We start from the raw sequence: 144,179 nt of genomic DNA on the forward strand, positions 1-144,179 counted from the left end.
AAATTTGGAGCATCATATACTGAACTGAGTTTTCTACAAGAGTTTTGAAAGATTTCCCATTTGGTCTTTAGTTTGTTTGTTTGTTTGTTTGTTTGTTTGTTTGTTTTAAAGACTGGAAAATGGGATTTGAATTTGTGATATATTCTGAAATATAAAATGTATTGGACCAAAATAAAATGATACACATTTTTAAAAAAAAATCAATTACAAAGAGAACAACTGAAGAAATATGTATGACATAAATATTATCTCTTACACATTTATCCATGCCTTAAAATACTGACAGCCAGTTTTTAAAAAATGAGCACTATAACAAGCTTCAATTTTTTTGGCGAGTTAATTGCCTACTAGCATTTTGGAAGTCTCAATCATATGTGAGTAAGAGGAACAGAATTCGTTTCAACTGTGTGCATATACAAGAGTTTGAAGAAACTTGAAGGACCATGCCATAAACCCAAATTCCAATAATAAATCCAGTCCTAGAGCACTATTTTTGTTTTAATATCCTGTCCTGCAACATAGAGAATGTATTAAATTGATTAACATGTGGTTTCTGTAATAAAATAAAAATAACGAACATTCAATTTCTGTAGGGCAAAGGGAATTTTCCTTACCTAGAACTTTACCTGGTCAGGTTTTTTTACTGCAATGTTATGTGTAAGCAACACCCATTTTAATCTGTTTCATCAAACATACTGTTTAATACTATTATATTGGCTAAAGCTTCACCCACAAAATATGTATGCAAGCAAAAGTACCAAGTAACTGTAGAAATCATTGCATGCCTACTTGCACATACAACTGCTTATTTCATACATGCAAAAATCCATACCTGAATCTGAGCACATAAGCAAATACATATTTTGTAGTGCCAATTTAAACCGAAAATTTAGACCACTGGTAACTGCAGTGGTTTTGTTAAATGAAGATCAATATCATAACAATCACAGCTGGAAAACTATATTAATGCATAATTATAATTCATTTGTCAGTGTATGGATTCCAAGATCTCCAGGGAGTGTTGCACATTCGCATAGCTTCTCTGTGTGCTAGGTATTTTATATTTGGATCTTCTGTATTTAAGGTCTCAGAATAAACACATTTAAAAGCATAAGTGCTGCATTCTAGCCAGATAACTCCATATTGGCTAAAGATCTGAGAAGACTCAAGCATGTTATTTATAGGAGGTCAGTAAATATGCAATATTCAATTTACCTGCAGGTAGCTTTTAAATGTCTTCTTCTGGCAGGTTCCAAACTTACTATGCACATTAGAATCAGGAGAGAGGACTGAAACTGTGATATATAAAATAACGGTCCTGATGCGGCTTTCATTGGTCAGAAACTAGCGTAAATCCACATGTGGCTGGAGTGGAGCCACTCCTGATTTACACCACCGTTTCAGGTTCATTAAGTCTGTCTTTCCACTTACTTTGGAAAACATGTGTTCTTTAAGCCTTCAAGCTGCTTTTCACATATTTTAAAGAAGGCTGAGGGTTTTTTTAGAATATTTTTAAATGGATATGGCCAAGTCACAAAATATTGCCAATGTTCATTGGTAATAGATTTTCAGTTCATGGAGCACAGCAACTACATAGTGTGTTATCCAATGCATTTCAAACAAATTTCCAAGGATACATGTGCTATCTGTTCTCTCCTTACTGGTATACAGTCAAGAGATTGTTTATTTAAATATCATGTGAACTGAAGTAAGAGATACGGAGGATGGTATTTTTTTTTTGCAATGCTGCAGCAGCCATATGTCTGTAACAGCTGAACATTAAATACAAAATTTACATAAATTCTGTCAGATCAGATAAAGAAAGCTGTTCTTTTTCTCTTTAATTATGAGAAGAAAACAACCTAGATAGTGAAACACTAGCATTGTGCAGCTGTGACATTCCTTCCCCGTTACAATCCTATTGAATTATCATAACAGAAAAAATACATGCATATATAAAATGTGTAAAAAATGGTGTGTTGTGGGATTACATCAAATAAGGAGAATAATGTAATAACATCTTATGTAGTTTCTATAAGAAAGAAAGAAAGAAAGAAAGAAAGAAAGAAAGAAAAAGAAAAAGAAAGAAGCAACCTTTCAGTTTGGGTGATTGTGCTGAAGCTTTAATTTAAAGTACTTCTACATTTTTGTAAGGTGCATAGGATGAGTAAAATGGGACCAAACTATTTGAATATATTCACTGCCTATATCTCACAAAGGGCCCAATTCTGCCTTCCATCATACCATATTCCATGAGAAATCACATTGATTGACATGGGATCATTCACAAAGTAATGTACAGACTTGTAGGTGCTACCATAATACAAATAATAACAATACTCAGTATGTGTAAGAGTATCAGACTTTGGTCTAATGTGAGCTACATGTTTTTACCAAGTTTTCACTGATGGAGAACTAATCGACTAGGTGAGGTCTGTGGCTAGGTGAAGGGAAAGCTCTGCACCTGAGTTTACTGATGTTTGTGGGCTTAGCTTTAAGTGGAACCAATTGAACAACTGATTGACTATGTGGGTATCACATGTTTGCTCTCATTAATCTTGTTAATAATGAATGGATGGTGACTCTTTTTTATTTTCCATAATGAGAGAATACTAAAGTGGAGCCAAAAGGAATTGGAGAAACAATTAAAGTAACATAAGTAACAAAGAGCACCTATGTGCTTATGACCTTAAGTAAACACACGCATGAAATTTTAAACTTTCATAAAGTGTCAGGGACATAGTGGACAAAAAATGTACCCTTCAAATTTTGAAGGACGGAGTTACTCATAAGCTGAATAGAATTCCTTTACATTAATTTAAGAAGGTAGCTAGTAGTCTCTCTCTCTCTCTCTCTCTCTCTCTCTCTCTCTCTCTCTCTCTCTGTGTGATGTCCAGTAAATCAATATTAAGGACTAAATCACCACATTGGTATGCCCAAAAGTGTGTATGTGTTTACAGCTTTGGCCATTAGAGAGCAAAGATTAAGATCTTGATAATACAACATCAAGAAAAGGGAAGAAAAAGTCATTGAAACTCCACAGATGCCAGGACAGATTTTTGGCATAAGATTGGCTTATCAAAGCAGAGGCTGGTAAAAGTATAAAGTAAAATACTATACAATTATTTATATTACTGTAAAAATGAAACAGTAATCAGTTACAATTTCACATAAACAAAAGGACTTCTGAAGTCTTCTGAAGCGTGACTAGTACCAAAAGTTGCTACTGCTGTTCTCAGCTACAAGCATTTGTCACTTTGTGCTTTGGAGCATTTTCATCACCACAAAAAAAGTAAGTAAGTCCTTTATAATTATCTTTCCTGAAATGCCAGGGGGTTGAGTTTTATAGGATTGTAATATGCAGAAACAATCATATTTGTCTTGAAGCTCCTTTGTGTTGGTGCCTGGGTTTCTCAGCTGTAGTTTCCTTTGTGTTTGTGTGTTCTGTTTTGTTTAAGGTTGTTTTTTCTCCAGTGTATTTTCATATCTTTTGTTATAATTATTAAATACTGATTACGAATATAGTGTAAATTTTACCCATGGTCTGCAGGTGTAGAGAGTCCCTTAGCAAATGGAGTGGGCATGAACGAGTGTGATGAGGTGTGGGGTGCAGGGACTGGATGCTGCATAGGGGATGTGTAGGTACTCACTATGTACCTAATTAGTTGTGCTCCACAGCAGCTCTTTGCACTGATGAGCAGGGCTTGGTTGGGAGCAGAGCTTAGCAGGCAACCCATGGATCACTCCTTTTTCCTCCCATGTGGAGGTCAATGGAGACAATTCCAGCCATGATTCCACTGTCTCCTGCACTCCCCTCCACATCTTCCTAGCTCCTGGTCCAGTTGTTCAGGCTGGGCACAGCACCCTGGAACTGCCATGTACTCCGTGTTATGTAGCTTTCACTGATATATGTATGCAATGTGTTAAGAAGTGACAAGATTGTAGCAACATCTGTAAGTTGCAATATAGGTCTGTGAACTTGATGAGTGAATCACTTTTTATTACTTAAGGCTTCATTAAACATAACCAGAGTGATGGCTAGCTCTCTAAAAAGAGTTAGCTGTAATCTAACCAATATGCACAATCCGTTAAAAGATATACATTCCGAAATCTAAAGGCTAAAGAGAGCTATAGCTTTGATCCATGAAAACACATTTTTGGTTACTGTAACTATTTCAAAACCCTTCTCATCAAGTGCCTTAGGTTTTCCATATAAAATGTAGAGACAGTAGATCAAATTCATTTATCAGTGAATGGACCAAATTTGGCTGTAATTTGACCAGTGGAGTAAGTTATTTTGCATGTCTAGGATAACTGAACAGAACTAGAGTCTGGATCTAAATGAGTGAGTCTCTACTGCTTGAGCTAATGACCACTATCTAATTGGAAGACAATAGCAGACTCAAATCTCCATGTGGTTTAATCACTTCAAGGGGACAAAGCCCCACTGATAGCAAGGGCTACACTTGTTCTGATCTGGAGTTCAGTGAGCATGCAGAACAACTGTAGGATACAAAGAAAATGGAAGGTGATGTGTCAGGAAAAACAGCTAACAGACAAATGAGAGATGAAGCCAGATTTGCAACTCAGTTACACTAGAGCAAGTCTGAAGTAGTTCCAGTGACTTTGGTGAGTTACTCCAAATTTACACTAATGTAACCAGAACAAGAGTTCAGCTGAGGGAAAGAACATTGCACTGCAGATTATTCAGTCCAAAGACAATAATGGGGATTCCACTGGCCATTGTCCCAGTGGAAGTAATCATTAGAAGTTCCACAAGCTTGGAGTGCATTTAGGACTTGCTAAACAGTCTTGGGGAGGATGGCCTGCTTGTCCAAAGCAGCAAGTCCACTTGCCTTTGAATCCTGAAGTAGTTAAGGTCTGCTAACCATCTCTGAAAGAGAGGCTTGGCATTGAGGAACAGTACAATCCTACTGGACATAAATGAAACTCTGGTTTCTGGGACTTTTGCTTACCCACAATTTGATTATTTGGGCTTGCACTATATGAGATAAAGGATATATTCTTAATATTGTTCTGCATGAAGATCTGCTCTTACTCATCCTGGTTCTTATGAAATCACTGAAAGGTGTTACTATGTTCAACAGTTAAGATCCTTGTTGGAATATTTACTGTTAAACACAAGAAACTGCTCACAAAGAGGATTGAGTCACTAGCACAATCTGCCATCCTCACATTAGATTATTTTTCACTGCAGCAATAGAGCTGATGTATGTCAGGGTACCCGTATGAGCCACGTAGAATTTAGGATTCATTGCTACAAAAAGAAAGTCAAAGAACGGAGTCTGATGCTTGAGTTGTGACTTATATTTGCCACTCTTTATCTCTTGCTAATTAGTAATCAATCATTTCCTAGAACATTGCCTTGAAATGACTTAATTAGTTCCTGTTCCTCCCTCCCCCCCCCGCACTTTTTGTATTTCTCTCTATTCTGAATTTTCAATTTTGTGGGTTGTTTCTTGACCATGGCAGCAGCTACCATTGTAGTCCACTTAAGCTCAGGAAGCTGACTAGGTAAGCAAGACTGCTGCTAACAAGATGCTCTGTGTGCTCCCTCGCTGCTCAGGTAAGGAACATACAGAGGGGCAAGATCCCAAACCAGTGATGTAGAACCGGCTGCGCCCATGCAGTATACTGGCAACAGGGATGTTGTATATAAATCTCAAGCTGGAAGGGGTGTAAGAAGATAGCTGGAGAGAGTTGGACAAGTGTGTGGATGAGAGGGGAAAGAACCACAGACTTTGGAGGTAGGAGAGGATACACCAAAATACATGAACTGGCCTTATAGCATCCATACTGCCGCTCTACCAGCCAGTTCTTACAAATGTGGACTGCGCTAGTAGTAGCACTGATTTGTGCTCTCACTCCAGAACAAAGACAGCCTTAAGATTATCAGTTGTTTTTTTGTAGTTATTGGATTTCTGTCGTTTGAAAAAGAGACAACAAAAATATATATTTTTAAAATGCTTTATTGATTAAACAACTTTCCAGCACTATTATGTGAACATCACCAATATTATTAATCTTCTTAATTATAGGCCTTCTTTCCTCGCTTGGCCAGAGGTGGCTGGAACTTCTCATATATTCTTAATGGGCTAATCAAAGGGAAGTGTTTGCAGTCTGCAAGTTTACACCTCCAAAGAAATGTGTTCCTAAGCAGTCTGCCAATCTTCGTTCCCAGAGTTCTTTCATGTGCAATTTGTGCTGCTTTGTTTTATTTATTCATTTTTACTCCAGACTAAAAGCCGTTAATCTTTTCAATTGTACTGTAAACCTGTCATTTCAAACAGGTTTTATTTGGTAGAAAATCTTTATATACCACAGAAAAGAATGTATTTTGTGGCACATACTGGAGCCTGTGGATTGATAATTTGTCAGAGAGTGAGCCAGACTAGAGGGTCCTTAAAAGCTCTTTATGTCTCTACACCCATGAATTGGGACAAGCTCCTTTGTACCATTAGAGGGCCTGACATGTGGAAGAAATCATGAGAAATGTGAACAGGATTTTATACTATATAAACTTGAACAAATTCTTGACAATGACAGGACTATCAAAGGACTATGGCCTCCAACTGCGTAGTGTAGCCCAGTCAGCCCCACAGCAGACTGATCCTGAGGCAATCTGGATGCCAATACAAGCAGTATGAGAGCCAGTCACTTTCCACAGCACAGCCAGCCAAGGCTTCAGATGCTGCTGCTAGAAAAATTTATATCGCAACTCAGCACCTGGGGCTTGCAGCTGTAATGTTTAGTTTGTGAGTTGAAGTTAATACTGTGGTACGATTACAGAAGTCAGAGGATGGGAAGTGGGGTGGGGAAAGAAAGAATCTTCATTTGGAGTAGCCGCAGGAGGTAAAGCAAAGCAGTAAGTCAAAAACATACCTAGGAGCCAGCTACTCCTGTGCATGTACTGATCCTCTTATTGCAGCCATCACTCTTCCTCTCTGAATTCTCTGTCCTCAAATTCCATTCCTTTGTGTATCTCATAGGTTCAAGATTTAACCTCTTCAATGCTGCTCAACCACCTCTGAGTGCAACAGTTTCCTTAGAGGATTCATTCAGGGAAAGGAAAGCCAAAAGGTACTTAGTCACAATTAAAAGGTGAACATTTCCCAGATGTAGCTAATTTGGCAGTGGTTAAAAGGGTTACCATGGCTGGTTCCCCTCCAAAACACATATCGGAAGTGGAAGTCTGGAACTGAAATGCATTGGCATAGCAAGGTGAATCATTAGTAGTTCAAGTATTTTTATATTTCTGACTGAATTATGTTTTTAAAAAATAAACCAGGTTAAAAACCTCAGTAGCTGAAAGATCTTCGAGGTTGTCTGCAAAATATTAGAAATGGTCACTATTTGTTAGTTTAATTCCCAAAAGGATAACTCCATATCCAGCACAGGAAAATGCAAACAGTAGTTGTGGTATTAGGAGACAGTAAACTATATTTCTAAGTTATCTCCCATACAGACACGTGAATGCTCAGTAATCCAGTAGGAGTTGACATTTTTTCAACCTTGGGAAATGGAAGCATTGTGTGATGAAAACATGATTACCTAATATGCAGTACCAATTACAGGAGCAGTATTTCCTAGAAAGATGATAACCAAGATGGTAACATGAACTGGTTCAGAGATCATTCAGTCAAAATTATCTGCTTAGTTGCCTGCCAGATAGTAGGCAAAGTTTTTTCTTTAGTTACAGCCTCACAATCACATCACCTTCAATGGAATTACAGGGGGCAACAGAGGGCAGAATTTGGTCCACTGTTTTCAAGAACTCTTTCTGCCAGTGTGATTAGTCCTGCCAACTTGTATCTGCACAGTTTTCAACCTGGTATAATGGAAACTCACTTAATGAAATATCAAGAAGATTTTTACATTTTCAAAAATGTTAATTTGAAAATCATCACTGCCTATTTCCTAAATTTTCTTTGACACACTGCCATTACCCTATTGTGACAAGGCCTTAAAATTATATATGCATGCATTATATAATAAAAAGGACCCAATGAAACATCGTGTTTGTGTCTTAACTCATTAATTGCCTAACAATAACCATAGGGTGAAGCCCTGACTAGATCTGGATAGAAAATGGAAATTTCTTTCCCATGAAAATTTTACATAAAAAGTTCTTCCAAATTGGGCACAAAAGTCAAAACCATTAAACATTTCACAGGATTTCCAGAAAAAAAATCCATTTGGGGAGGATTTTTTAACTTGCCATTTATGGACTGGCATTATGATATTTTCTAGATAAAATAAAGTAAAATATCATAATGCTACTATATACATCCATGGTATGCCCACATCTTGAATACTGTATGCAGTTCTGGTCATCCCATAAAGATATATTAGAATTGGAAAAAGTACAGATTATGATGACAAAAATGATTAAGGGGTATGGAATAGCTTCAATATGAAGAGAGATGAAAAAAGATTTGGACTGTTCAGCTTGGAAAAGAAACAATTAAGAAGGGATATGATAGAGATCTATAAACTCATGAATGGCATAAGACAAGAACGTCAGTTAACCCAGTGAAATTAACAGACAGAAGGTTTAAAATAAACAAAAGGAAGTACTTCTTCACACAATGCACAGTCAACCTTGGAACTCATTGCCAGCTGATAATGTGAAGGCCAAAAGTATAAATGAAGCATCTGGCACTGGCCACTATCAGAAGATCAGATACTGGAGTAGATGGACCTTGATCTGACCCAGTATGGCCATTCTTATGTCTTTATGTGCTCTCCTTAAAGGCTTTTCAGGCAGAAAGGGAAATTGACTAGAACCTTGCAGGCAAGCCACTGGGGAGCCTGCTCTTCAATTTGTCTGACAGAAAATCATTTTTTTTTCTGTAAAATTAAAAATTTTCCCATGGAAAATTCTGATTTTTTGAAAAGGACATTTTTAGTTAGTTAATCATTCTGATGGAAGATTCCCAGCCAACTGTAGTCCTGATCTCACTAATGTCAATAGCAAGACACCCATTGACTGTCACTGATTTCACCCATAGTGCAGACTATGTGCAGTAACCTAAATTGTACTATTTACAGGGCTCAGACTCGGTTTCAGAAATAACATATTGTGTAACATACTTTGCACTTCTGCAATGCCTTCCATCCAAGAATTCCCATGTACTTGGCAAACAATAAATCAAACCTAATAGCACCTCTGCACATAGACCAAAACTATCTCCGTTTTTTGCCGCCCCAAGCCTAGATCTGGTCCTGAATACTAGCCCCATTTTACAGATGAGGTACAGAAAGATAAAGCAATATAAGAAGTCTGGAAGAGTGAACCACTGAACCCAGAACTTCTGATTCCCAGACTTTTATGTTACCCACTATATAATGCTTCCTCTTTCTGTTGGCCTCAATTAGCTTATATATTTGTGACACACTGTTCCTCAAAGTTGAACCCTGAAGCCCCATATTCATCACTGAAATATAATTATGGTATGTTTTGTACAAAGTATGCCTTGTGAGGTATCATTCTAAAAGTCTTGATTTGTTTAACATTCATATGTGGTTGGATTGTATTTGCTATCATTATTTGTGAAGTTATGAAGCATTGCCATATGTCTTACTGAAATATGTTGTAAGGTTGGGAGATGCCCACAGCCAACCTCTCAATTGCAACAAAAGACCAGCCAGATGTGCTGATGGCCCATCAAAGGGCATCCATTCTCCCAATGGCCATCTCATTCTCAGAGAGAGCACGTATGCAATGGAGACTGCTTGACCAATAGGGGCTGCCTAACCTCCACATCACAGCAAGGGACTATCTAGCAAACTGGAAGAAGCTATAAAAGAGAGACAGTGACATCATCACTTGGCCTCTCCCCTCACCCCCAACTCACAACCTGGAAGAACGTCTGAAGGCCAAAGACTTTGAACTGGGGAAGGGTGGTCCCAGGCTGGAAAAAGGAGTCCAGTCGGTGTATTGAGGATCTGTAACCTGCTTGTACCATCTGTCATGGTGAGACAGTGCTTGATTCAAATCCTGTTTAGTTTATAGAATTTATACTGCAAATTTATTTTTGTTTCTTTAAGTAACCAACTCTGATCTCTTTTCCTGCCACTTATAATTACTTAAAATCTATCTTTCTGTAGTTAATAAACCTGTTTTATATTTTACCTAAAACTCTGTGTTTTCGTTGAAGTGCTTGGGAAATCTCATCTCAGGTTACAAAAGCTAGTGTGTGTCCTCTCCACATTGAGAGAGTGGGAAATTGGATAATACACTTACTCTGGACAGGCTTCTGACCAGTGCAAGGTGGTACAGTTCCGGGGTGCAAGACTGGGGAGCTGGGAGGAATCAGCTGGAGTCACTCTGTTGTTGGATCATGAGTGGCTGGGAAAGCATTCATGTAACACAGTTGGGTCCCTGCCTCTGGATGTCTTTGTAAGTGCGGTACCTGCCAGAGGTTTGTAACTTGACCTCAACATCATCATGTGAGGGCCAGCCCATGTTGCTGAGACAGAGGGCTCAGCAGTCCCACAGTCCAGGTTGCACTCCCGGGACCCCATCAAAATATAATAAGCTCACTGTGCAGACATGTGGTGTAGCTAAGTTACAGGTTACGCTGGGATGCATCTGCGAGCAGGAAGACAGAGCCCTAAACGTTATCCAGTAAAATCTATACAACATAATAAATTAATATAATAAACCATTGTGGTCTTCTATGCAATTCTACATCTACTTCATATAATGCTTGGATTCACTTACTGCTAATAAGTTGTTCTATGCTAATTAATGTCTACTTAGGGAATAGCTATTTGTATTTATGCAGAATTATTTTTCAAAATGCATTTGAAATACAAATAAGATTTCTTTCTCTGGAAAATAAATTGGTTGTTTGCTATGGACAGATGGAATTGACTGCTAAAGCTCTGCAGTTGTGAATGTTCAGAGCAAATGTTGACTCAAAATGTTTAATTTCTTTTAATTTAATTCTGTTCACACAATTCAGCAGTTTTCTAATTTGATTTATATTGTGATAATGTAACATGCCGTGAAAATCTGGTCCGGAGCAGTTTCCAAAGTCAGACCAAAGAGGGATGTTACTAACCTGTAAGATGATGTTTTATAAACCGAGAGAGGAAAAAATTATTTGAAGAAAGAAAAAAAAGCCAAAAAAGAAGTGGGTAAAAAAAATGATTCCCCCCCCTTCAAAACAGTAACCTTTCCCAAAATGAAGTGGATGGGTAGCCACCATGATTACCTTCCCCATTACAAGTTTAGGACCCAATTATGCTACCCATGTTAGGGAGCATGCACTCATAGGAGCAGTTTCACTAACTCCTATTTATGCAAGTAGGATCTCACTAATCCATAAAAGGTTGCACAATTGGGCTCTTAGGTAATTTGGCCTATTCATTTGAAACCATTATAAAGAATTCTCTCCATGGAACAGAAAGGGAATCACTGCACTATTAGCCCTATAAAGTAGCACTCTCATTAATTTCAGTGAGATTACTTGTGGATTAAGGGGCAGAGTACAGGTGCTACAAATGGGCCCTTTTTACTAGATTGTACCATTTAGGGGCAGCCACACATAGTTGACTCCATATTGCCTAACTCACCAGAACTGGTTTGCCTTAGAAACAGAATCTGGAGTGCTTTGATGTACAGGGAGTGCACAATCCCATTGCTACACCCCTTTAAGGATACTGCATATAACCCTCACTATAGCTGGGTAGCTTCATTGGTCAGTACCGGCATGTCAGTGCCTACTCTCAATCCTTCAAACCCATCACATGCTTGCTGGTGAGAGTAATTAGGGATTGCAGTTATGCACGATGGCCATGCTAGAAGATGGCTCCATACCATCCTCAATGGCAGCAGAATACTTAGACAAGACTCTAGTCCGCAGGAACAAGATGAAGGTGAAATTGTGACAACTATAAAAAATAATAAGGCCAACCCACGTATATATGTGTATATTTACTTATGTGTTGTTGTTTTTTTCAAAATCCTTTTGGAGATAAAACATTTTGCCCACACCCATAGAGCAGGCTGGATAAATGAGATAAATGCAAAATAGGAACTGGAAAAAAATACTATATTTCACTTATTTTTTTTATAAGTGGCCATCTCTCTTTTAGTCTTAAGGTTTCTGCAGCATACCCCAGTCTACATTTATTGTGACTGAGGCAAAGATTGGTTTTTTTAACTGCTACAGTAATTTCAGAAGCCACAGAACTGTATTCTATACTTGTATTATTCAAATCCCCAAAACACAGGTGTGGGCTTTTTGAAAAGGTGGATCCTATTCTGCTCTACTATGTGGCATAAAACAATTGTAGGGCCTGTGTGCTGTTCATGGCTCTGCAAGGTTGCTTACTTATATGCTTACCTCATTCACTTCATAGCATAAACTCAAGCACAGTAGGCTTATTGGACAGGGACTTTATTTCACTGCAGTATCACAAACCACCATTACAACCTTGTCAGTACAATTTTTCATTCTGCTGGTTTACAACAAAGCAGTAAAGGCTTAAACAGAATAAAAAATAATAATAAAAAGGAAGTCCCAAAAGAGAATTATTTACCATAGTGACTATTATTGGTCCTCCTCCTACAAGCTTTGCAGATTCTATACCATCAAAAGAGCATTGTTGAACAGGCATGATAATTCTGATAATTCGTTTGCTGTTGCATACAATATCTAATGACAATGAGGCACTTTCCAGCGGGACTCCAGTATTTTATGGACAATATCATGTCAGTATTAGAGAAGCTGGTTCTTACTGCAATAGAGTTGCTGTCCATGACTGTGCAAGTCCATTGCATGCCCAGAGATGAAGTCACAAACTGTCTCACGTTCTCACTGATTATAAAAATCAGCATCATGATAGTAGTATCATAGCACACTAAGACTATGGCTCATGTGTCCTAATTTCACCTAAATGAAATTCTGGTAAATTATACTGTTTTGTGGAAGCTGAAATGTTTTGTTTCAGTTTAGACAAAAAGTTTGTTTCTTATTGGGGAAGGAAGAAAGACTCTAGCTGGATAGCTAGGTTAGTGCTAGGAGACTGGTGTTGCAGACCAAAGTCCCTGTTCTGAAGTGGTATGGGATGAGAATCTTTGTGCAGAATCAAGCAGAGCAGGAAGTTGACTCTGAGTTACCCACAATTCTATTTCCATTTATCCATTTTAAAGGGGTTTATTTTCAATTCAGCGGATGACATCAGCCAGCCAGTAGTGATCATAAACACCTGGGCTGGAGTTGTTTAAGCTTCATCATGGGTGGGGTGGGGTGGGGTAAGGGAAGGTAGTCTCTTAGGACTGAAGTGCTCCAAAGTATCTCTCTTCTAAATTTGGAATCCTGAAAGATATATGAAGGAGGCCTTTTAATCAAGGGAGCTCAGTAACTCCCATCAGGATGGCTGGATTGTACCCTCTGGTACAATCACCACTATGTATGATGCCCTTCCTTCCCCCTCTCTAACACAAATTTGGCAATCAAGAATCAAGATGTTACACTAATAAAATAATACCAACAGGATCTTATAAGAGGGATGAGGCAAAATGCCAGGTTTATTGTAAATACAGAGAAAGAACAAGAAATCTGGTTATGCAATTTAATGTTATTTCACTACCATTTTTTATTCATTCACACAATCATTCATACAAGTTCTGCAGTTGTTATAGTTATCAGCCTAGAGGTTGCTCATGGCAGAGTACTGACCAGGTAGCCTGCACATGAGGGTGGAGCCGAGTCTTTGTCAGATGTGCATCCAATGCTCCTGGAGGGTGGTTGCAGAACCAGACTCAAAGTTTTCAGTCTTTAGAGCCTGTTCTTATAGGATTTTCTCCTTATACAAGTCTATGTGAATTGCTTCATCCTGCTGATGTTTGTTTGACAATCCCCTCAATCAGTAGCTGGCACATCCCTGATGTCTGAATGTCTGAGTGTTATCTTGTTCTTCAGAGTCTTCAGCCCTCCATCCGGCGGGGGCACTTGGGTGGATTCCGGCCTGCCCTCCGGGGGCCATCCGGTTATCTCTAGTCAGCGCATTCTTCGGCCAATCGAGACTGAAGTTGTAATTCTTAGGCTGGCACTTCCCTGATTCATTCTTTATTTAAATTAATTTATTCTTTATTTAAATCAAGCATCCATTCACATACATCCTCTATTTTAACATACATTTATTACTTATTACTTTACTATTTCTTCACTTTTAGCAACTCTCAGAATGTTGCAAATCTACTTAAGCTTTAACATACATAGCAAACACGTTAAAAGCTACTAAACTGTGTTCTGTTTGGAAGAACAATTACAGTTATTTTTGAGAACAGACTTTCTGTCTTCGGATGTGTTAACACAATTAGCATTTTGGCCTTGCATGTTTCTCACAGAGAGGGAGAGACACAGAAATGGAAAAAGCAAGAGGCCTAAGCTGTGGGGAATTCAACTGAATTCAATCTTACCCCTTGTCCCTCTTGGCCTCAGACTTGGTATGCACATACACTTTATGGTTCTATTATAGAAATTCCCTAATATGGTCCAACAAAGACTCTTCAAGCCTCACTCAATACTATCCTTGTGGGCAGTAGAGCAGCCCATTCTCCCTAATGTTCACTGGTGTTTATTAAACCTGAAGCCTACAAGCCCATAGATCTCTCCCCTTCCATCACTACCCATATTCTCCCCCACTAGAACTGTAGGGGTTATTCCAACCTAGAGGTGAATTAACACCACAAGCTGTCCAGTTCCAGGAGAGAGATAACAAAACTGTACCTGCCTCACAGGTGTTGTGAGGATAAGTTCATTAGTGTTTGTGAGGTGCTCAGACATACTACCATCAATGATGCTCATACAGCTACCTCAATAGACAGGATGGAAAGGTCATAACTAGAATAGTAAGCTCATTTATACCTCCCATCTCTGGAAGTAGGCTGTTTTTCCTTTTTGGTGTTGTATTCCAAAATGACCTATTCTGATTAGAGCAGTCACCACATGCTGCTTCCTATGACATACATAGTATGCAGAAGACTGCATATATTTTTGGCTGGATCTTGGACTTGGAAAAAACCCTCTGTAAGTCACTGAATTTTCTTGATGTCTTAGATGTTTACTGTAAAAGTAACAGGTAGGCATCCCTCCACTTTCTACAAGAAGTGACTGTTTACTTGCAAAGTAAGACTATTTATCGAAGAAACAGGCTCATTAATGATAAATAAATTGTTTTCATAGCAACCTCATAGTGAAATATATTGGTGTCTTTTTAAATACCCTGTAAAGACAGAAGTGCTTGTACTGTAGAACAGAAAAGTAAAATACGGTAGGGATATAACTAAGAATAAATGTATTAACTAAACAAGAACCAAAAGGAGGGCCCAATACTGGAAACATTTGACCATATGGGTAACTTTACCCACACAAATAGTCCTACTAAAGTCAGTGAGACTACTCGGGTGTATAGACATGTTCCCATGCATACATTTTTACAGGATCAGGGTCTAAGAGATATTTCCTTAAATATTTACTCTCTCCATATCAAATCCATTTAGCGCATTAGACATAGTGTTTTTTCCCCCTGTTTTTATTTACATGTCCATGTATAAAAGGCATAATAGTGCACTACTTAGTATACTTACAGATCCATTATGGCAATCAAAATTCAGATGTGTATGCATATTTCTTAGGGCTATATGTAACATTGTAAATTATAAGTGTCATTAGAAAGACAAGGAGGAATTAAAATTTACCATCTGTATATTTTTATTACCAGATCACTAGAAAATTGGAACTTTTTTTTACTGTTAAAAAAAACGGTAGAGCTTATGCCTCATTTCACTTGAAAACCGCAGTAGTAATTTAAAATCTTTTAGTGCTTAGAAACCTTTGTGACGCAATGGTAATTGGCCATTTTTACATATTAGCTATGGCAAAAAAATTACATTTTGGCATGTCAGGGTGTTATTTGCTATAGAAGACCTGGACACATAAATGAATCTGAGATCCCTTCTACCCTGGTTATTCAAGTATGAACACTTAAGAGAAACACTATTAGTAGTTTCTCAATGCAGAGGATGCAGTTGGCTCATATGAGGCCAATCCTGTATCTTTTTTGCTAGTAGCCCTATTGAAGTATGTGTGTCTGATTCTGATCTCTGGCTCTGATGTAAATCAAGAGTTGTTACTCTAGTGCAGTGTTTCACAAACTTGGGACACCACTTGTGTAGGAAAAGCCCCTGGCAGGCTGGGACGGTTTGTTTACCTGCCACGTCCTCAGGTCCGGCCAATTACGGCTCCCACTGGCTGCAGTTCACTGCTCCAGGCCAATGGGAGCTGCTGGAAGTGGCACGGATCGAGAGACTTACTGGCCGCCACTTCCAGCAGCTCCCATTGGCCTGGAGCAGCAAACTGCAGCCAGTGGGAGCTGTGATTGGTTGGACCTGCAGACGCAGCAGGTAAACAAACTGGCCTGACCCACCAGGGGCTTTCCCTACACAAGCGGCGTCCCAAGTTTGGGAAACACTGATCTAGTAAAAGCTGCAAAGTGTCCTGTGGCACCTTATAGACTAACAGACGTATTGGAGCATGAGCTTTCGTGGGTGAATACCCACTTCGTCGGATGCTCATGCTTCAATACGTCTGTTAGTCTATATAAGATGCCACAGGACTATTTGCTGCTTTTACAGATCCAGACTAACACGGCTACCCCTCTGATACTGATCTAGTGAGATCTATGGGAGACAGAATTTGTACAGAACCTGGACCAAGAACCATGCTTTTTCGACAGATGATGTACTCCTCTCTTTGGCTCCCTACCAGACAAGATTCTTTCAACTCCTCTCCAAAAGTAATGCCTTGCTTAATGACTTGCTGGTGCTGCCCCTGTACCTAGTTTACACCTACATTTTAAACCAATAGGTTACCAAAGAAGGGAAACAAGTGACACACACAGATTAAAAAAGAAAGACAAAAAAGGGAAGAGAGAAACAGATAAAAATTGAAAGTGAAAAATATTTCTGTTTTTGTAGTAGGAGATACAACCTGTCTGTTTCTTCTCCTACTCTTCTTTGCTTTCTTTCTCTCTCTCTCTTCACTGTGCTTCCATTCATTTCTTCAGTTTTTCCTCTTCACCTGGGATGATATTAAAATGTTCTTCCTATTCTAGTGGTTTTAAAACTGATGCTCTGTAGTCTGTATGGGTTTCCAGTTACAGAAGGCTTATAATTTCTAAGCAAAGAACTGAAATTAAAAAGATTATAAGGTAGATGGAATAGCACACACTAAAAATAGGCTTCCTGGTGAATATAGAAGAAGATTCATTTTATACTAAATTATGGTTATTATATGTGTCTACATTTGATTGACCAGTGATTGTTAGAGCATTGCTGTGATTGTAGTCCTGCTGCAAATGTCCCACAGTGCCCTCAGCTGAATCACCAAGAGGAAATAAAGCACATTTTTCTCTCAATTTAAGAAAAGTTACAGTTTACAAATTCAAGCCAGTTTTTCTGTGTTAGTTGAAAGGTAGCTTTCATAAAGGAGTTGGTACAGGCATTGAACCGATCTGGAGTATCAGTAAAAAGGAGAGATGGGCCTTCTCTATTTACTGTTACCATGTACAGTGTAATTAGCTGAAAAGTGGGGTAGTCCCATAGGACAAAGTCTATGATTCAGATATTTAAGCACCTGCTTCATTTTAAACACACAAGTATCTCTTCAGTCTGCAAAGATTTGCCTCTATTTTTATTGTCTGACAAACATGCTGAATGTATATATATTAGGGCTGTCAAGCAATTAAAAAATTAATCATGATGAATCACGTTATTAAACAATTGAGATTAATCACGCGATTAAACAATAAGAAAATATCATTTATTTAAATATTTTTGGATATTTTCTACATTTTCAAATATACTGATTTCAATTATAACAGAATACAAAGTGTACAGTGCTCACTTTATATTCATTTTTATTACAAATATTTGCACTGTAAAACCCAGAAGAAATAGTATTTTTCAATTCACCTAATACAAGTACTATAGTGCAATCTCTTTAGCATGAAAGATGAACTTACAAATGTAGAATTATATATAAAAAATAACTGCATGAAAAAATAAAATGATATAAAACTTTAGAGCAAAATGTCTTATGGCCTGTGAGTGGATTACCCTGATGGGCCATGTGCCGAAGGATACTGACCCAGCTTTAGAGCCTACAAGTCCACTCAGTCCTACTTCTTGTTCAACCAATTGCACAAATAAACAAATTTGTTTAAATTTGCAGGAGATAATGTTACCCACTTCTTGTTTACAATGTTACCTGAAAGTGAGAACAGGTGTTTGCATGGCACTTTTGTAGCCAGTGTCACAAGATGCGGTATGTGCCAGATGCGGTAAAGATTCATATGTACCTTCATGTTTCTACCACAATTCCAAAAGACGTCTGTCCACACTGATGATGGATTCTGCTCAATAACCATTCAAAGCAGTATGGATCGATGGATGTTCATTTTCATCATCTGAGTCAGATGCCACCAGCAGAAGGTTGATTTTCTTTTGTGGTGGTTTGGGTTCTGTAGTTTCCGTATCAGAGTGTTGCTCTTTTAAGACTTCTGAAAGTATGCTCTACACTTCATCCCTCTCAGATTTTGGAAGGCACTTCAGATTCTGAAACCTTGGGTCAAGTGCTGTAGCTATCTTTAGAAATCTCACATTGGTACCTTCTTTGTGTTTTGTCAACTCTGCTGTGAAAGTGTTCTTAAAATGAACAATATGTGCTGGGTCATCATCCGAGATTGCTATAACATGAATTATATGGCAGAATGCAGGTAAAACAGAGCAGGAGACACACAATTCTCACCCCGAGGAGTTCAGTCACAAATTTTATTAATGTGTTATTTTTTTAATGAGCATCATCAGCATGGAAGCATGTCCTCTGGAATGGTGGCCAAAGTATGAAGGGGCAGCATATGCGGCATGTAAATATCTTGAAATGCCACCTAGAAAAGTGCCATGTGAAAGCCTGTTCTCACTTTCAGGTGACATTGTAAATAAGAAGTAGGCAGTATTATCTCCCATAAATGTAAACAAACTTGTTTGTCTTAGTGATTGGCTGAACAAAAAGTAGGACTGACTGGACTTGTAGGCTCTAAAGCCGGGGTCAGCATCCTTTGGTACATGGCCCATCAGGGTAATACACTGGCAAACCATAAGACATTTTGCTGACGTTGACCCTCTGCAGGCAGCTCCCAGTGGCCACTGTTCACCCTTCCCAGCCAATGGGAGCTACGGGATTACCCTGATGGTCTGCGTGTCAAAGGTTGCCAACTCCTGCTCTAAAGTTTTACATAGTTTGTTTTTGAGTGCAGTTATGTAAGAAAAAGAAATGACATTTGTAAGTTGCACTTTCATGACAGAGATGGCACTATAGTATGTGGAAGCCAGTAAATAATTAACAAGGTTTTGAAGAGATCTTAATGAATGTTAGTTAGCATGAGTTAGGTTAACTGTGACCCTGGTGACGTGAGGAAGCAAGATAATGTAAGACAGAGTGAATTGTGTGAAAGTTATTACGACCTTGCAATGTGCAGTCTTGCAGTCTTGTTTTTCTAGTGAGATAGCAGAAAAGCTTATGTATAAACAAAATGTATTTGTTGCTTTTTACTGTCTGTATTATTGCTAGAAATTGTCTGTAAAAGGTATAAAGGCTTGCTGTGATTGTTTACCAGTTGAGAGACCTGTCCAGGACCCTGTGTCCTATGGCACTCTCTCCCTCCATTGTAATTACTGGAGAAATAATAAAGTATTTGATTTTGCTGCATCCAAACAAAAAGTGAGAACTGAGTTTTTCTTCGACAATTTCAGGATGGCAACGCCCACGGACCCACAGACAACTACTACGGATCATTCCCATGGCGCCACATGAGAGGTATGAGACCTTTTGAAATCTCTATTGGGGTATCGGAGGAGGATTTTCCCTGAGGACGTCTGTCTCTCTGTTGGGCTCACGCCATCTGAACTTATTGACTGTGCAGCAGGATCAGATGCAAAGTGGTATTGGGGAGAGGCCCCAATAAGGTTAGTTTATTGCAGTACTGGGAACTGCTGAGTTGAAATGCATAAGGTAATGCATAAGGTAATGCATAGGTAAATGCATTAGAATGCACTTTTACCGCTCAAGAGGTATTGGTCCGACCAGGTAAAGATGCATCATGGTTTAAAAAAAAAAAAAGATAAAAAGGTTGAAAAGGGTTAAACAAAGAAAGAAAAAGAAAAAGGAAGAAAAAGAGGCCTTGGTGTGTGTGTGTACACCAGTGTGAGTGGCTGTTGCTAGCCCAGTAACTAGTGGATCTTTAGGAGAGCCGACCCACGGTGGGCTGACTCAGCCTGGCATAGTCCGGCGAGGAAGCTGCCTGTGTCTAGGAGTGTGTAAACCCATCTTCCCTCCCCTTTCCTTGTGAGTCTCTCCTGTGTGAGTGGAAAATGGGTAAGGGATTGTCTAAATATTCCACCTCACCCCCTAAGGGTGCCCCAGCATATTACATGTACGTACATTATGGTCCTAAAACCTGCAGGTATTTAAATGATTGGAATCTGTGAAAATTCATTTAAACAATGCCCATTAGAAGGTACCTTCAATCTAGATAAGATCATATATCTCAGTGGAGCTTTAATCACAAAGAAAACCTCTGTTACAGTGTGAGCAATTTGTCTGTTAATTTGAAATTCTGAGATAAGGGAGAAGTTGTTTTGTCTTCAAGGTCATGAATTAGTGCGGACTATGCTAAGTGCTAAGTAAAACTGCTTCAGCCACAGCTGGTTGTGGAAAATAAAAAAGGCAAAAAGTAGTTTAAGTTACAAAACTGAGATTGCATTTGCAAAGCTTAACGGTTCAGTGAGATCCAACAGTTTTTGCAACCCTGAAGCCGGACAGGCAGCTGACCTGAACTGGAATCTCTGAAAGAGAGATTCCAGGGTGTAAAAGAACAGCCATCCCAAGAGTGGAAGCATGTTGGAAATGCTGGACAAGCTGTATACAGGATAATCTCCCGTCCACCTATTTCCCTTCTCTGAACATTATACACAGACATGCCAGTCTGGATATGTGTAAGTATTAAAGTGGCTTAAGGCTTGGGGCATTCATATTTTTCCCGAGTGATGTGGGAGCATTCCCAACACTCTCCATTGTTGTTTTATTATTTTTAATGAAGCTTTAAAATTTGATTATATGCTCTGTCAGTTTGATCACCTGACATGAGGGATAAATTAGTAACAGGAATTTGTCACAGTTTGGTGAGCAATTAAGAATGGGGGGCACTACAGAATTTACACCATCTATCTGTTTTACCCTTGTTAGTTTATGTTTGCTTTGTTTGGTACTGTTGGTGTTTTGTGTTAAGAATAGCATGATTATAGGTGAGCTCTAATAGAATAAGGAAACACTATTTGGTTTTGGTGCACTATTTAGCTTTGGCTCTGTTTTGTTTAACCGGTTACTGATGTTTTTCTGCTCTGTTCATTTGGGCGTTAGGTGTGTGAGCGGAACTGAACTTCAGAGTGGAAGCCATGTGTGCGATGAAGCTCTGAGGTTGTCCTGAAATTTTACAGTCCCGGACAATGTAATAGAAGTAGAAAAATCTGGCTTAGACTGTAATTTTCTTTGCTCTCTGTGTAATTTTCTTTTCTGTTTAAGTGTCAGCAGACAAATGGGTGGGTCTCTGGGTAGACCCCCAAAGGGGTTTGGATTATGTGTTAAGTGAATGGCCATGTATTTTTGCCCAGGTGGCAAGCCTTACTAGGAAGGACTCAGGTAGTCTTGTGAGTAGAAATGTTTTGGGGACAAGACCAGAAGGGTGGGGGCTAGTTGAGTAGCCCACCCTCCTAGCTAAGAACTGGTTGTGGAACAAGCTCGTGTCCATGGACGGGACGATTCAGTGAGGAAAAAAGGATCGTGCCCAGGCAGGCGGGCAACAGACAGAGAGATTTGGAAACTTTTGAGGGTGTAGTGGAAAGAAGGAGTAAGTGAATATAAGCATGAGGATTTCAAATACTCAGAAGGATATTTGGAATGGTGATTTGCATTGGTAAAGTGGCTGTTGGAAGGAGAAAGCAATTGATTTTTAAGGGAAAATGAAAAATTGACTCTGTGTTTGCTGGGGGGGAACAGCACTTGAACTTTGTGAAAAAGCTGAAGAGAACAGTTTTTCGTGTCTTTGACATGTCTGTGAATGAATTCAGGCAAAGAAATTATTAGATTGCACTCATTTGGCTATGAACAATTTTGTTAAATCAGTTGAAGAATGTATACAGTGCTATGTAATGACATTGTATTAGGCCCTACAGGCACTATAAGTGGTGATGTTTTCTTTCAGTGTTTAAAAGCAGGAGTTAAAAGAAATAAAAAGCAAGCCGGAGAGCATCTGTGTTCATGCAAATTAACTAACTGATAAGGTAGAGACCGCTGAACCAGGGCTGTCTAAGAAGCACATACGAGAAAATATGGGGTAATTCCTCTGTTTTGCCTAGAATCAACAAGAGTATTTGTATATTTTAAGTATTTAACTGCCCGTGGACCTCTGTTTTTGTCTTTCAGATAATCAAAGAACATTAATGCCAGCTACACAGCATTCAACATATTATGATTTACTGGCAGTCACAATTATGTTGTGTGTTCTATGTTCTGTTTTGTGGTGTTTTGCCAAAAAAAATTGTTGTGTTTAATATTTTCATGAGATGGTCTGATTTGACATCAAGCGAAAATGTTGCATTGCAATGCAGATACTTGTTTTGTTCAACTTAGAGTACAAAGTGTTTAGTTATATCAGAAAAATGTGATATACTAAAGTCTAATACATTTTCTTAAGTAAGAGAAAGAAACTACATTGGCCAAATCTTTTAATTGAGAATTGTTGTTAAAATTTGCATACTGACAGTCTTTGGAAGCAAGGACATGAAAAGTTAACCCACTCCCCATATTGTATGAGGGATCCTTCTGGCTACCTCAGACTTTTAGCCAGAGGGCTGGGGATGGTGGATAGCTAATTGGACTAGAAGTTATATTAAGTGAACTTCTCCAAGTGGGTGTGCTTGTCCTGGCTTGTTCTTCCAAAGTTCTGTAATAAGGTTATTTTAGTGAAAGGGTATATGTGGCATACATTGAATGATAATACTTCTGTACTGTATAACAGTACTGTTTATGTGTTCATGGTATGACAAAAGGTGTATAATTGAAGAGTAAAAGTTTCCTTTGTAGGTTAAAAGAAAAAAAAAAAAAGCCAAGTAGAGAATGGCTAACATGCGCTGGCCCCAGTCAAGGACACTGCCTACCAAGGGAAGGGGAAATGTTTGCTGCAGTTACACGAGATTACCCACTCTCCTCCTTGGGGACCTTTGTAAATATTCAGATTGATTTTATTTCGATGTCTACATGTTGTGGTTATGGATATGTATTTGTTTTAGTTGATGTATTTACCAATTGGGTTAAAGCTTTTCCCTGCAGGAAAGCAGGTGTCAGGACTGTTGTGACATTTTGCTTAAAAATTTTGTGCCACGTTTTGCCATCCCTGTGGGTATCAACAGTGATCGTGGAATTCATTTTTACTGGACCGATTGTGAAGGAGTTATGTGCAACTCACTGCCCTCACCACCCACAGTTGGGACAGTGGAACGCCAGAACGGGATTTTACAGAATAAACTGGCCCAGATTTGTGCTGAAACGAACTTAAGGTGGCCAGATGCCCTTCTTTTGGCACTGAGGTGTATGAGAGCCATTCCCAATCGAACGACTGGACTCAGCCCTCATGAAATTTGACAGGACACCCAATGCTGACTACCAACTGCACCCCCGCTAACCCCAGCTCAGATGGACATTCATTTGCTGGATAACATAATGCTTAAATATTGTCAGGCACTAATGAAATGTGTTAAGTCTTTTATACACAGGTGATGGAAGCACTACCAAAGGATCCTGTGCAACCTTGCCACTCGTTGGAACCAGGAGCCTGGGTCTACATAAAGATCCATCAGCGAAAGACTGCCTTGGCTCCATGCTGGAAAGGCCCTTTCCCAGTCCTGCTGACTACCGACACCGCTGTGAAGTGCCACAAACTGACTGCTTGGACCCAGGATTCTCACTGCAAAAAGACCCCTCCACATCAGAAGAATTTTCCTATTGATGATTAGCCTATTCTTTCTTCTAGTTCTACTGTGCTTCTGGACAGCAGGGAAAAAGCTCCCTTGACCACTGACAGACCAACTGTGCCTTTAGACTTTTCTAGAAAAGAGCACAGCTATTACAGGGTGATATGTGCTGGAAACCTCTCCCCTGTAGGATGCTAAACCTCGATTGTTTTGGGAAAGAAGAAGACACACTCACTCCACTGACATTGCCAAAGTCCAGGAATTCCTGACTGAAAAGGACACTGAGAACTGATCCTGGTGAAGAAACAAAGAATTACATACTGGCAGGAAGAAATTTGTGGGACCCATGCTTGGGACTGTGGTATTAATTGGACTTTGGGGTTTATTCTACAGGCTGCGCCCTGTGTTCTGGATAAATCCTTCAGTATGTATTGCCCTCCCTAATTGGATTTTACCTGACATTGCCCTTATCCAGTTTTCTACATACCCAGATTGCTCACAAGGGGCTACCATTAGATTAGCACAACAAAAAGGCCTGGGTTATTTCCTCTGGACAAAAAGGGAATTGACCAGATCCCTGTGGGCTGGGTTATTTCATCTGGCCAATAGTGTAGTAGCCATTTGGACTATTCTTCCAGGCCAAGAACATGATAAGAAATTGGGGCAACTAGAAAAGGCCACTAGTCTTATTTTTGAAGCTCAGCTATCTTCAGTACAGGCTGGAGTTGCTGAGTTACATGTAATTTCCACCCTTAGTTCTATGACCCAGAAGTTACTGACAGAGATGGTATTGAATATCACTGAGGCTGGGAAGGCATTGCAGTGGGATCTGGACTAGACTTGGCCCACTGCCCTTACAGACGTCAGGAGTACCATCTGATCTGTGGTCATGAAGACATACTTGGACACTTTCTGGATGGAAGTGTGGACATTCACAGTGCTCCTTCCAAGCATATGGACCAATCCTGCTGGGTCCATGGGAGGATGCCTGTGGGACTGTAATTGTTTACCGAGACATCTGGGAAATTAGACCACCTGGTATCTCCAACTGATTTCTAGACAGTACCCCTGGAATGACACCTGACATTTTGGATAAGAATAGAGAGTCAATGGACATTTTGGCCATTAGAACCACCACAGCTCAGTGTATCTATAAACTGAAGCTAGGGGAAGTTGTCACTGTTTATGACAATATTTGTTGAGAGGGTGGAGGTCGGACACCCACTTTTTCAAGCTAATGATAGCTGTGTGTGCGTTAATGACACCACTTTACAAGATATACATATTGATCTTACCACTGCTGCAGGCAATCCTATCATTTCCTGGCCTGCAGATAGAATGTTACATGTAGCTCTTAGATTTCAGGTATATTTTAATTGGACTAGAATAGTACCTGATTGGTTTCAAAATTTGCTTTCATTGTTACCAAAGGTTCAAAGAATCTCTGAATTGCAAGGGCAAATTCCCATGTTTTAGAATGTATATCAAGCTGGAAGGAATGCCTTTCATACAGCTTATAGAGTGTTTACTTTATGTACTAGGTATGATGTTTTGTGCTTTGTGTTCACGATTGTACAACAGCCCCATTATATTATTCCTATAGGATTGTTATTATTTGTAGTGTTGTTAGTTAATTTAGGATTATATTGTTGTTGTTGTTGTTGTTGTAATTAACGTAAGAATAGCAATACCTTTCATGTTCATGCTAATCATGCATTGTCATTACGTCCCATGACGGTTGACATGTTTGCTGTAGTATCTGAAGTCCATGGTTTCATGCGAATTGAGATTTGAAATTGTTTGTTGTACTAGAAGTACAAAAGGGGGGAGTGTGGAAGCCAGTAAATAATTAACAAGGTTTTGAAGAGATCTTAATGAATGTTAGTTAGCATGAGTTAGGTTAACTGTGACCCTGGTGACGTGAGGAAGCAAGATAATGTAAGACAGAGTGAATTGTGTGAAAGTTATTACGACCTTGCAATGTGCAGTCTTGCAGTCTTGTTTTTCTAGTGAGATAGCAGAAAAGCTTATGTATAAACAAAATGTATTTGTTGCTTTTTACTGTCTGTATTATTGCTAGAAATTGTCTGTAAAAGGTATAAAGACTTGCTGTGATTGTTTACCAGTTGAGAGACCTGTCCAGGACCCTGTGTCCTATGGCACTCTCTCCCTCCATTGTAATTACTGGAGAAATAATAAAGTATTTGATTTTGCTGCATCCAAACAAAAAGTGAGAACTGAGTTTTTCTTCGACAAGTACTTGCAGGAGGTGACTTGAAAAATACTATTTCATTTGTTTAGTGCAAATATTTGTAATAAAAATGATAATATAAAGTGAGCACTGCACACTTTGTATTCTGTGTTGTAATTAAAATCAATGTATTTGAAAATGTAAAAAAAATCCACAAATATTTAATACATTTCAATTGGTAGTCTATTGTTTAATGGTCTAATTAAAACTGTGATTAATCACAATTAATTTTTTTGAGTTAAACGGATGAGTTAACTGCAATTAATCAACATCCCTAGTATATATGTATTGTAATATACTGCATAATAATTGGTAAAGAATGCTAACAACATTTTTGAGGTGTTATGAGTCTATTAACACAGTTTACTGCTGATTGCAACAATTCTGAACAATGGCTTTAATGCTTATCAGATGAAATGGGATGAAAAGATATGTATTTAAAATATGTGTTTTAAAGACAATTTCTGCTTACATAACTTCATAGCTTGAAGAATTATGAAGAAGTATATGGTATTTACAATGATTTTCAGAGACTCCACAACAGAAATGCCCAGCTACGCTGAATGCAATTTCCAGTGCATATTTGTTGTGTAAATAATATTTAACCTAATTAAGAAAATCGAAGTTGGTTGAAAAAAATTCTTTAAATCCATATTTAGAATAAATTATGTAGCAAGGCCCTAATGATGAAAATTTATCTGCATCCATATTGTTCTGTATCATACTCAAAACACTTGGTTTCAGAACTAAATGTGAACAAAAAACGAAGGAGTTTGACTTATATATATTTTTTTTAGATTCCTAGACTGAACTAATTGGCTGTCTACACTGTTCATGCATACAACTATTTCCTAGCAAATGCTTGATTTCATTATTAATTATTCTTATTTATTTATTTAAGAAGCAGTAATCATTCTGGCACTGGTTGGCAAAGACACAATGCTGCCAAGTGCTGAGTGTCCTCAAGACCATTTTCATTAAGGGTAATTGAAGGCACCTCACAGGAATGGCCCCTTAAGACAGGCAATACCCTTGCCAGTTTGAACATACGAGACATCAACTTTTTTCCTTCAAAGCTGCTTATAAAGTAATTTTATTGCTTTGTCCCCATCACAGAAAGATGTTTTTCATTACCTACAAGGATTTTGGTATGATGCATACAGTAATGCTGACAGAAATCTAACTTTTGTACAGATATATGAATAGCTAAGTTTAGTGATGACATAAGCTTAACTTCTGAAGTGCCACTTGAAAAATTAAAAGATATTATCACATCTATGTCTATTTGTCTAGGTGTTTATGTGGTAACCCTAGCTGTGGTATTATGGCAACATGACAAAATAATGCCATATAGTGTCACAGTGGTTATATTGCATGATATGTTTCAATTTTTAATATAAACAATGAGCTAACTTGGAAATTAATTCTTGCAACCATCTAAAGATAACTTTAGATACTTAAGACCTAATCCTAAACCCATTGATTTGAATAAGAAGATTCTTATTGATTAAAAATGGGCTTTGGATCAGTAATATTATATATCATATTATAAATAATTGAAGATTCAAGAAGAAAACTAAACTCTAACAAAGTGTGGAGTTCCAATTCTTTTAATGTGATTAATTAAATTTCATATGCTGCATAGCATAAGGAGTCAAAATGAAAAAAATGACAAAACTAAGATATTATGGAAATTTCAATGCTTTATATTAAAGCTATGTGATTGGACTACTCAGTCACACATAATTTGGGATTGAAATAGCAATGGAAATTAAACACACTTAACTTCCTATTGCTGTAGCATTAAGAACACAGTAAGGCAATATATCATAAAGCAGCATACCTAGATTGAGTCAGTATTATTGAAGGTTATGAATGATGTCTACAGGATTGGGTTTTTATTCCTTCTGTATTTATAACTTTAAAGTTGCAATAAAATTGATCTTGATGTCATACAAACAGGGCCGGCTCCAGACCCCAGCGCGCCAAGCGTGCGCTTGGGGCGGCATTTTGCCGGCAGGGCAGCAGGCGGCTCCGGCGGACCTCCCGCAGGCATGACTGCGGAGGGTCCGCTGGTCCCGTAGCCCCGGTGGACATCCCGCAGAAATGCCTGCGGGAGGTCCACCAGAGCCGCGGGACCAGCGGACCCTCCGCAGGCACGTCTGCAAGAGGTCCCCCGGAGCCGCGGGACCGGTGACCGCCAGAGAGCACCCCGCGGTGCGCTGCTCTGCTTGGGGAGGTGGAATTCCTAGAGCCGCCCCTGCATACAAAATTCCCTTTTTGCAGAAACTACTGAGATTTCTGTATCTCTACAATGGACATGTTCTTTTCTATTTTCAACCTGTAAGTGGCTTCAAACCAGATAGGTTTGCAAATCATGAAGTGTTGCCATTAATGGCATCACTTAGGAATGATCATGTTCTGTAAAAATAGATCTAATTAAATTCATCTTAAATTGCCTGAACACTATGACTAAGAAATATAATGGCACCTGCTGTCTCTTTTTCTAATACCTTGAATAGCCATGCAGTGAATCCCTGCAACTTCATACTTATGGGAAAGCAACTTTCAAAAAGGATTATTTATGTACTATCTCTGTATCTCTTGCTCTACCTAATATTAAATGTCACTATAGGCAACTCTGAACTTAGTGAGTTCATATCAAGCAATGATTAAAATAGATGTACATCCGCCTGTTTCATGATTTGCATTACCTTTTGGGTGGCAATATTTCACCATGTCAGGCACTATTTCTTAAAGTCCAGCTCTTTGGATATACTTCTATTCAATAATTGCAGCTTTCACTGAAAGCTATTTCCATAGATACCTCCTCCAAGGACAAATCAGCATGGGAGGAATAAGGAGAAGGTATTTTAGTACTCACATGGCTTCATGTATTAGCATAAGTCATATAATAAAACTTAAATGTAGTCTAAATTTCCACATGATTAGTCAATGGATACAGAAAGGTATTTTCAGTCTTACTGAAACTGAATTTGCATGTCCATCATATACATATGCAAATTTGTTATTCTAAATATTTATATATATGTATTATATATATATATATATATATATATATATATATATATAATTCCATGACCACAGTAATAGATTGTTCTGTGTACATGGTGTTGTGGAAAATTGACCACACGGTTGATTTTAGATCAGACAGCCGAGGCACCTTTATTTCATACAAGCATATATGCAGGGAGAGTCAGCATGGCCCCACGCTGCTCTACCCTTTACAGATTTCATCAAGCTTATAAAGGCTAAAACCACAAACTATAATTCGATACATTGCCTTATTTGGAATTAATATTTTGCAAACAAGCAAGCCACCTCACTATTTTCCATTTTAGGTTTTTCCTGTTATTGTTCTTTGGCAGTCAAGTTGATGGTCTGACTGTCCTAATGACCCCTACTTTGCGGTTACATTGTGCAAAGGCTCTTGCCACATTCTAATTGTCACAAGCTGAGCTGGCACATATGGGCCCTCTTTTGTCCCTCTCCCTAGTTACCCTTTCCCTGGTTTCTTGCTTCCCCAGTGCCCCTTGTACAGATAAACAAGTTTAGCAGAAGTTTAAACCTTTTGCTCTTATATAGCAATTGTTCTAGCTACAGGCCTTGGGCCTGCAAGGCATAGCAATTGTTCTAGCTACAGGCCTTGGGCCTGCGAGGCAAGGGGGATTAAGGTACGCTTAAATTCTGAGCCTATAAGCGAGGGGGGTTTTGGCGGGGGGTATTTCCCTATCAATGGATTCCAATATTACATAAGGTACTAATGGTGAGTGAGCCATATTCATGTATGCTGGGACTGTATCAAAGTTGATAAAGACCACTCAGAACCCCAAGAACTGAGTCATTTCTTACTTGCCAAAGCCAAAGTTCAGGGCTCATCAGTCAGTGACATCAAATAAACAGCTAACATGTGGCAGAGAATGCACTTACTGAACTGTTTGAGGTATTAGTGATATCATGTGATATCACCGCACGTTGCAGGAGAAATAAAGGCTCGTGATCTCAGGTTTTCCAAAGTAAATAGGGAAGACAAAAACTTCCACATACATTGTTTTAAAATGTAAATATAAATTATAATTTTAAGACTAGAAATATATTATTTGTGTTACAAAATCTAAAGCTTTGAACCTGCAAACTCTTCACCATAGAGCAGACCACTGCTGCATCGATACAGAGCAGTTTGCAGTATCAGGACCTAAACGCTTTTGTATTCAATTATGTAGCTGATTAACATTCAGCAATGGTTTATTTTCTGTAACTGTTTAGTGCAATTTTAAACAAGCCCTAAGGAGCGTTGTCTTGAGAACTTTATTGTCATAGCAACTTTTGCACTTTTAAGCATACTAAATGAAACAATCAGGATTAAGACCCACACATACATTATATATTATTTACTAAACAGTTTAGATTTACCATGCAAGTTAGCATTAGATACATCACAGTACCCAAGGGACACTTTAAAGGATCATTATTATTGCTGTTTATTGGTGTATGTTTTTTGCAGCATAATTTACTGCACAGAAGAGTAATTGCATTCAAAAGAACAATACGTTTCATTCCCTTGTGAGGGTATTTTATGGAAAAATATGTTGTTTAAAACTAACAGGCAGTGATACATTTTTCCTCCAGGTTCACACAGCTATTTTAGTTTTATCTCATTTTATGTTTTTTTATGCTTGAAAAAGTCTGCTGTATTAACTTTGCTACTGTAATAGGTACAAGTTGTAAACTCTGGTAGATTTATTACTTCCTAATGCATTATATTTATTTATCTGGGTTTTGTTATGGTGAACAACTAATATACACAAAAATCTCATTACCTTCAAAAGATGCAAGCAAATAAAGTAGGAATCTTATCCCATAACAGAATAAATATGGGTGCAATTTAATATGCGTCTAAGTAGTTTCAGAAATGATTGTTCCATTTCAGAAGGAAACAACTTCTGAATGCTATTCTTATGTGGGGCTCCCCCAATGTCTCCTCTCGAAGCCGTTCCATTTTGGATAAATAATTAAATAGTTGTTGGAGCAGGGACTGGACCTGGGTCTCCTACCTCCCAAGTGAGTGTTCTAATCACTAGTCAATAGAGCATTTCTTGCATCCTCTCTCTGGCCCAGCAACTATTTAAATATTTATACAAAGTGGAACAGTTCAACAGGAGAGATTAATAGAGACCCACATCTTAGAGTTAGGCACTCTCCTTAGAGATTGGAGAGCCACTTTGACAGAGAGGGGAATTGAACCAAGGTTTCCCAGATTTGGGTAAGTGCTATAACCACTGGGCTTGAAGTTATAAGGAGGTAGCACCACTTCCTCCTGTGCTTCCTGCAAGAACAGCGTAGGTACCTAGTCCACCTGACTTCCTAAGGCCCGAAGGATAGGGGAGGAACAGGAGGCTATGATGTGGCAGGAGTCCCAGGAATGAATGGAACTGGGAGGAAGAAACACCCTACCCCTTCTCCACAGCTTAGACTGTCACTCTTTTAATAATTAACGTACCTGATTCTCATTTACATTTGCTCACGTACATGGCCAGAGCAGTTTAAAGGGATCTTAGTGTAAGTGAGAATAAGGCCCACTTCGGTTTATGCACATTGTTGACAGAGTGCTCAGGCATTTACCTCTACAAAAACAGAAGGCACTTGAAGTATCAAATGAAAATGTCAAAAATATCAGACAATAGGTAGAAACATCTCTCAGAATAAAGGGATCCACCAATAGTCTTCTGTACATTCACACTAAACTGCCAGAAATCAGATGGTGATGTTACCGACAAGAACAAAGTATCAAGTATTTTGAGTTTTGGCTGGTGTTACAATATAATTAAACTAAGATGTCAAATCCATATGGAATAAGAATTAGAGTATGGGATTGTGGAGGGCATTCTCATATGGTGGTCCTCTATTACCATTAGGCAGCAGTACCTGAAACATTTTCCCGTTGTCAGTGGCAGGAGGTATCACCTCCTAGATAAAGATTCAGCATGTTATAAAGAAAGCCAGATCTCTAATTGTTTGGCAGCTAACATTAAGCTATTCCACAGCTTGTATCTAGCCTGCAGGCTGTCTATTTGACAGCTCAGTTATTAAAAAATAAAGCAAATCATGAAAAATATCTAAAAAATCCCCTGGAGCATCTCATGAAACAGCAGAAAAGAGAAACTGGCCTGTCACCAAGATTATGATTCTTTACATGTGGCAACTGTAATAATCACTGCTAAACATGTTTGATATTCAAACTGTGGGAATCTCATTTTGGGATTAACAAATTTACATTCCTACATTTAGAACATATGAGAATTTAATTAATCTTAGAATTAAAACTCTTTAGAATATTTTGAGGGTTTTTGTTCCAGGGACTGATTTCTTCACTTCTCTTTTAGAAATAACCTGCCTTAAAATGTACAAACTGTGATGGGTTAGACTCCCCTTCTAAGATGACACCTGATGTACTGGGATTTCACTGAGCCAGCCTGCTCCACTAACCTGGGAACCCTCTCCCTGTTTTGTTGAGTTAGGCTCTCCAGCCTCTGGCAGCACACACACATACACTGAGGGAGGGGCGCACCAGCTGTAGAATCACACAGTGTCTGCAAACAGTTCTCTGTGAGAAGACTCAGATAGGAAATTGCCCAGTATTCAAGTGCAACCCCCTTCTGGAAAGTACACCCAAAAATAATATTGTCTTGTGCTGTAGAGAAACCTATACAATGTAAGTTCGTAAATTCATCCCCTCCCTCAGTGTGGAGGAAGATATACACAACTTCCCCCTCCCCCATTAGAAATTGCAGAAACTGGGTTTAATAATAAACAAAAACAAGTTTATTAACTATAAAAGGCAGATTTTAAGTGATGATAAGGGATAGCAAACAGAACAAAGCAGATTACCAAACAAATAAAACAAAACATGCACACTAAGCTTAAGATCTTAAAGAGACAGGTTTCAAGAAGTAATTTCTCCGTAACTTTTATTTTTGGCAAGTTGCAGAGATTCTGTAGCTTAGAGCTCCAGGTATTTCTCTTTACAGACTAGACTCTGTCTCAGGCTGGACTCAGCCCTTGCCTTTCCCACAGCTCAGTTCCTTTATCTCTTCAGGTACTTTCAGCAGTCTTTCTTCTTCGGCAGGAAGACAATGAAGGGAGAATGCTGATGGTCTTGCCTCCCAGCCTTAAATAGAATTTACTTAAGGCAGGAAGTCTTTGTTTCCAGTGGAAAAGTACCAGCAGTGTCCAAGGTGGTATTTTGCATGAGGGGATATTATCATCTGACCTTGCAGTGTTGAAGCAACACTGTGTTGCAGTGTTGAAGAAACCAGGTTTATTTGCAATGTCCACAGGAAGTAACTCGAGGAAGATGGGCAATCCACATCTTTAAAGACTCAGGCCTGGTCTACACTAGGAGTTTATGTTGAATTTAGCAGCGTTAATTCGACTTAACCGTGCACCCGTCCACACCAGGAAGCTAATTAGTTCGACCTAGAGGGCTCTTTAGTTCGAATTCTGTACTCCTCCCTGACAAGGGGAGTAGCGCTAAATTCAACATGGCTATGTCGAATTAGGCTATGTGTGGACGGAAATCGACCTTAGTAGCTCCGGGAGCTATCCCACAGTGCACCACTCTGTTGACGCTCTGGACAGCAGTCCGAGCTTGGATGTTCTGACCAGCCACACAGGAAATGCCCAGGGAAAATTTGACATGCTCCGGCGCCTTGTGGATGTTCTGCAGGACTGCAGGCAGGAGGACAGAGCCCCCCTGCACTGTATCTGCAACCGCCCTCCCCCACCACAAAGTCCCAACCCACCCTCACCCAAAGTAACAACAAGGAGGGGCGACAGGGGCAGTGAAAACTGTCACTGCACCCCTGCAGAGTGCACAAATACAAGAAGGCTCTCATTCCCTAAATGTTGAGAAGTCCTTCCCTTCCTGGCTCACCGAAGCCCCAATCCCAGTTTCATCCCCTAATTGTGTAGCTGATTATTAAAAGTAGTTTGCTGTTAATTACTATTTCCGTCAAGTTTTTCTACAGAAGACTGTCTGTGAAGGGGGGAGCAAGGGGGTTGTTAATTGCATAGGACAGTCACCTTTACCAGGGTACAGACACAGGGGCAGGATCAACAGCAGGTCACACACACAGTGCAGTCAGTAGGCACCCTGGTCGGTCTGGGAGGTGTTTTCCATGTTCTGTGTGGGTGGGGGGTACATGACTTTGTGGCATGGGAGGGCGGTTACAGAACTTATGCAGCAGTCCTTGTCCCGGACCACAGAGCCACGCAGCAGGGGAATCTGTAACCGTCCTCCCCCGCCACAAGGTCACGTAGCCCCCGCACACAGAGTCCCGAAAAGGAGGGATGGCAGGCTCCGTTGAAACAACCAGTCTGGCACTGCAGACCGCTCTAGGAGCAGGAGCCTATCATTCCTCGAGTGTAGAAGTGGTGTTAACATCACTGCACACCCTACCCACCACAGTCTGCGTCCCTGTTTCAACCCTTTAACGCGAATTCATTAATAAAGAAAACGTTGTTAATTAACAATGTTCCATTAACTTTATTTTTAAACGTGTGTTGGAAGGGAAACGTGGTGAACGGGGTATGTAACCGCAGAAGAAAGTCAACAGTAACTGAAGCAGGGTCAGGTTCAGCTTCTCTGTAAAGAAACTGAACAGTCACAGGTTACCCTGCTCCCTGAGGAACCTAGCTTTCAAAGCCTCCCGGATGCACAGCGCTTCCCGCTGGGCTCTTCTAATCGCACGGGTGTCTGGCTAAGCGTAATCAGCAGCCAGGTGATTTGCCTCAACCTCCCATCCCACCATAAAGGTCTCCCCCTTGCTCTCACAGAGATTGTGGAGCACACAGCAAGCTGCAATAACAATGGGGATATTGGTTTCGCTGAGATCCGAGCGAGTCAGTAAGCTCCTCCATCTCCCCTTGAGACGTCCGAAAGCACGTTGAATGATGACAGTTACCCAAGACCACCCTCGACACATTTTTCCCCCCAGCATGCATTGTGGGGAAATCCCAGAATTCAAATGGGCAGCGGGGACTGCGGGAACTGTGGGATAGCTTCCCACAGTGCACCACTTCCAATGTCAACGCTTGCCCCGTTAGTGTGGACTCACAAAGTCGAATTAGTGTCCTTAGTGTGGACACACAAATTCGACTTTGTAAGGTCGATTCCACAAATTTGAATTAAGTTAAATCGAACTAATCTGGTAGTGTAGACATATCCTCATTGTCTTTTCCTAGCGGACCATCAAGGCTGATTGCTTACTGTCTGGTGGGCGTTTCCCAAGTATACACACAGTTGTAATTGTTATATAGTAATATTCCTAACTCCAGATACAGAAATTACACATGCATACAAATTGGATAATCACATTCAGTAAATTATAACCTTTCTGATGATACCTTACAAGACCCATCTTGCATAAACTATATCTCAGTTATGCCATATCCATATCATAAGCATATTTCCATGAAGAATATAGGGGGTAATGTGATACAAGCCTTTAACTATAGACTTACCTATTTTTATTTTCAGTAATCATCAGCTTCTGCAATTATTTAACCATAATCAAAGGGATTTGAATTCATAAACTAATCAGGGTGAATTACAGAAGAACAGCCTGTCTTGCTGGCAGCCAGTAAAACAGAGGAGCAGCAAGAAAAATCAGGATCAACAACAAGAGAAGAAAGGCAATGAAGATGGAAGTTAGCAAGATTTAATTTAAAATAATAATTAAATTTGATCCAAACTGAAGACGAACAAAACCTCAAATGAAATTTTTACACTAATCAATTTCACTCCTGGAGAAAACGGAGAACAAGACACCAAAGGAGAATGGAAATAAAATAGGAGGAAAAGTTAAGCCGGTGTTGGCAGCATGCAACAAGGCCTCCGGGCCCATAGCAGGATCAGCTGGTTGGTGGTACTTGACACTGACTCAAGGTCTAACAGGGAAAGAACTACAAATCAGTTCACTATATCAAAAATGGAATAGCAACAGAACAGATACAAGACAGCAACAATATACAGAGTTTAACTACCAAGAGTCAGGTCGAACTGAAAATGAACATTCCTGAAATTTTCAACAACTTAAAAATAAAAAAAAAAAAAAGTGAATGAAACGTTTAATTTTGCCAAAGCTGAACCCATTTTGTTGCAATTTGAACCTTTTGTAAACTTATTTTAATGTGTAAAAGTACAATTTAAAGGGAATGTTGAAACACTAAGTCACTCCAAACCTAAAAAGAGGAATGTTTCCTTTAAAAAAACACACCAAAACAAAATGTTTTTATTTTTTAGAAATTTTGTTTTTTCCCTGTAATGAACAATTTGTCAAAAATGGACATGGATAAACAAAATATTTTTGATGTCACCAAGTCTGCATTTTTCACCAAAGACAGTTTTGCCCAAAAAGGTGTGCTTAGCTCTGGCAAGAAGGGTTTGGGTGAGGGTGGCCTTGACCTCACCAGCAACCCTGTCCTAACCAATGATCTCACCAGGCATGAAAAGGTGTGCATGCCTTTCTCGTCCCTCCCCTTTGGTAATCTTGTTATGGAAATGTGAGTAGCTGAGAGGAAAAACTAGGTCCACCAGCATCTCTATAGATAACTAAAGGAAGTCCACTTTTCAGTTCAGAATAGTTCATGGTAGCTAGAGTGACAGGACTTAGGACCCACAACATCCATCCCTTCTCAGAGCACCAGATCCAGCACAGACTGAGCAGGTGATGATGTCACTTAAATCACAGTTATTCATTGACCTATAGAACTTCCTTATAGCTCGTAAGATAAGTGTCATTTTTTTAGTATGTGGAATGGCTTTACAAAGCATTTTAAAAACATCTTTTTCAGCTACAGTGAAAACTCTAAACCTCTGTTAGAGGGAGTGATTCCTCTTATGTTACTGCAGTTTGAGGTTGGAGCAAAGCAGTGAGGAATCAGGCCCAGAACTGTTAAACTTGTTTCCATTGATTTCTATGGGTTCCCCCACATCATCCAAGTTTCAATAGGCTCAGATGGAGGACTAATAGCAGCACTTGCAAGCAGTTAGGCTATGAGCTCATATACACAAGAATGTTGCACCCATTTCACTTAAATTAGTTTTTGCATCGGCTGAAGATTTGGCCCATAATCTTTGGTTTTAGGCAGTTGCATAATCCTTACTGGAGTTTAGTGATGCCAAATCCTCAATGGGAGTTGGGTGTGAGTAAAACCAAGCTTGCATTCTGACCAACAAAGATAATTTGATTATTGCTCACTTATCGTGGGTCAAATTCATCTGTGGACTTCAATGACTGTTTGCTAGGTCTGATACAGAATATATTTGCTCTCTGAGTTTGACATCATATGTTTAGTAATTCCAGCTTGGAGCAAATTATTAAGTATCTAATATAAACTTTGTTGCTACACAATTAGCTCAACTGAAGTAAAAATCTCATAAAATGGGGAATGATGCCATCTTTGAAACAAGAAATTTACATTAGTGACAACAACATTTCTCATAAATATTATTCTGCTAATGGCTGCAGCTGCTGTTTCACATCATGATGAATATTCTCCTCCTCTTGCAAGTATTTATAGTCACAGAAATGAAAGGACAGGGAATCTTGAATCGCAACATAATATACTGGTCAAATATAAATTATAATGCCTGGTATCCACTGTTTACTAAATACCATTACTATAGATTATCTGCTCTACCTTTGGCATCTATTTGTGGTGAACTGTGAGGCCGCACATCATGTAGCCCAAAATAATCTGTTTTGAAGTAAAGAACCAGAACACAAAGCAACACATCATAAATATCAAAACACGGTTCTCTAGTCTGCTGGTTTCTATAAATTTTTCATAAGAGAATATACAGTCCAAAAAGAGCAAATGTTTGTGATTTGAGCATCCGCCAAAAGAAAGTGTTTTAAATTATTTAGACTCAGTTCAAATCTGTGAATAATTCAACACCTGCTTCTCAGTATTAACCATCCCATCCTCCACCACCTTCCCACATATTCTTAAAAGATTAATGGACTTGGATTGTGTTCTTTCACTAAAAATTGAGATAACTTAGTTACAAACACTGTGGACCCTGGCAGCACCTTCAGATTCCTTCTACTAGAGATTATCTTTCTACTGTAATAGTGCTAAAGTCAGTTATTTAGTAATAAGTCTAAACAAGTAATTTTATTAATGCAATGGTATACGTCCAGAACTTCCCAGTACTGTCATAATCTGTAAGCAGCCAAAAGCCCACTCAAGGCATATAAAGTGCTGCTAAAGCTTATTTGATGGATCAATACTTTATATTTTCCTTTTACGCAACTGTGTAAACTTGTAATAATTCCTTAGATGCTATATGTTTACTCATAACGTTTAGTTTTTATAGAGGCAATTATTTCATTTTTAGGCATTTTAGGCTTAGTGAAAGTGAGAAGAGGCATTCACATGGAACTTTTGTAGCCAGTATTGCAAGGTATTTACGTGCCAGATATGCTAAACAATATGCCCCTTAATACTTTGGCCACCATTCCAGAGGACATGCTTCCATGCTGATGATGCTCGTTAAAAAAATAATGCATTAATTAAATTTGTGACTGAACTCCTTGGGGAAGAATTTTATGTCTCCTATTCTGTTTTACCCTCATATATATTTATAACTGGAGATATACCTATCTCCTAGAGCTGGAAGGGACCTTGAAAGATCATTGAGTCCAGCCCCCTGCCTTCACTAGCAGGACCAAGTACTGATTTTTGCCCCAGATCCCAAAGTGGCCCCCTCAAGAATTGAACTTGCAACCCTGGGTTTAGCAGGCTAATACTCAAACCATTGAGCTATCCCTTCCCCACATTGTCCATGATTAGGCATGGATCAAGGAGCTTGAAGACATGGGTTATACTATTGCTCTGACGCTGACTAACTGTTTGATGGCCAGGCCATTTAATTTCTTTGTTCCTATGTTTATAGTTCAGGAATACTGAGACACTAAAACTGGGCAAAAAAAAAATAACTGAAACTTTTTTTCCTCTGAAAAAACACAGTTTCAACAACACAGAAACATTTCACATGTTCATGTCCATTTCACCAAATTACCCAAAATCAAAATATTTTGTTTCCATATTTTTTTAAACAAAATGTTTCTGTTTTGGAGTTCTGGCTTTTTATTTTGAAATTAATTTCATTTTACTAAAAAAAATTCAAAAACATTTAAAAATGCCTGAAATCTAAATTAAACTTTTCATTTTAAGTTAAACAAAATGTTTAATTCAACCTGCAAGAAAAAAATATGATTTTTCAATTAGCCAAAGATATTTGAAAGTTTTCATTTTCAGTTCAACCCAAAACATTTTTTTTTAAAACTGGCAATTAACTAACTCCCCACAATTATTCACCCAGCTCTGCCAGACACACACAGTTTCCACTGGCTATTCTGTTGTCTGCAGTTTCTCAAACAACCTAGACGTGGGAAGCAGAGAGTCAGTTTTCCAAATTAGGGATTATGTTGAAGAACAATATCTGTCATTCTCCCCAATTCATAAATGGTTAAATAGTGTAATGTGACTGCCTTATAAGAGTTTTGTGACGTTTATCTAACCAATGTTGATAAAATGATGTATATGAGGAAGTATTAAGTATTGTCAAGGCCAACCAGTGTCTATGGTGGACACAGAATTTAGCAGATTCAAAATTAAATTTTTAAGCCACTCTGCAATAGCTTTAACATAAGCTAAAAAGACAAAATGGAAAGGTTACAAATTGCCAGATTTATACATTTGTAAATTAAAGTCTACTGAACTAATATCTTCAAACTTGTTTTGTGTATCTCAGGGCTGGTCTACACTACGGGGGAAAATCGATCTAAGATACGCAACTTCAGCTACGTGAATAACGTAGCTGAAGTCGAAGTATCTTATATCGAATTACCTACCGTCCTCACGGCGCGGGATCGATGTCTGCGGCTCCCCATGTCGACTCCGCTACCGCCGTTTGGGTTGGTGGAGTTCCGGAGTCAACAGGAGCGTGTTCGGGGATTGATTGAGAAATCGATTGCTACCCGCCGATACGGCGGGTAGTGAAGACATACCCTCATTGACACTTAAAAATCAAGCCAGACTTGAAGCCTCTGTGCACTGTACCGTTAATATTTATAAGGCTACATACAATATTCTAGTTTGCATTTTATTGTATGTTGCATTAATTTACAAATAATCTATAATTCTAGAGGGAGACCACACTTTAAAGGTAAGCACAAAGAGGCAGAGTTAAACTCAACAAAGCATTTAAACTAGCTTATGGTCTATGCTGGATTAGTAAATAGTAAAGAACTGGTTATATCTTGAACTCTAATGTAATTTACCTTGCCTCCTAATACCCAGAGCCAAGAAGAGTTTTGATTAAATTATAAAACATTTTAATTTGATAAAACAGAACACTTTATATAATGTAGAATTCCACTCTGGAACTCCCTGGCCCAGGTTAGCATTGCAGCAAATCCCTTATGACTATCTAAAAAGACCATTCGATGACCAGTAATTCTATCCCTATGTGCTGTTGATAGGATTTAGATTACAGAGACTGTAATCTAAAATTATTTAGAAAATAAAACGATAATTAGCTGTGTTCAGGAATAATTTTTCACCTTCATTATATCACTCAATAAGATGCAAATATTCCCCCATAAAGTAACTTTCTCTACACCATTTGGTACTGGTCACTGTTTTAGGCAGATACCAGCTTATGGTAAACCGACTAGTCTGTTCCATTGTGGCAAATGATGAGCAGAATACTAACGTGTCAAAATGTTATCTACTTGAATCTATTAAATACCTCTCATGCTGTGCATGAATTAAGAGACTTCCACTAAAGCTGTCAGCATGAGCAGGTCATAAATGAGGCAAAAAGATGAAAGAAAGTAATTTCCAGCTCCAATGCACAAATTATCTATATTCCTTCACAGGGGGAAGGGGAAAAAAAGCTTTTTGAAATGACTCACTAATGCAAATTCACAAATCATCTCTACTGGGTACAGGTGCAGCATCTGCAATAACATCATTCAACTAAAATATTCTGTGGCCATCTTCTGTGATGGGTGAAATGGTCTGAATAAAATAAAAATAAAGTCTGAGTTTCAGGTGGACATTTTAAATTGCATAAAACTGCGTTTCAGATTCATGCACCTCCAATTAGCACTGGAAGTAGCATAGCCAAATAGTTTGTGAAAAGTTGTTCTCTTGGTATTGCTGTCCTGACCAACACCAGAAACTGACCAAAAGATATTCCTCCATCCCCTATGAGCTTTTCAGTTCACTTTTTCAGATTCAAAATTCTAGGTAGTTCTATAAAGATTTAGATTTGCATCCTAACTGATAGACTCTTTAAGCCTGAATCAAAAATTTCAGTGGCTCAGACATTTCTAGCAGGCATTCATTTCAAGCAAAACACCCACTGAATCGAAGTCAACTGAAACTTTTATTTTTAAATTATCATGCCCTTAAAAAACACTTATCACTATACTCTGCATGACAAAATTAGAACAGGAGTTTTCCCATCTAAGTTACATTTTAATTTAACCCAAGATTTCAATAAATAAATAATTAATAAAACACTAATAATAATAATAATAATAATAATAATAATAATATATTACATGTAGGTAGTGATAAACATAATTCTCTATCCCCACACACCTCAGGCAGAATCTTGTGATTTTTTAAACATTAACCATAGCAACCTATGTGATGAAAATATTTATCGTTGTCCTCATTTTACAGAGGGAGACACTGATGCACAGAGAATGTATTAGATGAAGGTCACAGAGTGATTCAGTAGCCAAACCAAGAACAGAACCTTCATCTCCCGATTCCTATGTTCATACTCTGAATAGCAGGACACGTTCTCTCTATTTGTCCAATTAACACTTCCAAAGAAGATTACAAGACAGTGGGCAAAATTCATCTCCTGTATAATTTAATATAATATTAGGCAATAGTTACATCAGGAATTCATTTGGTTCACAGTGTACTCTTGAAGAGTGTTTAAGACGCACCCCCACCATGCCCAAATTATGCAAAGCACTTGAAAACATGATTAACTTTAAGCACATTATGTAAGCACATTGACTTCAACAGGATTTAAGCACATGCTAAAGTGTTTTGATGAACTGAGGCCTAAATAATTAATTATGGTTGTTTGAAAAATCACAGCACTCTAGATTCCTGGTATATTAGTAAAAAACATTTATATTATATATGTTTTGTATATAAATTAGTAAAAACATTTATATTATATATGTTTTATTAATTAAAGTTATTACAATTAGTGATAAAACATATTCCTGAGAGTAAGAAAGGAGTGAAATATAATCTTAGTTTCCATTTTGGAGGAAACATATGCTGCTTGGAAAGTCAACTGACGCTACTTCAGTTGAAACATGTTGTGTGTGTTGCTGGTTGGAAGTGAAGTTCTTCCATTCTAGCCACCAGAGAGATGCAGAAAAAATAAAGAGTAAATAAATGAGTAGGGCGAGTGCAAAGTGGCTTCTTGAATGAAGGTGTTATGCAATAAATTATAAATCCTTTAAGTATTCCATCTAGTAGAAACCCTGAACATGAAATATTTTATTGTTGCAAAGACAGCACGTTCAGAAACAATTTAAAATATGACACAACTGGAAGCAATCACTGTATACAGGAAAGGAATGTGAATAGTGTTACAATTTAAATGTATCCTCTCTCTATTAACAATTTAAATTTCTTTAGTTAATTTCATTTCATTATTTGTCTTGTGGTATTGGGATTGGACCTCAAAATGCTAAATACACGTAGGACTTGATCCTGCACCATTAAAATTAATGGAGGTGATGCTGTTGACTTCTGTGGGAGCAAGTTCAAGACCATAATTAAGATATGGTCCCTGATTCTCTCCTCTGTTGAGGCTTGTTCCCTTCCACCACACAAAACAGCTTTACTTGCTCTAAAGATTCTAATGGCCCCCGGTCCCTCCCCTGCTGTCTCCCCTTCCCTGAAGCCATGCCACCATGCGGGCAGCTCTCTGGGTGGCGCGCTCCTGCAGGGCAGTGGTAGCGTGTCTGGCTCCAGCTGGGCAGCATGGCAGCCAGACATGCTGCTCTGAAGGGGTTGGATAAGGGGCAGGGGGTCCCAGGAGATGGGGAGCAGGGGGCAATTGGATGGGGCAGAGGTTATGTGGGGGGCACTCAGGGAATGGGGAACAGGGTGGGGGGAGGGTTGGATAAGTGTGGGAGTCCCTGGGGGCTTGTCAGGGGGTGGGGGTGTGGATAGGGATCGGGGCAGTCAGGGGACTGGGAGTGGGGAGGGGGGTTGGATGGGGGTAGGGTCCTGGGGGGCAGTTGGGGTGGGGGTGTCCTCGGAGGAGGGTGGTCAGGGGACAAGGAGCAGAGGGGTTGGATGAGTTGGGGATTCTGAGGGGGGCAGTCAGGGGGTGGGAAGTGGGAAGGGTCGGATAGCGGGTGGGGGCCGAGCTGTTTGGGGAGGCATAGCTTTCCCTACCCTACCCGTCATACTGTTTTGCAACCCCAATGTGGCCCTTGGGCCAAAATGTTTGCCCACCCTGAAGGCTTAGTATATACACTGACATTAGAGACATGCATTTTGTTACACTGACATCCACTGAAACAGCCAGGAGATCCAAGGAGCAGGACCAAGACTGCTTAAGTTGAAAAGAATAGACAATATCCAAGTTCATGCTCCTGCCCTGGAGTTCCTTCATTGTCTGGCTATGCCGAAAGGACAGGAGACATTTGACATGGGTTTCATCAGGCCGCAACTTTATTATTAGATGTCTGGGATTACCCGGCAGATAACAGTGTACAGTGCAGGCAACCCCATGTTTATTCCATAATTACCTGGGAGGCTTTTACCAGCTCCCCCTTTTTCCATCCAGGTCCCTCCAGCAAATCCATTGCCGGGATCTTACCATCCACCCACTCCTTGTAGGAGGGTTAAAGTGCATTATAAGAATGGGGGGTTGGCTCCCTGCCATACCAATCATAGGAGTCCCCAACTGTCCCCCATTCATTCCTTTAATTAACACCTCTTTTTAAGCACTTTTCCAAGCCATTTATCCGGTCTCTGTATACCAGTGCTGGGCAACGTAAGGCCTGGTGGTGGGCAACAAGACAGTTTGTTTACATTATTTACATTGACCGTCCACAGGCACGGCCTTCCATAGCTCCCAGTGACCGCGGTTTGCTGTTTTCGGCCAATGGGAGCTGTGGGAAACAGCGTGGGCCGCAGGGATGTGCTGGCCGCAATTATATCTGGGTGCTGCTGATGGGCCTACACAGCATATAGCATTGGTATTAGTGAATCCCATAATATGCCCCTCCTTGCATGCCAGCTGAGTATCGCTTCATCACCAAAACCCAGCTGCGAACCCTGGGGCAACCTGGATGCGTGCCTATGGGCCCAAAAGACAATACCGTGCCCAAAGATCCACACCACCATCTTCATGGCTGGTCATCCAACACATGTAATGAGATTATAACAAATTAATGCTGATTTACCACCTGAGGTCTTACATATGTTCGGTATGATTCAGAATGCCAATGCCCGATTTCCTGGATTGCTTCTTCTCCCTTACCTAGCTGTGCAGCTGCTGTTTCTGCCCCAATTCTGACTGAGTGGGAACCAAATTCATGGGCTGGCAGACCCAATTTCATCAGCCCCCATCTCAACATGGTAACAGATCAATATGCTATGAGGGGAATCTCATCGCCATGCATAAAAAGTGGCCTTTTCCCCTTCAACCATATAACCCTGTTGGCCTTAAAAGCCCGAACTGGGAGATCCAGGCTCACCACCCTGCCGGATGATCACAGATTCACCCTGGCCGACTTAATCTGTCTTTGACTGTCGCAAGTGTAATATTGCTGAATGCCCATTGTATATCCCACAATTGCAAAGCCCTTCCTGTTGAGTCCCTGCTGGACCCAGGACCTACTGGACTAGCTCACTGATCCTGAAATCACCAAAAAATGCTGTCAAGACTGCATCCCTGAAGAAGGCCACCTCCTGTCCACTATGACATACATCACCAAGGATCTGCACAAGATCCCTGAGTATGTAATCCATGATGGGAATCTCCCTGGGGCCACCGGTACTGCTGACCGGCCTTCCTGATCCTGAAATTGCATGAAATCATTAAAAGTCTCATAGCTCTGCCATGTGTGTGGAACAACTGATCTCTGCACCACGCTGGCAACCATTCTGCACCAAGGTTCCATAGTACTAGCGGCATCTGCCAGAGTTCCCGGCTGGCTCCTGGTGCCAACTCCAGAAATCCATTGACCTGAAAATGAGACAAGGTGTGTGTTATGCCATTGTCCACCCCAGAGAGGTTATGAAGCAATGCAGTTCTCTGGAGCCTTTCCAGGGGCTAAGCCTCGGGGCAAAACACACAAGTTGTGCACAGGCAATTGCTTGGATGGTCCTTCCATTGCACCCCAAATTCATTCTTGTAGAATTATTGTCTTAACAACATGGCCAAACCCCTTCCCTGACTTTCATTATTATTATTTTACATAAAGGGGATAAAAAAAAACCATTAAAAACCCAGCCCACAAATTTGACCCATTGGCTTTGCTGGGGTAGTCCATTCCACTGCTTGAAATTGGCCCCTTGCACCGGCCTGAATTCTTTCACCCGCACCCTGTTCAAACAGGAAGGATCCAGGCACCACACTGCTCCTTTTCAAAGCCTGCATTCCCAGGGGATGAGTCAGCAACCACTCTGCCCCTTTTGCAGCAGTTTTCATCTCTCCCCACCCAGCCATAAAGCACCATTCCTGTCACTCAGCCAGACCAGCCAAATACCCCCCTGCTTAAAGGTACAGGGCGGTCATTTGTTACTGTATCCATCTATTACAGTATGAATGGCTGAAATAGCTAGGTTTGCTCACTTCAGCACTGTCCACACATACTGTGCCACTATATCAGTCATAGATAGTCTGTAATTTGCAGCAACTGCGAAATACACAAATTATAACAGATGCTTAGCGTGTATGATTGTTCACAGTTATTTCTCTGTCCTCCCAAATAAGATGTTTGATATGTCATCAGTGGTTTGTTTATTTTTTTAATAGTTACTCTATCTTAAATTATTGAATCTACAGAACATATCCCCTACAACCTTAATAGATTGTTCTCTACCAAATAAAACACACACACATGTAGCAAACTTCATTTTTATAGGCTCCAATATTGCCTTAAGGATACTACCAGGGTTTTATCCCTAAAATTAAACTTTGTGCTAGGGATATGCTTAAGAAGGATTGTAACGATTCTAACCCCAGTGACATCTCAGCCCTTGTTTTTGCTTATTCTCTTTGTTTCAACTACTTCTCTTGTCAGGTAACACCCTTTTCTCCTCCTTCTTTTGCTCACCCTGCTCTCCCCTACGTGAGCTGTGTCTGGAATTTCTGTCATCTAATACTTTCTCCTTTAGCAATTGCCAAGCCTCTTCCTTTAAATCTATACTTTTTGCCTTGCTTTTTACTGCTGACCTCCACTCTGCTGTTTTCCACTCCTCCACTCCACTCAATATTCTCAATGAAAATATGCAGAGTTTATACACTTAGTATTATATACCATAAGATATTTTATCTTTCTCATCATCTCCCAAGTTTGTCTAATCTTGCACCAAACTGTGGCTGGCCTGTGCCCATGTGGAGAAGCAAGAAAGAGGGGGTGGGAGGAAACAGAGACCAAAAAAGAATCGCTCACTTCTGAGCACCATGCAGGGGACGCAGCTACAGATTGTAAACACACTTGAATGGAAAGATTATGGGCCTGATCCTTCATTGAGTTACACCAATCTGCCTCCATTTAGGGGACACTAATGTAAAACTACAATAATATTGGAAAATCCGTGCTTACCTGGCTAGAGCTAATGTAGCAATGAGAGCATGGAGGTCTGGAAGGAGGCAAAGCCATGCTCAAAGAAACTGGACAGTCATGAAGGAAAGTGAATGCTGCACTCTGGAGTTCACACTGTGCCATGTAGAATATACCATACCCAACATGGTGCCGTGCTATCAGGCACAATTAAATCCTTGGAAACTCAGTTCTTCTGGGATTGAATGGGATTGTCTTTTCTTCTAAGGCAGCATGAAGGGACCTTAAACCTGTCCTGCTCCTAGTCCAGTGGCAGATTGGTGGTGGTGGGGAGTCAGGGTTTGGCTGGAAAGATTGCACTTCAGAGGGATCCATAGAAAGACCTTACGTTAGAGCAGCCTCAACACTGTTCTTTCAGACAGTCAGCTGCTGTTGGATCCAGAATACAGGGAGCACAAAAGCTGTGTAAAGGCTAATTTACCCCCTACCTCTCCATCCCTGGTCCAAATACAGAAGTAGGATAACTGAGAATTGGACCCAACATGACAAGTGAGAGTATGGTGTGGAGTAAGAACCACTGCACCATTTAATACATTATATGTAGTTTGGCTAAATGGCTAAGAGTGGATATTTGAGGCTATAATCAGCAAGGAGGGAATGGATTATCCCAAGGGATCAAAAGGTAAATGCATGATGAATATTACAAAAAATTGCCTAACAGTGATGTCTTTGTTAGACAGTGGTGGATACTGCATGGATTGTGTAATTTGAAATTAAAATAGACAAGGTAAATGAGAATACAATATAGGGGGGAAAAACCAGCAGTGGTTTGGCAATAGCTGTGGTTTACAGAGGCATATTTTAAGTTCACTTTAGTGTGGTTCAATCATTTTCCTGGTTTGTAACATAGCAATTATATTAGAGATAATAAATAATAATGATATTACAAATAAAGAATAAAGTCCTGACAACAGTTGCTTTAAAAGTCTTGACATTTAGAAAGTGAGTAAATATTATGACTATAACTGACACTAAAGTAATTTTTCATAAAAGTTCAGTATTCATTTCAGTTCAGACTGAGTTTGTATTTCTTGAGTCAACATTTTAATGTTTATTCAACATATTTTTTAAATGTATATAGATCTTGCGGTGTCATGAATTTTCTATAGCTACATAGCTAATACAAGTGATTGTTGTTACCCACCATGCAGTTTTACATGTCGAGGTCATCAGAACCAGTACTGCATTTTAACATGCAAAGAAACATTTGTCAAGTGGCTAAGATAAAACACAAAAGAAAAAAAAACACTTTGAAAACTTAAGATGTTCTTGCCAAACTTGTGACAGCATGGAGCAGCTTTTCTAGATTAAAGTTGACCTGGAAAGGATTTTTTAAAATTGGGTTTATGCCCTTTTTTTGCTACTTTCTGATACATAAAATTCTGAAAGATTTTTCAAAACCATCATGGAAGTAAAAGCTTATTTTTGATGAAGGACCTCAGAGAAGGGGGTAGGGAAATGTTCATGGAGCATGTATTTTATGAGTTCTTACACCTTATTCAAAGAGACAGGGGTACCAAAACTTTATTAAAGACATCCTCTCTCTCAAACATTAGTAAATGGATTTAAAATATGTGTTAACACCACCACTACCCTCCAAACAAATTCTGGATAAAAACCTATTCCCCTCAATTCCTCATCTTCATTTTCATGACCTTTATGAGATTTAAGTTTTACTAGTTCGCCAATCACTATCAAGAGTCTTCCAGTTTAGATAAGTCTAATTTAGAAAACAAGCATGAAAGATCAAACCTTTCAGATTTTTGTAAACATGTTTAGCAAGGGACACTTAAGTAGACAGTTAGCATTAATGGCATCCCAAGTAATAGCTTTGAATGGGCTCTTCTTTGATTTTTCTCAACTTTCAGCATGAGAGAGTGTATGGTTGCTTTTCCTAAAGGAAAAATATACCGTCACTATTTTTAGCCATGCTAGCTGGATTAAATCTAGGGTGGATATGCCTGCATGAGCTGACAATGACACCTCTGATTGCAGTGTACACATATGGCTAATTTTATCTCATGCAGTGCCTCAGAGTACTATGGAGATATAGTGTTCTAAAATCACAAGAGGTATGCAAGTCTGACATTGCTCAAGTACATTTGCTAGGTGATCAGAAAAAAATGATCCCTCTGGCTATAATTTAGGCTTTGTGGCTGGATGACTGGCTTTGTGGCTGTGCACAAGTCTGATGTACAGGGGGGAAAAGAATGTAAGGATTGATTGTTGTTTTTTTAAAGGCATTTATTAAGGAACAGCTTGCTCAGGACATACGGCTCCCAGTTTCATAACCTAATTCCATTTCTTCACATTATGAAGGCCCTAGTCTGTAGGAGAATGGCATAACTGCACAAGTTCTAGCCTAAGAATGACTGAGTTTAAGGAAACTTAATATTTGATGGAGTAGTTCAGAGAATTAAATACGTTGCCATGCAGATTTCCCTTATCTAGACTTTAGGGAGTGAGTGTAAAGTCTTGTCTTTAAAATTATCGCAGCATCTTATTCTAGTAAACAGAAAAAGCCAATCACATTAGATACTAAGGGACAAATTCTACTCTTGGATACATTGGTGTAAATCTAAAGGCTCTCTGTTAACTTAATCAGAATTCTGGAATTACACTAGTTCAGCTAAGGATTTGACCCTCACTGTTCTTTCACCTTTAATGAAATCTCAGTCCCATTAAAATCAGTGACAAATCCCCCATGGGCTTTAATAGAGCCAGGATTTCACCTTAGTATCCTATCTGAATCCTCCTTTAATTGCAGAGACTGGAATGTAGGCTGGAGCATCACCAAATAAATATTTCTTTAACATTTAAATGCCCAAAACAGCATGTGAAAATATGTGATCATGTAATTAGGGATGGTATCATAATGCATATGAACAAAGGTGTGTGTGTTGGGGGGATTTCATTGCACAGGGAACCTTAACTTTGGTATCTCCTGACTTTTGAGTACTTGATTTTGAAACCTTAAAGTACATTTATAATAGTATTTTGTAGTAGGTTTGCAGTTAGGTACGGTCAATGAGTTTTGGGCAGCATACACGGAGTCAGCACATTACAGTAGAGAGAAATTAGTTCTCTTCTCAATGGTTCTGTTAGGACAGACCCTGGAACCCTGCATTCAGTTTTAGGCACTATATTATCTGAAAGATCTAGGCAAATTGGATGGATTTCTGACAGGAGCAAAACTAAAACACATAAATATCATGGCTCTGGAGGAAGTGATTTAAGAAAGATTAAAATGTCTGAATATGTAATAGTTTGGCTAATTGATGAGTAAGGAGAGATATAAGGAGAGGAGGAAGGATATCTGAAAATTATTTTGAATATTTTATGCAAATTTCATGAATGTTCTATGACTACATTTTTGAATTATTTGCTAACTGCTAGCTGTCTAGATAATGGAAAATTTATTCACATTTATCTTAAAAATATCACAAAACATATCAAATGTGTTACTCAATTAACAATTTAACCAGATATAAATGCACGGACACCAAGGTGGTAGAGGAATTGTTTAGGGTGGTGAAACGGGTATTAACGAGAATGAAATTAAGATAGGAAACAATTAGGATGAATGAGAGGAAATGGTTCCAGACAGTGAGATCTATCAGGATGTGAAACAATCATCTAAGGCATGTTGCAGAACTATCCTCTCTTCAGATAGTTAAAATTAGATTGGACAAAACACTGGAAAATGTACTGGAGGGAACATTAGCAGGGAGATGAGCTGTATGATAACCTGACAGACCTTTTTCCATCTATGATTCACATTATCCCGAAAATATACCCTGCACATATCAGCTAGAAGCAGAATATTGCCAGGTTCTGAAAGTGAGTGTGTATATACTACACAGAGTTTTTAAAGAATCCACTGTTTTCCATTTTAATAAGCTTTGTAGAAAGAGGCTTCTTACTTTACAGTCTACGTATCCAGCCAAAAGTGTAACACTTTTTCAAGTTGAGTCCAGTAGTAAATTCTTCTTTCCCTGTCACCCTGTTTATTTTTATTTCAAATTCTCCATTGAACTTTGTTCTTCTTGTCCAAGTTTATGACTCGGGAAAGTTTATGATCCAAGATAACCATACACAATTTTTCCAATAGAGTATAATATTAACCTCTCCAAACATTTGGCAACAGGACAGAGAACAGTTCACCTAAATAATCTTTTCTGACGTGCAGTGGATCCTATTCCATTTTTTTATACAGCGTATGACCAGCTTACATATACTGGCATGTTAATAAAAGCTGTAATCGTGGAAGGAATGTTATCTAGTAAATGGAGCCAGGAAGTCAGGAACTTGGGTAGAGATGGTTGATATTTTTTTGATGAGAGAGTGAGAATTTGTCAAAACAAAAACTGTTTGCGGAAGTGTACCACCAGGCTATAGCGTCAGTCAGTCAGTCAGTCTCTCTCTTTCTCTCTCTCTCTCTCTCTCTGGACCAATTAATATTTAATGATTTATGCAAAGTAGAATAGCTCCAATAGAGAGACTCTAGAACTGGATAACTTGAAGAATTCCATGCTTGTAAAACTAAATTGCCTCTTTATTAAGAGAACTTTTACAATGATGCTGCAACTGCAGTTAACATTCTCCTCATGTGAACAGAGACTGATGTCCTGGCCCATCCTCCAAACTCTTCCCGGCCACAACATGCTTTGAACAAAAATGATTAAGGGGCTGGAGCATATGACTTATGAGGAGAGGCTGAGGGAACTGGAAATATTTAGTCTGCAGAAGAGAAGAATGAGGGGGGATTTGATAACTGCTTTCAACTACCTGGAAGGGGGTTCCAAAAAGGATGGAGCTAAGCTGTTCTCAGGGGTACCAGATGATAGAACAAGGAGTAATGGTCTCAAGTTGCAGTGGGGGAGGTTTAGGCTGGATATTAGGAGAAACTTTTTCACTAGGAGGGTGGTGAAGCACTGGAATGGGTTATCTAGATCAGTGGTGGAATCTCCTTCCTTAGAGGTTTTTAAGGCCTGGCTTGACAAAGCCCTGGCTGGGCAGGGCCGCCCAGAGGATTCAGGGGGCCTGGGGCAAAGCAATTTTGGGAGCCCCTTCCATAAAAAAAATTGCAATACTATAGAATACTATATTCTCATGGGGGCCCCTGTGGCGGGGGCCCCCTCCCAACCTCTGGGTGGCCCTGTGGCTGGGATGGTTTAGTTGTGGATTGGTCCTGATTTGAGCAAGGGGTTGGACTAGATGACCTTCTGAGGTCCCTTCCAACCCTGATATTCTATGAGACTATGAATGCAGGGGACTGGACTAGAAGACCTCTCGAGATCCCTTCCAATCCTACACTTCTATGGTTCTTTGTGCTTTTTCCTCCAAGTTTCATGCTAAATCCCCTTTCAGAGAGGTCCAACAAAAAAGGTAGGGGAAAAAATCTCACTCTCAGCCTTGCGAAGACACAGAGTGCTGCAACTGCTCCCCTTAAACAGCTCCCAAATGAAATAATGCAGCTAAGGGACAGCTTCTTTCCATCTTGCTCAAGTGTCTATAAAGAGTGAACAAACAGTCTCCTTTGTCCACCTTAGTTCAGACAAGCCTGTCATTCCCAATTGCCTGGGTCTATTTGTGAAGCCTGTCAAGCTGCCAGCAGTGACTCAAGAGCATGAGTACGAACCTCAGAGCAGACTGTTAGGAACCAGGGCACAAACCCCCAAATCTGAGTTCTGAGTTCTGTCTTTAGATTTCACCAATCAATTATCAAGTGTAAAGTCCTCAGGCACTATCGCAGCCTAACCATGGAGTCACAAACTGTCCCCTTGGGTATTCCAATCCTCTTGCCTGCCAGGTACGCATACCTTTGTGAAAGGTGATCCCTTACACCAAGAAGCACAGCAATATTCAGGTTACTCCCAGTACCACAGGACCAGTCACTTACCCCCACGTCAGTTGAACCTGAGCTCTCACATCAAGCACAACGCTTGTAGCTAATCCTGTAATAAACTGTCTAAAGATTTATTACATAGGAAAAGGAACCGGTAATTGTTTACAAGGTTAAAGACACACACAAATGAGTCACAATCTTAAGTTTCAAAAAGTAATAGAAGTGTCTATAAGAAGCAAGCTCTACAAGACCTTTAGGGCTAATCCAGGCTAAGTACTAGAGGTCACTTGCTTATGAGTAGCAAACATCCCCCCAGAGTCCAAGAAGCACAGAGATACAATTCCTTCTTGCTAGGGGTTTTTATCCCACTCCTCCCTTGTGCTCTCCAAGAGCAGCTGTGGAAGAAAGCCACTTTCATGACTCCTCTTCAAGTGGGAGGGTAGAACAAACATCCTTTATTCTCTCTCTCATCCCACAATAGTCCATCTGGTGTTGATGTCCTTTCCTGTTGGGCAGGATATAACATCTTCTGTTGGAGATCAGCATGTCACACTAGTTAATGTCTTTCCAGTCTGGTGATTTATACAGTCGCAGAGGCTTACAATACAAATACTCAAATATTGTCTTACAGTGTGGAATACCGATATGATAGGCGAGATTAAAGCATGCAACAACCCATAAGCATTTCAGAAAGTCTAAACATGTTAAAATAGGGATTAGAATTATAAGAACAATATGAACACAGATGAGGCAGACTAATCCTAGCTATGTATTTGTCAGTGTTTAGTTGAGACATGAGGACCTTGGAAGGAGCTAGCACCTGGTCTGCCAGCCTCATAGAGCCACCTTGTTTGGGGAAAGCTGCAGAAGAGTGCGAAAAGCTATCTGCTAACAAGAACTTCTTTCTTCCCTCTGGTGAAACGTCCACTTCTTTTATATTGGTGTTCCCTGCTGAGGGGGGGGTATAGCTGCCAAGTCCTCCTCCTAGAAGCTGAATAAGACACAGCAGCCAGTTTTTAATTACCAGGTTTGGCAGCTCAGGCAGTCTTTAAGAATCAGTCTTCTCTTTTCTATCCCATAATGCAGAGGTGGCCAGCCTATGGTTCTGGACCCACATGTGGCTCGTCAAAAGTTAATATGAGGCTCCTTGTACAGGCACCAACTCCGGGGCTGAAGCTACAGGCGCCAACTTTCCAATGTGCCGGGCAGGGCTGGCTCTACCATTTTTGCCACCCCAAGCAAAAAAAACAAAACAAAACCAAAACGCTTGGACTGCTGCCGCCCGAACTGCCGAAGGACAAAAAAAAAAAAAAAGCTGCCTGAATTCTGCCGCCCCAAGAATGGACAGAATGCCGCCCCTTAGCATGTGCTGCCCCAGGCACATGCTTGCTCCACTGGTGCCTGGAGCCGGCCCTGGTGCTGGGGTGTGCTCACTGTTCAACCCCTGACACAGGCCATTCCCCCATTCCACCCCTTCCTGTCCCTTCCCTTGAGCCTGCCATGTCACTTCTCCTGCATGCCACGAAACAACTGATCAGAATGTGCAGGGAGGGACGGGGAGGTGCTGATTGGTGGGGTTGCCAGCAGACGGAAGGCACTGGGAGTGGGGGGTGGGTGGAGCTAATGCGAGGCAGCTGACTGACGTATTACTGTGGTTCTTTGGCAATGTACGATGGTAAATTCTGGCTCCTTCTCAAGCTCAGGTTGGCCTGCTGGGATCAAACCTCTGGTTCTGAAAGCCTTATTCTAAACATGTTGTGATTCAGGGAGATGGTACAGAGTGAAAGAGAGTTCCAGGTCAGGATGCATTTGCCATTTTTCAGTGACCTTAATGTTTAAAATCTTGGACTACCTTTTCTTTAAAATTAGTTTTGTGGTTTGTTTGTTTGTTTGTTTGTTTGTTTTTTTAAATCTCACTGACATTTTGATATTAAACCAAAATTTTTGCTCAGGATCCTGGCTAATGCAGATCAGCCCCAAGATTTCTAGAGCCACCATTTATAAATGTCCTTTAAAGCCACTTTTCTCCCTCTCCCTCTGCTGCAAGCTTTGCACATAGTGCAGTTCAGCTGGACCAGATTACCTGCTGGCAGACAGAATCATAGAAATGTAGGGCTGGAGGGGACCTCGAGAAGTCACCAAATACAGCCCTCTTCACTGTGGCAAGGCCAAGTAAACCTGATCTCTCTCTAGGTGTTTGTCCAACTTGTTTTTAGAAACCTCCAATGATGCAGATTCCACAAGCTCCCTTGGGAGTCAGTTCCAGAGTTTATCTACCCTTGTAATTAGAAACATTTCTCTAATATCAAACTGAAATCTTCCTTAGTGTAGTTTAAGCCCATTACTTCTTATTCTACCTTCAGTAGACATGGAGAACAACTGATCACTGTACTCTTTAATATGCCCTTAATATATCTGATGACTGTTATCAGATCTGCCCTTCAATCTTATTTTCTCAAGATAAAACATGCCCTTTTTTTTTAACCTTTCCTCATAGGTCAGATTTTCTAAACCCTTTACCTTTTTTTTGCTCTCTTCTGGACACTTTCCAATTTGTCCACATCTTTCCTTAAGTGCGGCACCCAGAATTGGACACAGTACTTCAGCTGAGACCTCACCAGTGCAGAGAGGAGTGGGACAATTATCTCATATTTTACATACAACACTCCAGTCAACACACTCCAGAATTATATTAGCGTTTTTTTTCCCCACAGCTGCATCACATGATTGACTCTCATTCTATTTGTGATCGACCATAACCCTCAGATCCTTTTCAGCAGTACTCCCACCTAGCCAGTTATTCCCCACATCATAGTTGGGCATTTTACTTTTCACATGTCTTTATTGAATTTCATCTTGTCGAACATGGATCAATTCTCCAATTAGTCAAGGTTGTTTTGAATTCTAATTCTGTCCTCCACTGTGCTTGAAACCCCTCCCAGCTTGGTGTCATCAGCAAATTTTATAAGCACACTCCTCACTCCATTATCCAAGTCATTAATAAAATTATTGACTAGTAGCAGACCAATATGACCCCTGCGAGACCCCACTATGTATGCCCTCCCTGTTTGACAGCGAACCATTAATAACAGCTCTTCAAATATGGTCTTTCAAGCAGTAGTGCACCCACGTTATTTTAATTTCATTTATAATAAAAAGTTCTTGTTCAGAAGAAGCTGTGTTCTATCATTCTACTAATAATGAGCTAAAATGCCACCAGTTCTACTTGATTGTGACACCTTGTTAGCCCTTCAGCTAACACACATGAATTTAGATTTTTTTTCTTGTTCACCATGTGCTTACACAGTGCTCAAATGCTCCTGTACTTTGTAACCAATTATAATTAGAGCTAGACATGAGCCAAACTGCCTGATTTGAACAACCCTCAAATTTGTGGCAGTAGAGTCCAAAAACAGGTCTATATTTGAACTTTGCCAGTTCAATGGTCTGAGTCAAACACTCATCCCTCCTGCATTTTGGACACAAGTGTTGCTTTGGGGTGTTTCTAATGTTGTGTTTTGGGCCCATCCCTACTCGGTATGTTGGATATTTAATCATCTCTGAATAAAGTTATGTCTCTTTTTTGAAGTTTTATGAACTCTAATATTTTGTGCACTTCAGTAACGGTGAAACAATGTGTAAGTGTGGCATAAAGCAAATATTTCACAAAGTTTAAATTAATTCTCTAACAAAGTAGCTTTTCTATTTTAAAAGAAAGACAGATAATTTTCTCCTACATTAAGTTTTTTGCTTTGCATGCAGTTTAAAGGCACAAAAACTATATCAGGTTTTGTCGATATTTATTTTCTCAGCACATACTTGAATAGGCTTTTCACATTACAACTTTAAATATTCTACATAAAATATCATGATGTTTCTCTACTGACATCAGGTCCTTTGGAAAGGAGACAGATTTGATAAAAAGGAGTGGCTTACCATCACAAGGAAACAATCTAGGTTTTATGTTTCATTAATTTGTGTGCAAGAGAATGTGAGAAGTAATTCCGCATGGGGGACAGAGTTCACTTCCATGTAATTGTATTTGACCAAAAGCAAAAGAATATTGAAGCCACGTGCTTTACATTTAAAAATAAATGCTGATAGCACATTTATTAAGTTTCTATTATGGATATTAGTGTAACCCTCCTGCCCCTCTGAGTTGGCAGCAACAAGGGCCGGGTTCAGTATCCAGGGGTTCCATTTCAATAACGCAATGCAAAACCGGCTCGAGCCCCCACCCAGTGACCTGGGACAATTACCTACCACCCCCCCAGGCGCCTCCAGGAGGCAATACTTCCCCACTCGCAAGCACGAAGTCTGAGTGTAGCAAAATCCTTTTAATAAAGGAGGGAAACAATGTGGCATCACGTTGGAGAGACACCACAAACAGGACTATACACAAACCAGAAGCAAAAACCCACCTCCAAGTACATTTGGCACTGTCCTTAGGGTCTTAAGTCCAATCACCCCAAAGTCCAACAACCCAAAAGTCTCAGTCTCTGGTCAGTGCCACCCCAGAGTACAAAAGTTTATCTGCAGAGTTCCCCCCCCCAGGTGGAAATGGGGGGGTCGCACACACAGGGTGCTAGGGACACCTTACGTGGGCCAGGGCCGACTGCCCCACTTCTCCGTGGAGTTCTGCTGCAGTCTTCACCATGACTGGCTCCACGCCACCAGCTGTGCCACTCCTCCAGCAGACCCGTGAACCACGTCAGCCGTCCCCCACAAACCGCTCCACACTGCTCACTGTTCCATGGGCTGCTCCAACGTGCTGCAGACTGCTCCGCTCTGCCAGCTGCTTGGTGATAGATCTTCAGGCTCTCCCACTACTTAACACAGCACTCAGTGATTTCAGCTCTTAGTGATTTCAACTTGTAGTAGGAGAGCCCCAGTGCCATATGGCCCAACATGAATTCAGGTCAGCAACCTCTAGATGGACTCCTAAAGGATTCAAAATTAGCTCTGCTCTTTAACAGTGGAGAGAGGAGGAAGTGCAATTGGTGTTCCAGGCCCTCAAAAGGGGCCCATACCATCAGGTACACACACCAGTCCCCAGCCTCTCTCCCTCCACTGGGTTTTGGAACCCATGTCCCTTATCTAGCAAGTACTATTTAATGTAGGTTGAGTCATTTCTGTCATAAAGCAGTCTCATAGTTCCTCATTCACATAATTAAGGTAACAGCCCCTTTTTTTCCTTCCTGCCCCAATAACAAAGAAATTGGGGATTCCACAGTGTGAAAATAACCATCCCATGCTGCTGTGTGTTATGCTAAGTGGAGTGGGTTTTCCAATGCAAATGCACATTCCTAAAATTCCTCTGCCCACTCCTCATAATGTACCACCAGATGTCAGGGTAGATCTCATCCTGACTCTGCTTACATTAGCATTACAAGTTATGTGTGATTATTAGAGGCACTATGTAAACTTTTACATTCTATACCAACATTTCTCAAATGTGGCCACTAGTTGCTTTGCTTGTGGCCACAGCCTCCTAGGTGGTGATTGGGAGGAGGGGAAAAGCAGTGGCTCCTCCCACAGGGCTGCTAGAAGAGACTGGTCCCTGCCCCCTTCTGGAACCACAAACACTATAGGAGCAGGTGACTGGTATGAGTCCCCCACCTTTCCAGTGGCGGTGGGATTTGAGCTTCATTCCTGGGGTGGTAGGCAGCAAGCTCTGGCCATGCAATAGTGAGTTCTGTCCCCCCAGCCACAGGGCTTTAGGCTCCTGCTCCAGGCTCAACCCCCTATGTCACCCCTGACCCCCACTGCCTCCTCCATTCCCCCCCATTGCCCCTGGTCCCCCAGTCTCCCTACCCATCTTCCCATTCAGGGATTAATTTGTCCTTCAGCTTGCCAGAGCTAAGTCTGCTGTGAAAAGTGGTATTAACAAATATACAAATATCACTTTTCAGAGTAGTAGACTTACTAGCTAGCAAGTTAAAAAAAAGGCAAAGACACACAAAGCACCTTATTTGCATTTCTATTCTGTTTAGGCCCAGTCAAAAACAGAAACAACTGTACATTATTTTTATTATTGAGTCTTCAAAAAAACCCTACATAAATTACAATGATTTGGACATGTATATGTGCATATTTATTTGTTTTTCCTAAAGTTAATTAAGTCTTTTAGGAAAAATTGTCAGAGTGGCCACCAGCAAGAGTTGGTGGCCACACCCTGAGGCCACCAAAAATAATTTGTTGTGAGAACCCCTCTACAATCTCCTTGCACAATTTATTTGTGGTTAAATCCCATTATTTTTCTAAAGGCACTTACATCCTTCTACTAGCTGTTATGCAAATATAAACAGTAAAGTACTGTACTTAGTTAATTTCATTTTAAAGTTAACTTTAATATTAAATACAAGCATTTGATCTAGGGGTCACCAAATGAAATTAATAGGCAGCAGGTTTAAAACAAATAAAAGGAAGCTCTTCTTCACGCAGCGCACAGTCAACTTGTGGAACTCCTTACCTGAGGAGGTTGTGAAGGCTAGGACTATAACAATGTTTAAAAGAGGACTGGATAAATTCATGGTGGCTAAGTCCATAAATGGCTATTAGCCAGGATGGGTAAGGAATGGTGTCCCTAGCCTCTGTTTGTCAGACGATAGAGATGGACGGCAGGAGAGAGATCACTTGATCATTGCCCGTTAGGTTCACTCCCTCTGGGGCACCTGGCATTGGCCACTGTCGGTAGACAGATACTGGGCTAGATGGACCTTTGGTCTGAGCCGGTACGGCCGTTCTTATGTTCTTATGATCTGAGTCGTGTCAATCATGCTTTAACCTTTTGGAAAGGCTATCTGTGAATATACATCCTATCCATTGTTTTGTTTCTATATATGTCAGTGTCTGGAATAAACTAAGGGTCTCTATAACCCAAAACAAGGGAAAAGTTATTATCCGGAGCATAGCAGGGAGCAACCAAGTTAAGAAACCTCACAACGGGGAAGTTCATCTGTTAGTTTGTTTATTTTCTGCTGAATATGCACATGAAGAAAAAAGCGCATTTCATTTACCCTTGAAGGGGACATTAGGAATAACAGTGAAGACCTTCACTGAAGATAATTTTATCACTTTCATGTACATAGAAGAGCACCTTGCTACATTATAATGGGATGACTCAATGTGTCAACTGATGAAGTAAGGTTTGACTAATCAGCATGGATAAGGCTGGCAGAACTGAGCCTAATATAAAGGGCAGAGAATCCAGGAATCTTCCTGGTTTTATGGGTTTGTTCAAACCCATAGCATATGTCTAAAGAATCCTTCATTTAATCATAAGGTATATTTTTGGTGCCCTCTTACTTGATCTATAATTGAAAACAATGCACTTAACTTTGCCAAAATTCAGCAGAAATGTATTCAATATACATTTCTGACATTTTAAACTAACAAGTATTTGCAGTTAGTGCTTTAATTTATATAAGTTGTTTTCCTGATTATGTGCACCCGTCCTTTACTAAGAGAAAAAACAAACCAGTCTCATTGGATGTCTTCATAGAGTTATTATAGATTAGCCATCACTTAACATTCTCCCAACCAATTGCATAAATTGTATCTATTACCATTGAATTAATTTGCATTTGTTACGAATGAACCAGTGAGAGTAGAATGAAATAAAGAAAACAGGATAGAACTATGGAAGGAATCTTGTTCTTTTTTATTTCTGTTGAAGTGAATTAGTACCAGATGTGCTGCTCTTCAAACATCACCCAATGGCAAAGGCACATTCTCCATACTAATTTTCTACATAAAGCCAGATCTGGACGGGCCACCTCAAGAGTTAGGTAGAATATTTTCATGACCACTCAGTTTTCAGATTCTAAGCAGATTTTGTCAAGAAGAACCAACTTATGCATATTTGGGTAATAGTTCTGGTTTATGTAGTCATTTGCCCATTAGGAACTCTGGAAAGCCTATATTTAACAAAGTACATATAACAACCATCTAGCCTTATCTGCACAAGGGAAATTACCTGCTGAATAGGTGTTCATAGGATCCAGACTAATTGAAATGGTGCTAAAAATGATGCTAGCAGCCAAAAGCCTTGCCTTTACTAAGGCTTCCACCCTTACTAACACTAGTTCAGTGAAAACAAAGCTACATAGTATGTTATATTTGAACCAGAGATCTATGGGTAAAAGGCTCTGTATCCCATCATGAGCCATCCATGCCCCTGTAAATTTAGTTTTAAAATGAAACATTTTATTAGCCTTTCCAACAATGAAAGTCAACACTAAGAAGTTCCTTTGCTTTCCCTACTATGTCACTTTATCAGGGAAGTGATTGCTTTGCTAGCATTATCCATATACTTTCTGAGGTTATACATTTAATTTCCCTTAAGTGGCAAAGCCATAATAGCTTCTATTAAAGATAAGTTAATTCATTGTTTATTTTCAACTGGACAGCATGCTACCAGATTTTGCTGAAAATTGATGTAGAAGAGGAGTGTACAAGTATAAATTGCAGCCAGCCACCAAAAGAAAATCTTTGGGAATTAGATTATTTTAATTGTTATGGTGCTTCAGAGTCCTTATGTTTTGTGTGATCCATGATTTCACATTTTGTGAAGGAAAAAAACAGGGTGCTACTACATTGTGACAGGCTGTATCCCTATGTTCACTCTTTTTATAAAAGAGGGATAGCTCAGTGGTGTAAGCATTGGCCTGCTAAACCCAGGGTTGTGAGCTCTATCCTTGAGGGTGCTATCTGGGGATTGGTTCTGCCTTTAAAGTTATAAGCTGGGGACGCACCAGTTGGAAGTAACAGAAGAGGAGAAGGACCTAGGAGTCCTGGTTGATCATAGGATGACAATGAGTGGGCAATGTGATGTGGCCGTTAAAAAAGCTAATGCAGTCTTGGGATGCATTAGGCGAGGTATTTCTAGTAGAGATAAGGAGGTGCTAGTCCCGTTATATAAGGCGTTGGTGAGACCTCATTTGGAGTATTGTGTGCAGTTTTGGTCTCCCATGTTTAAGAAGGATGAATTCAAACTGGAACGGGTACAAAGAAGGGCCACTAGAATGATCCGAGGAATGGAAAGCCTGTCGTATGAAAGGAGACTTGAGGAGCTCGGTTTGTTTTCCTTAACCAAAAGAAGGATAAGAGGAGATATGATTGCACTCTTTAAATATATCAGAGGGATAAATACCAGGGAAGGAGAGGAATTATTTCAGCTCAGTGCTATTGTGGACACGAGGACAAACGGATATAAATTGTCAGTCAGGAAATTTAGGCTTGAAATTAGACAAAGGTTTCTAACCATCAGAGGAGTGCAATTCTGGAACAGCCTACTGAGGGAAACAGTGGGGGCGAAGGACCTCCATGACTTTAAGATTAAACTGGATAAGTTTATGGAGGGGATGGTATGATAGGATAACGGGTTTAGTCAATAGGTCAATAACGTGCCACACTGGTAATTAGTACAAAGGGTCAATGTTGGGATATTGTTAGCCTTTTCCAGAGGGTCTGGCTGGAGAGTCTTGCCCACATGCTCGGGGTTCAGCTGATCGCCATATTTGGGGTCGGGAAGGAATTTTCCTCCAGGGTAGATTGGCAGTGGCCCTGGAGGTTTTTCGCCTTCCTCCGAAGCATGGGGCAGGGGTCGCTTGCTAGTGGATTATCTGCTACTTGAAATCTTTAAATCATGATTTGGAGCATTCAGCATCAGAGTCAAGGGAGAGAATTAGTTCAGGAGTGGGTGGATCGGCTTATGTGGCCTGCATCTTGCAGGAGGTCAGACTAGATGATCATAATGGTCCCTTCTGATCTTGAATTCTATGATTCTATGATTCTATAATGGATTTTGTACAGCATATACCTTGTGAGGTATCATTTGAAAACTCATAATTTGCTGATCATTATTATCCAGGTAAAATGTGTGGGACCATTGTATGTAAAGTTATAAGATTCTACTGTATAACATGACTAAGACTTGTTCCAAGTTTAGAAAAGCAGGCACAAACCAGTTCCTCAAAGACAAAAGGCAAACTGACATCTCACCCAATTGTCAACAAAATCAAATGGACTATCATCTGGTTAATTGGCCATTGTTCAGCAAGAAATAGGATGCAAGCAAGAAATCTATATTTTGGCAATGAAACAGCTGGAGATTTCTGTCTCCACAGACCTGCTGTCTACTGAACCTCAGCTGCAGATGATTTTCAAAGAAAAAGAGCTATGATAAAAGGGAACAGATGCCCCAAAATACCCCTTCCTTGTCTTTGCTCATGGCATCAATATCTGAAGGATAAGGACACTGAATTGGGGGAGGGGTCCTGGCTGAAAGGATTTCAGCCAGTAAGACTGCTAGAGCATGTGGCAAGATAAACCTTTGCTTTGAATTAATTTAGCTTGTTAAGTTAGATATTAATGGTGTTTTATCTTTTATTTTCTTGTAAGCACTTCTGACTTCTCTGCCTCATTATTTGTAGTCACTTAAAATCTTTCTGTAGTTACTAATCTTATTTTATGATTAGGGTATGTTTGGATTGAAGTGTTTGGGAAACTTCATTTGTGAGAACAGGATTTATGCATATAATTTTCTAGTAATGAAATGACATACTTTATATGAGCTTGAATTGTCAAGGAGGGTGCTGGGCAGTACAAGATGCACATTTCTAGGGGACAGTCTGGGACTGGGAGTTTGCTAGTGTTTCCCTATAGTGTAATTCATAGGTGGCTGGCTATAGCACAATATGGCTGGGAGTGATTACATGCCGGAGGCTGTGTGAGAAACAATGTTGGAGAATTGAGAGGACCCAGCTGTGCATCCATCAAGATTGTACCCTGAGGAATGTCACATACACACATACACCAACTTGCAAATACAGTGGAGTAATCTCCTCTTCATTGCTATATAATTTGGGAGATAACTCTAGGACAGCCAGCCAAAACAGGAAGCAGGTAGTGTCATAAGCAGAGAAACTGTGTCCCTTAAAGCATCTTTCTATGCATTGCCAAGATGCTGTGAAACTTGGGTAACAAACTGTTTCTGGACAAGAGTTTAATAATTGCCTAATTTGCTAACTTAATTAAATTCTTTTTGTCAATGGGAAATGTCATAAATATTGTTATTTCCATTATGAGACTCATTTAAGGCAATTTCTTGTGATCATAGTATCACTCCGAATGTACATAGTTGTGAAAAGTACGAACTGTACAATTGCTTATTAATCAAGGGAAGCTTCTGAATGTTAAAGTAAAGAAAGTACAAGGTCAAGTCTATTTTACTCTCTATATTTAGTATATAACAACATGTATTGCTCCTTAATCTATGTCAACTTGGTATAAATTCTAGAATGAGCTACTGGACAGTGTGTGATAAGGAAAGTAAATCTGTATAAGCCTCTCATTTATTGGAATACATAGCAATTACATCTGTAAGAGGGTGACTTTAGCTTTCCATTTTGTTCAGTGACTTAAATTGGTAACAAAGCTAGTTGAATTATTAATTGAAAATACATAAGCTGATGAATTTAACCATTTTTCCCATTTGCAAATTGTTTGTAAACAATTTGGTTTAAGCAAATAGTTTGTGAACCAATTTAAGCCTGTGGGTGATTTCAGTACTATACTCTTAGGGTACATCAGCACTTTGGATGGAGGGTGTAATTCCCATCTTGAGTAGTGTGACAAAGTTATTCCTCTACCTTGTGGGGTCCTGTGCTTATTGGCGGATTTGCTCGCCTCAGAGATCTTCCCCTCTGGTGGAACCTACAGTCCGGGTCAACTCCTCCTGTGTCTGATCAGGAGTTGGGAGGTTTGGGGGGAACCCGGGCCCGCCCTCTACTCCGGGTTCCAGCCCAGGGCCCTGTGGATTGCAGCTGTCTATTGTGCCTGCTGTAACAGCTGCATAACAGCTACAACTCCCTGGGCTACTTCCCCATGGCCTCCTCCAAACACCTTCTTTATCCTCACCACAGGACCTTCCTCCTGGTGTCTGATAATGCTTGTACTCCTCAGTCCTCCAGCAGCACACCCTCTCACTCTCAGCTCCTTGTGCCTCTTGCTCCCAGCTCCTCACATGCACTTCCTCTCCTCTGGCTCCCTGGCTCCCCCTGGCCTGACTGGAGTGAGCCCTTTTATAACATCAGAGGGACCTAATTAGATTCAGGTCAGATTCATCTGACTCTTAGCAGGTTAATTGGAGTCAGGTGTTCTCATTAGCCTGGAGCAACCCCTGCTCTGGTCACTTAGGGAACAGAAAACTGCTTATCCAGTGGCCAGTATATCTCCCGTCTACTACTCTGCTGTTCCCAACTGGCCTGGGTCTATCACAGTAGACATACCCGCGCTAGCTCATATCAAGCTAGCGCACTAAAAATAGAGCTTAGCCATGGCGGCCTGAGTGGTGGGAGGGGCTAGTTTCTCCAAGTATGTGCCAGATAGGTACTCAGGGCAGCTGTCCGCTCCTGATGCCATGGGTACTCTTTATTTTTTAGTTTGCTAACTTGTTTAGAGCTTGCACAAGTATATCTCCTCAAGTTGGGAATTACCCTTTCAGCTCCAGGTGTGGATGTACTCTTAGGGTACGTCCAGACTACCCGCCGTATCGGCGGGTAACGATCGATTTATCGGGGATTGATATATCACTTCTCATCTAGACGCGATATATCGATCCCTGAACGCACTCCCCATCAACTCCGGAACTCCACTGGAGCGAGCAGCGGTAGCTGAGTCGGCGGGGGAGCCGCAGACGTCGATCCCGCGTGGTGAGGACGGGAGGTAAGTCGGAATAAGATACTTCAACTTCAGCTACGGTATTCCCGTAGCTGAAGTTGCGTATCTTACATCGACCCCCCTCCCCCAGTGTAGATCAGGCCTGAGACTATTTGTTACTCGTTCTTAGAGAAAGGAGGAACAGGTACTAGCCTGGGATTAGAAAACCCAAGCTCAATTCCCTGCTCTGCCACAGGCTTCCTCTGTGACCTTGGGACAAGTCAGTTAGTATCTCAGTGCCTCAGTTTCCCAATGTAAAATGGGAATAATGGAACTTCCCTACCTCATAGGAGTGTTCTGAGGAGAAATACATTAAAGATTGTGAGGCGCTCATATTCTATGTTGCAGGGGGCCGCATAGCTTCCTTATAGATATTGATGTGTGATTGGTTATCCCAGTCACATTGTATTGTTGCTGATCCCTTCCTGGATGAGTGAAATTTTTAACAGTAGGAGCATAATAAACAAAACATGCATACTCACAATTAGCAAAAAATAGTCTTGCTTGAATAGGAATATGGATATTCATATGAATGGCTGCGTGAAGAAAACCCCATTCACAAATATAAGAGCATGAATGCAGATGAACCGAACTAAAGATTAGCAAACCTGTGTTTTGGCATATTTGATTAACTGTAGTTGGGATATTGGTGATTATGATAACATGCGTTAAAATAATTGACCCAGACTTCATCTGTGTTAGGGCAGATTTGCACTAGCTCCACTAGTGTAAAACTGCACTAAAGCAGCCTTATCCATCCACAAGAGGATCTCTGCTGCATAGGGAGTTGTGGATAGCGGATTGGGGCCTCACCTCACTGCGTCTAACAGAGAGGGGGTGTAATTAGAGTGACAGTATGTCTTGATAATCCCCACCTACCAGAACTACCCCTTGAGTCCATTAGGGTCTAGAGCAACTTAAAGCAGCTTTTAGGCTTCTAAGATGCCGGGCATAGCCAGCCCTAGGATTGGAAGGGCATAAGAGGAGACTTAACGCCACTTTTATACCCTCCCCGCCACCGAGCTATGCCAAGCAATCATCAATCTCAGCTGAGGATCTGGGCCCATTATTTTTATTACATACATATTATATTGATGTTGTATCTAGGCACCATTAAAAGAGTTAAGATGGGCACTAGCTTTCCTTCTGTAACAGGAATCACTTTTCGTATTTACCCCACCAAATTTAAGCAGCTTATACCAAATTGGTTGAATCTAGTAAAATTTTTCCAGCTATGTGCTCCTTGATGTTACTGAATTGTTATTGAGGGCATGGCCGCCCAGAGGATTCAGGGGGCCTGGGGTCTTCGGTGGCAGGGGACCCGGAATTGCCGCCGAAGACCTGGCACTTCGGCAGCGGGTCCCGGGATGGAAGGACCCTCCACTGCCGAATTGCCACCAAAGACCCGCCCCGGGACCTGCCACCGAAGTGCCAGAAGGATCCCCCGTTGCGGGTCTTCGGGGCACTTCGGCGACAGGTCCTGGAACGGAAGGACCCCCCCCCACCGCCGAATTGCCGACGACGACCCAGAGTGCTCCAGGGGCCCCGAAAAACTCTCGTGGGGGCCCTTGCGGGGCCCCGGGCCTGGGGAAAATTGCCCCTGTTGCCAGGGCCGGTGCAAGGATGTTTCGCGCCCTAGGCGAAACTTCCACCTTGTGCCCTCCTCCGTCCCCGAGCCCCCGCCCTGAGGCCCCCCCCCACGGCAGCTCCCCCCTCCTCCCTGAGGTGCCCCCCCTGTGGCAGCTCCCCATCTCCCACCCTCCCCCCTGAGGCACCTCCCCCCCCCCCAGCTCACCCCTGCTCCGCCTCCACCCCGAGCACGCCGTCGCTGCTTCACTTCTCCCGCCTCCCAGGCTTGCGGCGCCTAAGCGGGAGAAGTGAAGCAGCTCACCCCTGCCCCGCCTCCTCCCCGGGCACGCCGTTGCTGCTTCACTTCTCCCGCCTCCCAGGCTTGCGGCGCCAATCAGCTTAGGCGCCGCAAGCCTGGGAGGCGGGAGAAGTGAAGCAGCCATGGAGTGCTCGGGGAGGAGGCGGGGCAGGGGTGAGAGCTGGGGCAAGGAGTTCCTCTGCATGCTGCCCCCCCTTACTTGCTGCAGGTGGCCCTCCCCGCATTCCCCTGCCCCAGCTCCCTCCGCCTAAATGCCGGCGGCGACCGGGCTGGCCGAAGATCCGGCTGCCATGGTCGCTGCCGAAGAAAATGCCGCCCCCCAAATCCTAGTGCCCTAGGCAACCGCCTAGGTCACCTAAATGGTTGCACTGGCCCTGCCTCTTGCCCCCCACCCTGGGCATCCCTGATTGAGGGAAATCCTTGTTGTAACACATAAACAAAGTTTGGGCTCATCCTGATCTCTGCCAGGAGTGATTCCCACACAAATCTTCTTTATTTGAACTGTGCACAGAGGACAGGATTCAGCCCAGAACCCAAGACTGACCCATTAATTTATATATGAATATTATGTTTGCTTATCTAATTGCATGTTAATAAAATTCACTGCATATTTATGTTGACAGAGGGGGTAGTTTAATTATAAGGCTTATGCTAAAAATATTAGCAAATACATTAACAGATAAGTATTTCTTAGTAAAGAATCAATGAGAAATAAATTTCTACCAATGAAAAATTACAATACCACCATTTAATATTAGGATCACACTTCATTGATATCACTGCTGATAATATAGTGCATATGTTCATCTTGTTTTAAAAGAGCTCTTTGAGGCATCAGGTATAAAACTGCACTTTGAAAATATGAACTGTCTGATAAAAAACCCAGTAAATCACAACCAATAAAAATCACATATCAATGAGATCAAATTTTAAAAGGAATTATGATTAATTGACTGCAAGTGGTCTAGTAATGAGGTCCAGAGGAGTGATAACATAATAGGTAGAAAGAGTTAACACTGCCCATGTGTCCGTGATGCTTTGCCAGCTATTGGCAATGCTTTCAGCTATTTTAGCATGCCTCTTAAACCATTCTCATGAGTAAACAGAAAAGTCTTTCTGTAAAACAATATTATATTTAGAGATGCATGTTCTATTGCTCCACAGTAAATACACATGAAAACATGGAGAAAGATATTTTCTATATGAAGTATTTCATCCAGAGAAGTACCAAGCACTCTGATACAAGAATGCAGTGCTCAAACCAAATTGAACATAAATAAGGATTTGATGAGCAATCTGTTTGATCTATACATTAATTTGGAGGCCATCTCAAACAGTGGAATTTGCATGGGGCTTATTTGCTCATATAAAACCATGTAAGAATTCCTTGGATACTAATATGAACTAAAAGAAAAAAGGTTATTCAGAAAGATATGAGGAAGCTCAGCCAACATCACAACAACCTGGACCTTTGACAGTCCCAGAAGCCAACAGTGCAGTAAGCTGCTGAGCCAGCCTCTAAACAAGCCAAGGAATGAGAACTGCTGCTAGAAAAATATAAAAGGCTGACAGGAATTTATGCACTGGAAAGCTTATTTATTATAATAATTAACAATGCATCACTATTTAAACCTTAATCATTCACAGGTGCTTCTGCCGTATGTCAGGTGTTGAAAGAGTATGAATAACTTGCTGTGCTTAGGAATAGGCACTGGAACTAAATGGTGGCCAACTGGGATATCACCAGTGAAGATTCTTATAATGGTTGAGGAAAATTTTTGAAGGCCTTTGTTAAGCCAACACCAACAGAAACCCCCTCTCACCCAAAGACAGACTGCAGATTAATGAAAGAAATACTGTATACTTTTTGGAAAGACATTACAATAGTAAAAGAGCAGTAATAACATATCTAAAATTACAGCAATAAAGAATCACTGTAAGAATAACAGGGACATGGCCAACTGGTGACTTTGTATGTGGCTTGAAAGCCAAATTCAGGAGGGTCTTTTTTATGTGCTCTCTCTTTGTAGAAGTTTAATGTAATGTGCTTTTCCCTAAACAAAGGCCTAGAGAGTCAGGACTCCAGGATAAATAACATAAAAATATACTAGTATGTTTGACAAATGAGGTACAATGAGGAAAAATTAACTCAGTTCACTGATTTTACTCCTTATTTTACTTGTAATAAAGAACAAATATTGAATAGGGTACCTTGTTCTTGATTAGCCCTTTCAAATATATACAGTTGAGGAATTAATAAAAACAATAATTCTGATATATAACAAAGACATTAGCTAAACACAAGGAAGAACACATGCACCATTAAGCATTCTATAAACAAACACTTTCAGAGGTAAAAAGAGAATCAGAGACATGCAAACATACACACTGGGAAAGGGAAACATAAAATAGCTATCCATGGAGTGAAAAATCAGATCAAACTCTTACAGTACATTAGAAGCCAGCATTACAGTTAGCCCATGTATCATTCTCTTCTATAAAACTGCTATCGCAACTGAAGTAACTCCTTAGCAGCTGAGATCTGCCTGGGTGTTCCTTTTCTTCCCTTCATCATTTATCCCAGATTTCTGAACGTCAAGGAGATCAAAAAGGCCACCACAAAAAGAATGTTAAGCTTTGAATTATTCTCATGTTCAGGAAATAGTTCTGAAGTGCAAGAAGAATAGGGAAAGCTAGCAGCAGCAGGATGATGAGATGGAGATATTTAACAAGTGTTTCTCTTTGAGCCCCACAAATTAAGAGGACATCTGCTCTATTGGCTGCTGTGGATTCCACTATACTCCTCCTTCTATAGCCCATCATCCTCCCCACCATACAAATTACTTAAATGACAATGATGAGAAGCATTGATTTAAAGTGTCATGTCAGAGATCCATGAATGTGTGTAGTGTTATGTTTTGGAAGGCATAGGTAAATCTGACTGTAACTGAATTATAGGAGTAGAAACACTTCTTCCTCCCCTTAATGGAACCTACCTTGTTTACTGGTAGCATTCATTTTGTCTTCTGCCTTGAGAACTCACTGGTCCAAATTCATCTCTGATGTAGTTCCATTGAAATCAATGGGACTATTCCCATGCTTAATGTTCTACACCCGAGTAAGTCTTTGAAGGGTGAAGGTCTTTATGTGAAAGATCTCAGCTCAGCCCAGGCACAACAGAGTTTTAAATCTTTACAAAGACAATTTTAACAAGTTTGTACTTTCTAATGTTTTTACTTATACTCTGAGGCCAATTAAAAAGAAAAATAGTAAAACAACAATTCCCGCACAGCTTTTTGTTTAATGGGCTTATTTAAAATAAAGGTCAACTTTTACATCTACTCCATCTAGCTTGTACTGATGGTAGAGGAGGAACGGTCAGTTATGACCCCTTTTGTAGGTGACCACTTTTGACCTAAAAATCATTTTGAAAAATAAATAATTCAACATTATTGATATTAAAGGCAGAAAAATAGGATCCGGGGAGAAGAGAAAAACCTCAACTATTAGAGATCAACAGGAAGCTGTTTTCCCATTCTGTGAGAGTTTAAGAATTTAAAATTTTCTCCTGATCTGAAATTGGACAAAAAGTTTAAATTTCAAAATTTTCACAATCCTCCCAAAAAGAAGAAACTACATTGGGTCAATTGAATATATTTAAGAGTGTCAAAATGTCTCACTTTTATTTTGGCCTTTATTTTAGCATAATTTTTTAGTATAAATTAACTAAAATTTTTTAAAAAAATGCATTATAAAATTTTAAAAAATGAAATGTTTAGCAAATGTTGAGACAGGAAATGTAGACAATTGTGATTTCCCCCCGCAAATCAGGAAATCCAAAGCCAATATTTAATTGAAACTGCACTGTTTGCAAGAACTGACATTTTCCAACAGAGAAAAAAAAACCCCGTCGGAAAACTCCCTAAGAGCTGTACTAACTAGCATTACAGAATTGCACAATTTTATTTTATGTTACTCCATCTTTTTAAAACTTCACTGCTATGCAGATATTGAAACAACCTATTATATTTGTGGCAAGGCATTATACAAAATTTAAAATGAATGTCTTTTCCCCTTGTTTCAGATTTAAGCCACAATCCTACAATGTACATGGACAGATCCATACTATCACGGAGCCCCACTGATTTCATTGAGGACACCACATACAAATCTAGTTGCATGATCACAGCCAAAGTAAAATGACTATTCCTCATTCTGGACTAGTACATACTAAGCTTAAAGTGTTAAAGGTCACCTGATTTTAGCTATGTTATTTTTGTACAAAAAAATCTGTAGACCAAAAAAAAAAAAAAAAGCCAAATAAAAGCATTTAACTCCTCACTCACTTTCCCATGTAAACATTTTCCCACTATCTGGCATTTCATTGGAATAGCTAATGTGTCATAAATTTGCTTCAGTTTCATGCAAGTTTCACAAATTCAAGAATAAGCAAATTTCATCAAACGAAACAAGACTACAGTACAAATATTGCTATGCTCTAAATCCTCAATCCTGCAAATTTACAATGCACAGTTATCCCTGCACCCACTCTAAGTCCCATTTACTTCAGTGGAGCCTGCCACTATGGTGTAATTTTCAGGATTACAGAGTATGTCAGTAAAATTACAGGAAATCAAGTAAAACATGTATGTTTGTTCAAAGCTTAAAATACCTTTGAAAGAATAGAAAAGATGACAGTATGTAAGTGTGCCTTAAGTCTGCACCCATACTTTCTGATAACAGTAAAAGAGGAATGCAGTATTTACATCCTTCCAATAGATGGAAGTATAGAGTAAGCAGTGAAAAAGCAAAACTGAGCTGATTACAAACTAGTGCTAAGGTTACTCCATAAAAACAAATGATCTGTGGTTGACTGGGGAGATGGAGAAAGCCTGGTTAAAGTATAGGACTGGGAGTAAAAATAAATACAAATAAAACTTCTATTTATAGCTCTTCTGTGTGATGCTGGTCAGCTCCTTCTATTTGTGCCTCGGTTTCCCTACTTGAAAAATGACACAATATTAGGTACCTATCCCAAAAGCAAGTTATAAGAATGACTTCATTAATTCAGCAAATGCTGGATTAATGACTTCAATACTCAGTTTTGTCTGAGTCACGAACTCAGGACTATAAGATTTCACTGTAATACCAGAAAACCTATGGAAAACCCCCTGTATAATAAGGCTATATAAATCCAAATTGTCATTACTATCACTAACCTGTTCAGTGTGAGTTATTCCTCATACAACTACTCTAAGGATTATTAATCCCCACTGTAAAACTCCATAACTAAAATAGGCACAGATTTCCTAAGTGAAATTGCTGTTTGGAGATACATGGAAGAGAGCGATCTCCATCCATTCACTCACTATGGCCCTATTCAGGAAAGCATTGCCACAAAGACAGTATTTAAGCACCTGCTTAACAATAAGCATGAACTTAATTCCTATTAAAGTCAATGGAGTTTAAATCAATGCTTAAAGTTAAGCACAGGCTCTTAAGTAGGAATGGGCTTAAATGCATGCTAACGTGATTTTCTGATCATCACTATTTTTCAGATAAAGAAAAGGCATAACTCTGAATTGAGCCTTTAATGCTGATCAACAGGGCCGGCTCCAGACCCCAGCGCGCCAAGCGCGCGCTTGGGGTGGCATTTTGCCGGCAGGGCGGCAGGCGGCTCCGGCGGACCTTCCGCAGTCATGCCTGCGGGAGGTCCACTGGAGGCGTGGGACCAGCATGCCACCATGCTTCGGGTGGCCAAATTACTTGAGCCGCCCCTGCTGATCAATGTGCTTATATTTGGTTCTAGATGGAAAAGGATGAACTGCCCTCATTCATATGAGAAGAACAATGCCACATTACCACCAGAAACTTTCTTTAAAGGATAGAGAGGAAAATTTGCCCCCTTGCTTGTATGAATCTTACAAAAATCCAGGCTGTAGTATTTTGGGAAACTTGACAAGAAAGTGGTTGTAGCATATTACACTTACTGCAAAGGTACTGAAAGAACAGATATTGTGCCTGATTCTTCTCTTTCACCAGTGTAAATCAGGAGTGAGTCCTCTGAAGTCAATGAGGTAATTCCAATTTAGTTACACTACTTGTACATCAGTATAAGGATGGTGAGAATTAGGTTAATTGTCATTAGTGAGTTTGTATGGTTTTAACTGGGCCAAAATTTTACAATGTATGTTTGCTATTGTTTTTTTTTTATTTAGTTGTAGACCCCATCTGCATTAACAAGGCACCTGACAGTAACTGCCCTTCCTCTGACCAACCAAACCTTCTCCACAACAAAGCTCCCGCTGACACAAACCACCCATCCATTGGGAAGTCATGCCCCATCCAAAGCTTTGTTTTCCAAGTCAAATCTCTGTCATATCTAACGGACAGAAGACCAGAGAAGAGGCTATTTGGAGTCTAATCTGCCAAGGGAATGTCTTCTAGGGTGGAAAGAAAGGATTATTCTTCTTGCATAAAATTCTTGCTGAAATTCAACATGACTTTTGTGTAGGAAGGTTGGAATACCTTGACAAGAGAACTTGGAGGGGTATTGGAAGGGGAATTTACAGATGAGAGTTGGGGCACTGAAAGCTGGTGGAACATTCGTGGATGGGGGGAACAAAGTTTTTCTGGCCATTTAAAGAAATCAAGGAAAGAAGCCTGTTACAAGAAGGAACCCATAATTGTCTGTAAAAAAGGCTAGATGTGAAAGGATGCCAGGGTTGTGTGTCAGGAGGAGGAAAAGAGATGGTGCTCAGGTGAGAATAGTACACCAGCCGGCCCCATTGGGAGGAAGAGGAGTGGAGAAGGACAGCTCTATCAGGGACAAGGTGAGCTCTTCCCAGGGGTGATAAGTGAATGCAGATGGAGTTACATTATTATAGGGCTTTCAGCAACTGTTCAACAATGTCAGGAAAAAATGGCATATTCACTGTCAATGGGTGCACTACTGATTAGCTGAAACCTCTTGTCAGATACAAATGCAAAAGACTTTACTGAGTGTCATTCTTCAAGAATGTCTACAAGTGCTGTATCCCACCATTTTACTAAATGGACATAGTTTTCTGTTGAGTTCCTGGATGCTGTGGGCTCCTTCTCCCCCAGCTTGACTCTAGTTCTCTTATGTGTTATTATTAGGGTGACCAGATGTCCCGATTTTATAGGGACAGTCCCAATCTTTGAGGCTTTTTTTTATATAGAAGTCTATTACCCCCCACCCTCTGTCCCGATTTTTCACACTTGCTGTCTGGTCACCCTAGTTATTATTGTTGCAGAGACGTCAACTCAGCACAGATTTACTTCCTTCTCTCACATGCATTTGGATCACATCACTTCCTTTTAATAGGAGAAAGTATTTGCTACAAAATTTTCAGCTGTTAAAAAAAAAAATCACCTTCCTGAACTGATTCCACACTTGAGGTATCTTCAGATGCCCTGTGAGAGCCGAGGTATTGTGGAGTAGTCATTATTCCCTGAAAAGCAAAGAATGTGTGCTCCCTAGAGAACAGGACCCTTTAATTACCCTCTTTGATTCACTTTAGCTGTAGACCATGATTTTTGAAAAACTGGTTCCTAAAGTTAGTTTCCTAAAGCCATATTTAAGCATTTAACTATATGGCCTGTTTTCCAGCACTGCTGAGAACACAGTAGCTCCCTCTGTTACGTACTCAACACATTTGAGCACAAGGTCATTCATTTAGGTGCTTAAATATGGATTTAGTAGCCTGACTTTAGGCAGACTTTTTTTTTCTTTCAAATCTTGGCTCCTGTGTACTACAGTCACAAACCATCCACCCAGTTGGGTTTCAGTAACAAGTGCTTCACTTTTATTAAACAAAAAGAAGATTCACGGAGGGAGATATGAAAAATGCAGGCTAACCAGGCCAACCAATCCCTGGCCTAATCTGCAGCTCTCAGCATGATTCAATGTGAGAAACCAAGCTAATTAATCAGAAGTGAAGTCTACAATGTTAGCTTCAAGAATATAATGTCTATTACCTGGCTCTTCAGTTAATTAGGAATATAACTATTCACACGGATTCCCCTTCAGCACTTCTGAGTACAAAATTAATTTACTGGATTAATATATTGTGAGAGACATATTTCATGTTACATGTACATGTACCAAGCCCAGGACTCATAAGTAAGGCCCTACCAAATTCATGGTCAATTTTGGTCAATTTCACAGTCACAGGACTTTAAAAATTGTCAATTTCATAGTTTCAGATATTGACTCCTGAACTTTCAGGGTGTTATGACCATGGGGATCCCAGCTCAAAAGAGGGCTGTGGGAGGGTTATTACCACCCTTACCTCTGCACTGCTTCTGACACAGACACTGACATCAGAGCTGGGCAGCCAGAGAGCAGGGGGCAGCACAGACATGAGGGTCACATGGTATGGGAGGGGTCATCACTCTTAGGGGGGCAGGCCAGCCTTATGGGTGGGTGACCACTCAGGGCCCCATGGTCAGAGAGGGGCTGTGTCGTCCCCCCCCACATGCACAGTCAGCCCAAAGCTACTTTAACCCCCTAGCTCTGGACCTAGCTAGGGAAGGGCAGCCTGGGGCCAAGGGCCTGGGAACCTTTGTAGAAATGGTGCTGGAAGTGGAGGGGGGGGCTGGAGGCTATGCTTTCCACTTTTTGACATAGGCTTAGTTTGGAGGACAGGGGCATCATTAACCCCCCATCCCCCAACTGCAAGCCTCTGGGAGGCACAGAGTGGTGCCAACAGCACCTACCGGCACTGCTCTGCACCTGCCTGAAGCTTGCAGTTTGGGTGGTATAGGCAATACCATCTCTGGCCCCCAAATTATGCACATGTTAAAAGTGGAGGCACGCCCCCCCAGGCTCCCATGGTTCTGGTGCTGTTGGCTGGGGTTGGCCCAGCTTGGGGCTCCTACAATGCACCCAGCTCCAGCTGCTAGTCCCAGCAAGGCTGGGGAGGGACAGGACTTCCTCTTCTCCTCCAGGGGCTGGGTTAGACCCACCTATGTGGCTGCTCCCCATACAGTGACCCCTTTCCCCACAGCTGGGGTGCGATGGAGACAGGAAGCAGAGCAGGGGTGCAGAGCTTCCCACGTCCAGGGAAGGCTCCCTGGAATGAGTCTGACCCGGCCCCTCCTTAGACACACCAAGTCTAGCAGCTGGAGCTCGGCACATGATAGGGGCACTGACATCAGGGGGGAGCCCTGGCTGGGGCAGCCCCATCCCTGTTCCTCCCCAGAAGATTTCACAGTCCATGGCACATTTTTTTGGCTGTGAATTTGGTAGGCCTTTACTTATAAGTAACTAGTTGAGGATCTTTCCATCAAGCTCTGAACACTGGACATCAAGACAAGAGCCCTTTTCCTATATATCTTTTCTTAACTAGGGAGAAAATGTTTTTTCTTTGTCTTTTTCACTTTCTAGAGGGTTTTTTTTTTCTCTTTGATATTCCACAAGAATTCTCTGCAGGGAGCCAGAATATGGAGAAGTACTTCTATCTTAACAGAGATATGAGTTTTATCTCCTAATTGCCGTGATTGAAATCCATTCCCACCGAAGTTAATGGGAATTTTGCCATTGTGACTTCAACAAGACTTCATCCCTGAGCTTTAAGAGGTGGGGATCCCTTTTCTTGTTTATTATGTCAAAGAGAAGGCAGAAAGACAAAGATGGACTTTGTTTGGCTACGTTTCTCATCACTGATTTTATTGTGGCCATAAATAGTCCTAATAATACAGCGTGTAGATATATTCTTTCCCCTCAGTGATCACTGCTGGCTATATCTTTTTAATATGTGGATAAATTATGAGAACCGAAAACTGATTCTAATTCTTCACCATTGAACTTCTAATTTCTCAATGGCAATGATTTTCTCAGCAGTAAAAACGCTTCAAATGAAATTTGACACATAAAAGCCTACATTCGACAGTTTTAAATAAAATAATAAGCTTAGAACACCACACTAAAGACACAGAAGAAAAAGTCAATGAGTTCGATAAGCTCACTCTTAACAGAATGATACCACTAACACTCTAAATCAGTGTTGGCAACCTGCGGCCCACAGGCCACATGCGGCCCGGCAGGGTAATCCACTGGCGGGTCGCCAGACAGTTTGTTTACATTTGCACGGGTGCCCACAGCTCTCAGTGGCTGCGGTTCACTATTCCCAGCCAATGGAAGCTGTGGGAAGCGGCGGCCAGCACGTCCCTGCAGCCCGCGCCACTTCCTGCAGCTCCCATTGGCCGGGAATGGTAAACGGCAGCCATTGGGAGCTGCAAGTGGCCATGCAAATGTAAACAAACTGTCTGCTGTAAATGGAGAGCTTGTCAAAGATATTATAGTGATATAATATAATAAACTGGAACTTATGGAAAACTATTGAATCTACAAATGTGGACTTCAGGAATTTCTGCAGTTGTTAATACCAAGGATGTATTGGTTAAAACTACTGCAAATGATCCTTTGAAATGCTTACACCGTATCCTATGCCATTACAAATATGTATTATGCAAAACGCTTGTACAATAGCTATAAACAGTAAAGACTCCAATCCTGTAAAACAACTTGCACACATGCTTAACTTCAAAACACAAGTAGTCCCATTGGTTCAGTTATGTTGCTCATGTGCTTAAAGTACTTGCACAAGTTTTTGCAGGATCACAGTTACAGTCATTTTCACTACACCTTACGTCAGACATCCAGGCCTCTCTCTAAGGGCTTGTCTTCACTACCAGTGAGATCAAGACTGCTGCAATCGATGCAGCAGAGGCTGATTTAGCGGGTCTACTGAAGACCTGCTAAATTGATGGCAGAGCACTCTTTGGTCCACTCCAGTACTCTAGCTCCCTGAGAAGAGTAAGGTAAGTCAACAGGAGAGTGTCTCCCACTGACTCAGTGCAATGAAGACACTGGGTTAAGTCAACCTAATGTACGTTGACTCCAGCTACGTTATTCATGTAGCTGGAGTAGTATAATTTAGGTCGACTTATCCCAGTAGTGAAAACAAGCCCTTAGTCTATGAAAAGGCAACCTGCACTTTGGTAAAAACAAGAAAGTTCAGTTGTTAGTCTCTGTAAAATAACTATTTTTACAGCAAAGGGAAATTTGAAATTTCTGACTAACAGGAAATTCTGATATTTTAATATTTGTTTTTGCCCCAAATAGGGACAAAAGTTGACATATCTATTTTTCACAGAACAGAATATTTCCAAAATTTTCAAATCAGAAATAGCAAAACATTTTGACATTCCAAAAATGAAGTGTTTTGTTGAACTGATCTAGACACTTTGAGTCAGTTTAACATTAGACTGCAGTTCCCTAGTGTAGTACATTGCCTCATGGGAGCTGTAGTTTGGGAGATTGAAGCCCTCATTCTGTTATGAGCCAGGTGTCCAGGCTGGACTCCATCACCCCATGAAGCACCTGCCGCCATATGATTCCCTAGATGATCTCTGCAGCTTGGGCTGAGGAGAATCCACACTGCATCATGAGAGATGGAGTCCTCCAGGGAGCAGAGTCCATAGGAAAGAACTGGGACTAAAACTCTGATCCCAAAGTTAGTGACTTTTTGTTCTTTGGATCAGTCTAAGCTGCTTTTATATAGAGCTATAGCTATAGATATATAGATGTAAATATATACACTCTGATATGTAATGCGTGTTTAGTATCTCAGCATAACAAGAAACAACTCACTTTTTGTAGGCGAAGTAATAGATTCAGGATGAGATATCATATCATCTTTGCTCCCTGAACATCAGTAATTTGCTAGGATCCCTTATTTTTCCATAACAACTTTTTAGGTTTTATTATTAGCTAGTCTTGGCAAGGGAGAATTACATCCACCAACGAGTTTTCTTTACACTAGAACCTCATTAATTCAGACTATTGATGGGAGAACCATTGCAAACCATGATTTTACAAATTAAAAAACAAGAAAACATAGGGCCTAGCTCCCATTGACTTAAATGGGCTTTGAATTATGCCAATAGCATATTTCACACATGGAAAAATAGAACCACACTATCTCAAAATAACATTATCCATAATTTCATTTAAGAAAGGTTCCGTTTTCACATAAAAACTTAATTGTGGTTCATTATTTTGGTAGATGTATAACACACTCTCTGTAATAGACACACTGGTGTGTTTTCCACAGGGTGATATACAATGATACCAGCTGTGCATATTTTACATTTCCGAATAAAAAGGCAGTAACTATTCAGATTGATTGTTCCAGTCAGAATTACTGGCTAGATCAAATCCCTCCTTGGATACATGCATGCAGATCTTCAAAGGAGTTATGTTTAGGTACGTAAGGATGGAATTTAAACCATAATATGAAATTCTTAAACAACTTGTGATTACTGCCACTGCAGAGGTCTGATTCATAAGCCCATTTCAAAATGGCTTTTAAATATTTTTTGCAGGAAATATACATGGAAATTTGGCCAGAATTTCACACATCCTACCTATAGTTCAAGTACTAAGTTACATTTTACATTCTACAGGGTTTCTTGGCAGCAGCACTTACGCACCAAATCTAAGAATCTTCCTATTGGCTTTTTAAATTGGAGTTATGGGAAATTAGGTGTCTTCCCCCCCTCTCCACTTTCATAGTCTCATATGTGGTACATTGTGTGTCTTTGACACATAGATGGCTAATGTATAAGTTGTATGCTCTATTTTTTCATCATCAGATGCTATATGAGCACAGTCCCCCATTTGCTTTACCTTAGTCAGGATTTGACTGTAAAATTAAGCAGAGAATACAAGTAATAAAAACTACACATTTAAGCTTGTAGCCAGATGGCACAGGGGACAAGATAGGTTAGCAGCACATTAATTTTTACCCCAGAGACCTGGATTCAAATGCTGATTTAGCTCACAAGTGAGATTGAAATCGCCAAAGTTTAAGCCCCCTATTCATCCACATTACAAAACCACCAAACAATTTGGCACAATCTAGTGCAATTGGCAGTTACTGCTCAAGAGAGACTAGAACCAGGTGTTCCAGGGCAGGGATGAAGTGCATTAGCATTTGACAGCACTGTCTGGGGAACTCTGCAGAGTGCTTGCCCGTAACGTGCCAGTCCCTAGCCAGGTTATTCTCTCATTTTCAAGACCATTAAATTCACTCAGATTAAACAAAAACAATGCATTATGCTTAAATCATCTACAGTTCTGCTAAAATGATGTTAATTTCACTTGTGGTGTTTTCCATTGTGTTGTGCTGATGGTGCTGGGAGTCAGGATTTCCCTACAATTAACGCTCAGGCAAAAAACCAACCTCTCTTACACAGATTTCCCCCCATGTTTTTCTTTTTTGGCTCAGGCAGCCCATGATGCATTTTCCTTGACAATTAATAGGCACCTGAATTACAAGCAGGCTGTCTACTCCAGAGATCCCTTCCCTACATATGGGAAATGTATAGTACTGCCCCTCTTTCCATTACTGGTAAGAGGATTTGCTTAAAGTGATGTATAAATGGCCACAGTCAGAGATGGCCCTGAAATTTTGGACAAGAGGATGAACTCTGTGTTTGGCCAAAGGTTTTCAAAAATAGGAGGCAGTAGAAGCTGCTAGGAGCGCTGATCTTCTGATATTCAGTTGTAGGTGCTTAAACATGAATTTAGGATCCTCATATTCGGAACATAAGCAACAGAGTAGGGGGACACCAAGCAGCAACTCAGATCCCTCTGCCTTCAAATAATTAACTCCATGCAGAACTTTCATGGTCAGCAAGAAATAATAATAAATAGTAAACCACTATCACATTCCAGGATGCAATCCAGACAATTGAGGGGGTTTGTAACCACCTGCCCTGTAACCTTTAGTGACTTGGAATTCTATGCTGCTTTGGCTCCCAATGTGGCCCACTCAAAAAGCATGAAAGTCACACACTGAGTGTCTGTGTATAGCTACAGTTCTGGGCCAGGCACTTTGACCCCAGCAGCCTGTCAGTAACACATCAGCCACACACTGGCTTCCAGCAGCCTTGGTTACTACCTGCACGGTGACCCCAGTCTCAAACTTGCTCCACAAATGTGCATTCTACATCTCCCAGCTCTCCATGGGCAGTTCGGATCTTAGAGGTCCACAGCCCCATAAGGGGTCAATGTACAACAGTTCCCTACTTTAATTGGAGTTACCAAATAGCTCAGTTTAAACACAACAATGGATTCATTTTGATTAAAGAATAAAACAAGTTTATTTAACTACAAAGAGATAGATTTTAAGTGAGTACAAGGTATTAAAGTAAAAAATGGTTTCAAGAGAAATAAAGACAAGACACTTCATAGTAGTTAAGACAAACTAGACTTGGTTCAAGGTAAAATCCTTACTACATGTTCCCACCAACATAGCTGACCATGTTCTCAAGTCAGGATCTGCCCCTGAACTCCAAAGACCTGGTTCCTTTGTTTTCCTAGGTGTGAGAGCACGACAGAGATAGGTCCATTGAGGTATTTATGCCCCTCACTTTTATAGTCTAGTCTAGTCCCCCTTTGAAGTGGGTTCTTCTGAGGATTACCCTTTAAAGCAAAGTGTATTCAAACAGTAAAGGCTTCAAGATGGAGTCTGAGGGGGAAGGTGCCTCCATACTCTTTCTCCTCTCCTGCATATGCTGAAATGCAGATTTGCCTTGTCTCCCTCATGCTGTATCAAGGACCTTGTCCACTATTTACATGTAAATTGAGGTTAACACTTCCCTTTGTTAAGATAGATCTGCTTAACCACTCCTGCCTAATCAGGGCTATGTGGGTTTGAACATGTGCTACTACCATCATACAGGAGGGAGTCATAACTTTTTATGTAATGTTGTACACCGTGATATTATTGACCAGTTATTAGTTTTCCAATGATACCTCATAAGCCATATTTTGTACAAAGATTAGAATAGTGTGTATGGTGTGAATACAGGGTGCATTTGGTCACACACTCCTCCTCCCAGTCATAACAGTGGTCTTTAAGTGGAAATAAGAATGGGGTTGAAGTTGACACTATATTGGAAGATTTACCAGTGTGCGGGTATCAGTGCTGTCATCTGACAGTGAGGCTGAATATTGGTGCTAGCTCCATACGCTCTGTACCTCAAACATAAAAAGACACTGGGGCAGTAGAGGTGTACCTCTCTCATTATATCATGTGAGACAAGCCCAGGGGAGCTCATATTTTAATTGCTGATCAGAACATGTTCACTTTCCTTTGATGAAAAGAGAAATTAAAGAAAAAGAAATCTGGTTTTCAGACACCTCGAATTGCTAATGAACTCTAAATTCCTGTCCTTGACTTCTTGTATATTCGGGCTTTTAAGTCAGACAGGAATAGGGATTGGCAGAGGGCTAAAGGAATTAATAGGACTGGCTTATGAGAACCTCACCACTGTTACAGCACCAAGAGACTTGTTGGCAAGAATGGCAATGTTCGAGCCTAATGAGCGAGAAACTGGTAGTAGATTCCTGTCAGGTTACATCAGCTTGTTCAGATGCTCTGGGAGATTGCATAACTATGTAACACGCACAAAAGTGCTTCTCATTTTTCCAGGGCTGCTGAAGATCATGGGACAGATCTTTAGCTGGTGTAAGTCCGCATAACTCCCTTATGCCACTGGAGGGTCAGGTCCTACTTTTCTAGAAGAGTTACCGCCCTGCACTTTGCATTCTCTGCAACATTCCTTTTAGAGCAACATTAGAAAACTGATAAAATGTGATAAAAAAACCATCATTTTTCAAGGCTCTTGTGACACATTTGACCTTATTGATGATAAATGTTAGACCCATTTACATCAGTCTGATCACCAGGCTAGAAAAATACAAGTAAGTTTCCAACATGTGCTTCATTAAGAAGCAACACACAGTTTAAAATACTTTGTCTGGTATAATTTATCTTCTAGCTTGGAAACTTCCCCTAGATTGGTTATGATAACTTTATGCCCACTGTTGCCTTCATCCTCTTCAGTTTGTTCTAACAGACAGTAAAACAGGAGATGCTTGGCTGCTATAGGACCTGCAATTTAAAAACTAAGGAATATTTCCCCCCCCAGCAGAGATACTTGTATGTGTGGCTATTTCCCTAACTACTCTCTTGGCAAGACTAATTATTTGGGTAACTGGCTGTACCTCTGTTACTAGGTCATCTGGTGTTGTTACAGACAGACAGATTGTTAGTTTGCTGAGAGGTCTGGTATCTCATCCAAATGTCTATTTACCTTTGACTCTCAAAAATTTGTAAAGACTTCTTTCTATTATATTCCAGAGAAGTGGGTCCTATGAAAATATTTATCAAGGTCTCTGCACATAGTATATACACTTAATAGGGTTTATTCTTGATATTAAAAATTAACCCTGGAGACAATATCCTGATAGAGATAAGTGCACATTAAATGTTCCTTGTTTGTCGGGAGATCAGTTCAAAGTATTTAAACTTTTTAATTTGCACACAAAATATAGGTAGAATTTCTTAAAACAAAACTGAATATAGTATATCAGCTTCTGACTTAGAGTTAATTGATCTATAAAATATGCACAGCACCACAGACTGAATCACAGCATGTATGTCATAGCTTCACCATCTTGGAGCATCACCTCATAATGAGACCTGGCACTGCACCCTCTGTCTCACCCTCCTCCTCGGGACTTCATTGGTCTGTATGGTGACTCGGCCCTCCACCAGCTGACAATAGGAGTCCAATCCCTCATGAGGGTAACAATGTCCAAACTCAGAGGAACAAAATCTGTCACCCTTCCTAGGCTCAGTCCTCCACAGCCACTTCACCCATCTTCCAGGCTTCACAGAGTTCTTCCCCTCTGTGTTACACAGTGCTGCCTCCAAAGGTTCTCTCCCTCAGGGCCCAACTCCACCCAAATCAATGACCCTCAGGGTTTCTTCCCTGGAGTCTCTCTCAAGCCTGCTTTGGGAGCCTCCTTCATAGCTGCCCTCTCCCTTCGGGGACACTCATAGGGTTGCCAATTTTGGTTGGATGTATTCCTGGAGATACAATCACATGATATAGTCTTTAATAAAAGATTAATCTTTAATTCCTGGAGACTCCAAGCCAGTTCTGGAGGGTTGGCAACCCTAGACACTCAGGGTACAGGCTCCTTTTTGCAGGCTCCTCTGTAGTTCCTTTTCCAGAGAGAGGAACTCCCAACTGTTCTCTCTTAAATCTCCTCTTCTGCCTGGAAACCCTTCCATTTCAGCAACCACCCACTCTGGTTATCCCCAGTTGGGTCTAATCCTGAATGACATGTCTCCCATCCAGGTGCCCAGAACAGGCTAAGTGTGTTCTCCAGTTCCCCTTAATCCTGTCACTGCCAGTGTGGAGTTTATAGTTTCTCTCCTTCCTTTCCACCTTGGAGGTATGGGACATAGCACACATTTTGTCCAGCTTCTCAAGTAGAAAATATCTTTTTTGTCCTGGATGCCTCCACTGGGCATATATGAAATCCCACTTTTTCATCCTCCATGAGATACACTGGAATTCTAACTCCAACTCTCTTTACCCCATTGCTTTGTCTTGTCCCTGCAGGACCCACCTGCATTCTCCCTCATACATAGAATAGTGGACTCGCTGTTGGCACATCCCCTCATGGCTGGTGTGACACCGAAGGCTTTCCTTATCTAGCATCCCTTACTGACAGCCATTCTGGCCTTGTGGTCTTCTGCTTCTTTTCATGACTCAGTCCCTCAGCCAGACCACTTTTAGTCCCATCCCTTCCAGGGTAACAGGAAGTCCAAACAGGAGTCCTGAAGCTGAGTCCCAGTTCTGTACCCCTTCTACTCCATGTCGCTTAGGTCTTTCCATCCCTTTTCCAGTGGTCACTAGGAGAACCCAGGCCTTCTTTCTTCCCTGAATTCTAGCCCAGGGACCCGGTAGTGAGCAGGCAAGATCTGCCTATTCAGGCCCCCTATGCCCTCCCAGGACTACTTCCTACCCTGGTCACCCACAGACTTCCCAGCAACCCAGGGCTGCTGGAACATTTTTATAGTGCAGGTGGTGAGAGCTACTGAGCCAAACTGTAAATCCTGTGTATAATGGGAACCACTTCAAGCCAGAGGGTGCAACAGCACCCCCACACCCCTAGTTCCATGGATGTTTTATGCAACAACCCCTTCCTGGGCTCACTGTGTACCTGTGTTCATCTCAGGCCCCACAAGGGTTCAGGCTTCCCCTTCCTTAAGGGCCATGGCTCACAGGATTCCCCCCTCCCCCAAGTTCTGCAACAAATCCCAAACCAAAAATATAAACTTAAACCACTTCCATCCTCTCCAAGCTTGAGCTTTAATCCTTCACAAGTCTTCCTCTATACCTGTTCCGCAGCTGAACACCAAAGGGCTGCTTCCCTGGAGTCTTGCCCCCATTTTAACCCCCCCCCCCCAGGAACTAACTCCTCTCTTGTGACTTTTCCCATATCTTCTCTCTCCTCAATTCTATCACAGAATACTCAACAGAGCCCCAAAACTCCTAACCTCTTCTCTCCTGAGACTTCTCTCTACCTGAGCTTTCTCATTCCTTTTAAAGAAAACCTTGCTCCCTTTCAGGTGGTCCTACTAATGATGCCAGTAGATGGGTTAATTGAGTTCTCAGGCTCCTGTTAACCATCCTAGTACCAGTGTGGGGTTTACACTCCATCACGTATAGTAAGAAATAGAATGATAAAGTACACCCTCTATATGATACAAATAATAGTGGAATTATTTAGTAAGAGGATAAACTAACCTTTCACATTCTATAGCACATCATTTTAGGTAGCCTATATGAAACTTTCCAGTTCTTTACAATGTTAAATTTTAAATTTTGCTTAACTTGAACCAGCTACATTTTAATTATAAACGTGTGCTGGCACAAATTTAACACAAATGTAGACTGGAACTTTGGATGCATTCGCAGTGTGTTGGCTTCACTTCTAAGGTTCATTTCCAAACATATTTGCTAAGACCAAGGGTGTGTGGTAACATGAAAATACTTTTGAATGTTAAAAGAAAAAGGTCTTTTTGTTTTCAGTTTTACACATTTGTAAAGAACAATGAATTTTTCACAGCCCAAGAAATCTGTATAACATTACAGCACTCTAAGAGCCCTAACTGAGATCTTGATTGAATAGGAGAGAGAGACAGTACCTTCTGAGTATGTACTGAAAGAATTAAGTCCATAGAAGGAAGCAGCATAAGACAATCTAGAGGCGCAGTCATTTCCCTTTTCACATAGACAATTTCTTGTTGCTATGTAACTTTCAAGTGGGAAAAAGGGAAAATAAGGAGCATATTAGAAATCAAGAAAACTATGAGCATGAGACTCTCATTAAGGAACCTACCTCTAGCTCTGAAATGCATATGGCACCATGGAAAATCTACTCCTTGCTACTCAGATTTGTAAATTCAGATTCAGCCTTGTGTAAATGTTCTCCAGTAGCTGCTTAAAAGATGTTTTCATGATCATTATCAACAGTAAATTCATTCACAAAAAAGCAACATAGATACAGCTGAATCTGAATTAAAAAAATCAAATATACATTTGTTGTACACTTTTTTGCATCACTCACATAGGTCTATTCTTAAATATTTTTCCAAATAGAAACTTTTCATAAAAGACTTTGAGGGAAAAAAATAGGTCAAGCTTCAGGTAAATAAATAGTGGAGACACCAAGTTAGGGTATGGAAATGGTAGAGATGGAAAGAAATTAAGAATAAAAGAATAGAATGGCCATATTGGATGAGACCAGTGGTCCATCTAGCCTGGTATCCTGTCTTCTAGCTGGTGCCAGATGCTTCAGAGAGGATGAACAGAACAGGACAATTTATCAAGTGATCCATCCTCTATTGTTCAGTCCCAGCTTCTGGGATTTAGGGACACCCAGAGCAAAGAGATGCATCCATAACCATCTTGGCTAATACCCATTGATGGACCTATCCTCCATGAATTTATCTAATTCTTTTTTGAACCCTATTATAGTTTTGGCCTTCAAAACATCTTCTGGCAATGAACGTGCATTGTGTGAAGAAGTACTTCCTTGTATTTGTTTTAAATCTTTTAATTTAATTGATTCTTATATTACATGAAGAGGTAAGTAATACTTCCTTATTCATTTTCTCCACACTATTCATGATTTTATAGACCTCTACTGTATCTACCCCTTAGTCTTCTCTTTTGTAAGCTAAACAGTCTCAGTCTTTTCAATCACTCCTCATATAGAAGCTGTTCCATATCCCTATTCATTTTTGTTGTCCTTCTCTGGACTTTTTCTAATTCATATACATATATATATTGAGATGGGGCAACCAGAACTGTCCACAATATTCAAGATATGGGCATACAATGGATTTAGATTGCGGCGTTATGATACTTTCAGTATTATTGTTCGGGCCCTACCAAATTCACAGCCATGGAAAAACGTGTTAATCACGGATCATGAAATCTGGTCTCCTGTGTGAAATCTGCCAGGAAGAGGCAAGGCCGGGGACACCCCAGCAGGGACTTCTAACATGCGCAAACTCCAGCTATTACTGGGCTGAGGAGGGAAAGGACTTCCTCGTCTCCCCATCACACGCCAGCAATGGAGGGAGGGGTCACTGTACAGGGAGCAGCCATGGAGGTGGGTCTGACCTGGCCTTGGGAGCAGTCCCCGGAGGAAAAGAGGAAGTCCCATCCTTCCCCAGCCCAGCGAGGACTAGCGGCTGGAGCCAAGCACACAGTAGAAGTGGCTAGCTGGGGAACCTCCAGTCAATGGCGGCAGAACCAGGGGAGGGCATAGTTTGAGGGGAATTTGACATTGCCTCCCCGAACTGCAAGCATCAGGCAGGTGTAAAGCAGTGCCAGTGGAGGCTTCTGTCACCACTCCATGACCGTTCTGCAGTTGTTGTTGTTTTGGGGGGGGGCAAAATTGCCAGGAAATGCAGCCCCTGTCAGCACTGCTCCGTGCCTGCCAAGGCTTGCAGTGTGTGGAGGCAGTGCCACCCCCTACCCCCAAATTATGCCCATATTAAAAAGTGGAGAGTGTAGCTCCTACCCTCCCTCGGGTCCAGCACCAGGGCCCCCAACTTTTACAAAGGTTCCGGCACCCTTGAGGTCAGTCCTTTCCCTTCCTAGATCCTAGCCCAGTGCTCGGGAGTTAAAGGGGTCTTGGGTGTGTATGTGGGGACCACGGCACCCCTCTGACCATGGGGCTCTGGGTGGTCACCCACACATAAAGCTGGCCTCAAAAGTGATAATTCCCTCCCATTCCAAGTGACCTCACATCTACTCTGCCTACTACTCTCCGGCTGCCCAAATCTGAAGGCAGCACCTCCATCAGCATGAGCGCAGAAGTAAAGGTAGCAATAACATGACCCCCCTGCTCAAGTTTACCCATCTTAGTATTTAAACTTCTTGCATTTGTACACAACATTCAGGCACGACGGAATGGGGAGGGACAAGGTGCCATGGCCCTCCAACTTCTGAAAGTGGATGAGCCTGGCCTGTCCACTTTTCACCACTGGCCTAGCCCCCTTCCCCTCCTCTTTCCCCCAAGGCCCCACCCCCTGGCCAGGCCAGAAGCTGGATCCTGGACCAGGGAGCCTGGGCAGCCCGGGGGGGGGGGCTAGAGAGCAGCCCCCAGCCCATGTCCCCACCCCCCAGGCCCTCCATCCAATGCAGGTGGAGGGTCTATGGCTCCCCACGTCTGCCTGGGCAGCTATTACCATGGCCTGATTGCAGCTCTTCTGCCTCTGAGATCCTGTCACCAGGCTAGGCCAGAAGCCAGAGCTGGGTCGCGGTAAGAGCTGTGAGGGCAGTTGTGGGGAGCCAGGATCCTCCACCTGCCATGGGTGGGGACAAGGGACAGGGGCTGCTCTTGGGGCCCCCCATCCCAGGCAGGTGGAGGAGTCCGGGCTCACCAGCCTGGCTTTAGCTTCCAGATTGGCCAAGGCTTTGGAGGAAAAGAGCAGGGGCAGGGATGGGGTGGGGCTTTAGGAGGAATCCATTGCCCCTGCAAACACTTATTACATTTGTCAATATTTAGTTGTCCGCCTTCATGTGATGTAATTGAAGGGACTCTTTTCCATTTGATTGTCTCTTTAGCTCCTACAAGTATTTTATCAACTTCTATCCTCTCCTCTTCACTACGATATAGAGTATCTCCTTTAATAAATCTTCCCCTAAAGGATGTCTCTCTCTGAACCATGTCCTGCTCTGTACCTGTTGGCTTTCCCCCAACCCTTAGATTAAAAATGTCTCTATGACCTTTTTAATTTTACATGTCAGCAATCTGGTTTCATTTTGATTTAGGTGGAGCCCATCCTTCCTCTTCCTTTTCCAAAATGTCCCCCAGTTCCTAATAAATCTAAATCCCTCCTCTGAACATCATTGTTTCATCCATGCATTGAAACCCTGCAGTTCCACCTATTTAATTGGCCCAATGTGTGGAATTAGATGCATTTCAGAGAATACTACCATGGAAGTCTTGGATTTTAATCTCTTACCTAGCAGCCTAAATTTGGGCTCCAGGATCTCTCTCCTACCTTTCCGTATGTCACTGGTACCTACATGTACCAGGACCACTGACTCTTCCCCAGTACTGCACATAAGTCTATGTTGATATCTTGAGAGGTCTGCAATCTTTGTAGCCATCAGGCAATTCACCATGTGGTTCTTCCAGTCATCACAAACCCAGCTGTCTATATTTCTAATAATTGAATCCCCCTTTACTATTACCTGTTTATTCTTAATAACTGGGGTCCACTCCCCTGGAGTGGTATCCTCAGAGCGAGAGGATACCATAACATCATCTGGAAGTAGTGTCCCAACTATGAGACTGTTTCCTTCTGCACCAGCTTGATGTTCTCATTCCCTGAGACTTTCATCCTCCTCATCTGCACACAGGCTGTTGGACTAGGGGTGTGACCTCTCTACTGTATGCTGGTAAGTCTTGTCTAGGTACCTCTCAGTCTACTTTACCTCCTTCAGTTCAACCACTCTGGTCTAAAGGTAATAACTGGAGATATACCAGCGCTGCATCCAGGGAGTTGCAGCGCTGGATGTGCCTTGCAGGTGTGGACAGTTACTAAGTTGCAGCACTGGAAGGCCTCCACCAGCGCTGCAACTCTCACGTGTAGCCAAGCCCTATGTCTCCTGATACTGGAATCCACCTTAAACCTGGTACTTTTCCATTTAGAAGGAGGGGTGTGGACGCAGAGAGACAAAAGATTCCCTCCTTGTGCCAAAGCTATAAAAGGGGGTGGAACAGAACAAAGGGGGCTGCAGTCATGAGAACACCCCTGCTTTCCACCTAAGATATCTGATGGAAATAACAAGGATTATACCAGGGGAAAGGATTGGTCCCAGACTAGGAAGGAGTCTAGTCTGTGAAAGAAGCTTATTGGATCTGCTCTGAGGGTGAGATTTTACCTCTAAACAGTTTCTTAGTGTATTAGGCTTAGACATACATGTTTTTGCTTTATTTTGCTTGGCAACTTACTTTGTTCTGTCCTTTATTACTTGAAACCACTTAAATCCTACTTTTTATACTTAATAAAAATCACTTTTGTTTATTAATTAACCCAGAGTAAGTGATTAATACCTGGGGGAGAAAACATTTGTTCATATCTCTCTATCAGTGTTATAGAGGGTGGACAATCTATGATTTTACCCTATATAAGCTTTATATAGAATAAAACAGATTTATTTGGGGCTTGGATCTCATTGGGAACTGAGTGTCTGGGTGCTGGAGGCACGTAACCTGTTGAATGGTTTTCAGTTAGGTCTGCAGCTTTGGGGGCGTGGACCAGACCTAGGTCTGTGTTGCAGCAGGCTAGTGTGTCTGGCTCAACAAGGCAGGGTTCTGGAGTCCCAGGCTGGCAGGGAAAACGGGCTCCGAGGTAACTTCAGCACATCAGGTGACAGTCTCAAGGGGGTCTCTGTGACCAAACCCTTCACAATCAGTAAGGGGGTGGGGGAAGGAAAACTAGAGCTGGTCAAAAATGGAATTTCTATGCTTTGAGAAATTCTGATTACAAAATTGGTTTAATCCTGAATTGGGATAAAAGGTTGAAATCTCTAAACTTTTCACAAGAAAAAATATTCTGAATTTTGTTTAGTATTACATTATTAAATATAAGTTATAATATTACAACATATGTCTAAATTAAACATTTTGACCTTATCAAAACATTGATAATTTCATAAAAAAGTCAATTAATTTGATATGTTTTCATGAAATGTTTCAGTTTAATCAAATAAGCATTTTCCATGTAAAAATTGCTTTCAGAAAAATTTCAACCAGCTCTATTGAAAACAAATTATAGAAGAAACATCAGATTCCCACTGACATCTTATTTATAAATGTATGCTATTCCATTTAACAAGGAGATAGCATTGGTAAATATAACAGAATTGCCCTTTTCTGCAATTTTTTCACAGACTAGTACACCGCAGACATTTCAGTAGTGCCCTGGAAGCTACTCAGGTTTTCATAATTGAAAGTGAAATAACCAGTAGCTTGTCCAATGATTTCCGTGACAGTCAGGTGTACATAACAAAGAGAGAGACAGACACTTTCTGATTCATATGTTTAATTTCCTATCTTATTGTGGTTTCATAATTCCAAAGGCTAAATTTATGCTTGAGAGATAGAGAAACAGCTATGTCACTTCTCATTAAAAGAGGATACAAAACTAGCTATTCATTTTTGAATCACTCACTATATTTAATTGATCTTATTGCTTTTCAGCAGGTAAAATTTTCCTTTACAATTTGTTTTTGTCTTGGTGTACAGTAGTTATATAATCTCTTCTGTGACTCAAGAAATCCTGTTTATTTTTAATGCTGCTTTTATTCTTGCATGATTTGACTCCAACCATGTAATCATGTTTCACATCCTTGCCAGTTTTCTATTTCCAACACAACTTGGCTTTAGCTATGTATTCTTCATAGGCCATGATTCAATCTCTCTGTGTCTGGTTACCAAACAGAGGCCTGCTGTGTTTGCCTTACAATGTCTTTTAGGGCGCTCCACTCCCTTCTACGTTAGATTTATTTGTTTGATCGATTGTGTTATGAACAAAAATGAAATGAAACTTCCTTGGAAAATCTCTGGTTTGTACAGTCAGCTTTTTGTGCTACTAAGACTCTGGGGCTATTTTTGTTTTTTTTAATTCCTCTTAATCAAGTTTAATTTGTGATCCCTTTTTCAAAGGTTCCTCATTTTCTTTTCATTGTGAATCATGTTTTCACTCTTGGTCAGTGCGAGAGCCATGATTACATTTTCTTTACTGGATTTTCTTTTTACATTGTAAAGATGGCCTTAAAGTTTGTTCTATATCTTTGATACTATTTATTTAGCTGAATTTAATGCCGGACATATGACCATATAATCAAGTCTCCCATCAGCTCATTTTGACAGTTGTTCTAGAAAGATTTCAATTTTGGCTTCATCATGTCTTCAAATCACAAATGCTATGGAGTGTTAGTAGGTCAGATGTTGGCAAGAATGCAACTCTCTGTAGAAGGCCAGCACTTAAGTCCCACAGAAATCAGTAAAGATTGTGTGGGATTTAAATGACTCAAGCTTTGTGCTGAGTCTGAAAAACAATTTCACCCCAAATAGCAAACTCTGTCCCATGATGCCAAAAAGTCTGTACTGCTCTCTAGAGATACTTCCCTTTTTGTCTAAGTCCAGCCATAATTAACATGAAAAAAATAAAACTAAACTTTCATTTATTGGGATTTTGTTGTTTTGTTTTTATAATGGCAATAGTAGTAGGACAATTATTTATATATAACTTATTTTCCTAAAAATATGATGTGATTAATCTTTCTTTCTCTCTCTATATATATAGACATGTATTTTTATTAATGGTACAGTCTATAACTACATGCCGCGGGGTGCGCTCTACCGGTCTCCGGGAGGGCGGCAGGTGGCTCTGGTGGACCTCCCGCAAGCGTTCCTGTGGAGAGTCCGCTGGTCCTGTGGCTTCGGTGGAGCATCCGCAGGCGCACCTGTAGGAGGTCCACCGGAGCCACAGGACCAACGGACCCTCCGCAGGCACATCTGTGGGAGGTCCACCAGAGCCACGGGACCAGCGACCAGCAGAGCGCCCCCCACGGCATGCCGCTCTGCTTGGGGCGATGAAATGGCTAGAACTGCCCCTGGGTTGAATACATAATCTTGTACTATCTATCTCTGACAACTTTGGCCAATTTAATCACAGATGCAACTTCACTGAAATTAACAGAGTTACATCAGTGATGAATTTCACCCCTTGTATCTTCAAAGAAAGTCCCTTGGGAAAACATCCCTTTTCGGAGGTGGGGGGGGGGAGAGGTGGGGAGGAGAGAACTTTCAAATGTAAATTGGCTTTTTCCTCCTGCAGGAGGTTCTTCAGTCTCATCCCAGGTGGTCTCTCTGGGTACGTCCAGACTACCCGCCGTATCGGCGAGTAACGATCATTTTTTCGGGGATCGAGATATCGCGTCTAGATGAGACGCGATATCTCGATCCCCGAACGTGCTCCTGTCGACTCTGGAACTCCATTGGAGCGAGTGGCAGTAGTGGAGTCGACACGGGGAGCCACGGACGTCGATCCCACGCCGAGAGGAACCGAGGTAAATTGATCTAAGATACTTCGACTTCAGCTACACTATTCACGTAGCTGAAGTTGCATATCTTAGATCAATACCCCTCCCCTGAGTGTAGACCAGCCCTCTGATACCTGGTGTCTATTGTTCTTGAGGCAAAGGAAAAGCATATTATGGGTCAGAATGAACAGTACCTTATTACATGCAAAGTATTTGTCACAGGATCTTTTGGATGAAACATTAAATTGAGTAGTCTGTCTGTTTTGCACTGACACTAAATATTCCATAGCTTTTTATTGCACGAGTAGTTAGTTTCCCTATCTACCTTATTACCAAACATTATGTTATACACTTTTGTCTAGTTGTATCCCCTCCAGCTTTCCCCATTTGATGATACTTTCAAGCAATCGGATAGTTTTCTGGAACTGAAGCATCAATGTGTACAGAATAAAAAATAATTTTTTCCACAGCCTAATTCTTCATCCTATTAAGATAATAGGAGTCCAGCAAGCCACCTATTCTGGGCTAAAAATGCATTATCACAAGGAAGCAAGTTCTAGAAATACATAGTATAACATTACAGCTTCCTGATTCAGCTCTACTCTCCACACCTCCTACACCATAAAACAGAACCTTAAGATGCTCTGGAGTAGCTATGATATTTAATAGTTCACATCTGAATTATTAAATATCAGGCAGTGGATTACTTAATGCAGCATTCTATCAGGTCCATAGGAATTAAGATTGGTGATCTCTCGCTTTCAGACTTTGATATGCTGATGATATTGTTCTTCTAGAACAGAGCCTAGACAGATTTCCCGAGGCACTCCAGAAAATGGAGGAGGAGTCAGCTGCAAAATCTAGGATCAGCTCCATCCGCGATCACAATCTTTTTGAATAATGAAAATGTCAAAGCAGTCTCCAGCTTTTGCTATTTGGGTTCTATACTCACCGTTCCTCCAACTTTCACATAGAGGTTCTCCACCACATTGGCATCGTAGTGTCTGCATGGGTCATTTACAATGAATATGGAATCAACATCCTCTCAGCATGACAAACAAGTTCAGGATCTATTTGAGCTGTATCCTCTGTGTACTGGTATACAGTTGTGAAACACAGACACCATGCCATGCAGACTGGGCAAAGCTCGAGGCTTTACACACAAAATATCAACATCCTATATTGGGCATAAAGTGGAATGACTTCATTTGGAATGCAGATGTTTACGGAGCTGATTATCTACAGATTACGGGGGCCATTGGCCACAGATGACGTCTAATGCTTTTCAGACATGTCGCCAGAATGCCACAAGATCACAGCGATGTACAGCACTCAAAACATCATAATTGGAGCTGGTCAGGAATTTTTCAATGAAGTTTGTCATCAGAAAATGATGATTCATCAAAACAAAAATTTAGCAGAAAGATATACCAGTTTCAATGAAACTTTTGCCAGAAGAGGTTTCTTAGATCCAAGGTGGAATTTCTGCTCAAAGCCAGAATGAGAGATCCTAGACTAGCCGGTTGCCTGCTCGTTAGGTCACTCACCTGGGATGAGAGAGATCCGGATTTAAATCCCCTGCTCTGCCTGGTTTGGGCCCAGCTGAGTCCCCTCCACACTTGGTGAGGACCCTAATCACCAGGCTATTGTCTAGCCTCTGTCTCTGATTTTTTTGATGAAAAACTTTGAAAGGCCTTGGTTTTGTCCCAGTGTGGAATGGGACATTTTTAAAAATCTCAGCAATGTTCATAGGAGGGGGAAAATATGCCCAGCTCTAATTATAAGGTATTTTTGCTATGCTGAAAGCAGCAGTAATTTCCTCCACCATTCTTTTTTAAGCACCAGTGTGGTGCACCATTACGCTTTGCCTCAGGGGGAGAAGGAAATATCACTGACAAATTCCTTCATCTGGATCACAGTGTCTGCACTAGTGCTGCTTGACATTTTCATCAACTTTTGTTTTTATGAACAATAGCTTTTGGCAGGAAATCAAAATTATCGTGACAAAGGTTTCCTCCCTTTAAATCTGAAGATTTTTTCAACTAATCCAAAAGCAAATGTTTGTTTTGTTTCAATATGATTTGAAAACATTTTTAATTTTTTATTTGTTTTTTTCCCTTTCCCTTTCTCCACTGGGAAAAATACAAATATTAATAAAACAAAATTCAATGAAAAAATTTACTGCCAAAAAAGAGTTACATTTGAAAATTTTCCACAGATAATATTTATCATTTATCATCATCACCTTATGATGGCCATAATACTTCATGGATCCCCATGGCAGAGGTTCAAGAGTCATAAATCAGTTCTCCCCTTCTATGCTTCTTAAAGTATGAAGGGGAGGGTTCTCTATCTGTAATTTCTATATGTTATTCTTCACTTCAGTTCTATTCTATTCTATTCTATCTACTGTGAAACTTAACTTTATTAACCTTCAGAAATGATCATGTGGTAAATTGTTTGTAGCCATTGGGATTGTTTCATACTAGACTCTAGCTATTTACAATTAATGAGCCCAATTTAGCCATGGCACAAAGCAAAGCAACTCCATCGCATTCATTGCTCACCCAGAAGTGCTTTTGTTCCAGTATCATCATCACACCAGTGTCCCAGCATTTGGGAATGTAAATTTGCAATCTCAAAAGTATTTTTTGCTTTTCAGATGTAAAAACTGCACATTTCAGTGGTGACTCCATGACTTTGATGCCTTGGTTTGGTGCAGTCTAAGTAAATTCCTAGCTGCCCGTTATGTTTTATTATTGTCAAAGGTGTTGAAAGTTCAGTTATGAAATCTGGAGTCTGGAGAAAATCCAAAAACAACATAACCATATATTTTACACCAACGATGTTAGGAAAAAAGCACTTTTCAATGCCAAAAATGTATTAAGAAGTCCCCTACTATCATAATTTCAAACCACAAAGATTAAGGAGCCCCAAACTAAACAACAGGAAATGTCTGTTAAACTTGGAACTTATTCTGTTCATCACTTGTTTGCACAGCACTGTATACCAGTGAAAAACACAGAGCATCTGATTCTCCATGCTGAAAACTACTGGACACAAATGAAGAATCAGGACTATAGTCTATACTTTGGGCAATTTAGTTTTATGTTATTAGAGGAGGTACAGATAGTGACACCTATAGTTAAGGTTACCCAACACTTTCCATGATAAGATCTTGACTTTAGTTGCTTTTAAGTTTGTCAAACTTAAATTGGGCTAAAATTGTCTATGTCAGGTGTCTGCCTTGGACTGAATTTGAGTGGACATTTTCAGATAAAACAATCCAGCCATTTCCGAGAAAAAGGTTAGGGAAAGATGCATTGTATTGCTCATGTTAAAAAAGCACTTTCAACCACTTCACATAGAAGCTCTAATGCTTCCATGCTGTGGTGTAGGGACTTGAAATTTGGCAGGAGGCAGCAGTTGCTGTGGGTTCAGGCATGTGCCTTTAGACATACTTGTGAAAAAAAATCATCTAAATGTGGAAAAGTTATGTCTATGGAAAAAAAAATCGAATTTTGTACATGTTCAGTAAAGACTTGTTTGAGTCTGGCACCCAACTTTTCCTAAAATTCTGTGTTCACTGAACATGCTCCATCCAGGGGCATAATAGGGCTTTCTTTGCAATTGCTCATGTCCACAGCCTGGGACCTTGGTGGAATTGAACACAAGAGCTGGGAGACAGTCTCTCATGAGCTCTCCATTCTCCTTTGCTGGTGCCCAGGCAGCATGGAGCAGAAGGAGGCAGCCTTACTCAAATACAGAAGGGGTGAGGTATGGTGCAGGGAGGGGGGTAAGAGCTTGGAGCAAAGGAGGCAGAAGATTGGGAAGAGGGTCAGGACCTGTATGGGATGGGAAGAGAATAGGCAGAAACAAGGGACAATGGCAAGAGTGAAGCAAAGGGTAAGATCCAAGGAGATAGCAGCAGGAGATGTGATGGGAACTGGGGGATGGGTGCGGGATAGGAGCAGAAGGGGACAGGAGATGCTGAAGAAGATGGGGTTCATGGGCTCACTCCCCTCCAGAGCCTGAAACTGGACCCATTATTTTGGAGTCTCAATATTGCTTTGATGTCTTAGCAAATAGCTGTGAAACCCACTAGCAAAGCATGCATTTCCAGCGGTCTCTAGTTACAGGTCTATATAGCAGATTAGAGCTTTCTACTGCTACCAGTGGCTCCGTTACCTCAAGAGATAGAGGATTGTGTTGTGGACCTAAAGAGCTTAACTCTGCTAATGATCCATGTAGGATGGCAATTTGATTCCATATGATAAACACTGGGTGGAAAATCAAAGTCTTTTTTAAAACTTGGACATTACATTACACCCCCACTCCCACATCCATCCACATTTTAAAAGAATGGTAAGGTTGGAAAATCAAGCACTCAGAAATGTTAGGAAATGCCAGAATTAAGGTTGCCTATTGATTTCAGTGATCATTATAGCAGGCCTATAGGAAACTCTGAATGTTTATGTAACCCTTCTGCCAGGCAGATTTGGCAGCAACGAGGGCAGGGATTCCTGCCAACAATACAAAGCACCCACCCAGTAATTAACTCCACCTTTGGTGCTTCTAAGGGGTAGTATTTCCCTTCTCACAAGCAATGAGTCTGTTTACAACAAAAGACACTTAGTTTGGGGAAACACTACAACCACATTAAAAAACATGTAACCATAAGAAAACCTGAACTCACAGTGCACTGGGCAATATCCTTTGCTTCAGTTTCCCACTTTGTGGTGGGAAAGTCTGACAAATGAATGTCCCTTTAACACATCACTCCCCTCTCACCAGCTGGGCCCTAGTTGGCTGTCCTTGGTTAGTGAAGACCCAGAATTCAGAGGTGTGTCCATAGGAGTTCACTTCCCACCCCTGAAGGGAGAGAAAGGGGTCAAGCAGTGCCTCTTCTTCTACCTCTGCAACCAGCTTACAGCTGCCACTGTCTCCTTGCAGCCACTGGCTGCTGCTGCTTGCTGCTCCTGTGATTCATGTTCTGAGGTTCTTCCACTTAGCCAGTTCTTAGTGATTTCAGCAGTTAGTAGGGAACCTCACAACTAGTGTAGCCTCTGTGTTGTCTTTGACTGTTCACCAGCAAGGTCTAAGTCTTAGCCCGTAGACCTGCTCAGCACTAATGTCAGCTTTAGGAAACACCAACCAGAGACAAGGACTCTCAACTGAGTCTAATCAGCTCTGTCATTAAATGCTAGAGTGGGGCAGGTCAACTGGTGTCTAGGACTTTTTAAGCAGAGTCCACACTGCCAGGTTGAAACACCAGTCCCCTACCCACTCTCATCTTCACTGGGATTTTACTTCCCTTCCCCAGCTTAGTGAGTGAGATTCAGTTTAGGATGATCCCCTCCCCCCAGTCAGGGCATGCTAAGCACACTTCAGCTGCCCTTTACTCATACAGTAAGGATAACATTTCATTACCCCTGCATTCAAATATTAGAGTGATTTGTAATCCAAAATCAGGCCCCCAAATGATCATTTTGCATTTTGCTGTGCACCTAGACAGAAGATAGGAGTGTCTATGCAAACCTGGTCTGCTCCTGAATTCTTTTCCTTAGTTCCATCACTAGATGTCAGGGAAGAGCTCATTCAGACCCTGCTTACATTTATAAAATGATTTACTATCATTCATAAAGTAACACCTACTAGAGGGCAGCATGGACATATTTTAGTGTTTGATTTTGGAGATATTTTGCACAAGTTTAAACCTAGAAAACGATTATCTTGCTCACACATTCTAATTTAAAACCATTGCAAACTTTTTAATGTCTAATTAATTCTGAATTAGTAGATTACACGTAACACAGTGACAAAACTGTCTTGTATATTTTGTAGCTAAGAAAGCTTTCCAAATATCAATGTTGACCAAATATTGGATTGCATCCCTTATGTCGGAAAACAGTGGGACTATTACTCAAAATCCTGTTGTCATACACATTATTGAAAGATGTAGGACAAGACACTCCAAAACATTAGTATAGTTTATATTGGTGTCAATCCACTGGTTTCAGTAGAGCCAAAACTGTGTTAAACTTGAATACAACAGTACGGATTCAGGCACATAGTATTTTGAACCATCACAGTAGAATATTATAGTATTTTTTTAAATAGAAGGTACATATATCATTGTTGTCCTTTATGTGTCCAATGCTTCCTTATCTCTGGGGCATAAGTGAAAAGCCAATAGGACTTAGGGACTTTTAAAAATGCACTATATTACAAAGTAATCAACTAGTTATCTACTGCCAATATTTTAAACAATGATCCCTCACAAGCCCTTGTAGTCTCTGATAAACTCTATGTACCAGGAAAGCATGTCATTGCAGAGTGAAAAGGGTGAGGAAGTGGGGAACATACATCTTCATTAGCTGTTCCATTTAAATGGGGGTGGGAGGGGGACCTTGCTCAAGGACTGGAGGCAATTCAACTGGGACCAAAAACCCCATTTTGAAATATATTCTACTAGAATTGTTATAATTTATTATTGAAAAAGGATACTGAGCAAAGACATATCAGTACTTCAGAACAGTGTTCAGTTTGTACCATCTGAAAGTGGGCATGGTCTGGGGGAGACAAAAATACATGAAAACCTTGCCAATGGGGTGGGGAGTCCAAGTGTATCCTTCACTGGAAATTTTTGAGTTACCTATCCCTTGGCGTGCTCTTGTGCATTCCAATGACAAACAAATGACTTGGAAGAAATCTCTCTCTGACCCTAAGGATAAGACTCTCATTTCAGGGATTGTTTAAAAGTCTCAACCCTCAGACAGGAGTCCTATATAATTTTATAGAAATGAGATTATGGCTGGGGACACTAAGAACATAAGAAAATAAGATGGGCCATACTAGGTCAGACCAAAGGTCCATCCAGCCCAGTATCCTGTCCGCCAACAGTGACCAATGCCAGGTGCCCCAGAGGGAGTGAACCTAACAGGCAATGATTAAATGATCTCTCTCTTGCCATCCACCTCCACCCTCTGACAAACAGAGGCTAGGGACACCATTCCTTACCCATCGTGGCTAATACCCATTAATGGACTTAACCACCATGAATTTATCTAGTTCTCTTTTAAACCCTGTTATAGTCCTAGCCTTCACAACCTCCTCAGGCAAGGAGTTCAACAGGTTGACTGTGCTCTGTGTGAAGAAACACTTCCTTTTATTTGTTTTAAACCTGCTGCCCATTAATTTCATTTGATGGCCCCTAGTTCCTATATTATGGGAACAAGTAAATAACTTTTCCTTATTCATTTCTCCACACCACTCATGAATTTATATACCTCTATCATATCCCACCTTAGTCTCCTCTTTTCCAAGCTGAAAAGTCCTAGCCTCTTTAATCTCTCCTCATATGGGACCCATTCCAACCCCCTAATCATTTTCTCTGAACCTTTTCTAATGCCAGTATATCTTTTTTGAGATGAAGAGACCACATCTGTATGCAGTATTCAAGATGTGGGCGTACCAAGGATTTATATAAGGGCAATAAGATATTCTCCACCTTATTCTCTATCCCTTTTTTAATGATTTGTAACATCCTGTTTGCTTTTTTGACTGCCGCTGCACACTGCATTGACGTCTTCAGAGAACTATCCACGATGACTCCAAGATCTCTTTCCTGATTAGCTGTAGCTAAATTAGCCCCCATCATATTGTATATATAGCTGGGGTTATTTTTTCCAATGTGCATTACTTTACATTTATCCACATGAAATTTCATTTGCCATTTTGTTGCCCAATCACTTAGTTTTGTGAGATCTTTTTCAAGTTCTTCACAGTCTGCTTTGGTCTTAACTATCTTGAGAAGTTTAGTATCATCTGCAAACTTTACCACCTCACTGTTTACCCCTTTCTCCAGATCATTTATGAATAAGTTGAATAGGATTGGTCCTAGGACTGACCCTTGGGGAACACCACTAGTTACCCATCTCCATTCTGAAAATTTACCATTTATTCCTACCCTTTGTTCCCTGTCTTTTAACCAGTTCTCAATCCATGAAAGGATCTTCCCTTTTATCCCATGACAACTTAATTTATGTAAGAGCCTTTGGTGAGGGACCTTGTCAAAGGCTTTCTGGAAATCTAAGTACACTATGTCCATTGGATCCCCCTTGTCCACACATTTGTTGACCCCTTCAAAGAACTCTCATAGATTAATAAGACATGATTTCCCTTTCAGAAACCATGTTGACTTTTGCCCAACAATTTATGTTCTTCTATGTGTCTGACAATTTTATTCTTTACTATTGTTTCAACTAATTTGCCCAGTACTGATGTTAGACTTACCAGTCTGTAATTTCTGGAATCACCTCTAGAGCTCTTTTTAAAAATTGGTGTTACATTAGCTATCTTCCAGTCATTGGGTACAGAAGCTGATTTAAAGGACAGGTTACAAACCATAGTTAATAGTTCCGCAATTTCACATTTCAGTTCTTTCAGAACTCTTGGGTGAATGCCATCTGGTCCCGGTGACTTGTTACTGTTAAATTTATCAATTAATTCCAAAACCTCCTCTAATGACACTTCAATCTGTGACAATTCCTCAGATTTGCCACCTACAAAGGACGGCTCAGGTTTGGGAATCTCCCTAACATCCTCAGCCGTGAAGACTGCAGCAAAGAATTCATTTAGTTTCTCTGCAATGGCTTTATCATCTTTAAGCGCTCCTTTTTTATCTTGATCGTCCAGGGGCCGCACTGGTTGTTTAGCAGGTTTCCTGCTTCTGATGTACTTAAAAAACATTTTGTTATTACCTTTTGAGTTTTTGGCTAGCCATACTTCAAACTCCTTTTTGGCTTTGCTTATTACATTTTACACTTAATTTGGCAGTGTTTCCTTTCTATTTACCTCACTAGGATTTGACTTCTGCTTTTTAAAAGATGCCTTTTTATCTCCCACTGCTTCTTTTACATGGTTGTTAAGCCATGGTGGCTCTTTTTTAGTTCTTTTACTGTGTTTTTTAATTTGGGGTATACATTTAAGTTGGGCCTCTATTATGGTGTCTTTGAAAAGTGTCCATGCAGCTTGCAGGGATTTCTAGTCCCTGTACCTTTTAATATCTGTTTAACTAACCTACTCATTTTTGCATAGTTCCCCTTTCTGAAATTAAATGCCACAGTGTTGGGCTGCTGAGGTATTCTTCCCACCACAGGAATGTTAAATGTTATTATATTATGGCCACTATTTCCAAGTGGTCTTGTTATAGTTAACTCTTGGACCAGATCCTGCACTCCACTCAGGACTAAATCCAAAATTGCCTCTTCCTTTGTGGGTTCCTGTACCAGTTGCTTCAAGAAGCCGTCATTTAAAGTATGGAGAAATTTTGTCTCTGCATTTCGTCCTGAGGTGATATGTACCCAGTCAATATGGAGATAACTGAAATCCCCCACTAATCTTGAGTTCTTTATTTTGATAGCCCCTCTAGTCTCCCTTAGCATTTCATTGTTACTATCACTGTCCTGGTCAGGTGGTCGATAATAGATCCTTATTGTTATATTCTTATTAGAGCATGGAATTACTATCCATAGAGATTCTACGGAACACTTAAGATTTTTACTTCATTTGATTCTACTTTTTCTTTCACATGTAGTGCCACTCCCCACCCACCTCAGCATGACCTGTTCTGTCCTTCTGATATATTTTGTACCTTGGCATGATTGTGTCCCATTGATTGTCCTCACTCCACCAGATTTCAGTGTCCACTGATTGTCCAAAGTTGCACTCTCATTGGACCTTTCTGAGGTACTATTGCTCAATGGAGCATAGTGGAGACCTCATCATTCAAAAATATATCTTATGCCCATTATATTTAATAGGTGAGGGGAAAAAAGAAAAAGTATTTGTTTTAAACAATACCACCTCCTGCCTCCCTTGTATAAGGCCTCTGTCTATAAGAGCATCTCTTTTCTCTTGTTAAATATATTTTTATGGCAAAGCCATCACTTCAAAGTGCATCTTTCCACCATACTCCTTCCACCTCCACAACCAGTAACATACTTTTAAAATAAATAAAATAATTAAATAAGCAAACATTGTTATTTGCCATTTTAGAAAGACAAGATATCAGAAAATATGGACAAGAATTGTGGTCCTATTGTTTGTATCCAGACAGATACAGGTTTATAGTGTTTATAAATATGTGATTTGAACATATGCCAACGTATCTCCAGGCAGTAGGCCAAAAGCTCTAGCTACTCAGGCTGGACTAAATATCTTTTGTGTCAGAAAGATACAGCTGCCACTCAAAGCTCTCAGTGGATTTTCACTGGCCAACAAGGCAAGGATCCTCAATTGCCTTAAAACCTGGCAAATTGTTACCATGGTTTGGTTTTTTTTAAAAAATGAAAGGATGCAATTTCCTTCACTCGCTTTTCCCAGTCCTCTTTAAAAAATCATTTGCAATAAAACAAACAAATCCAAAGAGGTATGACAATTTGCTGTGGTTGTGTGTGTGTGTGTAATAGGTAGGGATTCTATTAGCAAAAGGCACTGCACATCTAATTCATCATTACATTTATCCCAGCCCATCTGTAACTGAGAGGAGGATTCATTAGAGAGCACAGTAAATAGAACAACTTGCTTTACACGTTTTGTTTAAATCTCCCATTCTTATTTTGTCTTCTATTTTCTGCCTTCATGCCATGTCAGTGAAGGTCCAACCACGAATTAGTTAACATCTTACCCAAATCCACTTTCACATGTAGCAGATCTATAATGAGTCCTACAGCTTATTTTAGGCTCAATTGCTCATTTAAAGGCAATGGCCCACTGATACCACCTGCAACAGCCAAGTGTTCAAGGGGAGCCAGCCCATCTCTATATCCCTTAAGGGTATTTAATGTGCTCACCCCTCCCTGGCCAAACAGGGCTGCTGGTAGTGCAAGTGGCTGTGATCCCACCTCCTACCCTTCCAGCATGTTTTGATGCTAGCCAGGAGCAATTCTTGTGCTCAAGGAAGCACACAGATTGCAATGATATCCAGCCTGTGTGAAGGAGGTACAACTGGTGACAGCGGTGAGGAGTCTCTTTTTGCCTCCCACCACTTGCAGACCCACACAAGAATTGTCCATCATCTGACCCCATAGTTATGAATCTATTTCCCATCCCCTTCTCAGTCTATATGTTCAGCCTTTAATTCCCCATTTGGGAACTGGTTTAGTTTCTTTTAAATTGTCTCTTCCTTTTTATCCCAGCCGCTACAGAATCCTGTCAATCAAACATACAATCATGTCAGTTGCTTACTCCATGCAGAGTGCCTACTCCTTTAGTATAAGTCAGGCTTGGTAAATGCCAGGTTTCTGCTATGTCCAGGGCACAGAATAAACCCTCAGTGCAGGACCAGAGGTGGAGGATAGTTTACTTGGAGGCGGAATTCTGGTGGCAAAAATTATCCACAATCACTGCTCCACCAGTTCACCATAACTGTCTAGTTCTACCACAAAAGTGGATGGTACTGGTTAAGAGGGGACACAGCCAATATCTCTCAGGGTTTGTCTATACTGCAATTAGACACCCACAGCTGGTGCATACCAACTAACTCGGGCTCATGGGACTTGGGCTAAGGGGCTGTTTAACTGCAGTGTAGATGTCTGGGCTGGGGCTGCAGCTCAAACTCTGGAACCCTCCCACATCACAGGGTCCTAGAGCCCAGGTTCCTGCCTGAGCCCAAAACTACACCGCAATTAAACAGCCCTGGGATCCCAAACCCCTTGAGTCCGAGTCAGCTGGCACAGGCCAGCCATGGGTGTCTATTTGCAGTGTAGACGTACCCCTCTAGGGGAAAACAGCAAATCAGTATGTCTCCAAGTCAGTTTCTATTAGCAGCTGAACTTTAAAGATGACTTCTCCAAGCACAAACCCCGGGAAGATCATAGTTCAAACACCACCTGTCCTCTTGTGAAAGCAAATCCCTCCAGACAACAGCTGAATCAACTGCCTCACAATTCATGTACTTGCAAGATCATAAGTCATATTCCCTATGGATCACAATACATTTTGAAATTCTTGATAGTCACAAACCTCAGCAAATGTGACTACGTTCTTAGTTACTCTCAGCTCTTTGAAGTACAAACTGAGGATATTTGTAATATTCTATTAACTGGATTCATATTGTTTAATATTGTTCAGATCCATATGATAAATCTTAAATTCATAGTAATGTGTGGCATGGCTAACAAAGTCAACATATACATTATCAGCTTTCAACTTTACAAAAACCCAGTCTCTACTCTCATGCTATGTGTGTGGGATGTTGCAATATTCCTTACAGCCAAAGACACATTACACAAACATACCTAAGTTATGTCCTGACAGCATTTCACTGTATTTTTCCATTTCATTTAAATAAAGGTTGCCAACATTTCAAAGACATATACAATAAATATTAAGAGGTCACTTCTTCTTTCTGTTAACACATGACTTAATTCTGCTGTTTTGTTACAACTTTTGTCCAAAGAGTTGTTATTATCATCTCTGGAGTGTGATAATACATATTTTTTTCTTTTGGTTCCATCATGTCTGATTCATCTCTTTTCTCACCTTTATCCCTTTGAAACTAAACAAATAAATGACAAAAGGAAGGGAAAGACAATATACAGTTATGAAAAGAGTTTATTTTCTGAGAAAAGGGGAGATGGTAAGAAGGCAGAAGAAATAATAGTAGTGAAGTAAAATGTCCAGATATTAAACCAGACCGTACTATCAGAATCTCTTTCATAACATTTTCCCAAGGTGTTTTACAGAAGAGCAATACTGAAACTCAGGTATTTATCTACAAGAATGTCAGGACAAAGAAATATGTTTTGAGACTGATGTTGAAAATATGTGTTTTCCCTCCATCCTTTGACTTCAGTAGAAGTTTGCTGGAATAAGGACTGAGGCTAAGGATGTGGAAAGTTTCTGTTGATCATAGGTGTCTCATTTTTGTGGGACATAAATTGAGACCCTTTTAAAGGTGCCTGATTTTCACAGGGTGGAGGCTCCGCACCTTCTGAAAATCAGGCCCCATAAAGCATAAGCATATTTTGACTGCTGTATTTGGGGAGGCGGGGACATGGACATGCATGCACTCACATTCAAACACATACACACACATGCACACTGAAGCCAGTTCTCTTGGCTCACTGGCCAGGAGCAATGTGGTTGCTCTGGTTTCTCTCTGTGCTGCTGTGGCCGCCACTCTGCTGGGGCTGCAGCTGCTAGCGAGGGTACCCCATATCACGCGGCTCCCGCTTCCCCTCTGCCACTTTCCTGTATTCCCTTCTCTTCCCCATGACATCCCCCTTCCCCTCCCCACTACCTCCTGCCCTATCCCCTCTCCGCACTGCCCCATCCCCTCTCTTCCCTCTGCCCCAGCTCTCTTCCCCCAGCCCCACCCTGCCCTTCTTGCCCTACCCCCTGTGGGCATTCACCTTGTACAGGACCCAGGAGGCAGCACTCATCTGCTTATTCCTGCTCCCTGCCCTGACCTAGGTGCCGGGCTTTCTCTGCTTGGCTGTGGGGGGTGGGGTAGCGCAGTGTCCAAAGGACAGAGTCCCCCTTCCCTGCAGGCCAAGCAGAGCAAGCCCTGCAGGGCAGCTTGGCACTCACAAAATTTGGGGGGGAGAGGGTAGTAGCACATGACCCCGTGTGGCTCCCCCCACAACATGTCTCTATGGGGACGGTTGCAGTGCCCCCTTCATCTCCCACAAATTACGCCCATGCCATAAAGGTGCCTCACGTTGGGCACTCAAATCATTAATCATTTTTTTTATTTAGCCTGAAAACAGAGAAAGGAGTTCAAAATTTGGTCCTGACATTATTGGAGAAATAGATTTTCTAGAATGAGACACATCCAAGGTTTACAACATATAATAGCCTTCATTCCAAAGGTGTGGGACTGATTGAAGGGAGAAAGCACTAAGCCATTTTTCGTGGTCTCATGAACAAAATCATCCAGGACATAAATCGCAAACTGATTTCAAAACTAAGCTGAAACGGAATTCATCAACACCATATTTCTTTAAGGACATTTTTTAAATGATCAAAAATATAAATATTTTTTAAATATTTTCTCTCGTAACCTCGTGTAAGCATAACATTTTTACATTCTTCCTTCTCCTGTGAAAGTTTTATCATTGTAAGATTATGCATGGGTGTTAGAATGTTGGCTTTTTTTTTGTTTTGAAGAAAACACTGTATGTTTGTTTGTTTGTTTTGGTGGGAGAAAGAACCCCGACCCAAACACAAATTACTATAGGGACTTTATCAAACAAATGAAAAAGGGCATGTCAAATCGTGGGTGTCCCAAACTTGATTCCTTTCGAAAATATTCAAGAGCAAAGCATGTGTGTAAAACATATTATTGAGATTACATATTATTGAGTATTAGAGCTGGAGAATAACAGATTTTTTTTGGTTCACTGGCAATTTCAGAAAGTAACAAAAATCATTTTGGGTCAAATGGAACATTTCATTTTTATAAAATCACAAGTTGTTTTGTTTCAGTTTTGACTAATGATGGGGGGGATTAAATAAAATTAAAGGAAATTTTGAAACTAAAAGTCATATCAAATTGAATGTTTCATTTAGAAAATGTTGAAACAAACCATTTGTTTTTTTCAAAATAAACAATTCAACTAGGGTTGTCAAGCAACTAAAAAATTTAATCACGATTAATCACACTGAAAGGTTCTCCTCAATAATGATCCAAAGCATTGCAGACTGACACATGTTCACTTTCACATCTGAGTCAGATGCCACCAGCAAAAGGTTGATTTTCTTTTTTGATGGTTGGGATTCTGTAGTTTCCACATTGGAGTGTTGCTCTTTTAAGACTTCTGAAAACATGCTCCACACCTCGTCCCTCTCAGATTTTGGAAGGCACTTCAGATTCTTAAACCTTGGGTCGAGTGCTGTAGCTATCTTTAGAAATCTCACATTGGTACCTTCTTTGCGTTTTGTCAAATCTGCTGTGAAAGTGTTCTTAAATGAACAACATGCGCGGGGTCATCATCCGAGACTGCTATAATATGAAATACCTGGCAGAATGTGGGTAAAACAGAGCAAGAGAAACTACTCTCCCCCAAGGTGTTCAGTCAAAATTTAATTAACACATTATTTTTTAATGAGAGTCATTAGCATGGAAGCATGTCCTCTGGAATGGTAGCTGAAGCATGAAGGGGAATACGAATGTTTAGCATATCTGGCACGTAAATCCCTTGCAATGCTGGCTACAAAGTGCCATGTGTACGCCTGTTCTCACTTTCACATGAGATTGTAAATAAGAAGACGGCAGCATTATCTCCTGTAAATGTAAACAAATTTGTTTGTCTTAGCAATTGGCTGAATAAGAAGTAGGACTGAGTGCAGTTATGTAACAAAAAAAATCTACATTTGTAAGATGCACTTTCATGATAAAGAGATTGCCTTATGGTACTTGTATGAGGTGAAAATTGAAAAATACTATTTCTTTTGTTTATCACTTACAGTTCAAATATTTGTAATAAAAATTATAATATAAAGTGAGCACTGTACATTTCGTATTCTGTGTTGTAATTCAAATCAATATATTTGAAAATGTAGAAAAACATTTATTAATACCTTTCATTTGGTATTCTATTGTTTAACAGTGTGATTAAAACTGTGATTACTCACTTATTTTTTTAATTGCGATCATTTTTTTTGAGTTAATTGTGTGACTTAACTACGATTAACTGACAGCCCTAAGTTCAACATAAGCAACATGAATTTGCAAAACATTTTGATATCACCAGTTCTACATTTTTCACTGTAAAATACTTACTAACTAGAAATAGGAAAAGTAAATTGACCTGGTAGATACAGGTTTTTGTTAGATCCGAAGGAATAACCTGTGCTTGTAATGTGGAAGTGGTTATTTACACTGTTTGGGTTTTTATCATATGCTTCTTACCAGTGTTTTAAACGGATATAGCTCCAAACATAGAAAGCTTTTGAGAGATATGTCCTGTGCAAGTACTCTACAGTCCCAATGCATCTGCTTTACCATTTGAGATCAAGTAGATTCTCCCTTTGTTCTAATTTTAGCATTTCAGCTCTTTTCTGTGTATCTGCACACAAGAGGGCAAGACCATTATGTAGTTTCCCTGCTCTAACAAAGTGTTCCATCCCAAGTGCCAAGCACAAAAAAACTGTTCCAGTACATTACATTCTTGACATACATAGCATTTCAGTGCAGTGTGCACTAATCTGCATCAGAGTCAACACATGCAGAACTGTAACCACTAACTGGGTGCCAAAGAAAGGAATATGCCCTTGCTGAGGACATATGTAGCCTGATCTATAGATTATCAATAAAAATTCTTAGTTATCACTTTGAGGGTTGTCAGGTTCTTGTCCTAAGATCAAGGCCAGTATTGTTAAAATTATTATATAGTTGGGAACCCTGGTGTGCACAGGTGCAACACTCACACTATAGGAACTCTTATATTTACAAATAAATACTTTATTAATACATTTAGCAAAGTCACACACACTCTAACTCAGTAAGATAGCAAGAGATAATACAGAAAGTACATCTGAACATCCGAACTCACACCATACATTGCAGAACAACTATCTTACTCAACACCATCACCTTCCTCATCTTCACCAGTAGCCATCATTCTGGCCCCTCCCAAGGGGTACATCTATCTCTCTCCTACTGCCTCAAGTTGGGATGCCACTTTTATAATACGTTTCGCTGACATTACCATATCCAATGCACAGTCAGTAGGGGTTTCTCCCCTCTTCCTTATTTGTATTTCCTCCCCTTACCAATGTTAAGGTGTCCTTCTTCTATAGGTTAGTGTTTTTTATGATTTTACTCCATTATCATATATGTCAATTCATTGCCATGACACTCTTGTGGTTGGATGTTCCGTCCAAAACTTTCCAGAAGCTGGTGTCAGTTCATATTCTGTGATTGGCTGATGTCATTATGGACAAAATTCCACCTTACACTCTACTTCCAGTTCCCCAAAATTCATAGGCCTCAAGCCTCATGCTAACTGCTGAAGCCAACGTCTTACAGGATACAAGCCTGTACGTTCCTTGCATTACTGCTGAATATAATAAAGCGGAATATAATGCAAAGCAGTGAATGTAATAGAGGTAAGCTGGCCCATTGGGCTACAACTTGGACCTAGATCTTTGGATCTATCCAAGAGCACCTGTAGTGCAGTAGTCTTTAAACCTTCTTTCCAGGCCTCCAGGCACTAGAATTAGATTATTGAAAGTGCTGTCAATACAGTTCAAACCTGACTGGAAGCATTCCAGTACTTTTCCCTCCTTTATCCCCATAGCTACGACTCCTGAGAAAAGTATTGATCTTATCTAGAGATGAGCAAATTCTTTATCAGATTCAAATACACTTGAATTATAGTCTATTTAGGTGATTATTATTTTAAATGATACCACTTTATAAAAATTAAAGATGCACAAGGGTATCTCCAGAATTTTGTAAACAGAAACAATAAGCACAAGACACACATTATATTGGTTTGTCTTTCTTCTTTTCCCTCTGGCTTAAAGTACCTCAAACATGAGAAGAGTACTGCAAAACTAATGTCTAAGTTTTGCAACTGGATCTGCACAGGCAGACTCCTGTGACTGTGTGGGCTCATTGTAAATTTGCACTTGCAGGTGTTGATATGCAAATCATTGATATGTCAATTACTGAATGTCCCAAGGCAAGATTTCCGTCACTGGGGATTGGGAAGAAGAGAGCTAAGGGGCAATATTGGCAGCAAAAATGTCAGAATTCTGACTCTGGCAAAAATAGTAATAATAATAATAATTAAATTGTTCTGACCGAAGAAAACTTTCTGACAGAGGAATTTTCTCTCTTTCATGATCTCCATTCCCCCAAAGATTTTTGTTTGCAAAAGTTGTTCTTCATTTTCACTAGAAATGTAATTAAACAAATATTGTGCTATATCAGGAACCGACAAAAATGTGAGATTGCATTATTTTCATTGGTAGTGAAAATTATTTTGCACAGGTTTACCCTTGCTTCTGTTGTAGTATGCAATTCACAGATAATGTTATATATCTTCCTGTATGCTTGTTTTAGAAAGGACATCAACATTTCCTGGTGGAGAACAGAATTTATATTCCTTTTCAATTGATTTCAGCAACAATTTTGCTAGGTTGTAGATATTCTGGTTCTCACCAGAATTTTCTAATTGATTCACTAAATGATGTCCCCCTGAAGCAGATTTTATTGGTTACCCTGACATTTTAGGTGTTGAAATATCAAGCAAACAGAAATTTTTAAAATAGTGATTCTTGAAGGATTGTTTGTTGTTTTGCTTCTTAGGTAGCAGCCTGTCATCCAGAGGAGGATTCCAGTTTAATTGGTTAAACTGTTTTTCCTTGAGAAACTTTTTGTTCCCAATTTTTCCAGATGGGCAACAGGTTGAGTATTGACTCATTATCTTCCTGGCCAAGAAGGTGGCTCACCAAGGATGGGCCAAACTAGCCATGCAGAAGTCAAAGGAGTTATACAGGACACTAAGGAGCAGGTCCTCAGCTGGTGTAAACTGTCATAGGTCCTTTGAAATCAAATAGATATTTTGACTTCAGTGGAGCTATGACAATAGACACAAGCTAAAAGATGATCTGCCCCAGAAGGTGTATATTTCTCTTTAACTAGCCAGGTACAATGGCATCCAAGAAGATTCTTGTAAAATTAGCTGTGCTACTGGGGAACGGAAAAGGATGGTTTGATTTATTTATTTAGTTTTTGCCTAAAAACTCATATTTTTGTGAAATTCAATTTGGACCTTTGGAAAGCTGGCCTGCCATCTACTGTTTTATTTCCTCCTGTGTTCTTTTCACTTAGTTTTCATTTCTCTTCTTGCATATTGTTTATTTGGCTACTTTGGACTCTATTATCTAATTGTGTAAGAAATGATTTCATTTATAAAAGCTGTATTGTGTCTAACTTTTCACATACGGTGAAATGTGTGGCATGCTTATTTGCATGTCAAAACTAATTATACTCCTTCAGTAAACAGCTGTTATATAGCAATAATATAGTATAGAGTGACAGGTTTTAGATTTGCTTGTGGGTACACAGTGAATGTGTATTACTGGCAATACTTCACCATCTATCTGGAATTCTCACTCTACCTCTTTCAAATACACTGAGCCAATTCCCCTCATCAAAGCTCACTTTAAAATTCTTGACTTTTTCTTTAAACTTGTGACTAACTCTAAAGCTTTGAGGGACTATCAATGCAAGCTACTATGATGAAATCATTTGTATTATACTTCACTTTATTATTGGGCATAGGTTACATCCAACTTCAGTCCCGTTCTAATATGGTTTTTTTTCCCTTTGCTACCCTTAAATATGGCACACACTGAATTTCACAGTGATATGCTAATAAAAATTACCTTTAATTGCAAAAGGGTATGTTAACCCACTGGACAGTGAGGCCCGTGTATATACAATAACTACTTGAGTGGAATGAAGCTTTGTAGAAGACAGATGTACACAAACATGAGTGACTACTTTTTAAAGTCATAATTCTTTAGCAGAATAGGGTCATGAATCCAGAAAAATGAATGGTTAAACAAGAACATGTAAAGTCTGCATGTATTGAGAGCTTGGAATTTAGCCCCGCTGTCTACCATCTCTGATTATTTTGTTAGTCCACATGATACTTCAGACAGGGGATCAGAAGAAACATTTTTAGAAGTCAGGGGAGGAGGGTAATAGAATATTCTACTTGTCTGTTTCATGAACTGCTTACATTTGCTCTTTCAGCAGTTTTCCTTGTGAAGTTTTAACTTCTTGCTATACTGTCGATTTGATTTTCAACAGTTTGGAGGATGTTTCTGCTCCCACAGTGCCGTCCACAGCATCTGTGCAATGCTGGCAGTTGGGAAAGCAGGTTTTCATTATTGCTACCTTAACAGCTGCATGAAGATCCCAAAGACATGACTTGGGCCAATATGATATTTGGAAAGCAGATCCATCTTCATATTAAAATTAAATAAAATATGGCACTCACTTGGGCCTGTGCAGATGTTAATAATCATGTTGACTTTACTCCAGATGAGAAAATGTATTTTCTGAATGTCCATTATCTGAGACCAGGATAAAAACAAGTCTCTAAATCTGAAAATTAATATTTTGTGTGTAGTCAGTGAAATGTTTCCATCAGCCAGTATAAAAATTGCAATGTGTATGACTGAGGTAATCTGAGAATTTCATACACAGCAGGGGTATTCAGAAAAATAATCAGAGCTGCAACCAGAGAAACACAATGTGATATTCATGGTAATGAGATCCTTAAATAATACTGTAAGTTCATTAAAAGACAAAATGTAAAGAATAAATTTATCTAAGTAATACCAGTAGGGTTATTTTAAAAAAGAAACTATCTATTCAGAAAGAATGAATATCAAGGCAGAGAAAAATATTTTTTCCTGCATTTCTTAATGGGTTATTAAACACCATTCACTAGCTACAGGTGATTTATTTACTTCCCTAAAGAACTCTTGGCCTCATGCTTTTATCTCCTTCATTACCTGCTGGTCTACAGCCCCTTCTCTTGCAAAGAAGCATCTTACTATCACAGACTCAATCCTGCAAACATCCACTACTGAGTGCCACCAAGTCCCAATGACTTTTATAGGGTCGCTCATGGTAATAATTAACATGTTTGGTAGCAGCCTTCATGTATGTCTTTAGACAAAAGGTACTAGAATGGTGACCTAACATTCCAATTCTTATAACAGCAATACTTCAGTATCTGGGCATTCTGTCTGATAGCAGTCCTTTTTCGTGAGGAGCGTATGGAAGAGGAAAGGCAATTCAAACTTGGCTCCAAGAACATACAATTACCAGTACTTCCTGTTTCTGGCTGGCACAGGAATATTGTGAAAGGGTGTCATTATGCAAAGTTCACAGCTAAAAGCAATGCTTTATATTTTTATGAATGGGTGACTGGTTAGAGCAGTGCTCCCTATTACCCAGGTAGGGATACCTGCTCCAACCAGTCCAGCTAGGTACATTAGGCCAGATTTTTAAAGGTATTTAGGCCTAAATCTGCAGGTGCCTAGCAGTATTTTCATGAGTGCCTGGGTGCTTAACTCCCATCAATGAGAGTTAGGCACCAAGAGACATTTGAAAATCCCACTAAACACTGGCTCTATATACCTTTGAAAATCTGCTCCATGCCTAACTTTAAGCATGTGAGTACTCACCCATTGAAACACCAGTGAAAGTGTTAAAGGATTTTAACTATGCCCACTGTATTTCTTCACTGCAGACATGAGAAAAGGAGTTAATAATTTAAGCCTTCAGAAATGTTTGCTAATTCCCATTTCTTTTCATACTTGATTTTAGACTAAATAGCAATATGCTAATATGAACATAGGCATCCAAGGACAGCACCATTTAATAACCATTTTGTTATGTTTACAGTCCACATTCTGATGCAGCAGCTCTCTTTTCTTTTTCTTTTTTCCTCTGCTATCAGTTGAGTAAGTAGCTCTCTGCTAGCAGTTCATGAAGGTTTAGATATGGATCTTAATTAAAAGAAAAATTGTCAGCAGGTACTAAATCCCTGCTCAGAAATAGAGAAGAATCCCACGGGTACAGATTTGCTAAGTACCAATTTAATGGACTCCCACTATCTAAATAGACCAGATGACTTGGAAAGTGTATGTCTCTATTAGACATACTGCTCAAATATGCTGTATGAATTGAAAACTAAGGGCCGTATTGTATCCTTTCATGAAACAGGGATGCAGAAAATGAACCATACCATGGTTTCCAACAAGAGCAAATTACAAGTAGTAAGAGAGAAAAGGGGTCATACCTGAAAAGAAAATTATAAAGAGAGGGGAAAGTGTAAACACAGTGTCTAGGGAATCTATGTTAGTTGATGCCATCCTCACAGACCTGCTGGCACCAGATAAATCCAGTAAAACTACCTGTGGAATACACATTATTTATTCTTTGTATTGCATTAATTCCCTGGAGGAAGGGGTGAGGCAAGAGTTTCCTCATGTCCCCTCCAAACCCCACTTCCACTCATTTACAATATCTTTCTCTCCCCACCAGCAGACACCCAAGGGGGTTCCTTCAAGCAAACAAGCAGACTCCCCTCTTCTTTCCCTTATGAGAAAGGGGGGTCTGCAGGAAAACAAAGAAAGGCAAGGGGTGACCACAATAGCAGGCAGTCTTCCTGGGACAGCCCTTTGGCCATTAGTATGAAATGGGGGTCTACCTCCAGCCTCTCCTCTGCGGTCATACTGCTTAGAGGCTAGATCATGCATCTGCAGATCCACAGCTGAGGGTGGAGGGGAAGGATAACCTTCTTCCTGTTCACCACCTCTTCCTGTAGCAGGTTTTCCTTTTAAGCTCCTCTCCCTGCACCTCTAGGCAGAATAAGTTGAACAGGCCCAGAAGAGCTCCTAGTTCTTCTCTCCATCAGAGTGGGAGTGTGTCCCTTCACACTCAGAGGTCCCACTGTGTCTGGTACTTGTACTCCAAACATGTTGCTGGCCTTTTGCTTTCCTAAGGTTATTCAGATGATTGTGGCAGATGTACCACATGATTATCATGAGCTGCAGGAACTATTTCTAATTCCTGGACTATAGTTGTCTGTGCTACCTTACAGGTTAGAGGGGGATATTATGCTACTTGCCAAAGGCAACTCACCACATACTGGAAGCAGATCTATTGAAATTCCTTTCTCCCATTATGACAGCTGATATTTTGTTATGCATACTGGTTCTGGTACCAATACCTTACAGAAAATCTGGTTGTAACTATGCATTAATATGATAGATTCTTTATAGTAGCTTTTCCCCTCCATATGAACGTCCCTGGGCATTTGGGCTATAACTTGTGCCCATCTGCTTATCCTCATATTTTGGAGCCCACCTTTGCTTTATATTCTGCTCTTCAACAAGAGCTAGATTCTACAGTTAGGCTTTGATTTAGCAGTCCATCCCTCACTTGAAGTCAATGTCGCTATACAATTTGCACTAGCGGAGGACCTGTCCAAGGAGCTCAGTTGGTCCTGAACTCTAATAATGGATTTCCATATTCAGAAGTTGTTCAGTACAACATATTTTATTTCCACCTGGCTTTTTATGTGTTTCCATTTCGGCCTGTAGTAGTGTTTAATAAACTTTTCCACAGACTCAATGAAAGGAACATTGCAAGCTCATCTTTATATGAGAATTTTGTTTTATGTGTTGTGGGGAATTTCTTTAAACATCATTTGCCCAAAAAGAACAGAGGCGAAGCAAGAAGTTTAGTTTCATCTAAAGTGTGTCAATCTTAAAATTGCTAATTACAAAACCAATATGATATTAAAATCAGCAAATGCCACAGATTCAATAGCAATGTTAACTAAGTTTCAGTAGTAATGCATCCTCCACCTGGGTGATTGCATAAAATTTATTAGGCAGAGAGTTAGGGGTTACTGCTATACTAATACTACTAAAACTTATAGCATCTTATTGCCATAGAAACCTCCAGATATCTGGATAGAAGTTTGCTGTTGGCCACCTAACCTAAGGTCCATGCCAAAAGCCACTTACATCACAGAAGCAGAGACTAGACACTAAACATGTCCAAGTTAAGTAATCATACTACCCTTTTCATTTTTCCCTCCACAGCCCTGTTCAATCTAATAAAGAATAACTTTTACTGTTGGTAAAGCATTTTGCACATGTAAAGCACTATATAAATGCTAACTCATTAAAATTCATAAACGTTTACCGGTGTTTGTGTCCAGAGCACACTTTGAGCTTCTGGGGAAATGATTGCTAAATCCCTATGCCTTTCGGTGGCTTTTTTTAGGCAGCTGTAGTATGGGTTGCCAGCTGCAAACAGCTCTCATCTGTTTATTTTTTATAGAATTCTCTACTGCTTTTCAGATGTTGCCTCTTTGCAGCCAAACAAGCATGAAAATAACTCTGCCCTCTCCTAGAGTGAAGGCGGGGGGCGAGAATAAAGTCACATTGCAATATTAGACAAGGTAGTCTGAATCATTTTCTTTACAAAAGTGAACAATGCATTTGGAAGAGTATTCCTTAGTACCACTAGTTATAACAGCCTGTCCTTTAATAAAACCTTTCGTTCAGCAGTGAAGAAATTAGTTGTACAAATAGACATGCAGCAAAGTTGCCATTCTAGACCTCATTCCAGCACTAAATATGGTTTTTTTCCCTTATCCAGGACCATGCCCCATTCCTCCCATACATATTGATTGTTGGGAATGGAAGCACATGAAAAATGCAATGCTTATTTATCACTTAAAAATCTAGGTTTCAGTTTGTATAACTTTTTTCCCCCCTACCTGACGATGTAGTCTGATGATTTTTCTTTAAAACATAGTTCCCTTTCAATAAAAGCCAAATCAAATTTAAAAACCCTCAAATTGTTCTAACCTTAGAAGTCTCAACTGCCAAACCCCATCCAATTTCTAGTCCAAACTGTAACTCCATACCTAAGCCCACTACATTTTTAGTTCAGTTTTGCTACACTTGTGGTATGTCAAAAAAATTCACTGGTTGGAAACCCCATTAATTAATACTTGAGTACCACACTGGGTTGGAGGATGAAGTTTCAGCCTCAGCTGTAAATTTCCAGGCAGGTAATCAGTTAATCTAAAACACTTGTACCCTAATGTATGCAGGTCAGGCATGTGGTAGTCTAGTCAGGGCTGGATCAAGTACATGTGGGCAAGCCTACTCATTTGGGGCTACGCTGTTTAGTTACTCATTCCTCCTCAAATCCCACTTATACTTAACTAAATTTTGAAGTGATTGGGAGGAGTAGCTGGAATGAAGTTCCCCTGCAAAGGATGGCAGCAGCAGCTGAGGTGTTAGCCAGAGGACTAGAAGCTACTTGGACAGGAGTCCTTGGAATCAGTCTGCAGTCAGGCTGGTTGAAAGTAGTAAGACGGGAGCAGTGGTCAAAACAAAAGCATTCAGTCTGAAGTAGTATGAAGTGTGGGCAAGGCTGGAGCCTGAAGGGAACAGCCATTTAGAGTAGCTAGGACAAAGAAACTGGCTCTCCCCATGCAAAAAGGATTGGTTGCGGGTCCTTCAGTGCCGCTGAAGACCTGGAGCGAGTGAAGGTCCCACCGCCGAAGTGCCGCCGAAGACTCGGAGCACTGCCCGATGAGTACAAGCCCCACGTGTTTTTTTACGTGTGGGTTTCTTTTTTTTAGTCATCCCTGCAGGGGCCCCGTCGAAACTGTTCAAATTGGGGCCCGCACTTCCTAAAGCCGGCCCTGGACAGAATAGTGCTATATCAATTCTCAGCTTGCTTATTGTCCTTTGGAGAACACAGCCAGTTGGCATAACTTGAAGTAGCCTGTAACGCCTAGATATTTTGTACTTCTATGGCTCTCATTACTACCATATGTGTCCTATCCTTTAACGTATGGTAGTCTGGGAATGCTATTATCCCCATTTTACAGGTTTACCAGTAGTAGTGCTTGAATTGTATTATGCTTAATAGTAAATTTGCCCCCAGAATGAATTTTTCAGGACATCAAAACTATTCACTAATTTTGCAAATACTTTTGGCTGAAAAAAATTTTTTTTTCAAAAAGTCAAAATGATAGTTTTTGACCATTTTGAAATTAAACATTCTATTTCAGAAGTTAGTTATATTTATTTAAACACACACACACACACAGGTGAAATACATCCAACAAGAAAATGAAATGAAAAAACTGGAAAAAATAGTTTTGGTTTGAAAAAACACCCCCAAAACAAGAACACCTGCCCCCAAAATTGATTGGTTTGCTATGCTCCCTAAGCTGAGATGCCTGCTTCCCACCCACCATAGCTCTGTTTTCCAATGACTGTTTGTTCTAATAATTGACATAAATGGATACACCAATCATTTAACTGTAAACTGAATAACTTAATTGTAGCAACATGCCCTTCTATGGATGGGAGAAGCCCTATAATGGTTCTTCCCTTAATTCCTTCTCACCCATTTGGGAAGTCAGAGACAGAGTATTGAATTAGGTTGAAGACTTGGTGGAGCTCAGGAAGAAGCTCATTGGGCCAGCTTCACTGCATTTGTCCACTCTGGATTCCAGTCATGATTTCTTCCTGCCTGTTCCCACACAGGGTGAATTCTCTTCCCTTTCCTATCTCGAAACACACACATGTCCTAATCTGGTTTGGAAGGATGAAGCAACTTTTTCTCCAACACCCTCACATTAACAAATACCTGGGAACAGCAGAGTCTGGACATAGGTACATGGAAATAGAATGCTTTACAGTAGAACCTCAGAATTACGAAAACCTTGGGAATAGAGGCTGTTTGTTACTCTGAAATACTCGTAACTCTCAACAAAATGTTATGGTTGTTCTTTCAAAAATTTGTAACTGAACATTGACTTAATACAGCTTTGAAACTATACTATGCAGAAGAAAAATGCTGCTTTTAACCATCTCAATTTAAATGAAACAAGCACAGAAACAGTTTCTTTACCTTGTCAAATCTTTTTAAAAACTTTCCCTTTATTTTTTTAAGTATTTTACATTTAATACAGCACTGTACTGTATTTGCTTTTTTTTTTTTAAAATTTGTCTCCACTTTTACCTGATTACATACTTTCAGTTCCAAATGAGATGTGTTGTTGACAGGTCAGTTTGTAGCTCTGGTGTTCATAGCTCTGAGGTTCTACTGTATATTTCATCTGTACATAATCACAGAATGTCAGAGGGCCCAGAAATAACCTTCGTAATCCAGGTGCTTGGGTGCAAAGATGGAAAATTGAAAAAGCTTTGATGTTAGTAAACTAGTGTTGTGGAGTTTGAAAGGCTTAGACACTGTTTGGTCCAGCTCCTTAGTAATCATTTCAAATTTGTACTAATAGCTGGAATTTGCTTAAATTATAAATTAATGTAATCCACTTACACAGTGTGGTTCTTTGTCTTCCTGTGGTAGCTACACCACATTCACAAGTTTGAGACTGCTACTGTCTCTGAACTAGTAGTCTTAGGGCCAGATTTACCAAAGTATTTACACAGCTAAAGATGCAAATAGGTACGTAGGAGGATGACCAAAAGCAGGTGCCAAACTCATACTGACTTTAGCAATCCATATGGTCCCTGGTCAATCCCTGACAGATGACCTAAGGAGGGGTATCTTAACACTAATGTACTTGAGTTGTGTCCAGAAGTGTTCTAAATGTGTTTTATTAAAATCCTTGGTTAATTGTTTGATGGTGAGCAAGGGAGAATTGCCAATGGTAGCACAGTTGGATGGACTTTGAAAAATAGCAGCTTCTTTAAATGCTCACAGGCAGTACATCTGTTTGAGTTCTAATGGTGAGAGCTCAGGCTGATGACATACTGATTTAATGTAGCCCTAGCCAACAACTTGCAGAGCTTTAGTTGTTGAAAAAGATACTCCCTGCAGGGCTTTCTTTTAAAACTTGATTCTGTTACAATTTCACATATAAAACAAAACTTGGTAAACATTGGTTTCTACCCTGTTTTTTTCAAAAGGGTAAGAAATACATTTGTTTCCCTCGCTTGTGCAATTTTTCTTGTGTTCTCCATAGCTGTAAAGGTGTTTGACTTTCAAAACACTACATATCTACTGAAAACTAAATTCTTATGTTGTTGCTGAGGACCAGGTGAAAATATCTTTTGCAATGACATGAAGTCTTCTGCTAAGTCTTATCCATTTTAATGATATATTTAAAAGCAGAAAATTAGATTTAAAAAAAACATTCAGGGTAGAAACTATTAGCTATTTTTTAATTTCACACCTCAGAACAAACAGTCCTAGTACTACAAGAGCAATAAAACACAGTAACAATAAAAAAAACTACCAGCACACTCTGGAGATTAAATATTTCATACAGTTTGCTTTGTCTATGTTCTTATCTCAGTAAAGTTGTGGCTCTCCTGCCCTTGTTCTAGTCACTCTTACATGATCTCTGTTTATTTGTGCTCCTCTCATATGAGCCTGCAGGGTCTTTTTAAAATTTATGTTTTCTTGGCTTAGTCTACACGAGGGCTTCCCAAACTTGGTTCGCAGCTTGTTCAGGTATGGCCGCTCACAAGGTCGCAGTGGCCGCAGTTCACCGTTCCCATCCAACGGGAGGTGCAGGAAGCAGCACGGGCCGGGGTACTACTTCCCGCAGATCCCATTGGCTGGGAACAGCGAACCATGGCCACTGGGAGCTGCAAGTGGCTGTGTAGATGGACCGACTCACCCCTGCAGCACCTCCTGCTGGTGACTCCGGGGAATTAGCTCGGTTTCCAGTCCAGAGCACCCTCTGCAGGCCAGTGATCCACCTGTTCTCTGGCCTCAAGTCCCTCCCTGGACCCCAGTGCCCTTTTACATGGGGTGCTGCCCACTGGCGGTAACCCCTTTCTCTCAGGGTCTCCCCTCCCCAGGGAACCCCCACCCACTATCCCCACCTTGCCTCAGTGTATGGCCACTGCCAGTCATTGTCTAGCCCCACATCCTGGGGCAGACTGCAGTATCAGCCTATTCATCACTGGCAAGGAGGATTTGGACCTGCTGCCTTGGCCTACCCCTGGGCTGGCCTCTGCAACCCCCAGTACCTGTTAGCCCTGTGCTAGGCCGCAGCCTGGGGCTTTCCAGGACGGAGCTCCCCAGCTCCTCTGCCTTTCCCCAGCCCTGCTCCACTCAGGTACCTGGTCTAGCTCCCTGCAGCCAGGCCCCTCTCTGTCTACAGCCAGAGAGAGACTGTTTTGGCTTCTGGCTTCCCTGGGCTTCTTATAAGGCCCTGTTGCTCAGCTTGGGGTGTGGCCCCAGCTGCAGCCACTTTCCCAATCAGCCCAGCCTAAAGGCTGCTTTCTCCAGCCACAGCCCCTTCCCGGGGCTGTTTTTAACCCCTTCAGGGCAGGACACTCAGGTAAATAAAGTGTCTCATGGCCCGCCAGGGGCTTACCTTGAACAGTCCATGAACCGAATTTGGGAACCCCTGTCCTAGAGAGACCAGCAACAACTTCCTTTCTTCCTGTTTTCCTATCCAATAACAGTTCCTAATACCTAGCCTTATTCAGACATTTCCACTGTCTGGAGGATTTAGGGTGCTTCACTGACAGCTCCTCCTCTAGCACTACAAATGCTGCTCTCCTTAGACCCCCACTCTTTTCAGCTGTTTTTCCTGCTGATTGATTCAGACATTGCTAGAGTTTAGGCAGCATTAGCTGTCTCTTCCTGCTGCTATCCCAGTCCTACTGCTGACAGAGGGTCTGTGTGCCCCCACCCCAGATGCATGTACATGTTATACTTTACAGTTGCAACTCCTCAACAGTGCAATACCAATAAACTCAATAAGGCTTTCCTGTGGTGAAAGGTTGATCCAAGTATAATAATTCCTGACATTGTCCTAGCAGACACTGCCAATGGTATCCCTTATATATTAGTTTTATTTTGTAGTTTTGCTGCTCCATGGGAATTTGGATGTCTCAAACACTTGTCATTTATGCTCAGAGTAAAAATTAAAATCTTTCCAAAGGAGGAAAGCTGTTTAGATAAATCCACTGGGTTACTTTGTGCTATTTCCTCTTCTAACTCATTTTCTGACCAGTTTCCAGACTTTTGAGCTTTTAATACTATGAGACTGTTAAAATGAACGGAATCTTGCTTTGTTTATTTATTTATTTATTTGAAGACAGCCTGCGCTACAGTCTGAGAGAAATTTTTTAAAGGTAAGAAAAGCTAAGTTGGCAAAGGGTAAACAATGAAGAGACTGTTGAGGGGTGAGAGGTCAAAAGGTAAAATGAGAGGTATTTGGTTAAGAACTGACAAATTATTTGCAGGCAACGATTTGAGATATTTGCCTTTTTTTTTCTGTTCCCAGATTATCCACAAAGAGATTTTTAGGGGTATGTTTGTTAATTTAAACCATGTATTTTCCATATGCACTATTTGCCTCAACTGTTGCTTGGAGCATTCACTATTTGTAATTTGCTATTCATAGTGAATGACTGGTTACCTAAATCACATGATACCATTTCTGCTCTGTGACTGAATGATTCCCAAGCCCACAGTTCTCAAGAGAGCTGTACAAACATTTACATGTAATACTCAAAAGATGAATGCATACCTTCATTCATATCTCCATGAGAATGCAATGATGGACGAGTGGGTAGGGTGCTAATAAAGGACTCAAGACACCTGGGATCAATTCCCTTCCCTACAGCATGTTTCCTGGATTACCTTGCAAAAGTCAACTAGTCTCTCTTGCCTTCAGTTCCCCATCTGTAAAATGGGGATAATAGCACTTGTCTACCTCACAGGGTTGTTGTGAGGATACATACATTAAAAGAACTATGAGACAGTCATATCCTTAGATAGATATTTATATGGATATTGCATTCATTTATATGGATATATGGATAGTGCAAACACTACTTAACACCAAATTTTACTCAACTACATATTTGCAAAAATGAATAAAAGGAGTTGCAAAACTGATTCACAGCTAATGCAAACATACATTCACAAGGATTTGCTTTTTGTTTTGTTTCTTTGTTTTTTTGGTATAGCATATGGTCAGGTTTTACTGTGACACTTAATCTAAACACATCCAGATCCAGAAGCAGAGCTCAGCTCTGAAAAATAACCCATAACAATGGCCTTTTGGGTAGAACTGGGTGAAATTTTCAATGCAAAATATTTTTCACTGAAAAATGCAGATTTGGGTCAACTGAAACAATTGACAAATTCTGATTTATTTCAATGGATTGTTTTGGTTGAAAAAAATAAAATTTGGAAAGGTAATGCTTCATTTTGGCATTTCTGAAACTAAGCATTTTAACTTCATTCCAAGAAGACATTTTGTTTAGAATTTCCCTTAATTTTATTTAAAAAACAATTATATAAATGTTTCTAAAAACTCAAAAATCAAAACAATTTCATTTTGGTTCAACTGAAACATTTAAGTCAACACAATAAAATGTTTTCTTTGTTTGTTTTTTAACATTTTGATTCACTGAAAACTTCAAAACTTTTTCGTTTTGGGCTGATCAAAAAAAAATCTGATTTTTATACCTGTACCCAAACCACTGAGCTATCTCTCAAGGGGTAGAGATAGTTCAGTGGTTTGAGCATGGGCCTGCTAAACCCAGGGTTCTAAGTTCAATCCTTGAGGAGCCTACTTGGTCCTGCTAGTGAAGGCAGGGGGCTAGACTCAATGACCTTTTAAGGTCACTGCCAGTTCTAGGAGATTGGTATATCTCCAATTACTTTTTTTTTTTTTTTAATATTCACACAGTCCTAATTGTGGGTTTCCATGTTTAGAATTTCTGAGTGGCTTCCAAATCATTTTTTTTTCCATTTGACAATTTTTTTTTTTTTTTACAAAATCTGCCCTGCAACTCAGTCTGGGATATGAAAGACAAGCTGGGTTTTCCTACTCATGCAAAATTCCCAGTAAACCTGAAGTAACTAATTACTGTACAGAGGTAGCTGAGATGTAAAACTCAATGTAAAGAGTCTGCAATTGGAATTTTGTTAACAATTCTGTTGATGTATGAGCCAGAATAGAATACTGCTCATTCTCCCCTTCCTCCCTTTTTTCTTCAGCAAAAAGAGGCAAAGTAAGTAGATACACAGAAATACACACAGGGAACAGAGTAAGAAGGTTCAATGTTTACAGAGTCACTTTTCTGACAGCACATTAAGAAAGTGTAAAAAACAAAAAATGTGACCAGACATGCAATACTTACTTCTCCTGACCTAAACCTTCTTTGGATTACACAAGCCTGGAGATTTGGAATTATTTAAGTGAAAGGCAGAGCAAGGACAACTCAGCTCTCAGAAAGATATAACAGCCAGAAAGTGGGGTCATCACAACTGTCAGCACTGAATAGTGTTATAATTTACTGCTCTATCCAGCTGGTTGACTATCATCATAGCATTACCCACAGAGCTTTCCAAGCTGTGATTACTTAACCTGTAAAACAAACTCTAGTGTATCTCTGAAATGTTTTAAACAGGATGAGTCAGTTTTATGTGCCATACCACTTACACTGATGTGCCAGGTTAATAGTTAATGTCAGACCTATAAATACTTCATAGATATTCAATCTAAGGATAATCAGTGGCTTCAGAAATAAGACCTTCAGACTGTAAATTTTTCCACAGTGCCATACACTATGATTGGTGGACCCAGTAGAGTACATTAACAGAGTGTAAAAAATTCATTCTGCCACAACCATTTTTTCTTCGGGCTTAGTGTCCTGATCTATTTATCGATTTGGTTTCATCTGAGGAGTAATAGATGATGAAAATCTAGCAGTGAAAGTTTCTGTGTGAAACACTCTCTCTGTATTTTTTCTTTGTTCTCTGGCAGATCTTAAACAGTCAGTTCTAAATCTACGTGGCCTTTGACACTGATGGTTTAAAATGAAAAAAAACAACTGTGTGATTTATAAAATTGAAATAATTTCATGAGCAGCATTTAACATTTTCCCTCTTTTGTTCCAAACATAAGTGATAATGTGCATTCAGGATAGCATTATTAAGTGGAAATACATTTGGTATTGTACTGGGGTTTGATTTCAGTATAAACTACTGCCAAGGGCCAAATTATCTGAGTTTAAATTCTGACCTTAGTCACATTTTAGCCCTATCTAAGGAAAAGTCATTTCAAGCGCCTCACAAAAAGGAAAACTATGAATTAGGAAAATATCTGGAATAGAAAGAAAAATAAATTATATAGCAAAAAAAGTTTTTTCAAGAATTTCACTTCATGCTTTCTCCAGCAATGTGATTAGCAGTATTTCAAAGAACAAAATAGTTCCAGCTGTGAACTGGACTTTATTGAGCTGACAGATTAAATTATTTTTTAAACTGATATATTTAAATTACTTTTTATAATAAGCCCCATTAAATGGTTTAAAATGTCATCTGCATGATATGAAAGACTTTTATATTTACTAAGATATGGGAAATTGCCCTCTGTGTTCAAATAGTAAAGTACTGGGCCTAAGAGTTGTTAGAAACAAGATATGCACTATTATGCAGTGTATATTACATGTAGCACATCGGTTTACACTTCACTTCCAATGTGCAAGCAGGCCAGGCATTGCAGCAGTACTGACTTCATATTTTACATAGCTTTGTGCTAAGGCTGCATCCCCTGGGTTGTCTGGGTAACTATCTTCAGAACAGTGGACAAGAAATGGTTGACATGACAAAAGTATGTATCAAGTACAAATAGTTGTGTGTGTAAGTCATGCTTCTACAACAATGATAACTATGCATCTCTTTTCCTGAGTAGAGTAACTAGCCCAGACCATCAGTAATTTTCCCTATGAAGTAACTTCTTATGGGACTCTAAAGACTGCTGATGTATTTTCACATGTACATTTGCTATGTTAATATTCCAGATGCTATTGTCTAAATTACATGCAGTTTCATATCATTTTAAAATCTCAAATGCCACTGCTTTTTGTTGCCTGATCTTTACACTATCACAAAGCAAATGTCCATGTAAATAGAAAAGTAGATTACATCTCCTGCAACAAGGAAATGACACAGCTACCACCAGTCCTGGACTGTATGACTGGTACAAAAGGCACTTTATGAAGGGGATCTGTACACTCTCTATGGCCCAGTCAGATATCTCTTTACAAAACCAAATATGTGGATATGTATATGAACTGTGGATTTTGTTTAGTGCATGATTAAGTACATAATGAGGCACTGGACTACCTTCTGGTCATCCTTGACTTTGAACTCTCCTCTTCCCATAATTCATATAACTGTGCATAATCACTTCCACAATATTCCCTGTGTATACCACTATCTTGCCTCCACCTCTCTTGGAATCCTCTTTCATGCCTTCTTTAGTCCTGACTATTCCAATATGCTTCTCCCTGGTATCCCCAAGTCTAAGCTGTATTGACTTCAGCATGTCTAGTTGCTCACTTTCTCCCATGTACAAGGAGGCATGACAACATTCACCAAAACCTTATTGGCTCCCTATTTATTTCAGGATGCAGTTCAAAATTGTCTTCCCTGACCCATATTCATCCAAGTATCTGTTTAACTTATGTTTAACACATAAATCCTAGTAAGTCCTGAAATGGTGGAAAGTCCTCTGAGGGTCTGCATGCAGTGATGGAAAATAGAAAACTTCTCCTTCACTGGGAACCTGTGGTGCATTAGCACTGCCCAAAGCAGTGGGTACATGGCTAGGATGGCCAGGGGATGCTCTAATTTAGCAGATCCCTGTGGCAACTTCTGTTGGTGCAATGGACATTCAGCCACCATTGGCAGGGTTTTTGTGGAGTCCTGGCTGCAACTCAGAGATGTCCTTCCCAGACAGTCACCCCCTAATGGGGAACAGATGGTGGTGAATCCCCATAATACACAAAAGGTCAGGCTGTCTCTGAGAGATGTACATTTAGACTTCATTGTACCAATTTAGGTAAGTCTGTCCCATTGTTTATTACACTGAGCGTGGCTGCTGGAGGGGCCACATGGAGACTACTCAATCAGGGCAAACTGCAAAGAATGGGGCAGATGATCTGCTAAACCAGCTTCTGTAATACCTTTCTGGTTACCAAGAAGCCCAAAAATACAGCTCCCCTAAAGCAATCCAGCCTTGGGCTCCCACCCAGACAGCCAAGTCAAACAGAGGGTTACTTAAAATCTTATTCACCATCACATTTTAGCCCAATACAGGCCTACAACCAATCCTTATTAACTAACACCAAGATTTATTTAAAAAGAAAAGAGAGTTACTGTGGTTAAAAGATTATACATACATGAATAAAGTTCTTAAGTCAGTTTCATAGCAGAGATGGTGAGCAACTGATTTTGTTAAAGTTCTTCCAGAATCAATTCAATAGGCAGTCCATGTGCATTTGTTTAAATTCTTCCATGAGAAATTGCAGGGCTGATCCAGACGGACCTGGAGACCTCAGTCTTGCGGCTTGAACTTCCCCTGACAAAGTTTAAGCAGATCTGAGATGGTAAGGATCAGGCCTGAGGCCTTTTTTATAGTTTCTATAATATCCTCTTGACAGCAGACATCACAGCAAGCATTTCTTGGATGAAGAATAGGTAATATATATTGTTACTTTGATTAAATTTATTCATTTGCATAAGATAATTAACCATTCAAGCAGTTCATAGTTTACTAAAAAACTTCAAAGAGAAATAAAGACAATGATATTATTACGGCACAAATTTCATCTAAATGTTAATATTTCCTTTTGATCTCTGAAGCAATAGAATATAGTAACAGACAGGAACAGAATTTTATCATCTACAAGCTAATGAGATCACATTGTGAATCTTTTAACAAGATAAAGGTAAACACAGACAAATATAATTAGTATTTACTTCTAATTCTCTAACAATACGGAACTCTAATCCATTTAACATGGCTTTGATAATTATCAACAAGGAATGGTCCTGATTACCATTTCAATACTTTTCTAATATGTACTTAAAGGTTGATTTTAGGTCACTTGGCCCACTAGTTGCTTAACCCTCACTTGCTCAGTGTCACAAACACACACAGTGGAATTTCCCATCTGACTCAGAGAGGACTCCTATCTGCCCCTCCAAACAATGCTGGGACTAAAGAGAAGAGACTTCTATGCAGCCCCTAGTGTGTAAACCAAGAATTTCTATTTCTCTGCCTCATCAACTCTCCATTTCATTTCTAATATTGGCTGAAAACATTGTTTTCTCTCTTGTCTATACCTCCTAATTTCTCTCTCCCTCTGCTATGACTTAACTATACAAAATGAACCTATTATATAGATGAATTGCAGAGGCCATAAAGTCTGAATACATGAGAACGTTATTATAGTCAGTTTTCTTTTCTCACTATTAATTGATTCCAGAGAGAAAACACACATTACTACAAATTATCTAGTTCACAGTGCAGATGCCTAATCCTGCAGCCATTTCATATATGTAACTACCATTGAAATCAATGAGAATCATGCAGGATGATTGCAGGATCAGGATCAGATTTACTTTCATATCACTTTTATTCATTGACAGAAAGTGTTTACTTTCTAGTGCATTATAAAGAGTGATAGGCAAACCACAAAAAGTTACAATGCTTGGATAAGCAACAAAAACTGTGGATGCTCTTCTGAATTATATCTCAACTGTAAAAAAGTACATGATTCTGCACAGCTGGGCTGGGGAAGTCTCCTAAAATTATATACTTCAGCACTTCTTTTTCAGTCCTGCCTAGAATGAGGCAGGGTAAAAACATACAACAAACTATTCTATAAGAGGAAGCAAGTTACCCACATTTTTCAAAACTTAAACTTGATTCTATACAAAATGGTTAAAATAAGAATTAGCACAACCCTTTTTGGCAGTCTGACTATCCCTATTAATAATGCTCAATCATTGTTTTGTCATTTTTATAACACCACCTCTTTTGAACACCAGGCCCAAGCCCTGCTGCCCTATACTATGAAGAAGTTCAGACTCAAACCTTTCTAGCTTGGTCAACCTCTATAAAGTACCAGTCACAGGGCACACTGAAGTCAATGAAAAGATTCCTACCAACTTCAGATTTATATCAAAATTGTGATCCAAACATCATGATTTGGGCCCATCTCTAGTCTCTGTGTAACAATAAAAACAAACACTGAAAGACAATCCATTAATATTGTTGTAAATATTACAAAAAAACCTGTGGCTCCTGAGGGAAAGAAGGTTAAATTTTTAATGACACCCACTTCAACTGGTTCCCTTCCATATCTAATATTTATGTTTCTGTTATAATCAAATGCAGGTTTAAGTAAACAAAACTTAGTAATATCCAAGTTCTGGTATTATAATTCACATTTTTCTTGATGTTATAGCTGTGCATCAGATGCTTTATGAAAGCAAACAGTGCTCTAGATTAGTAGCTTCTCAACAATCTTACACTATATTTGTTGGCCAGATGTTACGAGCTTAATCCCAGGCTGGTTCTAACAGGTATTGATGATTTCAATGAAAACACTTAAGCAAGCAGTCTCGATGGCAGCTTCAATGCTTCATTATGAAGATTGGGAAAGTTCACAAATACAACAACTGTTTTTGCTCCATTAATGTAAATTAGATATTTTCAATAAAGAGTTGAAAAATCACTATTTCTAGTATATAATTCTTTTTACTACCTAAGCTCTTTTTATACAAAACTTTTCAGAGATTTATAGATTCTAGGGCCAGATGGGACCATGTAGTCTGACCTCCAGCATAACAGGCCACAGAACTTCCCCAAAATAATTCCTAGAATATCATATTTTATATCTTTTAGAAAAATATCCAATCTTGATTTTAAAATGGTCAGTGAAGGAGAATCCACCATGACCCTTGATATGCTGTTCCAATGGTTAATTACTCTCATAGATAACAAGGCATAAATTTTTAAAAATCTGAATTTGTCTAGCTTTAATTTCCAGCCATTGGACCATGTTATACCTTTCCCTGCTAGATGAAGACCCCATTATTAAATATTTGTTCCCCATGTACATACTTATAGACTAATTAAATCACGCCCTTAACTTTCTCTTTGTAGACTCAAAGAGCTAAAAATTTATTTAGCTTATCACTATAACACATGCTTTCCAATCCTTTAACCATTCTCATGGCTCTTCTTGGGACTTTCTCTAATTTATCAATATCCTTCTTGGATTGTGAACACGAGAGCTGGACACAGTATTCGAGCTGTGCCAAATACAGTAAAATAATTTCTCTACTCCTACTCAAGATTCCCATGTATATGCATCCAAGGACTGCATTAGCCCTTTGGACCACAGCATCACATTGGAAGCTCATGTTCAGCTGATTGTCCACCATAACCCCCAATCTTTTTCAGAATTACTCCTTCCCAGGATAGATCCCGCCCCACATCCTGTGAGTATGGCCTACATTCTTTGTTCCTTGATGTATACATTTCCATTTAGCCATCTTAAAAGGCATATTATTACTTGCACCCATCTTATCAAGCAATCCAGATAACCCTGTATCAGTGACGTGTCCTGTTCATTATTTACCACTCCCCCAATTTTTGGGTCATCTATAAATTTTATAAGGACTGACTTTATGTTTTCTTCCAGATCATTAATAAAAATGTTAAATAGAGTAGGGCCAAGAACCAATACCAGTGGGACCCCTCTAGAAAAACACATGTTCTATGATGATTCCCCATTTACAAATACATTGAGACCTATCATTCAGCCAGTTTTTAATCCATTTAATGTGTGCCATCTTAATTTTATATTGTTCTAGTTTTTTAATCAAAATGTCATGAAGTACCATGTCAAATGCTTTACAGAAGTCTAAGTATATTGTGTTAACCCTATTACATTTATCAGCCAAACTTGTAATCTGATAAAAAAAATCAAGGTAGTTTGAAAAGATCTATTTTTCATAAACCCATGTTCATTGGCATTAATTATATTACAATCCTTTAATTCTTTATTAATCGAGTCCCATATCAGCTGCTTTATTATTTTTACTGAGATTGACGCTAGACTGACAGGCCTATAATTACTTGCATCATTGTTTACCCCTTTAAAAACATTTGCTTTCCTCCAAACTTCTGGAACTTCCCCAGTGTTCCCAAACTTTTGGAAAATCAATGGTCCAGTAGCACCTCAGCCAGTTATTTTAAAACTCTTAAATGCAAGAGATACACACCTGCTGATTTTAAAATATCTAACTTTAGTAACTGCTGTTTAACAGGCTCCTGAAATACTAATAGAATACAGTGTTATGATATAACTATATAATCTGTTCCCCCCCCCCCAACTACAGAACATAAATATTTATTGAACACTTCTGCCTTTTATGCATTATTATGGATAATATTGGACCAATACCATTGTTAAGATTCTTTTTTTCCCCCTAATAAACTTAAAAAACCCTCCTCCTTATTGTGTTAAACTCTGCTGGCTATAGATTTTTCTCGTTGCTTACCATGTCGATTTCTTCTATATCTCACTGGTCAACACTTTATTCTGTTTGCTCATTATAAATGTGATCAAGTCATGATCACTTGTACCTAAGCTACCGTTATTTTTTAGTTCTGTGATCAATTCCTCTTTATTGTCAAGACAAGGTCTAATATTGGATGTTGGATGCATGTTCGATGCAACACTTTTTGAGTTAGGAAATTGCCATTTATCATATTTAGAAATTCAAAGGGTTTTTAAATTCTGGCCTCATGAGACTATCCCCATATGTCACTCAGCTTGAAGTCCCCCATGACTACACAGTTATTTTCCCCTAAAATTACAGATAGGTGCATAAGGACCCAGTCAGCCTGTTTCCTTGTGTTATTTGGTGGTCTGTTGCATACATCAACTAATACCCCATTTTACACCTCATTTGTTAGGACACTGATTCATAAGCATTGAAGGTGGTGGTGTTTTTTTTTCTTCATATCAAGGAGGTGTGTCCCCTCCCCCTCCACCCGAAACAGAGGTTACTTTCCGGCCCAAACTTTTCATTACAAAGTTTACATTCTCATACACTGAAATTACAAATATCTCATGTGTGTGTCTGAACTGGTCAGTGTTACGATAGTAGCCATTCATGAGAGGTTTTAACCCTTCAAATTTAGCTAGTGCCTAACAGTTTGAAAAAGGCCAGCTAGGGTGTTGTGCTGGAGAGAAGGGAAGGTTTATGACTGCAGGACAGGCCTCCTAAAAGTGAATAAGGAAGTGTTATTTAGCCCTTCACATAACACAAGAACCGCGGGTCACCCAATGAAATTGATAGGAAGCAGACAAACATGAAGAAGTACTTCACACAATATGCAGTCAACTAGTGGATCTTGTTACCACGGGATAATGTGAAGGCCAAAAGTATAACTGGGTTCAAAAAAAAAGAAGAAGATAACTTCCTGGAGGATAGGTCCATCAACAGCTATTAACCAAGATGGTCAGGGATGCAATCCCAAGCCTCTGACTGCCAGAAGCAGGGACTGGACAACCAGGGATGGATCATTTGATAATTGCCCTGTTCTGCTTGTTCCCTCTGAAGCATCTGGCACTGGCCACTGGCAGGGGACAGGATAGTAGACTGGATGAGCCATTGATCTGATGCAGTATGGCTGTTCTTATGTTCTTACCTGAACCACAATTTTTGTTTTTTCATTTTAGTGAGAAAAACTGAAGTTTCATTTTCTGTTAGACCCAAGATGCTCCCCCTCCCCCCATCCCTCCACCCCATTTTTCAGTTCAGCCACCAAACCAAAACCTCAACTATTCACAATAAGAATCCATCGAAAGCATGCATGGGGCAATGGAAGAATGAGGGGAGTTAGTATAGTAATTGAGACACAAAATAATTCCTTGAAGTCTGATGGATGGGGAAGATAAGGTGACTAGGGAGTATGAAGTTATATCAACAGGCTCAGGTCACGAGGAAGGAATAAGGGACAGCCTACTGGGCCAAGAGAGGAGGATTTTGATAGGGGACAAAAAGCCTAAGGAAGGACATTAAGATTTAAAGCTGTTTTCAGATAACATACTAAGCAAATTAAACACAACATATCAGATTGAAACAACAACCTTTTGTTCATGCTTTTAGTCTGAGACATGCCTAACCTCCTCCCAAAAAAACACAGCTGACAAAAGCAATGTTACCACCAAAATGTGGAAGTATGTTGTTTATTTCTCCAGTGTGTCTTCTTGGCTTTCTTAAATCAACATAAATAAGGAAAACAGTTTTACAGAAATGTAGGAAATTTGAAATTAGAAGGTGACAGGGAGATGATCTGGTGCTCGGTTTATATTGAGCAGTTGGACACTCCACATAGTTGTCTATTTCCCCTTGCAAATAGAGGCAAAATGTATTGTACCTGCTGTGATTATATGAAGCAAAACACAAAGGCAACTGTTTGTATTGGTTATGCTCTCAATGCTTAACCCCTGCCTGAACTCCTTCAGTGGCCATCATTTTGTAGTGCAAGTCAGTGCCCTCAAGTTTTTGCATTTCACACCAGCTTAGATAGCTGTTTTAGCATCTTGCCTAAGGAAGACCAAATCCATTTGACATTAGCTGGGGGCCAGCATGATAAGATTCACAGAAGATTTGGGGCAGCACAGCATGTAGTATAGAACACCCAAGTCCTTGTGTCTCTGCTCCTTAAAAAAAAAGAAGACGACAATCATCAAAATCTATAGTAGCTCACAGCTTTAAAACTATGTGGAAACACTCATAGAAACATTATTGAAGTGACAAGATTTAATGCCAAATATCACTTCACTTTTATATTGCAGCCCTTCCCTCTATCCATTTTGCCTGTTTATATTATAATGTTTATATTATAAAGATGTGGAGAAATTGGAGAGGGTCCAGAGAAGAGCAACAAGAATGATTAAAGGTCTAGAGAACATGACCTATTAAGGAAGGCTGAAAGAATTGGGTTTGTTTAGTTTGGAAAAGAGAAGACTGAGAGGAGACATGATAGTAGTTTTCAGGTATCTAAAAGGGTGTCATAAGGAGAAGGGAGAAAACTTGTTCACCTTAGCCTCTAAGGATAGAACAAGAAGCAATGGGCTAAAACTGCAGCAAGGGGGGTTTAGGTTGGACATTAGGAAAAAATTCCTAACTGTCAGGGTGGTTAAACACTGGAATAAATTGCTTAGGGAGGTTGTGGAATCTCCATCTCTGGAGATATTTAAGAGTAGGTTAGATAAATGTCTATCAGGGATGGTCTAGACAGTATTTGGTCCTGCCATGAGGGCAGGGGATTGGACTCGATGACCTCTCAAGGTCCCTTCCAGTCCTAAACATCTATGAATCTATGAATCTATAATCCTTTTGGGGCAAACCTTGCCTCCTTACATGACTGCGAAGCACCTCACTCACTTTGACTCCATGGGTCAGTTCCTTCGCCTTACTATGGCTGAGGATTCTCCTTCCCCATTCTTCCACCAACATCCCAGCACAGAGGGAATGTCTGGAGGGGGAGGGCATGGAGGAGGAGGAGAGGTGGCCAGAACATCCTTGTTTTCTGATGATCCCTGTCTGCCAGAACAACTCCTTGGGCTACTCTCAATTGTGCCTTTGTGTACCAGGCTCAGGGAGCCACATAGGTGACTGTGCAGCCAGGGCCGCCCAGAGGATTCAGGGGGTCTGGGGCAGGGCCGAGTCTTCGGCGGCAATTTGGCAGCAGGTCCTTCCCTCAGAGAGGGACCGGCCACTGAATTGCCGCTGAAGAATGAAGTGGCAGTGGTAGAGCTGCCGCTGATTGTGGCTTTTTTCTTTTTCTTTTTTTTCCCCACCACTTGTGGCAGCACTTGTACTCACCGGGCGGCACTCTGAGGCTTCAGCAGCACTTCAGCAGCAGGTCCTTCACTCGCTCCGAGTTTTCCACTGCACTGAAGGACCCGCCGCCAAAGACCCGGAGCGAGTGAAGGACCCGCCGCCGAAGTGCCGCCGAAAACCGGGAGCGGCTTGTGGGGCCCTTGTGGGGCCCAGTGCCTGGGACAAATTTCCCCACTTGCCTCCACCCCGGGCAGCTCTGTGTGCAGAAACCAGAGCTAAAATATTTCATACAGAATGTCATGAATTACAGAAAAGACAACATTGTAGAAATATAGGCACAACCTAAGGCATAGCTATAGCCAGTGCTCCATACAAGTTAGATATAAAATTAGCTCCAGTATAAGGAGTGGAAGAATGTCATGCAGCTCAAGGTTTGCAAAGCTTTCAATCGGTGTTTCTGGTTTAACAAAAAGATTTTAATGAACACACTAGTTTATGCACTAAGCCGGAAGGACTTCACTGTGCAGGTGAAAACAGCGCCGAGTATTTCAGTAATTCCCTTCCAAAACCTCATGATCCTTGTCAAGCCATCTTGGAGACAATAATGATAAGATTAAATACATTTAGGAAAGTGAACACTATCTGAATTTCTGACTAAATCCATCACCCAAATGCTTTCTCAAGTCTGTCCAAAAAGAAATACCATGGCCTAAGATCATGTTTCTGGAATTTCAGGCAGGCTAGTTCAGGATCCAGGAAAGCTAGGACGGGGGTTCAAGTCAGGCATATAATGGGAAGCTAGCTTCAACCTTGATTTACGAGGAAATGGTGTCCTTTCATCATGAACACTGTTTTCACTAGAATTTTTCCCTCTTATCTGTGACTCCAGTTTTGCAGTCTCTGTACATCATTACTATTATTTTACGGTGTCCTCTCTCTGTTGTTTTTCACCATATTTGCACATGCGCGCGCACACACACACACACACCAGCTTTTTATTTCTCTGCTCATTTTATCACAGGATTTCCTTAGAGGAGCATAAAACTGATAATTCAAACTTGGAGCTAACATTTCAAACTCAAGATTTTCACATGGGTTCAAAACTAGACAAAATTAATTCACTCATCCCTACCTAACTCCAATCTTCCTTGGCACTCCATTACTCATTTTCCCTAGTCCTAAACTGATTTCACTCATAAGCACAGTACTCTCTAATTTCAATATAAAGGACAAGCTATGTGTAGGATGACCAGATAGCATGTGTGAAAAATCGGGACAGGGCTGGGGGTGTGTGTGGTGGTAATAGGTGCCTATATGAGAAAAAGCCTCAAATATCAGGACTGTCCCTTTAAAATTGGAACATCTTGTTACCCTAGCTATGTGTGTCAGTCTTCAGGATGGGTGTGGTTAGGATGGGAAGGATTTGAGTATGAGAAATTTAGGCTCTGATCCAGTTTCCACTCAAGTGAAAGGGGTTCGATTGGGCCCTTAGTGAAAACCCAAAACACTGTTATTTGGAAGGGGTGTGAAGGAACTCTAGAAATACATTGAAGCATGAGAACGGGGTCATAGGTGGTAACTGGGAGGAACGGATTAGGTGTGAAGACAAAGTTTCAGGAAGGGTTTGTCTTGGTAATAGTCTCCACCCAACTGTTAAATTGATCCAAAATATACATAATTCATCTGTCACCGAATATTTTCTAGTTTTCCCAGTGCTTGGTAGTCCTTTCCCAGGGAAAATCAGTCTCTCATGCTCAGCAGGAATTTACCAGGAAGTAAAAGAAGCTGAAGCACAAAAGACTTTAAATGTAGTTTGACAGCAGGAGAATAGAATATCTGTTCTACAGGGGCTAGACAAACTGTAAAAGTACTCTTTACCAAGCATGTTATTAGAGCACTTGAAGCAAATTGAGCTTGTAAACTCAGATATGGCCAAAACTATACCATGTGATATTCACTGCAATGCAATGAACATTCAGAGATTTGCAAAAAATACTTCAAACTACTGTTCTCCAACTTAATGTTAATATAATGTATCAGATAACTGGAATTATTATAGCATTCAACATCAATTACAGCCATTAATCAAGACTATTGGTTAGTACTTACTGAATTCTTAATGTAGTTAACCATATGAAAGCAATTAGATCTCTGTGTTAAGTGTTTAAATTGGTATGTGAAGTTATATCAAATTCAAGAATTGTCACTGTTTTTTTTTCAGTGAGGTGAGGTGGAATTTGCCTAGGGAGATGGAAATCTCGGTTTCTAATTTCATTTGTAATTTTTTTCCTGTATAATCACTTATTAACAGGTCCAATGTGTAGATTGACTAATGATGGGTGAACTTCAAATGGTTTAGTGTTTTGGTTCAGATAAACAATTCTAAAGTGTGCATATTAACTCTGAATGTACTGTCTTTCTTCTATTTGGGGTAGAAATATTGAAAGAACATCTATGTGAAATTTCTCTAATTTTGCATCTGGTGGCTGCAGAGAGTGGTAGCAGGCAAAATTGGGAAATAATGAAGAAAAAAGTTAACTATTTTGCACCTCAAAATATTTGAGCTGGGATGTGGTTTGATTTTGGGCTAAGATTAAGAAGTACATTTTATCCCAATCTCAATCTACTACAGAAGATCAGCTTCAATAGCATACATGGAGTTCAAATTTTATAGCCCAGGATTTAAAATCTAGAAGGCAATACAACATTCAATATGCCCAACTTTTGACCTAATAATATAACATTTTGATTCTAGAAGTCAACCCATAGGATCAGATACTGATCTTAAACAAACAAGTGCAAGTCTGAGGTTACTCAGATCTGGAAGTGACGCAGTACTAGTTCTCAAAGTGCTTGCAGTGCTAAATATTGACCCGGGCTTTTATTTGGATTTAAGCACCCAATTTATCCATAGTGCATCTCCAGTTAGGTCAATGGAGTTACACTGGGGTTGAATTCAGCCCATTATATCTTGCAAATTGTTGTGCTTAACTAGAGAGCTGAAAGGAAATGTTCTCATTATTATTTCTATATTATTTCTGCATCTTTCAATAGAGACAATTCCCATTTTGCTTCATTTCAGACGTGGAATACAAAGCAAGTTACTGTGATATCTGTCTTCTGGAGACTTATTATTTATTTTTTGCTGGAATCTGAAATAAGTCACCATGGTTGAAAATATATATAAAAAATAAAGCTTTATATCAGTCTGGTTTTCATACTCTATCATATCATATATTAAAGACGTGTAACTTTGTTACAGTCCCTAGTTTTACTATTTGACTTAAGTTTTTTTAAGTCAACTATTTAGAGTTCAGACTTCAAATATAGTTGGAAATCAGATGTAAGTTTCCATGAGTTCTTATTTTTGAATGAACACCCATATTAACAATATATTGATATTGATTTTTTGGTCTGTCAGGACTGATTTCACACTTGCCAGATTGAGCGTATTACAGTATTTGTCATACTTTTCACATTGATGGAGAAATTTGTTTTAGGAGATTGCTGTAAAAGTTGTTCTGTACTGTCATGAACAGATTGTGAATACAGACACCCCCTGATTTACGCAATCATTCTATTCCAGAAAGCCTTGCATAACTTGAATTTTGCGTAAGTCAGAAACACATACCCGTACGTTACGCAAAAATTTCCGCAACTCGAAAATCCTATTTCTGGTTTATGGAACTTTTTCCATAAGTGCTAATTTGCACAAGTCGGGTCTTGTGTAACCCAGGGAGCGTCTGTATGTGTAGCAATTAATGTTCTACATACAGGGACCCTTATCTGAATGAAATAAATCTGCTTTATAACAGTAGAGGAAGCCTAGACCCAGACAACTGGGAATCCGGGTCCACAAAGAGCCCATTTAGTGGGAGTTGGGAGTAAGTTAAAATAGCTATAATTAGAACTTGAGGGAGAGCCATGATTTGGAACATCTTTCATTGTCAGCCCTGCTATGTTAGGACTTTTATGTGTTTGGAGGGAATAAAATAATTCCTGGAGGTGTTAGAGGGATTTGTATTCCCCAACTGATATCCATCCCCTTTAGCCCCATACCACTTCTGAATCTCCGCTCCGTACACATCCTTTAAAGAAAAAATGATTTTTTTGAGTGAGAGGGAAGGTTATTCATGTTAAATCTGTCAACTTTTCAAAACACAATCTTCTTATATCTTGCTCTTTTCACTTGATTTCTTCATATTGCAATTTTCTCATATCCATTTCCTTTCAACTATTGACTCAATGCCTTAAAATTAATACACCTTTTCCTTTTTTTTTCTGAGATGAAAATTTAAGCATGAACTACCATTGTTAAAAATAATTAGTTAAATAACAAATATTATCAAGGGTTTATTGTTTTCAGTATGCAGGGGCAGACGTGATTAGCGAGTGTTCTTATCTGATATGATTACTTCTGGTGAAACATGCACTTACTTTATTTCTATTAAGTTACAGCAATATTAAAATCAATGTCAAAATTTAACAAGGAGTCTGAAGTTATATAAAATAGCACTTTACATTTTCAAAGTAGTGTATATACATTAAAGACTGAAAATGGCAGTCGTATTTTACAAATTATTTTAATGAAATGTTATGAATATTTTATTTTAAAACTTATTTTATTAAATTAAATCTATTTGCTCTTTGTGTTTATATATAACTTTTGTCAAAACAAATTGTTCTGTAATGTTTTACTTCAAAAGAAGTCTTTTGAAATTACTTCAATTATCTAGCTCCTCAACATTCAAAACCAAATCCTATATCATTTCAGTAATCCAAATACAATTTAAAAAAAAACGAAATTTGATATCAGTGATTAATATAAGGTCATATGCTTCTCTCCATGCCTAGTGGAGGAGGACAGCAGTTTGTAGCAACTTACTACAAAAATGGTTAGAAATGCATTTAGCACCACTGCCTCAGTGGCATAATCTCACAATGAGGGTCTTTCTCTCTGAGGTCTTAAGGACTCAGGATGCAGCATGGGAGTAGCACACAGAGCAGAAGTGGGTGTGGTTAAAAAAAGTGGCAGCATACCAGCCCAAATTTCATTGCCCTGTGGCAGGTTTTTACTGATGTTCTGGAGCTAGAATTTAAAACTAGACAGATTCAGACTGGAAATAAGATTAAGCTTTTTAAAATAGAAAGTAATTAATTTTGGGAACAATTTACCAAAGATTCTCCATCACTGGCAATTTTAAAATCAAGATTGGGTGTTTTTTTCCTAAAAGATTCCACTGGTTCAAACAGAAATTCCTTCAGGGAAGTCCTACAGCAGAGATCGGCAACCTTTGGCATGTGATCCATCAGGGAAATCCACTAGCAGGCCAGGACGGTTTGTTTACCTGCAGCATCTGCAGGTTCGGCTGATCGGGGCTCTCACTGGTTGCGGTTTGCCGCTCCAGGCCAATGTGGGCTGCGGAAAGTGATGAGGGCCAAGGGATGTGTTGGCCACCACTTCCTGCAGCCCCCATTGGCCTGGAACGGTGAACAACAGCCAATGGGAGCTGTGATCGGCTGAACCTGCAGATGCGGCAGGTAAACAAACCGTCCTGGCCCACCAGCAGATTTCCCTGATGGGCCACATGCCAAAGGTTGCAGATGCCTGTCCTACAGTCTGTGTTAGCCAGGAGGGCAGACTACATACTCATAGTGGTGCCTTCTGGCCTTATAATCTATAACCTTTGGGCTCCTTATCATAGTTTTGATATTTGTGACAAAATTCATCTGGTTCCTGAGCACACAGGGAATGGCTATCGCCATTATTAGTTCATGCACTTAAGCGAGATTCTGATTCTCCAAACACAGAAGTGCTAAAATTGCATGCTCCTGCAGTACCTTCACATTTACATGCTGTGGACTGCACATCCTTCAGCTATTGCTGTCATCAGGATAGATTATTTCTAATGGGCTTTTTACATATGATTATCACCTCTTCTATAGCCAGACATACCTTTTAAATAGAATCATGTAGCTCTATGATTCCCGTGCCCTGATTCACATGTATTTTTCTTGGATTTCTGCTCCCATTCTATGTATTTTTCTATGGAGCTTCAGTTACCAATTAGATAATAGTGGTAAGACATCAGTATTCATTGGAAATAGAATGCTTACTTAGAGAAATGTATATCATGCATTTCTGATATTTCAAAACTTATTTCCAAATGTTCACAATTAAAAAAATCTTAGATTTTACCATTTTCATATAATCTTAGAAATGTAAGGCTGGAAAGGACCTCGAGAGATCATCTAGTTCACCCTCCACATACTGAGGCAGGTCCAAGTATACCTAGACTATCCCTGATAGATGTTTTTCTAACCTGTTCTTAAAAACCTCCAATGATAGAGATTTCATGACCTCCCTTGGTAAACCATTCCAGTGCTTACCTATATTTATAGTTAGAAAATTTTCCTAATTTCTAACCTAAATCTCCCTTGCTTCAGTTTAAGTCCTTTACTTCTTGTCCTACATTCAGTATACATGGAGAACAGTTGATCACAATCATCTTTATAACAGGTCTTGACCTATTTAAAGACTTATCGGGTCCCCCTTCAGTCTTCTTTTTATCAAGACAAAACATTCCCAGTTTAACAAGTTGGGAACAAACATTCCCAGTTTTCTCAAAAGTCAGGTTTTCTAAACCTTTTATCATTTTTTGGTCTCCTCTAGATTCTCTCCAAAATGTGGTGTCCAAAACTGGAGTCTATATTATATCTAATGCCTCAGCAGAGCCAAGTACAGGGGAATAATTGCCTCCTGTGTCATATAGGACACTTCTGTTAATATGCGCCAGAATTCTTGCTTTTCACAACTGCATCAGAATAATGGCTCATATTCAATTTGTGATCCACTATACCTGCAGATCCTTTTCTGCAGTGCTACTCCCTCGCTAGTTATTTCCCATTTTATGTTCATGCATTTGATTTTTCCTTCTTAAGTGCAGTACTATACACTTGCCTTTATTGAATTTCATCTTGTTGATTTAATCTGGACCGCACCAAGTGCTTTACAGGGCGAAAAGTGATCCAGGAAACTATAGGCCTGTTAATTTGACCTCAGCTGCTAAGGACATAGAGGTGAATGGTAATTATAATAAAATACAACATGGCTTTACAAAAGGCAGATCATGCCAGACCAACCTGATCTCTTTCTTTGAGAAGATAAGTAATTTTTTTTAGACAAAGAAAATTCAGTACATCTAATCTACCTGGATTTCAGTAAGGCATTTGATACAGTTCTACATGGGAAATTATTCATTAAATTGGAGAAGATGGGGATTAATATGAGAATTGAAAGGTAGATGAGGAACTTGTTAAAGGAGAGACTACAACAGGACATTCTGAAAAGTGAACTGTCAGGCTGGAGAGAGGCTATGACCGGAGTTCCTCAGGATCAGTCTTGGGACCAATCTTATTTAACATTTTTATTACTGTGAAATCTGGAGTTTTATCACTGATTTCATTGGGATCAAAATCAGGTCCTTAACAATTATAATTTATTGATGTTTCCAGACCATTCAGAAAAAGATCTTAAGATTCTTAAGTTTGAAGCTACAAATCCACCCCAGTCTTTCAAGGATACAGTTTAAAGGTCATTTTTGGAAAG

This window comes from Mauremys reevesii, linkage group 1 (assembly GCF_016161935.1).
Source record: "Mauremys reevesii isolate NIE-2019 linkage group 1, ASM1616193v1, whole genome shotgun sequence".
Lineage (NCBI taxonomy): Eukaryota > Metazoa > Chordata > Testudines > Geoemydidae > Mauremys > Mauremys reevesii.